This window comes from Leguminivora glycinivorella, chromosome 4 (assembly GCF_023078275.1).
Source record: "Leguminivora glycinivorella isolate SPB_JAAS2020 chromosome 4, LegGlyc_1.1, whole genome shotgun sequence".
Lineage (NCBI taxonomy): Eukaryota > Metazoa > Arthropoda > Insecta > Lepidoptera > Tortricidae > Leguminivora > Leguminivora glycinivorella.
Window position 1 is genome coordinate 26,249,546 of NC_062974.1, and position 144,179 is coordinate 26,393,724.

The 144,179-nt window shown below is 38.1% G+C and overlaps 3 protein-coding genes, 1 long non-coding RNA gene and 1 other non-coding gene across 7 annotated transcripts in view; 3 read left to right on the forward strand and 2 right to left on the reverse strand.

Moving 5' to 3' along the window:
- The window catches only part of LOC125225803, a 925-nt gene extending 407 nt beyond the window's left edge, over positions 1–518 (forward strand). Inside the window, exons 1-2 of the long non-coding RNA XR_007177022.1 lie at positions 1–25; positions 422–518. The exon at positions 1–25 is cut by the window's left edge and continues 407 nt beyond it. This is a non-coding gene — a long non-coding RNA (uncharacterized LOC125225803). The remainder of the gene's footprint in view (positions 26–421) is intronic.
- A 5,262-nt stretch (positions 519–5,780) lies between these two features.
- On the reverse strand, positions 5,781–5,852 carry Trnaq-cug. The gene has a single exon. It is a non-coding gene; the product is annotated as a tRNA-Gln (tRNA).
- Positions 5,853–13,108: 7,256 nt separating this feature from the next.
- Positions 13,109–97,865, reverse strand: LOC125225871. Of its 2 annotated transcripts, XR_007177037.1 has the most exons (3): positions 97,091–97,865; positions 18,490–18,677; positions 13,109–13,241 (listed from the first exon to the last, which is right to left on the reverse strand). XR_007177037.1 is itself a non-coding variant. In XM_048129748.1 (2 exons), exons 1-2 carry the CDS (start codon positions 97,862–97,864, stop codon positions 18,555–18,557), a joined length of 897 nt encoding a protein of 298 aa, XP_047985705.1. In that variant the 5' UTR covers position 97,865; the 3' UTR covers positions 15,002–18,554. The 2 variants fall into 2 exon arrangements, 1 of the variants encoding a protein (XP_047985705.1); XM_048129748.1 differs by lacking the exon at positions 13,109–13,241 and having other exon boundaries at positions 15,002–18,677.
- A 3,389-nt stretch (positions 97,866–101,254) lies between these two features.
- On the forward strand, positions 101,255–102,409 carry LOC125225559. Its single transcript, XM_048129317.1, has 2 exons — positions 101,255–101,372; positions 102,144–102,409. The coding sequence occupies exons 1-2, from the start codon at positions 101,255–101,257 to the stop codon at positions 102,407–102,409; spliced, it is 384 nt and encodes a 127-aa protein (XP_047985274.1).
- A 33,882-nt stretch (positions 102,410–136,291) lies between these two features.
- The window catches only part of LOC125225662, a 61,364-nt gene continuing 53,476 nt past the window's right edge, over positions 136,292–144,179 (forward strand). Inside the window, exon 1 of one of the 2 annotated variants that reach the window (XM_048129478.1) lies at positions 136,292–136,473. In XM_048129478.1, coding sequence (XP_047985435.1) covers positions 136,426–136,473 — 48 coding nt within the window. In that variant the 5' untranslated portion in view covers positions 136,292–136,425. The remainder of the gene's footprint in view (positions 136,474–144,179) is intronic. The other variant, XR_007177000.1, reaches the window with a different exon arrangement.

The following is a 144,179-nucleotide window of genomic DNA, read 5'->3' on the forward strand; positions in this document are numbered from 1 at the left end:
ATCAGTCATCTTTGACCTTACACAGGTACGCTATGATTTTCATCAAAAATATTGATTATTGTTAATGTTGCTGGTAAATTGAAGAATGTATTACATTATAATTAGTAAGGTTGTTATGTGCAGCTATAAGTTATGAAGAGATGTGACTTATTTTACTATATTTTTAAGCTTAAATAATGTAAACATTGCAGCTAGGGTTGTACATTTTTTATCGACTTTGATATCGATTTTCTATGATTGCTTATTACCATTTTCTTATTTTATCATGCTACTCCGCTTAAAACCAAAAATATCTTAAATTAACAATTAAAACGTATTTTAAACGTTACCAAGAAATTACCAGAAAAAGAAAAAGTGGCTGGATGCTATCGGATTAGAAAATATAAAGCCAAATGTAAAGGATATTTTTATTTGTTCGCAGGGGCGGCTCACTCCGCGTCGTTCATCTAATGGTGCAATTACAAGACAATTACATTAATATTTTTTTATTTTTAATGAAATAAATATTCTGAAGGTGTTTAGTTATTTTTACCCGTCGATTCTAGTGGCACCTGTACGAATAATAAGAACTTATGTCTATAGGTATATATATGATAAAAATGATGTTTTTTTTTACGTTATTATCTAAATAGAGTTCATTATCACGTTATTATTTGAGATGTGTTTATGAAATTTGGCGCACATGTCTATCTTGCATGTCTCAATATATGAGCCAAATTTGACACGTTTATGTAAAATACTTGTTGAGTTGTGAGGGGGTCAAAAGTGGCTCCAAATGGTTCGTGTAATATAACACACGGTGCTGCTCGCCAGTTCTGTTACTTGAATTTGGCTTGACACGCTACCGCATGTCTAGAAACCTCTGTTATTATTATCAAGAAAACTGTCAGCCAAAAGCATGTCAGTGTAGGGTATTATGTCAGCATAAGTGCGTTTTCACATTATCCGATCCGATATCGGGTGTCGGACCGATATCCCATACATTACAGGCGCCATCTTGGATTTTTTCTATTGAAATCCTTCCGACATCCGATATCGGATCGGATAGTGTGTAAACGGCCTAAGTAGGCTAAACTAATAACCCCCATTAGTAAGTATCATGAGCTAATTATCGTGTATGGACTGTATAAAACTCTTATGCTGAGGCCACTCCCTTAAATAAATGGTATTCATTAAATAAATCAAATTATAAATTCTAGTACAGTCTAAATGTAGTATGCCTGAAAAAGGGCAGCAAACCACAGCCAAATAACACAACACAAGACACTGCTCATAGTGTTCCTGCCGGTGAGTAAAGTTGCTAGAGCTTTTAACGAGGGTGCGGGCTGTTACGATCGGCAACATCAGCAATAAACTTATGTAATAAATATTTAAATGGATACTTCCAGTTTAATAACTTACTTTCATTAAAATATTAATTCTATAAAGAATGAATAGTATGTGAAATGAGCCGAGAACGTTGCAAAGTTTATCGATTTATCGACAAATCATAATTACAGTAAAATGTTATGGGCAGCACTAAAACCGCCATGTTTTGTCCCAGGATGACGTCACACCCGGCACGCGTTTTTTGTTGATGTTTCACTTCCATAGGTTTCCTATTTCAGTGCATCAAAGCAGTGGGCCTTCTTTACTTGTGCTATTATATATTCTGTGGCGCCGCGCCGGTGTCCACGTGCGCTCTCTGCTCTGCAGTGTGCGCTGCCGCTGCCACGAAACGTTTACCTACTCCGTGTAATACTGATAAAAGAAAGTATTGACATGAATTCACACGTTTCGGAAATGACTGTAGGTATTTTAAATATTTTAGCACAATATGTTTTTTGCCTCTTATTGCCTATTATACAATATATACATACCTACTATGGCAACTCTATCACAGCGCAGAATATGCAGAAGCCACATGGTGGTCTGCGACAGAAACTCAATAGACATTTTTAGAGTTTTTAAAATAAGTACCTAAGGTAAAATACCCCATAATGGATGGTGATGCCATTATGGACAAAAAAACACAAATGCTTAAAAATAAGTATCTAAAATAAGTTTCTAAAAACTGACGGCTATGTACCATAAACTAGAGTTGTAGAGCTGTTTAATTTTGAAGTTTCAATTAATTCGGTTATTTCTGAATGATTTGGAGAAAAGATAAAATTTACCAGTTTACTGAAAAAAATATCAAGACGAATTCTTAGTAATGTTGCTAAGAGAGATGAGTTCATGTATAAAATAATAAAAAAATAACGCACGGTGTAATCTTGAATGCGTTTTACTTACTGCATTAAGCATGAGATAAGGTATAAAACATACTAGTTTGTTGCTCCAAAGATATAAAGAAATGACGTTATTTTGCAAGTGTCCATTACTGGACCCGAAAAACTGCCTACCTCCTATGATGGACAAGGAACAATTTACAAAACCAAAATTTACAAGAAACAATCCTATGTTAAAATAACCCAAACTAATTGTATTTATGGTGTATGAAATTGACTCATTGCGTATCAGTTGGCTTTAAAAGTAAAATTTTAAACTTATTTCACTGTCCATAATGGGGGATCCATTACTGGAGAACTGCCGTCCATAATTGGAGAAAAAACACCTAGTTTTAATTTGTTAACTATGAAGAAACCAATAGGAGTATCTATTCTGCAATACGCTTGAAATGTAGAAGAAGGATAGGACATTCAAGATTTAACACGCTTGGCGGTAGAATTTTTACATTTATCAGTGAAATATCAAAAACAGGCGATTTTTTTTCTTAAACTGTCCATGATTGGGTTCGTCACTAAGTAGGTACGTGAAGTAACATGGTAAATTAAAAAAATATCATTAGATACTTATTGCGAAGGTGTAAACAATTTCGTTCGTTTTGCCACATATCAATAATTACCTATCTATATTAAATTCATTAATCCGTATACATTACATTTTTACAGTACGGTAAAACTCACCCCGTTATTCATAAACGTACACTAAGTTATCAAGCCGATAAAGTTCGGTTGTCCCTTTCCGACGTATTGGTGTGAGAGAAAGGGACAAACGAACTTTATCGGCTGGATAACTTTAGTGTACGTTTATGAATAAAGGTGTTAAAATTTATAGCTACGAAATTTTACATAAAACACCTACTTTAAAATAAAATAAAAAATGTTGAATTTGGTTAACATTATAAAAGACCTCACGCAAGCTGTGCTAATTAGTTCGCGAATTCGTCGAGAGGTGGCGCTAAACACAATTATGCTCATTAGAGAACCTATACTTCTAGCCTAGCCCAGTCTTTAGACTTATGTGAGTAACGTAAAAGTACCTAATAGTTTTGTAGGTACGGAACCCTCGGTGGGCGAGTCCGACTCGCACTTGGCCGGTTTTATTTTCCTTTAGGAGTAGTAATGTAGAAATTGCAGAACATTCCCAAAAAGCGGAAACATTCTTGAGAATGTTCGCAGAACATTCCTGCAACATGCAATTTATTGTTTAAACGAGAGAATATACTAGAAATAAAGTTTAAATGGGCATAATATAAAACTATATGTTATTATACATATAATATTGTCTATAACAGTTACCTATTTTGGTGATAAGTGATAACTTGATAAGTTACCAATAAGTTGCTTAAATTCTCACTATACTTCAGGGAACATTTCGACTTTCAGACTTCACAGTTTTAGTCCTGACTTTTTTAAATCAGGTACCGAACTATTATTTCTTGATGCCTGTTTTTGGTCATGTCAATATACATATATACAAAAAGAAAACAAACAAAATACTTAAAAACAAAAAGTTCGCTGTCAGGATCGAACCTGAGAACCCAGCGCACTACCACGGGACTACGTGTTGACTTGCTGAGTTTGACGAAATTATGGTATAAACTACGAAGTTACTAAGTATTCTGATAAATTCTCGTTCTCGAGAACATTCTCAGAAGTTACCGAAAATTCTCATGAGGAATGTTCTGAAACTTTGGGAACTTCTCGTCCGTGCATTGCTAAGCATGACACGTTCGTACGTTTCCGCAAAAATACGAAGGTAAATATTTTCGCAGTGCATCTGTAAGGTAAAATACCCCATAATGGACGGTGATGCCATTATGGACAAAAAAACACAAATCCTTAAAAATAAGTATCTAAAATAAGTTTCTAAAAACTGACGGCTATGTACCATAAACTAGAGTTGTAGAGCTGTTAAATTTTGAAGTTTCAATTAATTCGGTTATTTCTGAAGGATTTGGAGACAAGATAAAATTCACCAGTTTACTGAAAAAAATATCAAGACGAATTCTTAGTAATGTTGCTAAGAGAGATGAGTTCATGTATAAAATAATAAAAAAATAACGCACGGTGTAATCTTGAATGCGTTTTACTTACTGCATTAAGCATGAGATAAGGTATAAAACATACTAGTTTGTTGCTCCAAAGATATAAAGAAATGACGTTATTATGCGAGTGTCCATTACTGGACCCGAAAAACTGCCTACCTCCTATGACGGGCAAGGAACAATTTACAAAACTAAAATTTACAAGAAACAATCCTATGTTAAAATAACCCAAACTAATTGCATTTATGGTGTATAAAATTGACTCATTGCGTATCAGTTGGCTTTAAAAGTAAAATTTTAAACTTATTTCACTGTCCATAATGGGGGATAGCTACCTACAGCAATAAATGGAAACTCGTATGTAAGAACAGCTTTTGATATTGAAATGCAACCAATAACCATAAACATCTCTCGCCATATTTTCAACAGACAGAACGCTCCATATCAGAAGTGCAGGGGTCAAACACCAATATAATGCAATTAATATGCACATGTTTGCGCTCGTAACTCAGATGGAGCGTGTGTGAATGTCCATTATAATTTACAGCGCTTGGGGATAGTAATATTTATTATGTATATACTTATTTATTATCGTAGGCCACGTCTTTACACGGGCTTAGCATTTGTCATTAGTATTAGCGATTAGGGGCTTGTCAGCAAAGTGACAAGTGGCAAATAGACGTCTACACATGGGCACAGTATAATAAAAAGTACTATTACAGTATTAGCTTTATGATATGCCGCCCACCCCCTCTCGGTTTCACAGTTACGGCCTGTCAAAAAGCATTTGTCATTGTCACTTACAAGTTTAGTACGCGTTCACCAAAGTGACAAGTGGCTAGGAAATATATTTGATCGCCAGTGTCTACACATGGGTATTAGAGAATAGTATTCGTTACAAGATATTGCCATGGTAACGAAGTAAACTAATCACTGGAGTAGTTGAACTTCACTTGTCAGTAATGTTTACACCACTTGAAAAGTGACAAGTATTATTAGTTTTTTTGCTGGCGATAGACACTTGTACGGTAATATTTATTTATATTTATCATTATCTTCAATGTGGGAAATCAGCAAATTATGAAACTTTCTGACGGTACAGGTCTTCTGTCGCAGTAATTTGATAGAGACAGAGAAAGAATACTGAATCGTTCGCTACGGCGCTAACTATTGGCATCTTGGATAGGCGTTATATAATTCCGCCGTTCTTGTGCATTAGGGTAATTCCGAAAGTCGTATAAAACTACTTACCATTATTTCCATCGTATCAAGATTCCCCTTTCAAAATTACCCGAGCATTTCTGTGATTCGGAATTACCCTAATGCACCTTACCTAACACCCTTTCAGATTTAATTTTCAATATTACTCGTACTTATGTAACAGACTCAAAAATGTAATTCACCATCCCAAAAATGACCAACGCCATCCTTACTACAAGGCGAAAAAACCGAAAACCAAAAGACAATTAGGTCCCACCGAGATTTGAACTCAGATCGCTGGATTCAGAGTCCAGAGTGCTAACCATTACACCATAGGACCTGTGCAGTAGGGGGCGAATCGCAGGGATACATACGGCGCGCAGGCGGGACGAGAGCTGGGGCTTAAGGCTGGGTGCAGGACAGCGATCATACAAAACTGTTTCGCTTACTAATATTCGCATGCGAGAGAGAACTTTTTGACAAGTATAACACGTCTATAAAGAATATCACTCGATTTAGAAAAATATGTTTAAGGCTGGTGCAGGATGGCGGTTATACAAATTATAAATAAATAATAATAAATAACGTCTGTAAACGATGCCACTGCATTTAGAATAAATGTGCCCTAGTCTAAATATAATGTTACAGATATTACATTTTCTGTAGAATCTGTAGAATCCTGGGGTCCGTTTTGAATAACTGTAAAGTAAAAAATGTGCATTGGGCGAAAAATATCGCACGGCCGATCAATACCTACTCCAGCACTCTGCCATCTGAGCCATCAAGATCTCAAATATAGCGAAATCCGTGAATTCCGGCAGAGGTCGAAAGTGTTACGTACATAATTATTGATGGATACGAACACGTGTACCTACACATAACAATATGTGATATTCTTACCGGCTGTTTTTATGAAAAGAGTGTAACTTCAGCATAATGAGTTTTTAGACCCAACCCACCTAAGAAACTAAATAAACATAATATAAAATAAATAAAACATTATCATCATCATTCTTGCGTTGCGTTGCGTCACGGCTCATGGGAACCTGGGGTCCGCTTTGACAACTAATCCCAAGATTTGGCGTAGGCACTAGTTTTACGAAAGCGACCCATCTGACCTTCCAACCCTAAGGGTAACTAGGCCTTATTGGAATTAGTTCGGTTTCCTCATACGTTTTCCTTCACCGAAAAGCGACTGGCAAGTATCAAATGACATTTCGTTTCGTACATAAGTTCCGAAAAACCCATTGGTACGAGCCAGGGTTCGCACCCGCGACCTCCGGATCGAAAGTCGCACGCTCTTGCCGCTAGGCCACCAGCGCTTTTTCTCCACCAGTGCTTTATTATAAAATAATTAAAACATAAGTACATAATATTAACTGTGAGTACTTTCACAACTTTGTATGAATGAGACTCCCGTAGCTAATCCGTTTTTATGGTGCCACATCTTCATACGATATTAACAGATACCAATCGATCCTTTTTGTATGACGCATGTGAAGCCTAACCTTAATCGAGATTTCCACGTATCGACGCCATTGTAAGCCCGTTATCACATAGAGCTTTAAAGCGGACGATTAGTTGAATTTATTGTTAAAATGTATTAATGATAAAAACTTTATACTTTACTTCGATTTAATGTTTTTAATTCGCCACACCGGCGATGGCGGGATAATCTGGACTCATTTTTGATTGGCTGACCAGAAATAGCACTAGACAGAGAAGATTGGAAAAAGAGGGGGGAGGCCTTTGCCCAGCAGTGGGACACAGTAGGCTCTGAATAATAATAATAATAATGTTTAATAAATCTTTGTTGACGTGTAAAAGTGCTCCTCTGGCACAGTATAGTAAAGAGTACTATCGTACAGTATGGCCACTACCGCTCCCCGCTGAATGTGCCGCCCACCCCCTCTCGGTTACCTCACAGTTACCGCATGTCAAAAACGCGAACAGTCGACCTGTCATATCTCACTCACACAAGCATGGTACGCGTTCACCTACACGAGCTTAGAATGTGTGCTAGGAACGCGCTTCTTTCATATATTTGACTGCCAGTGACCGAGATGTGCCTCTGGCCAGTTTTTTTATACTACGTCGGTGGCAAACAAGCATAAAACAAAATAAAACTACTGAAATACATATGTGTTATTTAATCTGGCGGCACGGCAGTGCCCCCGCCAAGTCGAGCAAAAAGAGGCGTACGGCCGTGCCTCCGTCCATCCTTTTCTCGAAGCAATTCAGACCATTTTAAACCCCATGTCACTCCGTTGTGGATATGTATGTCTATACAGGGTGTAAACCTAATACGGGCGAACCTCTTAACGGTGGTGAGTATAGGACATAAAAAATGGAATTAGATAACTTTTACTTAAAATTGAAATATTTTTTTTTATCCATACAAAATAATTCATATCTATATCCATCCATACTAATCCATACTATCCATACTCCATACTAATATTATAAATGCGAAAGTAACTCTGTCTGTCTGTCTGTCTGTCTGTCTGTCTGTCTGTCTGTCTGTCTGTCTGTCTGTCTGTCTGTTACGCTTTCCCGCTTAAACCACGCAACCGATTTTGATGAAATTTGGAACAGACAATCTTTAGACCCTGAGACAGAACATAGGCTACTTTTTATTTCGAAAAAAAGGGATGAAGGGGTTGAAAAAGAGGTTGAAAGTTTGTATGGGATTTCTTAATTTTAAATGATAAAACCATGAAACTTTATATTTTAGCACTTGATAATAAATCATTAAACATATATTTAAAGTCACATACAGGTCGAACGCGATTAATTAACATTATTTTTACCTTTAAAATAAACATGGTGGGAAATAAACATTAACTAAAAGCGGGTAGATTATATTTATTTGTCTACCCCGAACATTTATATAAATTAATATCGGGTAGTTTTGTGTTGTTTACATCTCCGGTGACATTTTGCTGGGACGTCAGTCTTCCGCGACCACGGCCACTGCAACCTGGCCGAAACGTTGGGAAAAAAGGTAAAAATAATGTAATTAATCGCGTTCGACCTGTATGTGACTTAAATATGTGTACAAAGCGCGAGAACTTAAAGTGTTATATCATTAAACATCTTGATAAGGGATAGGGATAGGGATAGGGATAGGGATAGGGATAGGGATAGGGATAGGGATAGGGATAGCGATAGCGATAGCGATAGGGATAGCGATAGGGATAGCGATAGGGATAGCGATAGGGATAGCGATAGGGATAGCGATAGCGATAGCGATAGCGATAGCGATAGCGATAGCGATAGCGATAGCGATAGCGATACGGATACGGATACGGATACGGATACGGATAATATGGGTATCGTTAGCGGGATACGGATAATCGGTCGGCGGTCTCTTACAATCAATGTGCTCTAAGACGATCGTTGTTTGCTTGCTTGAAGATTACGTTTGCGATAAGTATAAGCAAAATGTAAAAAATTGTAAGGGATAATAGAAAAAAGTACTTTTTACCCACCGATCATAGTGTCGAAATACGGGCTATGTGGGATGTTTATGAAGGTTTCCCCAGCGTATATAGAATTACCTACGCTGTGGTCGATGTGTAATATTTCTACAATCATTGCAAGCAAAAGTATTATGTGCAATCGAAATAATCGCAGATAAATATACCTACAGAGAAACCTACGGTCCCTACGGATCCAAATGAAAATCTTAATGAATACTTTTATTACGCGGCGAAGCCGCTAGGTAAAAGCTAGTACATACAAAATCCCTACTTTTATTTTGCAAATAGGAAAGTACGATGCCACAAATCTTTTAAAACAAATAATTATCGCAGCGCCTTAATAAAAAATAAAGGCAAATACACTAACAATTTTGCCGAGATTTTCAATAAGGCGCTGCGATAATTATTTCTTACAAAAGGTTTGTGGCATTGTATTTTCCTAAATGGTAAATAAAAGTAGGGATTTCGTAAGCAAGGTCAATATAGAATTGTTATAGAATTATTTGAAGCCATATACGTGCCTGTACCATATGCAGTAATTGATATTTTATGGTGGCGCTGCTGTGGAGTATGCTCTACAGCAGCGCCACAATGTATAAGAGCTCACGACGAAACTAGATACATAGAATTTTTTTTAACTAGTCTAGAATTTTATAGACTTTATATAGATATTTTTCCATATCTTTATGTTCATCAAAGCTAAGGTGGCGCTGCCGTGGAGCATGACGTTGCAAACACACTCGCGTTAACCGCTCGTTGACAGTTGTCAGATTGTCATCGCAACCACGTTTACAGTTCATTGCTGCTGGGATTTTTTTCAAAAATTCATTATGGGGTGAAAATTTAAAGTAATTCAAAAACACCTCTTAATTAATGATAACAATATTGAATTATATGCCTGGTTTCATTTATCGCCCTTATTAGGTTTACGCGCTGTATGTGCGTGCGATCTCTCGCGCTTTGTATATGTATGTATGTATAGTTCGCAAACAAGAAACCTAAGCCGTTGCATGTGATCTGCCAATCCCTTTTGATCTTTAAAACGGTGCCATCTCTACAATTCTCCTATGCACAGTGAATGTATTTATCTGTGCATTCATGCAATATTCTCGTGGATTCTGCTGAAAGGTCAGCGGTGAGTTTTAATTGCATTTCCGTGCACTGAAAGTCTATAACAGTGCGTAGCCAAATGCGCAAACGCTTACGTTATCGCAGCTAGCTATCTCTATCGGTCTTCCGTATTGGCAGGGGCGGCTCACTCCGCGATTCTATCGCCACGCTACAAGCACATGCCGGGGCCGCGAGTTCGCGGCCCATTCAGTGGTGACGGCCTTCGCGCGGCGCAATAAAATTCAATGTCGGCTGCTCGCTTGCGGTCCGGTTGTTAATGTAGGTAAGAATTTAGAATGGCGGCATTTTGTTAATATCAAAGGAGTGAGCCTTCTGTACTTGTACTACTTATAATATATTCTGTCGTATTGGTGCAACAGAGCCAGACTGCGTTTTGATTAGGGCTCTGGATACACGTGATTCACGCCGAACCGTAGCTACGTGATCTTAACACCGGCGGTACTAAGATCACGAATTTCACGAACACGGCAAGGTACGTACCTCGTACGCACGTACGTACGTACTTGCCTTAGCGCCCGGATTCACGTGACACGCCGCGGGCCGTGTCACGCCGCCGCCCGAACTAAGTTCGTGTGCAGAGTACTTATCGTACGTTTTGTAGATTTAACTCGCCCGGGAGAAAACCAAATCATGACTATTATTGAATTATCACTTAATACCTATACTTAATACTGGACGAAATTTTTTTTACATATGAATTAAACTTATATTTATGTTTTGCTTCGATTTTTATACAATACATATAACTAGCGGCCCTCCCCGGCTACGCACGGGGATTATGATAAAAATTGTTATAATAAGTTATCCGTAAAAGATAGACATATGCCATCGCGGACTTTTTTGTAGACCTATTAGAGAGACACAATTTTCCAATACATTATTTTGATATAGCTCAAACGGTTTCGGCAGCGTTTTCGATTAAAGCTCTCAGCCAGCGGGATTTTGTCCAACTCGATTAGAAAATATCGTCATATTTCAACCAATTCAAACAAAACTTTAACAAATTATATACCTGAACTTTCCTCAAGAATTACTCTATTCATAAGTGAAAACCATATGAAAACCCGTTCAGTTTTTGAGTTTATCACGAACACACAGACAGACGCGGCTCCCCGGGAGTTTATTTTATAAGAGAAGATTAAGTGATTTACGGCGTTATTCTGTTTCCGATTTTATTGAAATTAAAACTAGCAAACTGTCCGATGCCTTACACTATCTATATACCTGTATGGTAAATGTCAACCTGTGTTACGTTACGTCTTAATATTGTTTATTTTTTGACATGTGCCGTCAGAATCCTCAAATACTTGACACTAACTTAAAACTGTATGTGGTGACAGTTTAGTATAGTATGGAGTAACTATTGTCCCAGAGCTGTAAGAAGTGTAAGAACCTCTTTTTCACACATGACAGCGTCCACAAAACGTAAAATCCTGTAATAATGGTTAAAAAAATCAAGTACTTAAAATAGTATTTTATACAATCGCGATATAATACAAAGCTTTTCAGTCGAGTACCAGGTTTAGGCCACGAAGCTTTGCTGAGTGGCCTAACAGTACGGTACGAGAGTGAAAAACTTAATTATATCACTATTGTATACAATACTTTTTCTACGAGTCATCATCTTCATCATCAATGGCCGGAAATATCATCATTCATGCAAGTTTAAATTAATGTTAATAGCGTCGTTCACTGTTGTATCAACATCGAATTACCTAGTAACCAATTATTTGTAACAACCGTCTCTGATTGGCCGATAACGCCACAAATAAAAAAAATGTATTTCAGATGCAGAAAAATTTGCCAGGTATCGCAAATTAGTATATAAGTTGTATGATGTTCTATTTTTGAAATTATTACAGTTAACTTAAAGTCAACTATAATGAGATTAAGTACATATATTATTATAGTTGAGTCGGAACTGCCATAGAGTATCCAACACTGAAAAGTTAGCACTTATAGTTTAGTCTGTGGTGTCCTAATTGACAGATTACAATCGACGAGTAGAAAAATAATATTTCCCTTACTTTAAACATAATCTAAAACATGTTACATTTTTGCGGATCTTCTTTAGTAAGTATTTTACGATATTAATTTATAACGCAAGATTTACTTATTAAACCATTTATCATTAATTTTTATTTTTAAACTAGTGCTGTGGCAGAGTGTAATTTCGATTCAAATGACATTTCAGTAAGTTGATAGAAATCGTATATTTGTTTAAGCGCCTCCTTGTCCATAGGGCCTAATCGATTCAACCAATTCGAAATTAATCGTTAGATTTGGCAAACGATACGCCTTAGCCACATCGCAACATATGTACTTCAAAACAAATGTGTCAAAAATGTGAACTTACGGATCCGGGACAATAGTTCTGATGAAATTCAGCAACACGACGCTTAGCCATATATTTCTGGTCAAGCATTATTATGTTTGAGCCTGAACTCAATTGTTTAAATAAAACAGTATAAAATATTACCATTTCTTTTAATGGATTTTAAATTACAGGTTTTTGTCTAGGACACGCGACAGAGAGAGTTTTCGATTAGTAAAAAAGGGACGCTGGTGCCGCGCACCGTGCTTTTATAGTGTCGCGACGGGGGAAAACCGCGGCGCTTCAGTCTTCATTCCTATTGGTCCGGCAGCTCGAGGCTCTGGCCGCTGCTCATTGGATCAGCGGGGTGACCGGAGGTTGGCTATCCTGTCTGTGTTGCCAGTCAGGGCGTTAACATACTCCGGGGCGCTGAAAGACTCTCTTTCAGGATTCTTGTTGTGACGAGAGCGGGCATATTCTGTTCAGCGCACGCTTGATCACCCCTCTAGCGGTATTGATGTCTGCCACGCGAGGTACGCCATCCTTCCCGTGGTATAGTTTGACGACTCTGCCCATGCGCCAGAGTAGCGGCGGCAAGCCCTCCTCCTTGATGAGTACTACTTCTCCCAGTTGTAGGTCACGTTGCCTCTCGCGCCATTTGTAGCGTTGCTGTTGTAGAGACACGTACTCGGCCGACCAGCGCTTCCAGAAGTGTTGCCGTAGCTGCTCCAGCCTCAGGTAGCGGTCCAGGCGGTGCGGGTTGCGGTCGTCGAGCGGCGGGCCCGGCAGCGACGTGAGCGGCCTAAAAATGAGAAAGTGCCCGGGAGTAAGGGGTGTAAAGTCTAAGGGGGAGGGAGAGAGTGGACAGAGAGGCCTACTGTTTAATATTGCCTCCACTTGGCTAAAAAGGGATGCAATTTCTTCAAAGGTGAGATGGGTGTTACCCAAAACTCTTTTAAGATGAAATTTGGCGCTCCTTATACCGGCCTCGACGTTGAAACGGGGCCTTCCCACACCCGGCTCGGGAAAACTGGTGGGAAAGCCTCGATCATCAAAACAAATCAAAACTTAATACATGCAGACTCATTCTGCCAAGAAAACTTAATAAAGAAACGAAACAAGGTGCTACTGGTGATTCTCCTCAAGGATTCAGGTTCTAAATGGAAATGGAATAAAACGGTTAGTTGTGACACACAGTTTTATTTTGATGAAAGGACACAATGCAAAGTACAGCTTGTAAATCAGCAATAAAAGCTTAAGCTTAGCACCTTAACTAAAATTAACATTGCCAGACGATAGAGCTGGGCCGTGCAACTATGGTTCCGGGTGATTTACAAGCATTGCCTAAAACTGGTTAGTCCCTAAGTATCAGTGCCAACATAGATGATAGAAACTAAATTTAACTAAACTTAACACTTGCTTCCAGGTAAGAAGAAATGCCACCAACCTTCAAGCCAGAAGTTACCGCTGCACATGCAAGCCATCCTTCAGTGAACCGAAATGGTCGCCCCAGGCGCAGTCATTCAAAAGAGCACCACCGCAACCAAAGCTTCAGCCTACGGCAAGCATCCTCTTCACCGAAACCCCCTTCGGGTGAAACATTCAATTTGAAGAAACTAAATGAAGCTCAAATCTTGAGATCTTGGGAACAATTTTGAAGAGCTCGAAATTAAATCACAATATAAGTTCAAAATCTAAAATGTAAAATCGTAAATAAATTAAATCTGATAAATCAAATCTGATAAATCCCAGTCAGCTGAAATAGAAAAAAAACCTTCATTAGACAATGGAAATGTGGCCTAACCTTATCATATGAATAATTAATATTCTGGATTGCTTACCAGCTGGAACTTGAGAAGCCTCATCATTCGCAGCTCTGACAAACCCTTCCCGCCACATAAACCATCAGGAGACTGGAAACAGAGACACATGGTCAAAACTTGACAAAGCCAAGATCACACAAAGAAATTAACACAATATTATTCAACTGAACTCTACTCACAGTTCATGGTGAAAATACAATTCTGAGGACCCTTGAGGCCCTGCAGAAAAGGACTCTTGCTGCTCCATAATTTGGATTCCTGCTTCACATCATAGATGATCCGCGATATCATAAAGTAGCCACTGGAGGCCTACGACCTGTACCGGAGCCAGCTAACAAGTGTGGAGGAAATGATCTCAAAATCCTAACGACCTTGGGAGGCTTGGGGATACCAAATAGAACGACAACCTCAGCAATCGTTTGCTGTAATAAATTTCAAATGACTAAAATATCTAGTGTGTAAAATTCCACCTAATTTTCTAACCATGTTCTAGCAACTTCCTAACTTATTAAATCAGATATTTATTGTAAATTCTAAATTAATTAATATCATGAAAATCATATATATTTCTATATTGGCAACAACCCTTGTTGACAGATGATTCTCATTGGATACAGAACTGACATCCATATCGATTCAGTTGCTAGATCAATTAAAGTCCTTGCCATGCGCAAAAACTTATATTTGAGACAAACCTAAAAACGTCGTTATACTAAAAATGTGCAATGTCACAACGTATCCGTTGAAATTTGGCGCGTAAGCTGGTGCGAATTTAAATTTAATTCCTTGACCAGCTGCAAATTCAGACAAGTCACTTTTATATAACTTAAAAAAATCATTAATTTCTTTAGCTGCAGCTACAAAGTTTCTGCCATTATCGCAAAACAATTCCGCAGGTCTGCCGCGCCTAGCGATAAACCTGCGTAGAGCTAGCACAAATGCATCTTTAGATAAGTCGCTCACAGCTTCTATATGAACACATTTATATCTTAAGCATATAAACAGACACAAGTAACATTTGGTGATTTTGCATCCACGCCCCCGGCGATCTGTTATTAAATAGGGCCCTGCCATGTCTACAGCTGTTGACGTGAATGGAAAATCAGCCTTAATTCGTTGCGCTGGTAAATTTCCCATTATATTTTTTAAAGTTTGGCCAGCGATACGCTTACAGGTGACACAATTGTGGGCCGTGCTTCGTGCCAAATTCCTGCCTCCGATCGGCCATATCTCGTCTCGTACTGAGGCTAGCAATGACTGTGGCCCGGCATGTAAGAGACGTACATGTTCATGTGTAAAGATGAGTTTAGTTAGTGTGTGTTTAGCACGTAACAACATTGGATGCTTCTGATCGTAAGTACAATCTGAAGCATCCAGCCTCCCGCCTACTCTCAAGAGGCCTTGAGAGTCGATGAACGGGGCCAGGGTTAGTATGTGTGACTTGGGACTCAACCTGTGACCTTTGCGAAGCGTTTCAAGCTCTGCAGAGAATGACTCCTGCTGTGCAAGTTTAATTAAAGTGTGAACTGCGCCTGTAAGCTCCTGTGCTGAAAGTGTACCAGTTAATTTAGGCCCACGGGGCTTACAGTTATTTATGAAACGACGCACATAGGCCATAGTACGTTGTAGCTCTGTGTATTTTGAAAATCTGTCAAAATCTATAATAGATGAGGTTTCTGTGTTAGTAGTGAGCATTGATGTTACTTTAGTTTCAGGTAAGACCTCCGGCTCTACAGCGTTTAATTCAGGCCATTCATTCTCAGGCTTTAATAGAAACTCGGGGCCTTCCCACCACAGAGCTGTCCCTGAGACATGTTGTGGATCCACACCACGAGTTGCAAGATCACTTGGATTTTGTTTTGTAGGTACATGTCTCCAGGTGGCTCCGGGAGCAAGGCTGTCTATAGCTGCTACCCTGTTGGCCACAAAAGTTTTAAGCTTTGATCTGTCTGTTTTTAGCCAAGCCAAGCAGCAGCTAGAGTCAGTCCAGAATATTGTGCGAGAGACAGGACGTCTCCAGGCTCGTACTACGGCTGCATATGTTTGGGCTGCTAACAAGCACCCGGCCAATTCAAGTCTAGGAATAGATGTGCGACGGATTGGAGCAATTCTGTCCCTCGCACACAGCAAATGTACTTTCTGTTCACCGGATTCAGAAATAGATTTAACATAAATGCAGGCTGCATATGCAGTCTCCGCAGCGTCAGAAAAACAGTGTAACTCTATTGTGCAGGTTGCCTCACATAATACATATCTAGGTATGCTAAGTGATTTAATGTGATGTAAGTTTTTAATGAATTTTGACCAGATATGCTGTATTTCAGGAGACACTGGCTCGTCCCAAGCTTTGCCTTCTTTCCATAAGGTTTGAATTAATATTTTAGCTTTAACTGTGCATAGACTTAAGAGTCCTAATGGATCAAAGACTTGGAACGTTTCAGATAAGATTTTTCTTTTTGTAACTATTTTATCAGAATGATCATTTTTAATGGAAAAGTTTAGTACATCTTGGCTAGGTTGCCACCCTAGTCCAAGTGTTTGGCAAGCTTGACTCAATGCTAAGTGATCATCTTTATTAATATAATCCGACTTTAATAGCGCGTTAGAATTCGAGCGGTATTTACGTAAATTGAAACAACCAGAGGCTAAGGCCTGTGAGACACCTGCTTGTATGCGAAGCAGCTCTATTTCAGAGTCTGCGCCTGTTAATAAGTCATCACAGTAAAAGTCATTTTGTATAATAGTCCTAACTAAAGGATCCTTGCTTTCAGCCCCTAACTGCCACAAACAGCGTGCTGCTAGCCAGCTCGATGAAGCAAAGCCGTACGTAACGGTATTTAAAGTTAGTGAGCGTATGGGTAAGTGCTCATCTTCGCGCCATAGAATAACTTGTAGGTTTCTATCTATTTCATTCATCATTATTTGCCTGTACTGTTTTTCTATGTCACCAGATAGTACATACTTGTACTGTCGGAATCTAAGCAATATGTCAAACAGTGGGCTTTGTATGTTAGGGCCTACAAGCTGAATATCATTTATTGAATACCCAGAAGAGGTGGGACAGCTAGCGTGAAAGACTGTGCGCATGCGTGTAGATTCACTCTCCTTCATCACGGGGTGATGCGGGAGGTGATTAGCTTTGTAACATCGCTCAGACTCCGACAGATGCCCTAAGTCTCTATATTCATTTATGAAATCAACATACATTGATTTTAGTTCAGGTTGGTTACTAAAACGTTTCTCTAAACTGAATAAACGCTTTTTAGCTATGTTAAATGAGTTGCCTAAGCAGTCCGGCGAGTCCTTTAAAGGCAAGCGCACAACGAATCTGCCGTCAGATTGGCGGTAAGTGTTTTCAACAAAGTGTTGGTTTATAGGGTGAGACTCGAACTCACTCCCATTTTTGATGGAGTCCGTTTCAGACGGTAGCTCCTCTGTTTCCCAAAATTTGGTCATTTGGGCCGACAGATCAGAGAGACAGAGGTGGCTGCGCGTGTTCCCTGTATGTAAATGAGCCGAGGCTCCCTCTACCGGTCCCGCTATTAACCACCCTAGTTTAGATGGGATTAGGAAGGTGCGCTTGCTCGTTGGCAATCTTTTTGCAGCACCTGTCACAATAGTCCAAAACATTTCCACTCCCAACAGCATATCTATTTGGGATGGAACGTTAAAGGTTGGGTCAGCAAGCTGCACAGAGGCAGGTAAGTTAAGGTGACTAATGTCTACATAGTTTTGTGGAAAGCGACTAGTTACTTGATCTAAAACTAGAAAGTCAATTTTGGCATTAAAATCACTGAGTTTAGATTGAATATGCGCTGCACAAAGCACAGGTTGATAGGTCAGAGGCGTATTTCCTATTCCTGTCACATTTGAGGCAGTTAGAGGCTGACAATCAAGATTTAGTTTTTGTCTCAAATTATGAGATAGATAATTAGACTGTGAACAACTGTCTACAAGACATTTAACTGTCTCCTTTTTGTTGTTAATAGGGTTGATCACTTCAATTAGAGCTGTTGAGAGCAATGACTCGCTAGTGCTAATTAAAGTGCTAGCAGTGAGGGTGTTTTGCACCGCTGCACTGTCAGAGGTTAGCATAGTCGAGGAGCAAGCCACATCCGACCTAGCACTATTTGCAGGTTCGGCTGTTTGTTCCGTGCTGGCTCCAGGTGGAGAAGTGTTGAGTGTTTGTGTGGTGTGTAAGTATGTATTGTGACGTCTCTTACATACCCGGCAACCGTTCAGCTTGCACTGACGGGTCTCATGGTCCGGTCGGAGGCAGACATGGCACAGCTTTAGACGTGACGCCTGCGACCAGCGCTCGTCGACTGACATCTTTTTAAAGGCTGGGCAGTCGTACACTCTGTGATCACCATGGCACACGATGCACGGCCTACCCTTGTGGTCATCTTGTTTCTCTGAAATCACGAATGTTTTTATGTTTTTATCATGTTTAAATGAAGTTTTATTGGCCACAGGCTCTGGCTTGTGGTTAGATTGTTTTTCTCTCCTAGAGCGATACAGATTTTCTAAGATGTCTGCACGATTACTAAGAAATCCCCTAAAGTCATCGAGTGATGGCCACTCTTTGAGAGTGTTCCTATGTTCTTCCCATTTTGCATTAGTATTGACGTCTAACTTAGCCGTCAATAGGTGAACTAAAATTGTATCCCAATGCTCTGTCGGTTGACCTAATGTCTTTAGGGCCCGGAGATTTTTAACTACATGATCATTAAGGAACCTTAAGGCCTTATCCGATTCTCGCTGTATAGGTTCTAAATTAAATAGAGAATTTAAATGGTTAGTAATCAGCTGTCTTTTATTACTGAACCTGTCACACAAAATTTTCCAGGCTTCAGTATAATTGTTAGCGGAGACTTCTAAGTTTGCTATCACTCTGGCCGCATCCCCTTCAAGATAAGAGCTCAGATAATGGAATTTATGAATAGGTTTAATGTGATCATTATTGTGAATTAAAGATTCATAAAGGTCCTTAAATTCCATCCACTTATAATATGAACCATCAAATTTAGAGATTTTAATTTGAGGAAGCTTGAAGCCGAGATGCTCAGAATGACAGCCGTTCGATGAACATGTTCTGACAGAAGTCTCTGGAGAGGGTTTTTGAGCTTGAGAGCGTTCAAGAATACACTGAGCTGCAGCTATAGCATTATTGATATGGGTTTCATTGTTGTCCCGTTCTGCAAGTTCAGTGTCTAAATTTTCAAAATTAGCAACTTCGATTGAAGTTTGCAGCTCGTCAAGTCGCGTGGATAACTCTATAACTTTGTTTAATCTTAAGGTCAGCTCATTGAATTTAACACCTGCTAACACTTCATCATCTGAAATTTTGTCTAAGTAAATGCGGAATTTGGAAACTTGACCTTTAATCGATCCGCGTTTAGTACGCAATTCTGCTAGAAGAGCCTCCCTTTTAGCTGCCTCAGCCATGTTGAATTATGTTTTTAACTGGGCTAGCAAACAAGTCAAATACAATTTTAAAAATAAAATGTCCAAGTTTAAAGTTATCCAGGTTAGAAATAAAAATGTGAAAACAGCTTACGCGCCTTTTAAACTTCAACAGCTAGGCCGAGGTGTGTTGCGGCAGCAGTCCCTTGGACAACTTGCCACGTGGTGGCAGGTATGGGCGTGGCACTACAGATGTGGCACGCGACACGCACTGCGACGGTTGTCCACGGAATCCACTGAAATTGTGCAAACGAAACTGTGCATAAGCGAACACATACCAAGATGCAAGCAGGCGCGATGTTAGAATAGAACCACTTTGCGTCAGCGTAATTAGAAAGAAATAGATACAGTTGAGTTTAAATTCACCTTTTTAAAGAAGAAAGCAGTGCCTTTGATTGCAAATGAATTTATCACCTTACGTTTTTATCACAAAATAAGGATGGCATATGCAATTTCTATTAAACTTTAAACGAAACTCAATTTTTAAATTAAAAGTATGGAAAGAACAATGCACTTTACTGTTTTAAGCAGAAAAAACTCGAAATGCAGTATGCGTTAAGCTATGCTATAGCAACGTTTATGTGCCAGCGTGGCTTTTGAGGTTAACGTCACACTGACAATTTGCAGATGCGTTCTGAAACTAAAACACAAATGAAGGCAATAATACGCAGCGAGCTCTCTCCTAATTTTAGATTGATGGGGAACTAGTGAAATTTGAATTTAAAGTAAGGTTGTCAAGTCAGTACGGGTAAAGGTCAAATAGAGGTTAAGTTGTTTACGAATTCAAAGTTGAGTAAGTAGGTAGATATATAAATTGATGTTAGCTAAGTTGGGTTGGAATGAATTTAAATTTAAGGTTTGTAAATTGGAAAATGAATTTAAATTGGAAAAAGACTAGGGCTAATTAAGAAATTGGGGGAAACAGAATTAGGTGGGTATGGGCACTTCTCACGGCACTTTCCTTAAAAACTCGCCAGCCGCCACACGCTGCCGCCGGGTGCCGCGCCTTCGACGCTCGTCAGGTTTTTTCTTTGTTCGCCGCAGCTGTCCCCCAGGAGACTTCGGGAACTTGATATTCGGCTGGCGGCGATGTCCTTTTGCTGTCTTGCGTCGTCTTCTGCTCCAAGCCCACCCCGTTCCGCCAAGATGGCCGCTAGCTTGATGTGGCTATAAAAATCAGGATTTCTCTCTCCGCACGTGTCCTGTCTACGGTCGCCAAAATGTTTGAGCCTGAACTCAATTGTTTAAATAAAACAGTATAAAATATTACCATTTCCTTTAATGGATTTTAAATTACAGGTTTTTGTCTAGGACACGCGACAGAGAGAGTTTTCGATTAGTAAAAAAGGGACGCTGGTGCCGCGCACCGTGCTTTTATAGTGTCGCGACGGGGGAAAACCGCGGCGCTTCAGTCTTCATTCCTATTGGTCCGGCAGCTCGAGGCTCTGGCCGCTGCTCATTGGATCAGCGGGGTGACCGGAGGTTGGCTATCCTGTCTGTGTTGCCAGTCAGGGCGTTAACAATTATGTTATTCTTAAGGTTTTCACATTTATTCTTTCATTTATTATGTATGAAAATGAAAACCTACCAAGTGGCTTTAATTAATTAATATTTAAGCTTGCTCTTATGTAAGCATATAACGTAACCTTAAATGTAAACAAGACAAACAGGAGTGTAGGTGAACAAAAGAGCAAGTTTATGATGACTATTATACTCCAGGCAAAAAATATGCACACATGTGCGCGGGGCCACGGCTAAGACAAAAAAAATGACAGCTGCAGTTCTTATCAGTTTCGGTACATTAAGTAATACTTTTAGATAGTATATTCCTTTATAGCACTGTATTGTTTGACGAACGAGCTCAGCTATCTTACTGTGGTGGTATTTTGCAAATAATAAGCGCAGTTCCACCACGTGGTAATAAAGACGGTAAAATTTACGAGCAGCCTTTTGTACGTGAAGCTGAGTGAAGTGAGCGATGTGTTATTTTTACATTTTAGGATTTTTTATTTAATCTGGATGAGGCAGTTTAGAATTTTAGTTTATTTCAATTAGTCACTTGTAAGATCCCAGTTGATCAACACTTGAAGGCCTTGACATTTTACTTTAGCGGTGAATTTAAAAGTTATTGTCTTGTTGTTTTGTTAATTTTTTGTATTGTTACTGTTAATGTTTGAAACTCTTAACAACGAAGAAAAGTTTGATGTGGAGATATGCCACCAGAGTCGGAGATTCAACTTTATGTAGTCTCTGCAAGGATCGGACAAACAATGAGTTTCCGTGTCGTCATGGTACTACAGGATCTATCGCGAGGCATTTGACGTCAGTTCATTTGAAATCTGCTGTTACTGTTACGACATCAAACGAGTAAGTCAATTTTTTAAATAGGTGTAATCCATAATAAGTAAATGAAAGCAGCAAAGGTCTAAGTTTAAATACCATGAAAAAATAATTTTAAAGTTATTGCATGTAAATAGTATAACGAAGCTCACTTTATTAAGCAGTGCCTATTTATTATTTTTGAAACAATATATCAGTCATAAAACAGTGTTTACATCTTAATAAAATGATAATCCTGCGCCTTGAACCCTCTTAAAGTAGACTTTTTTTTACTACCATCAATCTTATTACTATATAACGTAATTACACTAATTACCTAATTAAATAGTGGCTATAACAGTTAAGTAAGTTCACGTAAAATGTATAACATAATTATTAACTAGGTATGTGTTAAAATTACGTTTCCGTGGATGTCATCCTATCGTCACATTCTTAATTTTTATACTAAATTGACAAATGTCTTACTCCTTGCATCAATAATCATGGTATAGTGCCATTTTAATAAACATAAAAGTAATATTTTAGTGAAAGTATAAGCATTTTTTGAATTTGTACTCGAAGCGTCGGTTGTAGCGTAGAGACAATGCTAACAGTGGTTATTTAATAATAAGTCGAATTTAGAATTATAACTGTTGAAAACCTTTGGATAGAGTAAAAAACTCAAATGACTGGAAGGAAACTTTATCTGAAACGGTTACCAAATCTAGCAGTTACCCTTACAAAAGGTTACCTACCCATATCGTTGGTATTTTTATAACCACTTCTAAATTAAGCCTATCGGAAACCCCGGATCGTTTATTTGGTTATATTTATTTATTACTTACATATTAATATTTGAAAAACCGCAGTATTGAATATAAATTTTAATTCAAAAGTAATTAAGATATAACCTCACGATACCTACATTTTTATTCATAACTTATAGAGACTGCATCCGATCTTATCTTCTCTCATGAAACGCCGCTGGCGGACCGAACGGGCGTGTCACGTGAATTCGTACGTACGTACGGACGGATCTACGAACGTACGTACCCTAATTTCACGTGATTTATTTTCACGTGACGAACGAACCAGAAATCCGTTGCCGTGTATCACGGCAACGTGCGTACGGCTACGTGTTCACGATACACGGTCACGACCGGGAGCCCTAGTTTTGATCGGCGTTTAGCCACAAGATGTATATAATAGTACAAGTGGTTTATCTTTAACGATTGTCATTTTTGTCGGGTCGGTCGGTCGCTACTGCGCGGACAACACTGTCGAATTCTACTCCCGTCGTATTATTCTTTTAAAAATGTGCAAAGTGATTATTATATATTGTGCTATACACCGTTTTATAGCTGTGAAAGTGTTCTTCAAAATGGTGTTTACTTCATAAATAAACTCCAAGCGGTTTGGACGCTATAGCGATAAACATTTTAAAAATTGTAATCCAACCGTCGCGTCGCGAACCAACAACACACAGCGCGCTAGCGGTGCGCGAGTATTCGACGTCATCGTGCCCTTGAGTCACCGTCGTCACCGACGTTATCGCGCGCGGACCGGTTGCATCGCAGCGGCTGGACGCTTTACACTGCTGCTTCGAGGTACATTGCTTGCTGCTTGCCAGAGCGAGCATTAAATAAACAAAATAATTTTGCAGTCACTAATAAAGACCCGATACCTACACAATGAAGTGTTTAGCGTGCGACAAAGACACTGACCCGCTGGAGCGCCTATTTTGTTCTCAGTGCAAAGGCTGCTATGACTTCAAATGTCTTAATATGACACAGACTTTTTACTCAGAAAATGCAAATGTTTTAAAAACAGTATGGAAATGTCCATCATGCGAACTAATTACCCGCCGACGGCATAACGATAGCACATTAGCGTCCCCGGCCGGCCTAAAACAACTAGACCGGCGGTACGAGCATGTAAAATATGGCATGCCAGTGGTACCGAACACTACAAACACTATGGAAAACGACAGCATTATGTCTGTGGAGGATATTGCCGAGGAAGACTCCATTTCGGTAAGCCGTGTCCTTACCTCAGATACCGAGTCATTAATGCACCAAGGAAATACATACCCGAACTCTGAATGTACAATCATATTGAGTGAGCTAAGAGCATTTCGCCAACAAGTAATGACTATGCTTCATAATCAAAATTCACAACTGTGTGCTGTTCAAAATGATATAAAACAACTCTCAAGTAATCACAATATCTTACGAAACGATGTTAATAAGCTAAGTAGAACTGTAGATAATGTGACAAAGAACTACGACTCCTTGTCCATGATAGTGGAAAGTAACACAATACGCATACAAGAAATGGAACAAAAAATACAAAATTCCCTAGACTCGAACCCAGACCGACCTGTAAGCAACAAATTACCAGGTTTACCAAATCTACAATTGGGCAGCAATGTTTCAGCTTCGAATGAGGTGCCGCCTGTAACTTCGGAGGTGTCAAATATGCCTGAACTTGTGAGTAATGCAACTTCATACTTCTTTGATAAAACAACAGTCGAATTACATACAACCCCAGAAACAAACAACGCTGACAACGGCAACGCCAATATGCAGTTAAATGACCGGGCGAACAAACGTAATCGCACTAGACGCCCAGTAATTAGGGCAACAGGCGACGTTGATGACCACCTTAAGGTATTAGAGCCGCTGAAATATATTCATGTATGGAATTTTCATTCAGAGACTACTGAGGAAGACCTTAAATCGTATCTAAATCGGAAGAAATCGTCCAACTCGTATACTGTCAAGAAACCTGATCCTAGCCACACAACACACTGTTGCTTTATCATAGGCGTCCCATACCAAGATTTTAGCTTCTTTATGTCACCTGAAAACTGGCCCAAGAACACGGCGCTACAAGAATGGTTTATGAACAAAAATAAAAATACATCAACATCCAAAAGAAGACCGCAAATATTAAGAACAACGAATGTAGGGCGCACTTTTTTTCGTACAGAAACCCCTAAAAAGCAGTAATAGTAATATATACTACCAAAACGTAAGAGGCCTGAAAGGTAAAGTACTGCAGACGTATAACGCTTTGACTATCTTCGAATCCGATATAGTGGCACTTACCGAAACGCGGTTGGACTCCACAATAGCAGACTCTGAAGTGTTTCCGGATGCGTGGAGCGTGGTGCGGGGTGACCGCCTCGGCCGCGGGGGCGGCGGTGTGCTGCTTGCGGCTCGCGCGCCGTACACTCTGCGGGAGCTGGACTGCGGCGCTCATCCACAGGACGAGATCGTTTGCGCACTTGTCACCAAGGGACACATACGCTTTGTCTTGTGTGTCCTCTATTTAGCGCCTGGTATACCTGATTGTCGTTATCATTCTGCCTTCCAATGCATTGAGATGTTAATAAATACTTACTCTTACCCCACTATAGTTGTTGGCGACTTTAATCTATACTCAGCCTCTGTAGGTGTCAAAACCGCATATGAAAACTTCCTATATTATTGTAACTTAACTCAGGAAAACAATGTTCTGAACAATCTTAATAGAATACTAGATTTGGTGCTATCCAATGAAGCAATTACTCAAACTACTGTAATGGAAGCTGTAGCTGGCCTAGTCTCTGTTGAAAAATACCACCCCCCTCTAAATATAGTGATCTCAGTCCCAACAATATTTCATTGTCATAAGCAGTCAATACCTCCAAATTCCAATCAATCAAACACCAACACACAACCCACAACTAGAAATTACCGTAAAGCGAATTATTCTCTTCTTTACCATAAACTTGCGAATACTGATTGGTCTATATTAGGAAATATAAGTGACGTTAATGAATGTTCCAAACACTTTTATACCATCATCAATCAGTTGCTTACAGAATGTGTCCCGTTAAAAAACCATAAAAAAAGAACACAAATACAACAATACCCCCCCTGGTTCTCTCAAGACCTCATACATCTAAACAAAGTTAAAAACGAATATCATAGGTTATATAAACAGTCCGGCAATCAGTTGTACTACGCATTTTTTTCATATTATCGTAGAATGCTTAATGTTCGGATTGAGGATGCAGCCCGATCCTTCGTCACCAAATTACAAAATGACATCGTACGGGACCCGTCTTCATTCTGGTCATATATAAAAAGCAATCGGCGGTCGAATCAACCAGCAACATTTGGCGATATGGCCCCTGATGAGGTTGCGAATGCTTTTGCAGATTTCTTTAAAAGCGTTTTCTTACAAAATGCACCAACTCTGAACGTTGAGGCAGCATGTGCTGCTACCAACATCGAACAAGTCCCCTCAAATAATCGTAACATAATAATTGACCGCATCACTGATGACGATATTCGTTCGGCCATAAATCGCTTACGGCCAAAACATACTCAGGGGCCAGATGAAATACCCCAGTTCATTGTCAAGGACTGTCGCGAAGCTTTCATTCAGCCACTTAAATATATATTTAATCTGTCGTTAGTAAGTAAAGTCTACCCAGAGGAATGGAAAATAAGTAAAGTGCTTCCTATTCATAAATCAGGACTTAAGTCTGATGTTCATAACTATAGACCAATCGCAGTTCTTTCTATATTCGGGAAGATCTTTGAGACAATCATATACACAAAAATCTACAAACAGTTGAATGGATGGTTTTGTGACGAACAGCACGGGTTTCTACCAAAGCGTTCCACAACATCGAATCTTCTAAATATTGTGACCTTAATAGCCAAAAACCTAGACCAGAAGAAGCAAGTGGATGTCGCGTACTTCGATTTCCAGAAGGCATTTGATAAAGTGGATAGCGACATTTTGCTCAAGAAGCTGTACATGGCTGGGTTTTCTATTGATCTCCTCCAATTTATGGCCAGCTATCTCTCAAACAGATACCAGTTTGTCCAGTACGAGGGCTCGCGGTCGGCACCGTTCTTGGTGGGATCGGGAATAGGACAGGGCAGTAGCCTCGGTCCTTTGCTGTTTCTTGTCCTTATCAATGACCTGCCGGCTGTGGTCACGTATTCGGCGTGCTTGCTGTTTGCCGACGATTTGAAGCTGGCACTACCCATTGAAACACCTCACAACTCCACACAATTTCAGTCGGATATTGACGCTGTATGTATGTGGGCACAAAGGAATAGTCTCGCCCTTAATGAGGATAAGTGCTCAGTGATGTCCTACACACGTGCACGTGAGCCTATCTTACACCTAAATTATATCATAGATGCTAAACCATTGAAACATGTGAATGAAGTTAAAGATCTTGGCACATGGTTTGACACTCGACTCACATTTAACTCACATATTACTAAGGTATGCAATGAAGCTAGAAGGTGCTTGGGATTTGTCATCAGACAGTCAAAATTATTTTCTAACCCGCAAGCAATTAGAGTCTTATATAATGCGTATGTCCGCAGCAAGTTGGAAACGAATGCTGCCGTTTGGAACCCTCATGAACACCAATATACGCTTCAATTGGAAAAGGTGCAGAAGTCATTTGTGCGACATTTGTACCACAAAGTACATGGACGATATCCGTACCTCTACCCAACTCTCTTCATTCTCGGCATGGTAGACTACACGTCCCTCGAGTTTAGAAGACACATGTATCTAGTCAAATATCTCTTGACACTAATTCGAGGACTAACAACCAACCCAGAGCTACTAGCACAAGTCCCAATAAGAGTTCCGCGTAGGTGCAACATACAGCTGCGAGCGAGGCACCGCGGCCTGTTAGCCATCCCGCCGACGCGCACACGTGCTCTCTCCTCGTCACCCCTTCACCTTGCTCTTAAGCTCATTAATGATATCCTAGCCAGCGACAGCTCCCTGGATCTTTTTTTTTCCTCAGAGACAAAACTTTTGATGGCATCAAGCCGGTACCTAGAGACTCAAGTCACAAAAAGCTCTATCACACCTTGAGCCCTATTGTGTTTTAAACTGTGCCATTCCAAAATACTAGTCAACTTAGTCATTCCTAAAACTATTAATTACACACTCATATTTATAATAATTAGGTAATAAATATAAACGTACCTGACTGTTAGCATGTAAGATTTATCATTTGTCAGACTCAGACCTAATATTAGAATTAAATTCAATAAATAGATGATGTATAAATATAATTAATAAAACATTATTGTGCCTATAGAATAAGATAACTGTACCTAATTAATCCAAGTGTTAGCATGTAAGGTTTAACTGTTAATGCTAATGTTGAAATAATAAATAATAATAAAAAAAAAAAAAAAAAAAATTCCCCTAAAAAAAAATTTTTTCTAGGCCGGCAGAAGCAAATAGTCGTTATTAGTCGCAAACGTTGAAAGTTGAAACTACTGAAACTAGATTCAAACTTACGAGTATGTCACGTTCTATACCTAAAATGACCTTTGTCTCTACCGTGTATTACTGTTGACGGCATTGCCAACATAAAAGTGTTATTCTGATTTGTTATCTGTAGTAATATAAATGTAGCCAAGGATTGGTTACTTTTTTTATTATCTGTGTCTCTCTCTTTTCCAACTATGGCCGCCATGAGCGGGTGCTTTTTTATATTGTAATTTGTGAAAGTACAATAATAAACCAGTGAAAATAACCAGCCCCTTTTTTAATGATACAATCCAACAAAGTAATAAACTCGCCAATTACCGATAGTGCAGGTAAACTATATTCACGGAAAATGATGTTCATTGTATAGAGAAAGTCAAGAGCGCCTACGGTTACTTACTCGCTTCTCGCACCGCTCGCGGTTCACTATTGGAATCTTTCGCCTGCTCTGGTGTCAATTGACATTTCATATTTTTGAGTAGGTACTACTTTTTATTGTTTGGTTTGAAAGAACTCAATACTAAAAGATACACGTATTTTTTATTTTTCCAAAAACTGCTATTTTAATGAGAAAATCCCTTCTTATTACTACTTCGAGCAGAAAGAGCGTAAGTTACAAACGTCAAGACACAGCTTCGTGAGCGTGACGTCACATGTGTTGTTTCATACACATAAGAAAACGACAAAATCATTTCTAAAAAAAAGTTTTAACGGTCAGCTCAAACAGTCCGGTATGTCTGACTGTCAAGTGTCACTGTCAACCAATAGTGAATGACTACGAACCATAGACTAAGCCATGACATTTTTAATATCAGTTCAGTTCAGTTTTTAAAAATTAAATGGCTTCAGTCCATTGGGACTATTTCGCCAGTGTCAAGGTGATATGAGCTAATATTAGTAATTTTTGTACGGTAAGTACGACATTCACAAATTACAGGGTACAATTTTGCACTTGTAAATTGATAGCTAGATTTTACAAGAACGTGGACTATCCGGCCGTTTACGACAAAAAAAGAGGCTAAACGCGTTTCGAGAACAATTCTTCATCAGCTTCTCACTACACCATTAGTTTACTGCATAATACGCTATCAATATTACACTTTAAACAACAATGAGTAAAAGAAAAAAAATTATTCATGACCAATAGTGAATGACTACGAACCATAGACTAAGCCATGACATTTTTAATATCTTTGCTACGAACTGTGATAAGTGTCACTGTCAAACTCAAGTGACATCCCAACTGGAAGATTTTTTTGTTATAGTGGCAGCTCTAAATCAGCTATTTGACGTCACTTCCCCTTTAAACTATTTTTAAGATTTTTTATACTGAAAATACGGAAAAAAAATGTAAAAAATTATTTATGTGATCTACAAGCGTATATCTCGAAATGGTTTTCGATTTAGGGACATTGAAAATTTTGAAACGTTGTCAATTGGCACGTGCGGTTAATCAACAACATTGCCCTCTTGTAACGCAAAAAACTATTGCACATTTTAGTGTAAGGTACAGCGGGTCAATCTCGACTGGGGGGCAATTGTAACTAATCCAATTTTTCCATTATTACACTATGGTGTTGACTTCTACATGATTGTATCCTCTGAACAAGCCTACCATACATAACCGGCGGACACTCTATTTAATAATGCAAACATAGTAAAATATGAAAAAAATGGACTAGTTACGTTACATTTGTTCCCCAGTCAAGATTTGCCCCGCTGTGCGTTAAAAAAACCGTACCGTAAAATTTTTATTGAGTCATAGAATATGGTCACAAAATTTCACGCGAATCGCTTGAGCGAGACATCCGGACATATGAGGGCAAATTGCTTGTCTTATCAAAATAAATTCAAACTTGTAACAAGTTTTTGAACCAGCATCAGCCTCAACACTTATAGCCTTTCGATCGAGAGGGCTGAACCGAGAATATACATAGTTTAGAACCATAAAATCGTAAGCAAGTAGGAACATTTATGACTTTTTGGGTAATAATTATTAATTACAATTTTCCTGATACCACTTTCTGATGTAAAATGTCCGTCTAGGGCGTCTAGTCTAGTGTCTAGTCCCACCGCGAGCTAGTGATTTCTATAAAAATCAGAAGATTAATAAAAGAGACAATTTATGATTTAAAAATCGGGAGTGATTATATTTTGTTCGTTTTTATAGCCAAGCTCCCAATTTATGATTTAAAATCTGCGATCCAACCCTTAATGAACCAAGAGGTCAACGACTTTAACAATCAAAGTACAGCGACCTCAGGAAACTCAGATCCAATTTCAACCAATTTCAAAAGCCGCGGGATAACAAACAGTCTTACAAGTACAATGTAAATCAAATTTATTCAGCAAAATTGTCCTAAATTAGAGTTTTTCAAACCGCGGGTCGTGACCTTTAACCCGTTTAACTCGCCAGGTGCCGGAGCCGAACGGCATTTCTGCGACGCGAAACGAAAACGAAACGCCGCGAAAGGTAGTCTGGCTCTGTCGCGCCAATACGCAAGAGCGATAGAGATAGATATCTACGAGCGTTTCGTTTTGTGAGCGTTTTTGCCATTCGGCTAAGTACCCTGTCTGACAACGTTTTCACTGTTGTAATAATTAAATGACGACCGACGTTGTAGGTCTACGGTTTAACTCGACTTGCTTTTTATTTGTCCGGGGCCTTATTCGAACCGCTTGTAAATGTCAAAGTCGCGTCATTTCAAAATCAACTGTTGATGTTCCTGTAATTTTGTGAAAAAATTTATGTGTGAATTTTTATTTGTCGAGTCAACTTTTGAAAAAAAAAAAATAGATTGATATTGGGTTGTAAACACCTGCGTTCGCAGCGTGGAGGTTCAGAATCCTAAAACTACAGTTAGTACCTCCGCCTTACAGAAGACCGCAGCCAAATAGCACTAGACCCTATTCATAGTGTTGTGTTCCTGCCGGTGAGTAAGGCTGCCAGAGCTCAACGAGGGTGCGGTGTGCTGGTGACGGGAGGACTTACGGAACTAACTTGTTCCGTCTATTGTCCTTTGAGTAGTCGGCAACCCGAACCCTCCTCCTTGGAGCTTGTACACTCCTTTTTGCTGTGTACTTAACACAGCAAAAGGGAATGTACAAGTTTCTAATGGGGTGGCAACGCGCATGTGACACTGTTTGAGTTGCAGGCGTCCATAGGTTACGGTGACCGCTTTACATCAGGCGGGCCGTATGCTTGTTTGTCACCGACGTAGTATTAAAAAAAAAAAGTTTTATAACTCTGCAATCTTTTTTTTTTTTCAAACAAAGTTGATCACTATTATTGCTAACAGCCTCAAACGTCCTACGGTTAACGGCTTAGATACAACGACCTAACGAAACTGAGGATCATTAATATCTATCAGAAACACAAGAAAAACAAGTCAAAAGTACAATGAATCCGTGTCTATTATGTAGTAAAAGTCTTTACTCATCGTTCTTATAAACAGTTTATGATGATCTGGAGGCAGTGACCGGTCGTGGACCAGAGAAATACACGGTATAACACTGTAACATGCCGAAACTGAATAATTTTAATAGCGTATTCCTTATCATAATATTAGAAGAATAGAATGTCATATAAACTTTTCTGGATTTTACCTACTTTCAGAGTTATAAGCATTTAAAAAATAACAATTACTTATTATTTCTCAGAAAAAAAAAACGCTATTTTGATGGTGATAATGCTACGAGTATTATCGGACATAATCTAACTATCCTCGTTGATAGATATCAAAAAGTAACTAGTGTCTCATTGTAAAAAACATTTTTTTTAGAAACAAATTACTTATACATTTTTATTAACCGACTTCAAAAAAAGGAGGAGGTTCTCAATTCGACTGAATGTTTTTTTTTTTATATATGTATGTATGTTACTCGATATCTCCAAGAATCATGGACCGATTTTCAATTTTTTTTTTCAATCGGTCAGGTGTAACCCCGAGATGGTCCCATTGGCACCAAGTCGGGGTCTGATGATGGGATCTTGGAGAAATCGAGGGAACTCTTCAAATGTTATAGGCACATGTAATGTTTTTAGTGTATTTTTCAAAGGTACACCAGTATTTACGCCTGATGAAAATAATTTTATGTGGCTGAGCTGATGATGGAAGGTCAACTCCTCAATGGTTAGGAGTTAAAGGATAATTCTTTCACTACTGTACATATATTCGGACTGATACATATAATATAAATAGGAACCACTAAAAATCAACAAATAAATAAACTTTTTAACAAAAAATGAAACCGCCTTCAAAAATAATCGCGTTACAAAAAACGGAGAAACTAAAAAGCAAAAAATAATAAACCTTTGAATTCAGATTTCTTATCGGATTGCAATAATCTAAAAATCCAAATTATAAACCAATCAATTATTTTTGGAGTCGGGGCCAGAGCCTGCGTATGGTTGGGTGGGGCGAACAGAAAATAGCAAGGCGACGAACAAAAATAATTGATTTGTTTATAATTTGGATGTTTAGATTATTGCAATCCGATAAGAAATCTGAATTCAAAGGTTTATTATTTTTTGCTTTTTAGTTTTTCCGTGTTTTGTAACGCGATTATTTTAGAAGGCGGTTTTATTTTTTGTTAAAAAGTTTTTTTAAGTGCCATGCAGTTTTTCCAATAACATTTACTTTTTTGTGAAAATATGTACATCCATAAACACGAAAAAGAATTTTCTTTAATTTTTTTTTGGCGAAATTTGCTTGATATCATATAACATTTTATCTTTATTTAACAAAATAATAGTTATTTATCTATGATACAATTTCAAATACCCACAGTAAATCCCTAGTTGATCCCGGCAAGCTTTATCTTTATTTTGCCCTCAGAAAGGCGTAATTAGTTAAAATCTTTCGGTTTCCTCATGTCGCACCGTATATACACGCATATGATGTTCTTTCAGCACAGCCATATTTTGCGAGGTGAATGTCATCCATACTGAGGTCATACATATAGGTATTTTGGAAAAAGATTGCCTCGCTCGCAAAAAAAAAACAAAGATGAATAAAGGCATGGTGCTCCAAAAAACGAGTCAGGAGAAATAGTTTTGTGATTAAACTTTTAAGATATTTAAATCAAAGTCATGACTGATAATATTTTATTACCTCTTTGGCCGATTATTGTTTAAAATAGATATCAATAATATTGTCTTCGGTTACCGCGATAGTTACTCATGAAATAAAACTATGGAAACGGATTAAATCGCGTATAATGAATTTATAATTCATCCCGACGTTTCGAACACTTTACAGCGTTCGTGGTCAACGGGTGACTGAGGAAAAATTACAATGTGCAAAAGCTACCCACATATATACAAGAAATATTAACGAACCATGACCACAAATAATATAGATTTTTAAGGCAGGTTCACACACTATTAATAAAGCTAGTTATACAATATTTTAGTTCAGTCACCCGTTGACCACGAATGCTGTAAAGTGTTCGAAACGTCGGGATGAATAAAATTATAAATTCATTATATGCGATTTAATCCGTTTCTATAGTTTTATTTCATAGATATCAATATTTTATTTTACATTTTTGTGCATTTTCTGTCAATGTTGACAGAATATGTAGTAGCAGTGTAGTAATAGTCGTATAGTTTGGGTGTGTAATGATTGGTATAACTTTTTATGGTATAATAACATTTGATATAACAACATTTCGTATATATTTAAAGGATATAATCACTCATTTGGCATAATTAATATTTGGTATAACCAAAAAATATCTACTTTTAATTTGTATAATCATTATTTCGTATAACACTTATTTATAATAACCGTTATATGGTATAACTATCTAATGATATACGACTAGTATAATATAACTAGCAAACAGTATAAAACATTTCATGAATTAATTTTATTCTTTTTTTGTATTGTATTGTATAAACATTTCATTGTTACACTTATATTTAATTAAAGCTTAGAATTATTATTTTTAAAATGGGATCAATTAAAACAAAATAAATACGAATTAAATTAAATTTCAAACTAAATTAAATTATATCAAATGTGCTCAAGTCTCTAACCTAACCTAACCTACTTTTCTGATACCAGTACATATGTTTAAGGGTCACAGTTCTAACCTAACTTAACCTATTATTCTGGTAGCAGCACGTTGTGTGTAGGGGTCACAGTTCTAACCTAATCTACTTTTCTGGTAAATGATGGATCTAATTTATTGTACAATTGTTTTTTATTCTAACTGTGCTTTAGAAAGAATTTGTGTTATACAATTTATTTATTATCGAAAATAAGCATTATACTCAAAGTATGTTATAATAAATGTTATTCGAAAAAATATCATTATATTAAATAAGAATTATACAATTTGTTAGTATATTATTTGTTGTTATATGATTCAATCATTATATCAAATGATCGTTATAACGACTAAAAATATATCAAAAAAAGTTATATCCGTCGATACGCACCCGTATAGTTTAGGTACATTGATATTAAAATTCGAAAATATAATATTACAAAACAAAAAAGATTGGTTGAATTTATACGATTCGAAATTGATTGCAAATATAATTTTAATTGTAAAGTGATGAAGTAGTCGATAATCGACAATCAATCATAAGTTCGACTACTCGAGTCGCCAAATGGCACCAACATTAAATTTTAGAACGTTTCATTCAGGAAGACATATACTCTAGTTCGTAATAAAGGTTAGGATATGACAATTGGCGCGTCAACGTAAAGGACACACTATAGTTACCCTTCCGGTTGACAATGGGTATAAAATTGGGTGATTCGTCATACGAGTTTATTGAAATCTATCGTTATTGATATCAAATTGAATTTTAAGGTTAGTGTGTGAGTGTCTATCGGTTACCTACCTTTTATATAGGCTACTAGACTCTTATCTAATTTGGCACAATAAATGATTGTCTTCTGTAATATTTGACATAAGAAACCAATATTTAATGATTTTGGGTATTAAATGTGTACGATTTATTAATTAAAAAATGTGAGTATTTTTTTTTTTAAATTTGGCCACCGAAAACGCGTGTCGTGACGTCATAGAATTCATGTAGTGACGTCATAGAATTCATGTCAAATCAATCACTGACATAATGACCTTTATGCCTCGTACTTAAAGTGTTTTCGCACTGAATGACTTCATTAACAGAAAATCTATAGATGACATGGCTGATGTTGTTTTTGCCTGATTACGTAAAAGTATTCTTTAAAAATATTTTTTCCGGTTTATAAGTCATAATAAAATATAGTGATTTTTTTTTCGGTTAATTGGACAGTAAGTAATAATATAAGACAAACTTTAAAAAAGGGTCAAGTAGCTTATTGAAATTCGCATTAGCTTTACGGGACGTTGGGTGTTAGTGACATTTTGTTTATGACGTAAAGTGTTGAATTTATCAAACGTGAATTCAAAAGAGATATGACGGTGTCAAACTACAATATTTAAAAGGCCCATTACAAGAATTCTTTATATTTAGTATTTTAAGGTAAAATTTAACAATTTCTAAAAATACTAAAAATAAAACAACCATGTAAATATATAATAACATACTTACCTAGTAAGTCGTTTATTTATACTATTTAAATCAAAACGACTATAAACTTAGAAAATAATTATTAAAGCTAAAAGTACACAATAGTTATTTCTTATACAAGAGTGCAAAGTTGTATTTTAACGCCGAGTGTGGAATTGAAAAACGAGCAAGCGAAAGGATTCTATAGTTGAACCACGAGCGAAGCGAGTGGTTCGAGAATATAATCCTGAGCTTGCGAGTTTTTCAATACACGAGAAGTAAAATACATTTGCACTCGTGTGTAACACAAAACTTTTCCCTCACTATAGCGAGGAAAGTACAACGCAAAAAATGCGTTTATCACTGCTTCCAGTAGTTCTACAGGTGGTAAAACATCTTCATCACTAGATTAACCCACTTTTATAAATTTTAAAGCAGAAAATTTGCCTCTATTCAAGGTCAAATTACTTTATCCACTAGTGGATAAAATGCGTTTTTACCCGCTGGTATTAAAGGACAAAACGCGTGTTTCCGAGCAAGTGAGGGGAAAAAGTATTTATACAAGAAATAAGAAGGTATATCTTACTTTCTTACTTTTCCATGGATACTAAAACTTTCACGAGCTTCACGGCTTCATGAATAATCAAAGAGTTTCTTCGAGTTTCATTGTAATTAGTTTCCTCAGAGGCTATTAATATCAAATCAATTCTTCATTCTCTTTATACGCCTTTGAAATAACTTTTATAAAAGAACGTAGCCGTAATGACATTAAAATGCTACCTCATATTGAAATATTTTGAGGCCCCATTTTAATCGCCAAACTATTATTTTTGATACCCATTTCTATGGTTATTTAGTCGCCCGGTTAAATACGTGCCAATTAAATATCATAGGTTTTCAAAAGTTGGCTAAAATGATAATTACGAGGAATCAAAGTACTGTATGTATATAAATAAAAGATTCAAAAACTTGTTTTTTCTAAAATAGGTAAATGTTACTGCATCAAATTAATTGATTTTAATGTTTTTACTACTCAGAATTACGAGCCCTTTTCATCCTACTAGGCGGATGATTCGATTTATTTGGTGAAAAATGATTAAGGTTTCGCATCTTAATTTGTAAGGACAGAATAGGTATTTGTTATACAAGGGGGCAAAGTTGTATTTTAACGCCGAGTGTGGAATTGAAAAACGAGCAAGCGAAAGTATTCCTGAATCCTGAGCTTGCGAGTTTTTCAACACACGTGAAGTAAAATACATTTTTAATACAGTTGCTCAAAAAGTGCCCGTTTTTTGGCTGTTTAGCGTGCGAGAAGTTGGTTTTTACGCACTAGTGCGTAAAAAGTATACGTTCCATTTTACGACTACTTACCGAGTTGTTTTAATATTAGTCTAGTTTACTAAGACGGAATAAAACTATAAACATAGGTACTATTAAGGCATTAATATTTAAAACATTGATATTTCCTATGTAATTGTTTACTGTTAGTCATATTATACATAATTTATAAAATGATTTATATTTTGAAAAAAAAAATAGGTCACAATGAGTCGTGTAAACAGAATGGAACGAAACGCGTCTTCTGTCAAACGAGTTGTGTCTTAATGCAAGCACGTTCATAAACCTTAATATGTTACGCGATTTGTCATAATTATTTAATGTTATTTGCAATATATCGAGGCATAAATTGAATTCGATTGAATTAAAATATTAGTATACATTAAACAATCGTCCCAAATCGTAAATGTTTATGTTTTTATGGTACCCAATGAAATAAATTGTGTTGGATGAATAGCAAAATCGAAAATATGCCCGCAAGTTTAAAAGCTTCAAAAATACGCCTTTGAATTGTCAAATATATGTACTGCGTCAATGTCAATGCGAAAATTCAGAGTTCGGATTCTTTTATTAGATTGCACGTGTAGTAGTGTTTTTCGCAACTGTATTGAGGAAAAACGTCGTTTCGTAAACCACACGTGCGAGAATGTTGAGATGACGAAAGATTCTCCACTCGTCGCCGAGACGTCGTTCGTCACACTCGAGAATGCGTGCCGCTCGTGGCAAAATGTCTCGGGACTCGTGAAGTAATGACATACTTCTCGCACTTATAACGAAATGTACTATTGCACTCGTGTGTAATACAAAACTTTTCCCCTCACTGTAGCGAGGAAAGTACAACGCAAAAAACGCGTTTATCACTGCTTCCAGTAGTTCCACAGGTGGTAAAACGTCTTCATCACTAGATTAACCCAGTTTTATCAATTTTAAAGCAGAAAATTTGCTTCTATTCAAGGTCAAACTACTTTATCCACTAGTGGATAAAATGCGTTTTTACCCGCTGGTATTATAGGACAAAACATGTGTTTCCGAGCACTAGTGGCTCTCTAGTGAGGGGAAAAAATTAATATACAAACGTTTGTCAACGTATTTTTGTGCCACCCTGCCGCCACCCGTTATACCTCATAATTATTATAAAGATGAGTCACCAGGCCTCACAAGTTTAATCGAGTAATTTAAATGTAATTAAACTATATAAGCGTTTTCTAAGTTTGACGTTCGCGTAATAAACATCTCTTCTACCCAAACAGACATAAAAGGGACGCATCCACCTAATTAGTCCCCCATCTTTAACGATATTTCTTTGAACATATAGAAAATAAACCCAAACGCGTGCATGTTATTTAAACATACAATAAAAAGTAATTTAACTACTTCACCCTTAATACCTTTAAATAAGGTAGCTTTTTCTTTGACAAAAAGCTTTGTTAAGGCACGTGTCACACACGCGACAGACACACTCACATGCTTATTATAAAATAAGGAGCTTTTAAAAACTCTTATTTAGCACAGTTCTTTATTGAAATGTCTACTTTAAGGTACCGAAATAAGGTTTTTAGTATGTTTGTATTTATGAGATAGATACGATAATGCGAAAGTTAGTTTAGGTAATAGGCAAAAATATAATTACTTTTAAGCATTGTGCTTAGTTTCATAATCTGTCCTTTGGTAAGTAAGATTGGCAGTTCTTTGAGCTATTTTAATCCTTTATAATTTTACTCGTTATTACGTTTAAAACATAATGTAAACTTGTGAAGTGTAACATATAAGTAGAAAGCTTCATATATACATTGGGATTGGGTTGGTTCGGGTTTCCCGTGTGGTAATGTTTTTTTCACGGCCCGTTTCTCGAAAGGTACAAGCCTTGTATTACAAGTGTGTTTCCATGACAACCCATACGATTTGACAGTTCGCGCACTTGTAATACAAGGCTTGTACCTTTCGAGAAACGGGCCCGGCTTACTTTGCTATTCGAAAACAGAATAGCAAAATTGCATTTCATCCACAAGAGTGCAAAGTAATTTCATACAAATTTTAACTTTATTTCTTAGGCTGGTTGATAGAATTTACCTATAAATGATGATTTTGAATCATAAATATTGAATAGATTGATGGATTTGATTTAGTTTGTTGTTTTAGTCAGTATTTTGTTCATGTTGGTGTGGTGAAAATTTTTGTGTTTCACTCGGTGGCAAAGTTTGTTTATCCTTCGTGCCTTGAAACCCCGCAACGCTCAAGATTCAACTTTTTGAACCACTCGCGGTACGCTCGCGGTTCAATATTGGAATCTTTCGCTTGCTCAATATTGGCACGTGCGGTTAAACAACAACTTTGCCCCATTGTAACACAAATAACTATTTTTTGTGGTGGCGGCATGCACAGGATCCGTGAGCAAGGACCCCGCTGAGGATACGAGCGAGCCTTGCTTATGTGAGTTATGTGCATATTTGCCGCCATCAGTTTTCCCTTAGTCTCCTTATATCTTATATTTTGGTACATATTCCGCGACGAATTAACCCCCGACGCAAAAACAAGGGGTGAAGTTTCGCTCTGTCTGTGTGTATGTCTGTCTGTTTGTCTGTCTGTCTTTCTGTGTGTGTCTGTCTGTGGCATCGTAGCGAACGGATGAACCGATTTTGATTTAGTTTTTTTTTGTCTGAAAGCTGAGTTAATGTTTCATGAAAATCGGTCCACTAGGTCGCGATCGGCGGCTACTGCCAAGGAGTGGAATTTCCGAGCTCATATAACCCGGTAACCTTCAAATCTAGGATGAACAGTGCGTAGCCGAATGGCACAAACGCTCACGAAACGAAACGCTAGTAGATATCTCTATCGGTCTTGCGTATTGGCGCGACATGGCCAGACTACCTTTCGCGGCGTTTCGTTTTCGTTTCGCGTCGGAGAAATGCGGGGCAAATTTTGTTTTCTTTCATTCAGTTAATTGCTGAGAGTGACACTGAGACTTCAGCAGTTTCACAAACCTGGTTTGGTCTAGCGCGTAGTGACCCTGCCTGCTACGCCGCGCCCCTGGTTCGAATCCCAGTAAGGGCATTTGTTTGTGTGATGAGCACAGATATTTGTTCCCGAGTTATGGATGTTTTCTATGTATATATTTGTATATTATATATATCGTTGTCTGAGTACCCACAACACAAGCCTTCTTGAGCTTACCGTGGGGCTCGGTCAATCTGTGTAAGAATGTCCTATAATGTTTATTATTTATTTATGCGTGAGTATATTTTACAAGTATGGATGAATGTGGAAGGAGGAAGGAGGAAGAGGAAATACGGAGAAAAGATGTATGGACTGTGTGAGAGATGATATGGAACAAATGCAAGTGAATGATGATATCCGATAGACAGGTAAGTATGGAAGAGAAAGAAATGAAAGTGAAGTATTGACTAAACACATAGTATATTTATTTGACTTGCATGCGCCCACAAAAACATCTTTAATAAAGGGTCCTTCATATCCATGGATAACTGACACAGTGAAACTGATGATGCGTATGCGTGATCAAGCTGCCTCAGAGTATCATAAAACAGGTAATGAGAGTAAAAGGATTTATTATAAGGATTTAAAATCAGTAGTAAATAAGGCTATATATAATGAAAAATCTGCTTTCTTTAATTATAATATTAATAATAAAATAAAAGAGCCAAAAGCACTTTGGAAAAATCTTAAATGTAACATTCTGCCCAAAGATACTAAAGAGTTGCCATCCAATTTCAGCGATCCTGATGTCATAAATAAGCACTTCTTGGATTTACCTGCTGCTTCACAGTTGACGATCTCACAGTTAACATACTTTGAGTTCCACAGGTACCACCAGTCTGTGTTTCACATTGAACGAATTACCCCAGATTCTTTACTAAAAATTGTTTCAACACTTAAGTCAAATGCAGAAGGGCATGATTTAATTAATTTAAAAATGCTTTTGATGACAATTCCTGATACTTTGGATCTGTTGACTAATATTATTAATACCTCCATTTCAACCTCCACCTTTCCTACTATCTGGAAAGTAGCTATCGTTCGACCGCTGCCAAAAAAGACTAATCCTTCTGAATTAAAGGACCTGAGGCCCATCAGCATATTACCTTGCATATCGAAATTAATAGAAAAAATAGTTTGTACGCAGTTGAACGCTTATATTGAGAAAAACGCTATCTTACCAGATGTACAATCGGGATTCAGAAAGGGCCGCAGTACAGTGACGGCCCTGCTGGACGTGACGGATAATATACTGGGCTCACAAGACAAGGGCATGTGCACGCTTCTCGTTTTACTTGATTTTTCTCGAGCATTTGACTGCATCGATATAAATCTTCTACTTTCAAAGTTGAGTTACTATGGGTTCGACAACAGTGCAGTGCGTTGGTTTCACAGCTACCTGAATGAAAGGTACCAATATGTAAAGCTGTGTCCCAGTGATGGAACCCCTAAACTCTCAGGTAAAACGGCCCTCCAAAGAGGTGTTCCGCAGGGATCGATACTCGGACCAATACTATTCATTCTGTATACAGCGGACGTCGGAAACCGCATCACACACTGCAAGTATCATATTTATGCGGATGACATTCAAATATACATATCTTGCAAACCCACTGATATTGACGATGCAATTGAAAAACTTAACATTGACTTAGCAAATATAGCGTCCTGGGCTTGCGACAATAGTTTAATGCTAAATCCATCTAAATCCAAATATCTTATCTTTGGCACCGAAAATCAGTTGCGAATCATCAGGCCCGTTAGAGATGTATTGTTATTGGGTGAGCCTATTGAAAGAGTTTTTGAAGCACGTAATCTAGGCTTAATTATGGACTGCAAACTTAGGTTTGAGAAACATGTTGCTGAATGTGTTAGTAACTGTTTTTATAGGCTCAGGGTACTATATAACATACGACCATTTCTGAATGAAACCCTACGTATTCAGTTAATTGAGGCACTTGTTTTGTCAAAATTAAATTATATGGATATAGTGTATGGTCCACGACTCCTAGCAAGGACAAGGCGCCTTATTCAGCGCGTACAGAATGCCTGTGCCCGTTTCTGTTTTAATATTCCACCTAGAGGCCATGTCACACCATTTTTGAACCAGCATAGTCTTCTTAAAATGCTGCATCGACGTAAGTTACACCTGGCATGTCTTCTTTTTGGGGTTATAAAGCACAAATCTCCATCCTATCTATTCGAGAAGTTGTCGTGGAAGTCCACCCGCAGCTCTCTTGGGGCGCGTAATTGTAGTGTACAGTTGGTGACACCTCGACATTCTTCAGCAGCCTTTCGTGGGAGCTTCCGGTACATGGCAACCAAGTGCTGGAACAATATTCCACCACCTCTCAGGAACCTGCAAAGTTTATTAAGTTTCAAAATTAAACTCAAATCACTCACACTTCAACACCAGCGGCAACAGGAAGCTTTAACGTATGACACAAGTTTTTGTTAATTTATTTATCTTGTTAGTTTTTGTTAATTTATTTATTTATTTAATTGTCTTGTTATATTTAATGTAGGCTATGCTAGACATGTTTACTAATGATAAGCAAGTAATAATAATATAGTTACCCGTTTTAATGTTCTCTCTTCTTTATTACTAAATGTTATTTACTGTATTTCACTTTTAAGTTTTATTGTGTTTCTCTTCCTTTTCCGTGTCGTGGCATCCACCTCTGCATGTTTAATAGTTTTCATGTACTCGTAGCTGTTTTTCGTTATATGTTCATGTGTACAACTTAAATCCAAGCCTATTTCATAACTAGTTGGAAAAACTCACTTGAATGTAATTCAACACACGTCTAATTATGTACTTCGCACTTGATTACTTGTTATTTAAGATTATAATGTACTCGAACTCATTGGCACGCTGTACGACCTGACCGGCCATTTTTATTATTTTTTATGTAAAAATGTATACCTACCCGCAGTCTAGATGGCGCTGAATACCGCCTCGCAATTGTGGCCGCGTTCAGATGTTTCGGAGGGGCAGGCCGTACAGCTGCGTTCGTGGCCCACAAAGTGGTCTCGCCGGAAGATCAGCGGGTCAGCATCTATGCTGAGGCGGGACCATTTCGTGGTAAACCCGTCATACATTTTTTAATATTAATTGTAGAATTGTATATAATACTTATGTAGATAATTATGTGTTTACCATGAATAAACCATTGAATCTTGAATCTTGAAATGCTGATGCGCCCCCAAGTAACTGGGATAAGGACAAGCAAATGATGATGTATGTTGTAAACTTATGAAGTGCTTAGTAAAATGAACTTTGCTTCATAGTGTCCAATATCCATATACATACATACATATACATATAATCACGCCTGTATCCCATAAAGGGGTAGGCAGAACACATGAAACTACTAAAGCTTCAGTGCCACTCTTGGCAAATAAGGGGTTGAAATAAAACTAAAATAATATCCATATATCTGCCGGAGGTGTGAATTTTTCCATTTTCCCTTTAATTTGAAAATATGTAATATCACTCGCAGACGTTTTGCATGATAAAAAATAAATATATTATACAATTGGGTTATAAAATGGCGGACTGATGGAGGACACGTTCTTGGAAACAGCGAAGTTTATTGAAAAGTAACTTTTCAATTGAGTTTGTGAAAATTCTCGGTAATTTCTTACTTTATACGGTTTCAGTATTTTTTTTCCGTCTGCTATATATTATGTACTAGTTTTTGCCCGCGGCTTCGCTCGCTTATAAATAGACAAAAAGTAGCCTATGTCACTCTCCATCCGTTCAACTATGTCCACTTAAAAAATCACGTCAATTCGTCGCTCCTTTTTGCCGTGAAAGACGGACAGAGAAACACACACTTCCCCATTTATAATATTGTATGGATTGTTGAGGCAGCAAGTGTTTGTTGGCAAAGTGCGCGAAGGAGTGCATGGCGTAGATTGTCAAATACTTACACGTAGGTAATCTTATGGTATGTACATATGTCAAATGTTTGACTTCATAAGATTTAATATAGGAAAGCCCACGAAATGAGGGCAGCGCCAGTCGTATCTAGCAATTATAACAACAATACCTTTTGTGAGAGTTTGGAATGATTCACGGTTATTTTCATTAGACTTATAACGCTGAAAGTAAACGCAGCTGACGCGCGCGAAGGAGGGTAGATCGCGCGCGGTCTACGCAATTTTGACATCCACCCGCCTTCTTCAGTTTTCCGTGATCATGATGCATGCAACTGCGTCGAAATATCGGGAGCTCGACAAAAATCAAAAAGGTAATTAGGTCTATATAAGTAATACCTTTTCCATTTATTATTAACATTCCTTTTGCATTTTTAAAGTAATTACTTAGTGTGAAATTAATTCAAAATACAAGCGCCTGGTATTTAATATGTAAAGTAAAATTAATTATTCGCGATATGAAATATTAATCCTCACTAAATTAATTTGACCTCGGGCGTCGACCCACCGTGAAACTTGTACAAAGCGCTGGCCACTTCGTTACAGGTTTTATTTCTAGTTTACTTAGCAGATAGTCTGCTAATTACTTCATTTATTAGATTAATATTTGATTAGGATTCCTACACGTAGTACAGTCGCTTCGAAAATGGGAAAATAGGTCCAAAATAGCAGATAGATAGATAGAATATTCTTTTCCCCTCACTAGCTCGGAAACACGTGTTTTGTCCTTTAATACCAGCGGGTAAAAACGCATTTTATCCACTAGTGGGTAAAGTAATTTGACCTTGAATAAAGTCAAATTAACTGCTTTGAAATTGATAAGAGTAGGTGAAGGTAGTAATAAAGATGATTTACCACCTGTGGAACTACTGGAAGCAGTGATAAACGCATTTTTTGCGTTGTAGTTTCCTCGCTATAGTGAGGGGAAAAGTTTTGTGTTACACTCGGGTGCAAATGTATTTTACTTCTCGTGTGTTAAAAAACTCGCAAGTTCAGGATTCTATTCTCGAACCACTCGCTTCGCTCGTGGTTCAACTATAGAATCCTTTCACTTGCTCGTTTTTCAATTCCACACTCGGCGTTAAAATATAACTTTGCCCCCTTGTATAACAAATAACTATTATTGGCACACCTCAGCGAAAGATACAGATACCTAATAATTTAAGGGCAGGGCCAGGGGCGTCTCACTCCGCGATTCTATCGCCGCGCTACAAGTACATGTCGGCGGCCGCGAGTTTGCGGCCCATTTAGTGATGACGAAACGAAAATTCAATGTCGGCTGCTCGCGTGCGGTCCCTTTGTTAATGTAGGTAAGAATTTAGAATAGCGGCATTTTGTGAACATCAAAGGAGTGAGCCTTCTGTACTTGTACTATTATATATTCTGTGGCAGGGCTTAAAAAAGAATCCGGTAGCTCTTTAGTCTTCCGTATTGGCGCGACAGAGCCAGACTATACGTTTTGGCGTCTAGCGTCAACGATTGTCATTTCAGCCAGACCGGCTGAATAGGTATACGAAAAAAAATTGTACATTTTTAAAGTCATTAACATTATTATACCTTTTCCTTGACGCTTCGACTACGCTGCACCGACTCGTAAGTTACTTTGAATACCTACTTATGATAGGTATTTAAAGTGTTATAACATTAAATTTTACAATATCTTTATTTACATGAACATATTTAAGTACATCATTATATAAGAAACTAAGACTAAACTTAAAAGCTAGCTAATGTCTAAAATAGGCCCTTGAGGCATTGTACCAAGGATACTGGCGATATTTCCTCGCTGTATCGCAATGCTGATACGTTGTGCGGTGAAGTCACCATGCAACCAGACGCTTCGCGATTTCTGTGAACAACTTGTTCGCGCTGGGACCTCATGGACCTAGAGTACGCCAAAAGGTTCAAAAAGGTATTATTTGCCAACATTAAATAAATTCATAACAGATTATAAAATCTAAATGCCGAAAGAACGTGGCAAAACGATGATGTACGATAGCCATGTTGTTTTTTTATGACCTTTAATTTATGGTGTTGACTGTACGCGACTGTGTAAAAGCCACGTTTATACGTAAGCTAATATTTAATAAATATTTATTTTTTCATAAGCTCCGGGGCAACGAACGGGCGAAACTAAAAAGCAGAATTAAGTAGTTTTAATATTAATATTAATTAACTAGTAGCTGTCACCCGCGATTGTGTCCGAGTGAAAGTCGTTAAAAATACTAACCAATTTTTTCACCCAGTTGAATTAAATAAAAATAAACCAGTTTAGACTATTATAGACCGTTAGTGCGTTTTCACATTATCCGATCCGATATCGGATGTCGGACCGATATCCCATACATTACAGGCGCCATCTTGGATTTTTTCTATTGAAATCCTTCCGACATCCGATATCGGATCGGATAATGTGAAATCGGCCTTACGATCACTTTTTAACCCTCGACGCAAAAACGAGGGTGTTATGAGTTTGACGTGTCTGTTTGTCTGTCTGTGTGTCTGTCTGCCTGTCTGTCTGTCTGTCTGTGTGTGTCTGTCTGTGGCATCGGAGCTCCCGAACGGATGGACCGATTTAGATTTAGTTTTTTTTGTCTGAAAGCTCAGTTAGTTGGGAGTGTTTTCTTAGCCATGTTTCATGAAAATCGGTCCACTATGACGCGGTCAGGGGTTTTTTCAAATTTTGTGGTTAGGTTATAAAAGTGATGTTTCTTCAAATATTAACTTTAGTCCGTTTTCACATTATCCGATCCGATATCGGATGAGATAATGTGACGCCACAAAATGTAGTCTGGCTCTGCCGCGCCAATACGCAAGAGCGATAGAGATAGATAGCTACGTGAGAGATATTATAGTGAGCGTTTGTGCATTCAGCTACGCACACAGTTAATATTTTTATTCTTTAACACAGAATTATAGTTAAGCCAGAATGAGGAGTTAGGTCAAAAAGTGTGTCCACATGAGAGGTCATTGTTTGGGCTGGTGTCCCTCTCGCACTTATACTGGCAATGTCAACATTATTCAGTGACGTCATCACTGTCATACATTGGGGTACCATACCAGTCAATTTTCAAAGTTACTACCAAATCTACTAATACCCATTTGAACGTATTTTTTAATCATACAAATCTTTGATTTATTGGCATCAAAATAATTACATTATAATTATTGTCCAATTCTTTAAAATATATCGAAACCCTAGTTTGAATAGAACACTAAAATAATATAAGAAGTTATAAAGTCAGGTATACAGATAAAAATACTACTACTATTGGTAACCTCATTAACACGGGCCACACGTGCGAGAGGGACACCAGCCCAAACAATGCCCTCTCATGTGGACCGTTTTCGCTAGTCTGATACGATCGACTTTCTCTCTAAGTGATAAGGTTCAATTTAGTATGGCAAGAAATGTGATTGCGCTGTCCCCTGTAAAGGTCTTTGTTCTTCAATCAAACGATAATATTAAACTGGTATTTGAATAGTGTTCTGGATTAAAATGAAGAGTAAAAATGATTGAATGGAACAAATTATTTATTTACAGATTTTAGATGTTGTTGATCTTTTTCGATAAATCATTTAGTAAATTACTTTCAATTGAGTGTAGTTCATTAGGTATTCAGAAAAATGAGTCTAGAAATTCAGATAATGAACCATTCATCGTATAAATGATTAGGTTATTTTTATAAAAATGACGACTAGCTAAAGATTGATTGCTCTGTACAGTCAAGTGTAAATATATCGATACCTCTGGGTTCAATTGGCGTAAAGGACATTTTGGCGAAAATGAGTTATATATACAGTTTTGTTCAGAATTTCAAGCGCTATCGATCTGTGTAGTTAAAATTTCGATATCTCTTAAAAAGTTGCCTTTACGACCAAGATTTTCTACTATGGACTTGCAAAAATAGCTTTTCTGAAGGGGCGTAAATATCAAGTCATTAATTATAAATTATTATTTGTGTCGTAAAGGAAATCTACAAATAAAAATATAGTCGTAAGTCACCTTGATATATATTGTTGCCCTTTAAGCCCTTACTTTTTAAGGATCACTTTCTATAGTAGTGTGGTAAAGTTGGGCGTAAAGGACAAGTTTTTTTGTTCTTCGTCCTTTACGACCAGCACTAAAAATATTTTATCCGCAACTGTAATCGATATCATTGGGTTCAATTGTCGTAAAGGACATATAATGCAGGTTTCCAAGAGAAAGATAAACCCATTTTTTTGTTTTTTTGACCTATATTTGTGACGTGTATAAGAAAAATATGCAGATTACGAGTATCTTTAACCTAGTGTAACAACCGTAGTGATAAACTAAACGATTTAGAAGATAGATGGTTGTAAAGGACACGTCAAAAGCTATTAACGTCCTTTACACCCATGATTTGATAGGGTCGTAAATGACGGTCTTAGATGATTTTTATACAAAACCGGGGCGTAATTGTAACCGAAATGGTACAAATGTTGTGCTAAGTTTACAATTAAAAACTGGAAAAATGTGTCAAAACGTACTTAATATGGCATAGAATAGACATTAGTTTAATGCAGTGTATTATTTATCTAAGCTATCTTAGAAACAAAAAAGAACAAGACTATTTTATATCCAGTTTTGTAATAAAGAAACAATATTTGCTTAAAAACGATCTACTAATACTTTGGCAACAAGCTCAAAGTTATTTTTTTAGTATTCGCCGCTGTTGAATAGTCAGTAGGTTACGCATTCAGCCTTTAATTCTAGCGGGGAAACGCTTTCGTAGTATTATTATACTGCGACGAGATGTAGGTAATTTAAAAAAAACACTATGGTAATCAGGGTACGTACCCACAACGTATGCACAAACGCTCACGATAATATCTATTTCGTAGCTATATATCTTTATCGCTCTTGCGTATTGCACCAGACTGCGTTTTTGTCGGCGTCTGGCGTCGACGATTGCCATTCAGCTACGCCGCCAGTAAACTTTAACAGTAGACTATACTAACATTTAGTGCGACAATAACAGGTGCGTTTCGCTAGCGAATGAGTGTTAGCGTTTGGTGACTTGGCTATGTACCCACAGGTACTTAAAGCATTGACTATAATATTTCTAGGATTGAACCCATAATTAAGATTATTCTTATTTAACAGGTTAAAGACTAAATAACAATCTTCTGTTTTAAAATTATCAAAAATATGAATCAACATAGTAGGTAGTCTTGACTACAGTTACTATTATTTATTAGTTGGTCACAGTTTGTATACGCGTCCTAACTTGCGTTTATAAATTGGTACTTAACTCTTAGTTATTCTTAGAACTTCTTTCTACTTTAGACTTAAAATTACTGTCGTATTAATATAGTCTACTGTTCACAGTTGCTGATTAAAGTTTACGTGATTACCATTAGTGTTTTTATATTTACTTAAACTACGAAAGCGTTTCCCTGCTAGAATTAAATACTAAATGCGTAAATTATTGAGAGTTGAGACAGCGGCGAGTACTAAAATAATAACTTTCCAAAATACTAGATAGTTTTTAAGCAAATGTTGTTTCTTTATTGCAAAACTGGGTATAAAATAGTCTTGTTCTTTGTCTTTGCTAAATATTTAGATAAATATACACTGTAACACTATTGTGGCTATTCTATGGCATATTAACTACGTTTTGATACATTTTTCAAGTTTTTCAATTGTAAACTAAGCTAAAAACAGTTGCCATTTGTACCATTCCGGTTACATTTACGCCCCGAATTTGTATAAAAATCATCTAAGACCGTCATTTACGACCCTATCAACTCTAATTGTTCAAAAAAATCGTGGGTGTAAAGGACGTTCATAGCATTTTGACATGTCCTTTACAACCATCTAACTTCTAAACCGTTTAGTTTATCACTACAGGTGCTACACTAGGTTAAGGACACTAAAAATCTACATATTTTTCTATAAACGTCACAAATATAGGTCAAAAAACAAAAAAGACATTAACATTTTTCTAAAAAAAAAGTTGTTTTTTGCTTCTCCTGAAAACCTGCATTTTGTCCTTTACGCCAATTGAACCCAAAGGTATCGAATGGGTGCGTACAACTTATCAAAAATATGGCTAATGAAAGTTGAACCCAGTAGTTTTTTACAACAGCAACTCTGGATGTCATATCATCGATTGTCATCTGTCAGTGTGACTGTCACTTTAACGAATTTCGGTAAAAGTTTGTTAACTTTTCGCTGTTGCGAAAGCTATAAATAATAATGAGTAACACCATAAAAACATGTTTAGGTTAAGATAGTTAAATTAAGGAAACTGTAAGTCTTAGTAATTTACACTGTAACAATTGTCATAATATGAGACTGTTTATTTCTTAAGAAATAAAATAAAAAAAAAAATAAATACATAAAAAATAGTAAAGTAAGTGCTGTAAATAAATTAGAAATAATAAAAAAGAAACTGTTATCAATGTGTTGCCAGCTCCAATTTTTTTGAAATTACCACGATTTTTCGGGATCAACTTTCATTAGCCAGACTCTATCAGTTTTGATAAATATGTATCATCTTCGTTAGCTTGCTTGCCGCTATTGGTCCCGTAGCCGTATGGCCTTTCTGCGGCGCGAAAGGAAATCGAAACGCCGCAGAAAGGTATAGTCTGGCTCTGTCGAAACGCCGAGAAAGGTATAGTTTCGTGAGCGTTTCGTGTCGCGCCATTCGGCTACGCACGCAAGTAGAGATTTAGACGATAAAGGAAATCGAAACGATAGCAATACGCAAGAGCGATAGAGATAGATGGCTGCGAAAGATTATCGTGAGCGTTTGTGCATTCGGTTACGCACAATGACCTGTCGGCGCAACATGTCTTTTTGTTCCATAGGTACTATCAGCTGCGAAAGTTCATGGAGAAATTGTGATTGAATTCATTGTTAAATTCGCCATCCACTTTTGCAGCTGATAGTACCTCTTTATCGGACGTCATCTCATTATTCACTTGCATTCGTTTTATATCATCTCTCTTTATAAATATAATTATTTTGTTATAATAAAACAACAGATATCAGAGTTAGGCTTGCATTTAAGGCACTGGTCAAACCGCGAGCTAGTAAGCTATGACTATGAGCTATCGGCTATAAAAACGAACAAAAGATAATCACCAAATCACCCCAGTGTAAATAGAAGAGACACGGCGATGTTTATCGCTACTCGCCCAGAGGTCAACTAACAATATCGCCGTGTCTCTTTTGTTTGCACGGGAGTGCTTATTAACCGACTTCATCTTTTGTTCGTTTTTATATCCGATAGCTCATAGCTTACTAGCTCGTGATGGGACACGAATTATTAGAGTACTTAATTAAAACATAAAGCTGTTTAATATATTCATAATAGTAGCGCATAAAGTTTTAATTACCATTTAAGTACCCTTACAAATATTACTTTCCAAGTACTTAGTAATTTCTGTTCCTGAATATTTTATTTAATCATTTTATAAGTACATAAGGCACATCAAAAATAACTGTTATTAACAAATAAACTTTATATAAAAGCATCTAAGTTCAAAATTCAAAATTTTATAATAAAACAATTGTAGGGGTGTATTATGTTCAATGACTTCTCAACCATTGCTTTTGGAACGATCCCTCAAATGCATAAAATGTATTAATTACAATCCACTGCAATTTCAATTTTATAATATTCCATTAAAATTCAAATTCGCTTACCAAGTACTACCCCATTGCAAATAATACCTTAACTATTTCATTTTAAGATTCACAATCGTATACTAAAGCGTATTTTTTTAGGGGATGGATGCGCAAATAGCGAATTAAGAAAGGGCCTAAATATATGGAGTTTTCATGGCGCTTAAGACGTTTTAGTTTGAATTAGTTTTGGCACGTGGCGGCGTGGGATCGGCGCGAGCGCGCTTTCCCACATTGGATTGACACTTTGGTTACATAGACATTAAAAGAAAATTAGCTTTTCACGATTTTAAATCCTTTTAAAAGTGTTTTGGTCCTTTTTAATCCCCGACGCAAAAACCGGTGTTATAAGTTTGACGTGTCTGTCTGTGTGTGTGTCTGTCTGTCTGTCTGTTTGTCTGTCTGTCTATGTGTGTGTCTGTCTGTGTGTGGCATCGTAACTCCCGAACGGATGAACCGATTTAGATTTAGTTTTTTTTTGTCTGAAATCTGAGTTAATCGGGAGTGTTCTTAGCCATGTTTCATGAAAATCAGCCTACTATGTCGCGGTGGGGGGTTTTTTCAAAATTTTAATTTTGTGGTTAGGTTAGTTGTTGTTTATACTGTACAGTATACATGTAATTGAATGCTTGATATAGAAAATAATATTTACAAAGAATATATATGTATATTGATGGAATGACATTGGTACCTTTGCCTTTGCTTTGGTTGCCTGTGTGGTGACGGGTTAAGAATTTCACCACCCCCTTTCTTCCCGTGGGTGTCGTAGAAGGCGACTATGGGATATGGGTTAAATTGTGGCGTAGGCGAGAGGCTGGCAACCTGTCACTGCAATGTCACAGTTTCGTTTTCTTTCAACCCCTTATTTGCCAAGAGTGGCACTGAAGCTTTAGTAGTTTCATGTGTTCTGCCTACCCCTTTATGGGATACAGGCGTGATTGTATGTATGTATGTATGTACATTGGTACCTCCCGTCTCTTTATGTTTTCTGAATAGGAAATTAGGTTATAATTTGTTTTCTTTGTGTTTGTGCGCTCGCATCGACTGACAAATTTTGACGACTGAATTTATTTTTTCAGTACAGATGGTGTGTTTTTTATGCACTAGTGCAAGAAGTGATTCATTATATGCCAGGTCGAAACTTCGGATGGCCATCTGTACTGAAAAACGTCGTACAATACACGTGCGAAAAGGAAATTCGTAACTTCGAACTTCCTATTTAGGCACTTGTATAGTAATGTACTATTTTGCGACAGGCTTAAAAAAGTTTGGAAACCCCTGGCATAGAGTATCAAGATGATTTTTACACAAACACCCGTGGCGTAAAGTTCTAAGGAGAGCCAATTTTATCATGTCATTGTGAATATTGATTTATTCATTGAAGCCGTTTTGACTTCACTATGTTCAAAATAAATATACGTGACTTTACTCTCATCAACAGCCGATAATGTAGTAAATATAACTCAGATAAATATAACTCACTACGAAATTATTTATAAATATGTCTTACTAATGCGATGCGTATATACACGGTGTAACATGAGGAAACCGAATAATTTTAACAGGGTATTCCTCATCATATTAGAAAAATAAAATGTCATATAAACTTTTCTGGGTTTCGCCCACTTTCAGAGTTATAAGCATTAAAAAAAATAACAATTACTTATTATTTCTCAGAATAAAACGCTATTTTGATGACGATGATGCCTTTGTAAGACATAAATCCAACTATCTTCGTTGATAGATGTCAAAAAATAACTAGTAACTCATTGTAAAAATAATATTTTTTGAAAAAAAAATGTAATTTTTTATTTTAAGTGCCAGTTTTACATACACTACATTAGGTACAATAGGTATTTTTTTGCGTTATTTGCTTGACGTCATATAACGTTTTATCTTTATTTTGCCCTCCGAAATGCGTAGTTAAAATCATTCGGTTCCGTCATGTTGCACCGTGTATTTATTGTTCTACCAGGAAATGACGGCGCCAGTGCATTTCGATAACGGCTTGTAAATGACTCAATTAATTATAATTGTTTGAGTCAGTAATTAAAAATAATTGTAGGTAAATAAAATAGCATTTATATTCTTCTAAGCTATACTCCGGAAGGTCCTTAGGTATACAATACAGTGGAGATGGTAATAGGCCAATCAATAAACAGGTAAATAAAACGTATAGAAATTATTTATTTATTGTAATTATTTGTTTGCCTGTCGTGTCCCACTGCTGGTCAAAGGCCTCCCTCTCTTTCTTCCTCGCGTCTCGGTTTAAGGCAATGTTTGGCCAATCTTTTCGAAATACGTCAAGATCGTGCCTGTTGGTTTCTGATTTCTCGACCTATTAGAAGTCTCGAGTTTCGAGAAATCTCGAGCTCAAAGTCTCGAAGTCTTCTCGAGTCTCGAGTCTTTTTTTATAAATGGTAAAATTTTGATAAAAGAATAAACAACAATATGATTAGTAGTTTTTATTGCACCACACTATTATAAAAAATGCGTAAGAGCAATAAAAATCTTCTTTGAAATAAACATAAATCAAATTTTAACAAGAAAACTACAATTATAGTCTTGAAAACAATACCTAATCCTTTAATTTCCCCGCCTGTGCACGGGTTAAGTAAATTAAAATGTCATGTATTAAATCATAATTAGAGTTTGCATTATCCGACGGATTTTTAATATTCGAATAATTCGGATAATACAATTTTTATTATTCGAATATTCGAATAATTCGGATAATTTCGGATAATTTATTAAATGGAACAAAATTAATGTTACAGGTGCGTATAAGCGTGGAATTGATAACGGCTGAGATAGATGAGCGCCATAATGCGAAATTTACCTACATTTTTATTTATTTTTTTCGTAAATCAGCAAACTGTAGAAATTAAAACACACCTAGCTCTCTATCTTTAGTTCTATGACTAGAATCTTGCAATCAGATAGTGAGCTGTCGATATAAGACAGTTAGTAGTAGTGATTAGTTAGGTGTTAGGTATAACGAGAAGTTTTTCTGACAACACCTTTACCTTGGAAATGAATGGTAGAGAGGATGGCTTGTGTAGAGTGGAACGTGAGACAACATCATTGGATATGATGATGGTTATAGGCGATACAGCGTTGTCATATTATCCGTTCCGATATCGGATATAGGAAGGATGTCAAAGGCAAAAATCAAAGATGGCGCTTTGAATGGTTTCGAGAATGTATAGGAGTCGGTCCTTCGCTCGATCGGATCGGATACTCATCTTACTTATCTTAAATCTGCGGGGCCCTTCCGGATACACTTCGACCTATCGGGATCTTTTGTGCAATTACCCCCTTAGATCTTAAGATCCTTCAGCTATTCAGGAGCTTCTCGACCATCTCCACGTATCGGATGATGAGGCTCATGGGTAGCTCTCTGATGTCCTTTGGTACTAGGTAGCCTGCTCCAAAGTTCTTCATTCTTTGTCTGGCGAGGGCGTGACATTCAGACATTAGATGTCTGACGGTCTTTTCCTCTTCGCCGCACATGCGACAATCTGTGTAGTCAGCGTGTCCCATCTTGGCCAACATTCCTTTGATCCCGTAATGGCCTGTGAACACCCCCGTTATAATTTGGAGTTGTCTTTTGCCTAGCTTTCCTAACTTTTTGTTCCATCCAGATTCTACCCTCCGCATAAAGAGCTTTGAATGCTTCAGACCTACCAGGGCATCCCACTCTTTTTGGTGATTAGCCTTTGTATGGTCCTTCATAGCCGTTTTAATAGTTCCTTGTGACGTTGTCTTCAGACCTGGCCTTGGCAAGTTCATCAGCATTTTCATTGCCAATGAAGCCTTCGTGCCCCGGTATCCATACCAGTTGCATCTTGTTTTGCCTTCCAAGCTTGTTAAGAGCTTGGATGCCGTTTAATACCAGTCAAGAGTCACCTCTGGGCGATGTGAAGGCTTTGAGTGCCGCCTGACTGTCGCTAAGTATATAGATATTCTTTCCTTGGGTTTATCTAACTATATTTTTATGTACACAGGTAATTATTGCGTATGTCTCGGCTTAAAAGACAGTGGCATAATTGCCCATGCTGATACTACCACTGTAGTCACTAGTCATTTGCATAAATGCCTACGCCCGTACCAGATGCCATCTTGGACCGGATCGGATACTTAATATAAAAAGTTTAAAACTCTTTTCGTAGCCTCTAAACAAAAGCGTCCTGGTTAGGGTCTTAGAACAGGAACGAGCAACTGAGCATAGGTACTCGTTCAAAACAGAATAACAAAAAAAAGAGAAGACCAATTAGTCGAAGACACTTCCTATCCAGGTGTGGATCATTTTAGACCTTACTTGCACAGTGGCTGGTACCAAAGTACCAATGGAAGGGCAAGGGGGAATGGAAGGCGATAAATAAGTATTGTACCACCAACATAAAATATAAATATAAAATATACAAGACATAAAATTTAAAATAATGAAGAAGGAGGAGGTACAAAGGCGAACTTATTTAAATATTCAAATCCAAAACGCCTCAAATTGCTCGGCAGCAATTTGATGGGTTTTAGTTTCCAAGTTGATCAGTAGATCGACTAAGATTTCAAAGTATAAGTAGTAATTAGACCGATTTTTGTGTATGAATGTAACTAAGGACTTAAAAGGAAAATGCCTTATATTTCTTAGTGAAGTGGAGGGAATTCTGGCGTACTAAATTGCCATGGAACTGATAACAGCTAAATTCGGAGTGAGGCGCTAAATTTCAATTTCAAAAAACAAGGGACCAGGAAATCTAGGTATAAATCTCCCTTATTAAGTACGGTTTTACAGATAACTTCACGTTAGCTATTAGCAGTAATGAAAGTAGGTTGGGGTAACGTTTTCATATTAAAAAATAATACTTGAACGTTTTTCTGTTTTTTTAAATCATCCAATTAATCGAATATTTGATAAGAACTGAGTGCGTGGGGTGAGGCATTCTGCTTACTTCTTGTCCACGAATGCTTTCTTTGTTTTGTAAATATTAGTTTGATTTTGAAGATAAATAGGTGTTAACTTGTTAGCAATAACATTGTCCGTATTAAGAATTGATCGAAATTGGTTTCAGTGACGTCTATCTATTAAATATATTACTTATAAATAAAAAATAATGTTTATAGAAATTATCCGTTTATCCGGATAATTTCACTTGGATTATTCGAATATTTTCGGATAAAAATATTGGCGGATATTCGAATAATTCGGATATTCGAATATCCGGATTGCAAACCCTAATCATAATGTCATTGAAATTAAACGTTTAAAATAACTTCTTCTTCTTCCTCGTTTCCTCATTGCCGAGGATCGCGACCACAAGTAGCGTGTCTCCATTTGTTGCAATATCATGAATACCGTTTAGACTGCACAGTATACGTTGTCGCCAACATTTCTTAGTCAGAACCATCTAGTACGAGCCCCACCCAAGAATGTTTACCATTAATTCGCCATATTATGCATTGGTGCTCTCATAATGTGTCCGAAAAATCTGAGGGTCGCTCTTGGCATATTTTGGACTCGGCAAGCCGTGTGGTGATATTCAGTTCTTGCAAAATAGAGATGTTTGTTAGTTCTTCTAGCTTTTCAAGTTATACTCGTAGCAGTCTTCGCCAGCACCACATCTCAATAGCGTCAATCTTAGCCACATCAAAACTTTTCAGGGTCCAAGTTTCGGCACCATACATAAATATCGAGATTATCGAGAAGACAAGAGATCGAAATAATCGCACTTTAGTTTGACGTCAGATTCCTCTGTTCTTCAAATCTTGTCGAAGTTAGCCATAGCACTCTTCGCAGGTTATCAATGACCAAGATACATAAACGCGCTGACAAATTCGTAACGACGAATTGCTTTCCAAAAATTACATTGAGGCTGTCAAAACTAGCCAAAGTCGCTGCCAGCTTACGTTAAATGAGAGGTTAGATCGCTTTATCTCGTTATAATTTATGGCCGCCGTTCGACAAGTCTCCACCGCCTCGCGATGAGACCGGAAAGAAGGTAAAAAGTTGCATTTCACTTCAGGTCGTACTTTATTCGGGACTCGAGATTTTCTCGAGTACCTGTTCATTTTTTTCTCGTCTCGAATGAAGCCGTTAACTCGAATATCTCGAGTTCGAGACTTTCGAGCTAAACCCTAATCGTAGCCTTTTATTTTCGCGGTCCGCCGTCATAGAAAATTAAGGCGATATATTTCCGTAGACGCTGCGCGCACTCGTTTTTTGAAGCCGTTAAAAACATAGGAAAACGCAATGGAAAAATCTGAAAACGATATATGTTAAATTTCAGGATCTGGTGAGTATGTTATGGAGTTGAACAACATGAATGTTACAACTTCGCTCGATAGAAAATGACTCCAAAGTTACCTCTTCTTTTAACAATAAATCGTTCCCATAGCTAGGATAAAAACTTTTTTGACTTGTTTTTTACTTCAATATATAGGTAATAAGATTATCTAGACGAATCTGATGAGTTTGTGCCGGTAGCGTCATTAAAATAATATAATGTTTACCAAATACTATCAAATCCGCAAAAGAAAGATGGAACAACTATGAACCCAATTTTAAGACCTGTTACTAATCCTGTTTTTACAAAAAAATTTTTTTTTGAAAAAAAATTTGAAATTGAAAACATTTTCGATGGCACTTATGGCCTCTTCAGTCGCGCGGCGGCGCTTTCAGAGGATGGACCTGTGTCAGTTTTCTCCGCGTGGTCACGTGTCATTGAAACAATGGGGAACAAAGCTTTGAGGAGGCAGAAAAAATAATTGCGTGCTAGAAAACAAATAAATAAAGAAAATTCTAATCAAAGACTGTGAAAAGGGAGGAAAATGATAATTTATATATACTCGTAAGTATTTCATTTTCATATGATGTTATCAAGTGACATTTACGATATCTAAACATCATAGATTTTAGAAACCCCTAGATGACGCGTCTGTGACGTCATTACAGCACAACTTTTCCACTTGGAAAATATATGACTGATGTCCAGCTAGTGAAGAAACTTACGTATAATTTTCATACAAATATTGAGTTGTTCGAAAGAAAAGGCGGCGGTAGGTACAGTACTGATTGAAGATCAGGTAGGGTAGGTATTTCTGTCTTTCAAAATTTGGTATAAGGTTAATTAGATCGTGCTACCCTCCGTCTATATTTTTTCTGTGTCTATGCCAAACATGTGGCCAGCCTGACAGAAATTTTGTTTGACAACTGTCGCCATTTTTCCACAATAGTTAAAAGATTTCAGTATTTTAACTTCTCAATAAATTTTGATGAAAGTTCATAATCATACATTGGGGTACTTTATATTTACAGATATTTGTCTAATTTGCAAGATTATATGAATCCTTTAACAAGCTGTCTGACTCCTTTGACAACAGTTGATAAGATATGAATACACTTGAGAATCCAAGGTGGGCATAGAATGGTATTGATACTTTATGTTGTGCTGAGTTGTATTTTATTTGGAGGTACGGTAGTGGCGGTAGTGCCCCCGCCAACACGAGTCAAGCGAAGAGAAAAGCTGTTTTCTTGAAGCATTTTGTCGTTCTTCATAATCCTCGATTTTTGGGTCTGGTAACCAAAAAAGACCAGACTCTGGTTTAAACCAGATAAATATAATTGTCAGGATATGATATCAATAGCAACTTTATTAAATAGACAAAGTTTCAATTGCATAGTTTTCATACTTTAGATTTTATTCATATCTTAATATAAATAGCATAGATGTCATCAAAATATACAAGTAATTAACCTGCTATTAGTAGGTTCATAAACAACAAGAATAAAATTCGAAACTTTGGTATGTATACAGCTTAAAAGCTTTCAATATGAAAATGAAAAAGCGTTATTTATTCACGACTGACAAATTTAATGTGTATTTTTAAACAACAGTGACATTACATAATAATCTCTTTACATAAAGTCTATGGTCAAAGAAGCTGACTGTTGTGTTCTGTTAACAATATGTTTATAAGAAAAAACTTCTACATGAAGTAGAAAACTCGCCGAGATGTTAATCTTTCCCCTCTTCCCTTCAGTTTTTCATATATTCATTTTCAGTTTTTTTATATATTCAGGAAAACCGTAAAAGCTACAGTTATGATGTTTAGGAGAAGTAGGTATATTTCCATAAAATTCTCTACACAGTATTATCTTTGCAGGTAAATAGTTGTAACTCGTAATTTTCAAATTGTGCTCCTATTTACTATGGGACTAATGCTGAAAACGCAAAAAAAAATCTTTTTTATACATTTCGACTGTCATGATACAGCTCATTTCTATGGAACATCCATTTTTTTTCGTGGTTTCAGCATTGGACCCTTTCTTAAACTTGTTCATAATGACCTCAAAAGTTACTATGCAAAGTTTGAATGGTCCTTTTTATTTCACCCTGTCGATCTGTAGCTAAGTGCGATTACTAAGAAGTTTCGACGATGGCAGTTGGAGAATCCGAAATAATCGATAAAATTGATTGTAGTTTAGGTACGTCCTTAAAAGCTCCGACAACGCTGACCAAACGCTGGATAAAACGAACATCGTTCACTTTCAGTTAAGAAACACAATTAAAACAAAATTAAACATAGTTCTCAATGACACCCTTATTCCTCAGGTTGATACAGTTAAATATCTCGGTTTTGAAATCGATGCCGGGCTGACATGGGGCCCCCACATCCAGTCGACCTGCGATAGACTGGCCTCTGCCTGCTATGCGCTGTCCAGGTTAGCGCCCAGTCTGACTACTGAAAATCTCAAAATGGCGTATTACGGCTATTTCCATTCGATCCTTACACAGGCTGTTGATCTCTGGGGTACTGCTGCAGACCGGGGTAGGGCGTTCAGGATGCAAAAACGTGCCCTCCGTATAATCGATGGTAAACCAACTGACCACCCAGCAAAATTGTTATTTAAAAAACATAACATACTAACTTTACCTAGTATATTTGTGTTGTCGGCTTGTATGTACTAGGGCTCCCGGTCGTGACCGTGTATCGTGAACACGTAGCCGTACGCACGTTGCCGTGATACACGGCAACGGATTTCTGGTTCGTTCGTCACGTGAAAATAAATCACGTGAAATTAGGGTACGTACGTTCGTAGATCCGTCCGTACGTACGTACGAATTCACGTGACACGCCCGTTCGGTCCGCCAGCGGCGTTTCCTGAGAGAAGATAAGATCGGATGCAGTCTCTATAAGTTATGAATAAAAATGTAGGTATCGTGAGGTTATATCTTAATTACTTTTGAATTAAAATTTATATTCAATACTGCGGTTTTTCAAATATTAATATGTAAGTAATAAATAAATATAACGAAATAAACGATCCGGGGTTTCCGATAGGCTTAATTTAGAAGTGGTTATAAAAATACCAACGATATGGGTAGGTAACCTTTTGTAAGGGTAACTGCTAGATTTGGTAACCGTTTCAGATAAAGTTTCCTTCCAGTCATTTGAGTTTTTTACTCTATCTAAAGGTTTTCAACAGTTATAATTCTAAATTCGACTTATTATTAAATAACCACTGTTAGCATTGTCTCTACGCTACAACCGACGCTTCGAGTACAAATTCAAAAAATGCTTATACTTTCACTAAAATATTACTTTTATGTTTATTAAAATGGCACTATACCATGACTATACCTTATCATTTGTTAAGCTTATCTGTTGAGTGGTTGTGGTTGAAAAATACCATGCGTTAACGTGGTAATATGGGCTTAACCGTGCACCGTGATACCCTTGAATCTGCTTATTATGTGTCTGCAATGTTCGTTGACAAAAACTCTCTAGTTACCCTCTGATTAATAAGATTTAATAGCAAGATAAGTATCCACGGTACCATTCAATTATTGATGCAAGGAGTAAGAAATTTGTCAATTTAGTATAAAAATTAAGAATGTGACGATAGGACGACATCCACGGAAACGTAATTTTAACACATACCTAGTTAATAATTATGTTATACATTTTACGCGAACTTACTTAACTGTTATAGCCACTATTTAATTAGGTAATTAGTGTAATTACGTTATATAGTAATAAGATTGATGGTAGTAAAAAAAGTCTACTTTAAGAGGGTTCAAGGCGCAGGATTATCATTTTATTAAGATGTAAACACTGTTTTATGACTGATATATTGTTTCAAAAATAATAAATAGGCACTGCTTAATAAAGTGAGCTTCGTTATACTATTTACATGCAATAACTTTAAAATTATTTTTTCATGGTATTTAAACTTAGACCTTTGCTGCTTTCATTTACTTATTATGGATTACACCTATTTAAAAAATTGACTTACTCGTTTGATGTCGTAACAGTAACAGCAGATTTCAAATGAACTGACGTCAAATGCCTCGCGATAGATCCTGTAGTACCATGACGACACGGAAACTCATTGTTTGTCCGATCCTTCCAGAGACTACATAAAGTTGAATCTCCGACTCTGGTGGCATATCTCCACACCAAACTTTTCTTCGTTGTTAAGAGTTTCAAACATTAACAGTAACAATACAAAAAATTAACAAAACAACAAGACAATAACTTTTAAATTCACCGCTAAAGTAAAATATCAAGGCCTTCAAGTGTTGATCAACTGGGATCTTACAAGTGACTAATTGAAATAAACTAAAATTCTAAACTGCCCCATCCAGATTAAATAAAAAATCCTAAAATGTAAAAATAACACATCGCTCACTTCACTCAGCTTCTCGTACAAAAGGCTGCTCGTAAATTTTACTGTCTTTATTACCACGTGGTGGAACTGCGCTTATTATTTGCAAAATACCACCACAGTAAGATAGCTGAGCTCGTTCGTCAAACAATACAGTGCTATAAAGGAATATACTATCTAAAAGTATTATTTAATGTACCGAAACTGATAAGAACTGCAGCTGTCATTTTTTTGTCTTAGCCGTGGCCCCGCGCACATGTGTGCATATTTTTTGCCTGGAGTATAATAGTCACACAGAGAACCTCCTATAGAGTGGCAGTCTTGTCATATTTGGTTCGCGATACGAGTCACCAGTGTTTGGGGTGCGAGGAGCGGGCGGGGAATGTGTTAAGCGCGCTGTGATTGGCCGTTTCAAGGACGGCGGGCAGTCGCGCCAGATGAAAAGGGACAGAAGTATGACTGTCCCTCTACTGACGCGTAAGTGGCCAATGTAAGTTGACCTATGCCGGCTCTGAATAAATTATAAATATGACTTATTTGTGGAATGTAATGCCGTCTGTTTTTAAATTTGAGCTTCTTGTTACCTTTCCACACCATTTCACACTACAGGTGGACATCTTTAAGGCATCAAAATACCCTTTTCCAATTTTTTTGTGCGAAAAACACGCGCTGCTTTCGGGTCTGTTACTTGGTCGATACTGATCGGGCACGGCGAGCGCCCGCGCTTATATCAGTGCAAATACTAGGAAGGCTGGCCACAGCGAGTCGTCTTGTAATAGATGTCTATAGGGGTTGGTCTGTGAATAGTCATCATAAACTTGCTCTTTTGTTCACCTACACTCCTGTTTGTCTTGTTTACATTTAAGATTACGTTATATGCTTACATAAGAGCAAGCTTAAATATTAATTAATTAAAGCCACTTGGTAGGTTTTCATTTTCATACATAATAAATGAAAGAATAAATGTGAAAACCTTAAGAATAACATAATAATGCTTGACCAGAAATATATGGCTAAGCGTCGTGTTGCTGAATTTCATCAGAACTATTGTCCCGGATCCGTAAGTTCACATTTTTGACACATTTGTTTTGAAGTACATATGTTGCGATGTGGCTAAGGCGTATCGTTTGCCAAATCTAACGATTAATTTCGAATTGGTTGAATCGATTAGGCCCTATGGACAAGGAGGCGCTTAAACAAATATACGATTTCTATCAACTTACTGAAATGTCATTTGAATCGAAATTACACTCTGCCACAGCACTAGTTTAAAAATAAAAATTAATGATAAATGGTTTAATAAGTAAATCTTGCGTTATAAATTAATATCGTAAAATACTTACTAACGAAGATCCGCAAAAATGTAACATGTTTTAGATTATGTTTAAAGTAAGGGAAATATTATTTTTCTACTCGTCGATTGTAATCTGTCAATTAGGACACCACAAACTAAACTATAAGTGCTAACTTTTCAGTGTTGGATACTCTATGGCAGTTCCGACTCAACTATAATAATATATGTACTTAATCTCATTATAGTTGACTTTAAGTTAACTGTAATAATTTCAAAAATAGAACATCATACAATTTATATACCTGCTAATTTGCGATACCTGGCAAATTTTTCTGCATCTGAAATACATTTTTTTTATTTGTGGCGTTATCGGCCAATCAGAGACGGTTGTTACAAACAATTGGTTACTAGGTAATTCGATGTTGATACAACGGTGAACGACGCTATTAACATTAATTTAAACTTGCATGAATGATGATATTTCCGTCCATTGATGATGAAGATGATGACTCGTAGAAAAAGTATTGTATACAATAGTGATATAATTAAGTTTTTCACTCTCGTACTGTTAGGCCACTCAGCAAAGCTTCGTGGCCTAAACATGGTACTCGACTGAAAAGCTTTGTATTATATCGCGATTGTATAAAATACTATTTTAAGTACTTGATTTTTTTAACCATTATTACAGGATTTTACGTTTTGTGGACGCTGTCATGTGTGAAAAAGAGGTTCTTACACTTCTTACAGCTCTGGGACAATAGTTACTCCATACTATACTAAACTGTCACCACATACAGTTTTAAGTTAGTGTCAAGTATTTGAGGATTCTGACGGCACATGTCAAAAAATAAACAATATTAAGACGTAACGTAACACAGGTTGACATTTACCATACAGGTATATAGATAGTGTAAGGCATCGGACAGTTTGCTAGTTTTAATTTCAATAAAATCGGAAACAGAATAACGCCGTAAATCACTTAATCTTCTCTTATAAAATAAACTCCCGGGGAGCCGCGTCTGTCTGTGTGTTCGTGATAAACTCAAAAACTGAACGGGTTTTCATATGGTTTTCACTTATGAATAGAGTAATTCTTGAGGAAAGTTCAGGTATATAATTTGTTAAAGTTTTGTTTGAATTGGTTGAAATATGACGATATTTTCTAATCGAGTTGGACAAAATCCCGCTGGCTGAGAGCTTTAATCGAAAACGCTGCCGAAACCGTTTGAGCTATATCAAAATAATGTATTGGAAAATTGTGTCTCTCTAATAGGTCTACAAAAAAGTCCGCGATGGCATATGTCTATCTTTTACGGATAACTTATTATAACAATTTTTATCATAATCCCCGTGCGTAGCCGGGGAGGGCCGCTAGTTATATGTATTGTATAAAAATCGAAGCAAAACATAAATATAAGTTTAATTCATATGTAAAAAAAATTTCGTCCAGTATTAAGTATAGGTATTAAGTGATAATTCAATAATAGTCATGATTTGGTTTTCTCCCGGGCGAGTTAAATCTACAAAACGTACGATAAGTACTCTGCACACGAACTTAGTTCGGGCGGCGGCGTGTCACGTGAATCCGGGCGCTAAGGCAAGTACGTACGTACGTGCGTACGAGGTACGTACCTTGCCGTGTTCGTGAAATTCGTGATCTTAGTACCGCCGGTGTTAAGATCACGTAGCTACGGTTCGGCGTGAATCACGTGTATCCAGAGCCCTAGTATGTACGTCAGAACAAAATTTGTTGCCGGCGCATCGGAACAAGTAGTAGGGGAGATCTGCGGGGGGGCAGGTCGTGAGTATGTATAGGTGCACTAGTTTTATACATATTTATATTAAAGTGCAATAGTGCACCTATACATACTCACGACCTGCCCCCCCGCAGATCTCCCCTACTACTTGTTCCGATGCGCCGGCTTGCTAAATCGCGACGGTCACTTGGTGTAATCGGACCAAGGCTTTATAATTCACTTCTGTCTAAATTAAAGGACTCGAAAAGTGACTCAATTTTTAAAAACCGGCCAAGAGCGTGTCGGGCCACGCTCAGTGTAGAGTTCCGTAGTTTTCCGTATTTTTCTCAAAAACTACTGAACCTATCAAGTTTAAAACAATTTTCCTAGAAAGTCTGTATAAAGTTCTACTTTTGTGATTTTTTTCATATTTTTTAAACATATGGTTCAAAAGTTAGAGGGGGGGGGACGCACTTTTTTTTCCTTTAGGAGCGATTATTTCCGAAAATATTAATATTATCAAAAAACGATCTTAGTAAACCCTTATTCATTTTTAAATATCTATCCAACAATATATCATACGTTGGGGTTGGAATAAAAAAAAAATTAGCCCCCACTTTACATGTAGGGGGGGTACCCTAATTAAACATTTTTTTCCATTTTTTAGTTTTTCACTTTGTTGGCGTGATTGATATACATATTGGTACCAAATTTCAGCTGTCTAGTGCTAAGGGTTACTGAGATTATCCGCGGACGGACGGACGGACGGACGGACGGACGGACGGACGGACGGACGGACGGACGGACGGACGGACGGACAGACAGACAGACATGGCGAAACTATAAGGGTTCCTAGTTGACTACGGAACCCTAAAAAGACCTTAAACTATTACTCATTAGACATGCTTGCTACTCGATTGAAGAATTTATGTGTATAATAACAACCAAAGATCGTTGACCCAAAATTGCACTAAAAAAAAGAGCAAATAATTGTGTTATATTAATGATATTTAAATTTTAATTGTGTAAATTATTGTAAATTTTGTATATTATTCTTGACTTGTAAAATGTACTTTTATTTTATCAATAAATTCTGTATTCTGTATACACACTGTAACTATAAATTATTAGTATTACTTACACAAGTGATATGAAACCTAATAAAGAAAATAAAGGCGGTGATCGTTTACCATGAGGCGATACAGCTGCTCATTTGCCTCCTATTTCATGAAAAACCGGCCAAGTGCGAGTCGGACTCGCCCACCGAGGGTTCCGTACCTACAAAACTTTTACGTTACTCACATAATTCTAAAGACTGGGCTAGGCTCGAAGTATAGGTTCTCTAATGAGCATAATTGTGTTTAGCGCCACCTCTCAACGAATTCGCGAACTAATTAGCACAGCTTGCGTGAGGTCTTTTATAATGTTAACCAAATTCAACATTTTTATTTTATTTTAAAGTAGGTGTTTTATGTAAAATTTCGTAGCTATAAATTTTAACACCCTTATTCATACACTAAAGTATCCAGCCGATAAAGTTCGTTTGTCCCTTTCTATCATACCAATACGTCGGAAAGGGACAAACGAAATTTATTGGCTTGATAACTTTAGTGTACGTTTATGAATAACGGGGTAAGTAAGTATAAAGTATGGTAAACATCAGAAAGGGCGAGTAAAACAATCTGAAAGGTTCTAAGTTTTACTTAAAGGTTTTTTTAATCTAATCCAAATTTGGTTATGGTAGCTGAAAAAGTATACAGAATTAACGCAAGTTTCTAGCGGGAAATTACTAAATAAATATTATTTAAATTTTAACTTCTGATTAGCAGAAACGTCTGCGCTGGAGTATCGATTCAGAGGCCGTGAGTTCAAGTCTCACCCAAGGCAGACATTTTCCACTTTTAAATTTAAAAATATTATTTAGTAAATACATTATATATCGAAACTTATTACTGAAGAAGAAGGTTCAAAATTGAATGAATACAGGTGTATAGATATTTATGTAGCTGACCGTACGATAAAAAGTATAATTCATACACTTAATTGTAAAAATGTAATGTATACGGATTAATTAATTTAATATAGATAGGTAATTATTGATATATGGCAAAACGAAGGAAATTGTTTACACCTCCGCAAATAAGTATCTAATGATATTTTTTAATTTACCATGTTACTTCACGTAAAAATGTCTATTGAGTTTCTGCCACAGACCACCATGTGGTTTCTGCATATTCTGCGCTGTGCATAGAATTTGCAGAGACATTGCAGAGAGCGCACGCAGACACCGGCGCGGCGCCAGTGGACGCGTCTGTGTGCGTGAGCTAGGTATGCATACAACTACAACTACTGTAGGCACCGCCCCCCTCAGTAGATCGATGCTATAACATCAATTTAAAAACTTCCCGAGCCTCGTGGCGCCCACGAAAGCGAAAGCGATACGCCGCTGGCTCTGTCGCGCCAATACGCAAGCGCGATAGAGATAGATATCTACTAGCGCTTCGTTTCGTGAGCGTTTCGTGAGCGATTGTGCCATTCGGCTAGCCACCCTGTATAGTTAATTTAATGAAATATGTATAAGTAGGATATTGAAATCTTCTTTCTTCGTTGAGCCATCACAGCTAACTTTAACTTACAAACGGTCTTAAGCACCTGCACTTCTGAAGGCGCTTAAGTCATTTTTGCTAATAAAAAAAAACCACAACGTTCTATGAACATTGGTCAAGTGCGAGTCGGTTTTCGACTTTCCCATACAAAGAACTCATGAGCGCCTGAACGACTATGATGGCAAAGTTAACGTTTCGCACTTTCAAGACTTTACGTATATATCTCGGAAACGATAAGAGATAGAGCAAAATGGACTTCAGATTTGGGCTTTCGGTGGCACAAATTCTATGTTTTCGTCAACAGACACCTTTTTTTGGGCCGATTTGAATAAAATTTTGCTCAGTCAATTTATAAACAGTCTTAAGCGCCTCCTTTTTAGTAGGAACTTAAGTCATTTTGTACAAATGAAAAAAATTTGAACAAGTTCTAAAAGGAAAAAGACAGAAATGAATTTCTTTATACCTGTCCAACTCGCTTACACAATTTTAAGACGTTTAGTAACTACTTGCAGCGGCAGTGAGTGAAATTCGTAATCTAAGTTTTTTCTCTTAAGTCCGACTTACGCTTGACTGTAGATTTCTAATAGGTTTTCCTGTAATCTACAGGGAGAGGCCTATCTCGTGTATTTTTTTGAAAATTTTACGCTAAGTAGTTTCGGAGATAAGGGGGGGGGAATGGTCATTTTTTGCTTATTTTCTTAAATTACTTCTAAATTACCAAAACAAAAAATATAAAAAAAAAATATTTCAGATGCTGATAAAATGCTCTTTCATTTGATATGTAACACAATATAGTTTTAATAACTTTGATTTTTAATTTTCAATTTTACCCCCAAAAGTGACCCCTGTAATTAAATTTCATTTAATTAAATTACATGTCCGTCTTTGGGCCACAGGTTTACATACGTGTGCCAAATTTCAAGTAAATCGGTTCAGTAGTTTCGGAGAAATCGGCTGTGACAGAGGGACAGACAGACACGCGAGTGATCCTATAAGGGTTCCGTTTTTCCTCTTTGAGGTACGGAACCCTAAAAACTAAGAAAGCCCAGTTAAAATACGGCGATCATTATACTGCGATCCGTCTGTGCCATGCTGCCGCGCGAATTTGAGTTCCCGTGTGCGACAAGCGAACAGAGCCGCGCGGGCGGGGCTGCCCGGACGCCGCGCACCTCACCCCCTTGGATTGGTTAGTTTGACAGATCATCTCGCCTTAAATGAGCTTTTTTCTCATAGTTCGCTAATATGCATAGTTTCCAAGGTAGAAAAAAACCGGAATATGAGAATTTCAAATCTTCTCTCTCGCCAGGGACTTTCGATATAAAGATAACATTTATTTAATAGAAAAATGTCTAAAATTAAAACAATCACAATAATCTTAAACAATGCTTAAAAACTATAAATACCTCAGCAATTCCCGTCAACTTTGTACAAAAATTAAGGGAAAAGTTAAATTTGTTTTTATTAATTCCTATTTTGTTACCAAGATTTTGTTGATTAATTGAGATTTTATTAAGTTTTATTTCGTCATTAAGGTTCTCTAGTATCTATATTTTTTAATTATAACAATTATCCTGTATATATCTTACGAAAGTCGAATTATATTACTAAATGTTGGTAACAAAATAGGATCAATTAAAATTTGCTGACGTGGCATTGTACAAAGTTGACGGGAATTGCTGACCTATAGGTACAAACATGGATATGTTCAGTTCCAAACTAATCCAAACAAAGTTACGATGTCAAAAGTTTTGCTCTAAATATTCTAAGCATTTCCCTGTTCACCTATTAATTGATCATTCTTTGACAACAGCACTCAACGACACAATATTAAGGAGAACAAGTACCTACAAACATCAAAAACAGACGGTTTCATTTCAATCGCAATAAAGCCTTACGGCTCAGCCACGACATTGATCTAAGCGCGACAGCGGTGAGCGGCGGCCATACATTGGAGCGAGACACGGCGATGGGACTTTTCATTCGCACGTATGGCTGCCGCTCACCGCTGTCGCGCTTAGACCAATGTCGTGGCTGGGCCTTTAGGCGTATTGGCATCGATCTAAACTACCTAGATGCACCATCACGGCTTAGAATGTGTCCGCAGCAAATTGTGCTTGAAAATGTTCTAAGCACAATTGGGCGGTCAGTAGCGCTTCATCCGCCGTGTCGGCAACATGCCTAAGTGCTCCGTAAAAAAGTGCAAAAATAACACCTTACATACGTTAAAAAAGGATGACGTATCGTATTTCAGGTAAGTAATTGTTAATAATTTTATAATGTTATGCATTTGTGGCCAAAATGGCTTCCTAACTTACTAAAAACATTTATTTTCTAGAATAATTGAAGTAAATTCCTTGATTTGGTCTCACGCAGTTTGTCTCTTTCTCTCGCGCTATACTAGTAATGAGCGGACGGCGACAAAAGATGGTTGAAGTGGAACATAGTTAAAAATGGAATGATGGAGTCGCTAATTTATATTTTTTGTAAAAGAAGCCTATTTCATATTAATAATGTATGTATTTATTTATTATTATGGACCAATAAGTCTGAAATAAATGATTTCAATTCAATAACATTAATACATATCTTATAAATTACTTTAATTATAAAAAGAAACAACCCGGGAATAGCAAATTCGTTTTTAAGTAATAAAAAAGGTTTTTATTCCAGATTCCCAAAACAAGACGTTGAAAGGGAAAAATGGCGTAAGATTATAGCTGAGGAGCGGAGAGAAGATTTACCCACACAAATCTTTGAAAGAAATTACGTAGAATAATAAATTAATGTCATCATTCAATTCTTCTTTGTTTTAATAGCTACTTAATTCATATTCTCCAAGTGCACCATCCTCTCACACACGGCACCACATACAATCCCTCAACTGTTTACCTTCACATAATCGCTACACATACACTCACTACACGCACACACACACACACACACGTATGTTATATATATATATACATACATACGTTTGTCAAAAATGCCCTTTTTCTAGCACCCTGTATGTTTTTTCCAAAATCTGTAAATGCCATTTTTCATAAATTTGAAATTGATGGATGGTCCCCTTAGACTATTTTCATGTAGGACTACGGGATCTCATACCGGCCTTACTGACCCGCTATCAAAATACACCCTGTATAAGTCCTCATAGTAAAAATTAAAAAAAATTAAATGCACTTTTACTAAGTTTTGAAAATAAAATGAAGTCTTCTTTCAGCAAAATATGCTATCTACGATATTTAAGGTACTTTCCTCCATGTGGCATCGCCGTGGGACACCCTGTATATACCTCAGTTGACTCTATTTAATAATGCAAACATTGCAAAACGTGGAGATATTGATCAGTTGCAATTTTCCCCCAGTCCAAATTGTCCCGCCGTACCTTATATATTTTTTTGTTTGAGATAATATCAATAAAAATATCATACAGTAAAAACTCATTTTTTTTCGCTTAAAATACGCAAAATCTCGAAAAATGTTATACCAAACGTTTTGTTCCTTAAGAAATTTTCTATCTAATAGGATTTTTTAAAACAGTTTTTCGCAAAAATACCGCAAATTTCCTCATTCTCGCCTTTCATCTCATAGCGCGACTCCCATGATGCCTCTGTCCATCCTCGTTCCCAATGTAAAAATGGCGTTTAGATTGTTGCAGCGCGAACGAAATTAAACTTATGTTGGTTGCAATAAGACGTAGATTTGTTTAAAAATATGCACACCTGCGATCTGCGGTAATAAAATTTTATGGCTTTCGCGATGATCACATTCATTAATGTCATAACCGCCAATTGCTTGCATTTGAAATTGAACTTTAAGTACTAAGAAATAACGTTGTTTTTGTAAAAAATTAAAGTAGTTTTTACTACATTGCGAAGTTTTCGTTTGTCAACTAGACGCACACATTTGCAACTTGGCGATCGGACACTTTTGAGTGTCGAATTTGTAGGTGATAGTGTATCTTGGTAGTTTAGATCGATGCGTATTGGTTATTATTGAGATGAAAATCTACGCCTGTTTGCATAATTATAAAGGACAATTACAAAATAAATAAGGCCACTGAAACCCGTGTAAGGTAACATAATACACGTGTGTACAGTCAACCAATTCGAACCATAGGCCGCTGTAGAACTACGAGTATATCATAGTGACATTAAAAATCAGATTGTAAGAAATCTTTTTTTTTTTTTATACTACGTCGGTGGCAAACAAGTATACGGCCCGCCTGATGTAAAGCGGTCGCCGTAACCTATGGACGCCTGCAACTCAAACAGTGTCACATGCGCGTTGCCACCCCATTAGAAACTTGTACATTCCCTTTTGCTGTGTTAAGTACACAGCAAAAAGGACTGTACAAGTTCCAAGGAGGGTTCGGGTTGCCGACGACTCAAAGGACAATAAACGGAACAAGTTAGTTCCGTAAGTCCTCCCGTCATCAGCACACCGCACCCTCGTTGAGCTCTGGCAACCTTACTCACCGACAGGAACACAACACTATGAGTAGGGTCTAGTGCTATTTGGCTGCGGTCTTCTGTAAGGCGGAGGTACTACCCCAGTTGGGCTCTGTTCTAGATTCGAACGAGACGATATCCGCTGTGCTGTGCCCTACCACACAAAGCGGAATATCATTCGCTATGCCCTACCTCCTACCTCCTAAATCTTCAGGGGTTTGGTTTCGATGGGGATTGCACAGCGCCGCAAACCATGGCGCACCTACTGGCGCGCCCCGCTTGCCCGCAACACTGCTCGGAGCTCGACCTGAGAGACGCTACACCCAGGGCTGTTAATGCTAGCCTATTGGGCATCTACTGTATAAAAAGAAAGGAACCTCGACACGATAAGACACCCTGGGTGGCTAGCCGAATGGCACAATCGCTCACGAAACGCTCACGAAACGAAGCGCTAGTAGATATCTATCTCTATCGCGCTTGCGTATTGGCGCGACAGAGCCAGCGGCGTATCGCTTTTTCGCTTTCGTTTGGCGTCGGAGAAATGCCATTCGGCTACGGGGCCTGGGTGGCTAGCCGAATGGCACAATCGCTCACGAAACGCTCACGAAACGAAGCGCTAGTAGATATCTATCTCTATCGCGCTTGCGTATTGGCGCGACAGAGCCAGCGGCGTATCGCTTTCGTTTGACGTCGGAGAAATGCCATTCGGCTACGGGGCCTGGGCTGCCTATTGGGCATCTACTGTATAAAAAGAAAGGAACCTCGACACGATAAGAAGAACATGGGTGTCCTGAAGTTCCGAATGCAATAAGGTGTGAAAGGTTAAAAAACAACTTAAGGCCCTAATGAAGTAGCAACTGACAGCTCATAGACCACGCTTGTCAGTTTCCTCCACAGAGAACCTCCTATAGAGTGGCAATCTTGTATATTTTGTTCGCGATACGAGTCACCAGTGTTTGGGGTGCAAGGAGCGGGCGGGGAATGTGTTAAGCGCGCTGTGATTGGCCGTTTCAAGGACGGCGGGCAGTCGCGCCAGATGAAAAGGGACAGAAGTATGACTGTCCCTCTACTGACGCGTAAGTGGCCAATGTAAGTTGACCTATGCCGGCTCTGAATAAATTATAAATATGACTTATTTGTGGAATGTAATGCCGTCTGTTTTTAAATTTGAGCTTCTTGTTACCTTTCCACACCATTTCACACTACAGGTGGACATCTTTAAGGCATCAAAATACCCTTTTCCAATTTTTTAGTGCGAAAAACACGCGCTGCTTTCGGGTCTGTTACTTGGTCGATACTGATCGGGCACGGCGAGCGCCCGCGCTTATATCAGTGCAAATACTAGGAAGGCTGGCGACCGCGAGTCGTCTTGTAATGGATGTCTATAGGGGTTGGTCTGTGGTTTCCTCACTCCCCGCAAACACGCAAACATAGACGAGCCGAAATGCGTTCCGCGGAGCAATTGCGTAGTAGCTCCATCTAGCTTCATGACTGTTAACTACAAGCAGGTTCGTCCTTGATTTGGCGCGTGTTTCTAACCGAACAACCAAACTGAAATTTAGGCCAACATTTTCATAAACTAATTAGGTATGACTACCTTGTTCAGTCCCAGGTGTCGAAGATAGGATACACGAGCGGCTTTTGTATTTCTAATCAGTTTTAATCAAAGTCGATCTACAGTATATAATCCATACCGGGATTCGAACCCAAGTCAACACAATACACCGTGAAGTAAAAAGGACAGTTCAAACTTGGCATAGTGACTTTTGAGGTCATAATTAATGACTTTTAGTATGAAACCAAATCGGAAAACGCGAAAATAATTGTCTATTTCATACATTTCGACTGTCATGGTGCCGCTCATTTCTATGAAACAGCCAATTTTTTTTTTGCGATTTCAGCATTGGTCCCATAATAAAAGTTGTTCATTATGACCCCAAAAGTCACTACATGCAAAGTTTGAAGGTCTTTTTTTATATCACCCTGTATAGTTTTGAGATTTTTCTGCATCTTGTACTATCAGCTGCAGAAGTAGATAGCGATTTTATCAATGAATTCATTCATAATTTCTCCATGCAATTTTGCAGCTCACTGTACGTTGCTAGTGAAAACAGTTCAAATAAATCTCTACTAGAGATGGGCCGAATATGGATTTTGCCGAATACGAATATTCGGCCGAACATTCGGTTCAGCTCTTACCGAACCGAACATTCGGCCGAATATTCGGTTGCACCATATTTAGAAAGCGGGTGTTAAGATTAAAACCATTAAATGATTGATAATGGTTACATATGTTACTACAACTACATATGTTCTTATGATTTAGTGGATTTTTTTTTTTTTCTCAACTCTTATACCACGTCGGTGGCAAACAGGTATACGGCCCGCCTGATGGAAAGCGGTCACCGTAACCTATGGACGCCCGCAACTCCGTCCGGGTGTCCGTGCGCGTTGCCGACCCATTAGAAACTTGTACATCTCCTTTTTTGAAGAACCCCATACTGTAGTTCATCGGGAATACCTCGACAGGGAGCTCATTCCACAGCCGGAGCGTTCGTGGGAGGAAATTCCCGTGGGATTTAACTAAAACTTAGTTAAAACAACTCTGAACTCTTCTCAAGTCTTCAACTACGGTTTTTTCAACTTTGTGTTCATACTTTGACGCATAGGTAGGCAATTATCTCTAATATCTCTTTTTAGTAGTTCCTTAGAAAGCCACTAAAATAGGGAGCTTATTATCCAATGGAATACGTAAGATCTTCATTAGTTATTTACTTTGTTTATTCGGTAAATATTCGGCAATGCAACCGAATTATTCGGCCGAATACGAACATTGAAAAACTTGCCGAATATGCCGAATACCGAATATTTACCGAATATTCGGCCCATCTCTAATCTCTACCGAAGCTCTTCGCTACTCCGTCTGCATTGATTAAATGTTTCCGCAGCTTTCACGATTGTTTTCCCTCACAAAAGCAGCGAAATTCCTGTTTGCACACCGTTTGCACACTGTTTGCACACCGAACGTACAAACAATATACTTACGCCGCACAAGCATATTGCTGTTTATGTATGTGCATACAAACCTGGGCTAGAGTTCTATTTTGTTTGCTTTTAGGCGATATTTAAACACATAATTTTACGTACTTGGAATATATTTAAGACTAGCTTTTGCCCGCGGCTTCGCTCGCGTTAGAAAGAGACAAAAAGTAGCCTATGTCACTTTCCATCCCTTCAACTATCTCCACTTAAAAAATCACGACAATTCGTCGCTCCGTTTTGCCGTGCAAGACGAACAAACAAACAGACACACACACTTTCATTTATAATATTAGTATAGCATGTATTATCCACATGCTTAAGTAGTGCGTTTTCACATTATCCGATCCGATATCGGATGTCGGAAGGATTTCAACGGAAAAAATCCAAGATGGCGTTTGTAATGTATGGGATATCGGTCCGACATCCGATATCGGATCGGATAATGTGAAAACGCACTTAGGACATATTTTTCATACAAAAATGAGCTATAGTTTTTATAGTGCATTATTATTTGTTTTTTATGCGATAGTAGGCAAACGACCACGAAGGTCGCTTGGTGATAAGCGATCACTGCCGCCCGCGGACACCCGAAACACCAGATTTTTTTTCTCACAATTTACATTTGACCACAAACGCTGTTCAAAGTTCAGCGACGCTTACCATCAGGCGACCTGTCTGCTCGTTTGCCTCCTATCCCATAAAAAAAAAACCGGTCAAGTGCGAGTCGGACTCGCCTACCGAGGGTTCCGTACAAACTTTCAAACTCCCCAGTTAAAATAATCTCATGTTTTCACATAACTCTAACGACTTGACTAGAAGACAAAAGTATAGGTATTATTGTATAGGCATTATTGTGTATAGCGCCATCTCTCGGTGAATTCGCTAACTAATTTGCGCGACCATAGTATGTTGGTTTTTCAGGGATTATTCTTTATAATGTTAACCGATTTAAACAATTTTTACTTTATTGGAAAGAAGATGATTTACGTAACATCTCGTATTAATTTGAAGTACTATATACATCCGCAAAGGTGGGTAAATTAAAAGTAAAAATCTGAAAAGTTTTTTGTGAATTAAAAAAAAAGTTTTCAAGATACAAACACGATTATATTTTTCCTGTAATATTTAGCATAAAACCAATGTTTCCTAAAATTTTCATAATTTTTCGTTGGTAAACTTCGGAGATAAGGGGGGGGGAACGGTATTTTTTTTACATTTTCCTTCAAAAAAATTTTTTTTTCACAACAAAAAAATTATAAAAAATAGTTTATTTACGTTCAATTTGAGCTCTTTCGAACGATACCCCACTTGACCTAGTAACTTGAAATTTACAGTTTGCCCCCCTTTCATTTTGGCCATTTTCTACAATTAAAAAAAATTATTAAATTTAAAAAAATTATACCTTCTATTTGAAGAGGTTCACAATGTTCACAACTATTCCAAATTTCAAGTTGATAGCATTAGTAGTTCTCGAGATATTCAGGAATGTGACAGACGGACAGACAGACGGACAGAGTCGCACCATAAGGGTTCCTGTTGTACCTTTTTGGTACGGAACCCTAAAAACGTCGAAAATGTCGAAAAAATTTAAATCACAGCTTATGTATTTTATTCCAATTTTTTAAATTAAAGCCTGACGAATATCTAAATGCGTGTAGACAAAAAATTAAACTGGTGACGCATTAAACACAACCCCGTACCCCAAAAAGTAAAAAAATAAGCTCAAACAAACATATTGACAGTCCTCACGTGGTCTTCACCTAATCCACTTTTTAGGTGTTCTAAAACACCTTCGACCAAACAAGGTTCACTGCTCTCCACACAAAATGCGCAGTAGACTAAACCATTTCATAAAAGGCTTTAGATTTAAAGCAAAAACGTAGTAAAATGTACTCCATTTCTTGGCGGTTACGACCTTTTTGGTTTTAGACGTCGCGCCCAAGTCATCCATTATGGTGTTGACCGGATTTGTGTGCAATGTGGGGCGACTTTAGTGTCAGGCCTTCGCAGATATAGTACATATACAAACAATGTCACGTAAATATTGTGCACGTTTTACTATAGTTTTTATAATCATGGTAAATATATAAACAGTGAGCTGGAAAAGTGCATGGCGAATTAATCAATGTATTAATTCATTATTTCTCCATTCAATTTCGTGGCACACTGTACATACATATTTACCGGACCGAGGAGGGGAGGAATAAAATATAATTGATGCTCGGAACTACCGGACAATTGAACAACAAAAATCTTGATCGGATTGAAAAATTGTTGTGAAATCAGACTGTTAAAGAACTAACTCACTAAGGTAAAATACCCCATAATGGACGGTGATGCCATTATGGACAGAAAAACACAAATCCTTAAAAATAAGTATCTAAAATAAGTTTCTAAAAACTGACGGCTATGTACCATAAACTAGAGTTGTAGAGCTGTTTAATTTTGAAGTTTCAATTAATTCGGTTATTTCTGAAGGATTTGGAGACAAGATAAAATTCACCAGTGTACTGAAAAAAATATCAATACGAATTCTTAGTAATGTTGCTAAGAGAGATGAGTTCATGTATAAAATAATAAAAAAATAACGCACGGTGTAATCTTGAATGCGTTTTACTTACTGCATTAGGCATGAGATAAGGTATAAAACATACTAGTTTGTTGCTCCAAAGATATAAAGAAATGACGTTATTTTGCGAGTGTCCATTACTGGACCCGAAAAACTGCCTACCTCCTATGATGGACAAGGAACAATTTACAAAACTAAAATTTACAAGAAACAATCCTATGTTAAAATAATCCAAACTAATTGTATTTATGGTGTATAAAATTGACTCATTGCGTATCAGTTGGCTTTAAAAGTAAAATTTTAAACTTATTTCACTGTCCATAATGGGGGATCCATTACTGGAGAACTGCCGTCCATAATTGGAGAAAAAACACCTAGTTTTAATTTGTTAACTATGAAGAAACCAATAGGAGTATCTATTCTGCAGTACTCTTGAAATGTAGAAGAAGGATAGGAAATTCAAGATTTAACACGCTTGGCGGTAGAATTTTTACATTTATCAGTGAAATATCAAAAACAGGCGAATTTTTTTCTTAAACTGTCCATGATTGGGTCCGTCACCTTATATAGGTAAAGCGTTCATTGTTGTATTAATATAGGTTTCTTACAAAAGTCATCAAACTTCTGAAACTTCGCCAGGAATCCGGTTATACACGGCTCGGTGAAAGTTCTAGGTTCGAAAAACCAGAAGCTAGGGTTGTTACTCCGTTGGTTTACCCCATCATAATCAAATAAATTAATATTATTATAGGTAGGATATTCTTACACAGATTGACTGAGTCCCACGGTACGCTCAAGAAGGCTTGTGTTGTGGGTACTCAGACAACGATATATACAGGGTGCCCAGTAATTAATGGACAACCTTTTAACCACCAAGAGGGCACCTTATACTGGTCCAGAAAATCGACATTAACGTTTAGTAAAAGTCGCCTGGTTTTCGAGGTTTTCACACTTTTTAAAATTTTAATACTACGTAAAATTTTGTCGAAGTCGAAATTGAAATGTCGATTTTCTGGACCAGTATAAGGTGGCTCTTGGTAGTTAAAAGGTTGTCCATTAATTACCGGGCAACCAGTATAATATACATAGAAAACATCCATGACTCAATATAGAATAGAATAAACGTTTATTCGTGAACACAGGTAAGACAAAATACACATACCTAATAACAACAAGACAGAAAGGAATGAAGTGCCACTAAATATCTGTGCTCATCATCATGAAGTTCCAAATATATATATATATATTATAATTACAAGCAATCTAAAAATTACATGCTTGAGTAAGTACCTACTCATACTTATTGCATACCAGGGTGCGTAGCCAAATGGCACAAACGCTCACGAAACGAAACGCTAGTAGATATCTATCTCTATCACTCTTGCGTATTGGCGCGACAGAGCCAGACTACCTTTCGCGGCGTTTCGTTTTCGTTTCGCGTCGGAGAAATGCCATTGTATGAAAGTTTGTTTAGGACAAAGCCTGCATTGCTGCATCATCTATGACCTTGCTTCTATTTATAGGCCCACGAGGAAACGGAATAATATTAACAGCGCGTATTCCTGATCCCATTATAAGGCTAAAATGCCATATAAACTTTTCTGGGTTTCACCTAGTTTCACAATGATTACTCAATGAGAAAAAAAATCTTGTTGTTAGTCGGTACAAAAGGCCTTTTTAACGGCGTTGAAGCCATTATGGAGAATATTCTCACTATCATCATTGATAGATGTCAAAAAGTGAAAATTTACTTAAAAAAATCGTTTAAACTTTTTTTTTTTTTTTACCTATGTATTACACACATTTAATCAAAAAATCGTCAACTTACAAAATCCGTTAAATCGTTTAAACTCATTTTAAGTGCCGTTTCTATGAATAACATTTACTTTTTATGTAAAAAATACATTTGATTATTAGTAAAAAAATACAAACATTTTTTTTTGCCAAAATTTCCTCATTTTTTTTAATGGGATAGGAGGCAAACGAGCAGACAGGTCGCCTGATGGTAAGCGATCACCGCCGCTCATGGACACCCGAAACACCAGAGGTGTATATAACATTTTTTCTTTCTTTTGACTTCAGAAAAGCGTGGTTAAAGTTATTACGTTTCCTCTTGGGCACCTTGTATCACCTTTGGTTGTTTTCTACAGACAAACATGTTCAACTTAAGTTAGTGGCAACCCTGCCAAAGGTTACATACAAGTCAAGCCTGCCCAGTGCGTCTATTGGACTAGAATACTTTGTTAGACTTCAGACAGGCCACGGGTGAACGAACTGCTTAGTACAGTTAGGCACTACTTAGTACATACATACATCTATTTGCTGTACGGTCAGCCAAGAACCTTACACTGTTTTTTGGCTGACTGTACCTTACACATATTACTATTGTTTTAAAAGAAATTCTTGCAATTATTGTAGAATTGTTACACAGCGACCACAGCGTAGGTAGTAGGTACGAATATGTATGTATTTTACCTATATAAATATTTATACTGGGGAAACTTCATACAACCCACATAGCCAGTATCTCGACGCTATGGTCGGTAGGGTAAAAAGTACTTCCTTGCATTATCGCTTACAATTTTTTCCATTTTGCTTATACTTACTGCAAATGTAAACATATAAAAGGCAAGCAAACAACGATCTTCTTACAGCACATTGTATATAATAGTTATCACGGATGCAGGATACTCGCCGATGCCTACTTACTAATCCCTTCCCGCTGAGCCACCTGCATTTTACACTGCCTAGATAGCGATTACCGACCGGAATAATTTCCGACCCCAATCCCTATCTGTATCCTTGTCCCCGTACCCATCCCCGTCCCGTCCCTGTCCCTCCCCTATCCCTATCCCCGTCCCCGTCCCCTATTTTTATCCCAATTCCTATCCATATCCCTATCCCTATCCCTATCCCTATCCCTATCCCTATCCCTATCCCTATCCCTGTCCCTGTCCCTATCCGTATCCGTATCCGTATCCGTATCCGTATCCGTATCCGTATCCGTATCCGTATCCGTATCCGTATCCGTATCCGTATCCGTATCCGTATCCGTATCCGTATCCGTATCCGTATCCGTATCCGTATCCGTATCCGTATCCGTATCCGTATCCGTATCCGTATCCGTATCCGTATCCGTATCCGTATCCGTATCCGTATCCGTATCCGTATCCGTATCCGTATCCGTATCCGTATCCGGATCCGGATCCGGATCCGTATCCGTATCCCTATCCCTATCCCTATCCCTATCCCTATCCCTATCCCTATCCCTATCCCTATCCCTATCCCTATCCCTATCCCTATCCCTATCCCTATCCCTATCCCTATCCCTATCCCTATCCCTATCCCTATCCCTATCCCTATCCCTATCCCTATCCCTATCCCTATCCCTATCCCTATCCCTATCCCTATCCCTATCCCTATCCCTATCCCTATCCCTATCCCTATCCCTATCCCTATCCCTATCCCTATCCCTATCCCTATCCCTATCCCTATCCCTAACCCTAACCCTATCCCGTCCCCGTCCCCGTCCCTGTCCCTGTCCTTGCCCCTGTCAAATTATCATGCTAGGAGGTGAACTTTGAAAAATCCTTCCTATAAGGAACTTCCGTGTCAATTTGAAATCTTGAACCAGAAGTATAGATAAAAACTAAACCTACACTTATGGCTATTTTGGATATTTTAACTAGGGCTCCCGGTCGTGACCGTGTATCGTGAACACGTAGCCGTACGCACGTTGCCGTGATACACGGCAACGGATTTCTGGTTCGTTCGTCACGTGAAAATAAATCACGTGAAATTAGGGTTCGTACGTTCGTAGATCCGTACGTACGTACGTACGAATTCACGTGACACGCCCGTTCGGTCCGCCAGCGGCGTTTCATAAGAGAAGATAAGATCGGATGCAATCTCTATAAGTTATGAATAAAAATGTAGGTATCGTGAGGTTATATCTTAATTACTTTTGAATTAAGAGTTATAATCAATACTGCGATTTTTCAAATATTAATATGTAAGTAATAAATAAATATAACCAAATAAACGATCCGGGGTTTCCAATAGGCTTTATTTAAAAGTGGTTATTAAAATACCAACGATATGGGTAGGTAACCTTTTGTAAGGGTAACTGCTAGATTTGGTAACCGTTTCAGATAAAGTTTCCTTCCAGTCATTTGAGTTTTTTACTCTATCCAAAGGTTTTCAACAGTTATAATTCTAAATTCGACTTATTATTAAATAACCACTGTTAGCATTGTCTCTACGCTACAACCGACGCTTCGAGTACAAATTCAAAAAATGCTTATATTTTCACTAAAATATTACTTTTATGTTTAGTAAAATGGCATATACCATGACTATACCTTATCCTCTGTTAAGCTTATCTGTTGAGTGGTTGTGGTTGAAAAATACCATGCGTTAACGTGGTAATATGGGCTTAACCGTGCACCGTGATACCTTTGAATCTGCTTATTATGTGTCTGCAATGTTCGTTGATAAAAACTCTCTAGTTACCCTCTGATTAATTAGATTTAATAGGTAGATAAGTATCCACGGTACCATTCAATTATTGATGCAAGGAGTAAGAAATTTGTCAATTTAGTATAAAAATTAAGAATGTACCGATGGGATGACATCTACGGAAACGTAATTTTAACACATACCTAGTTCATAATTATGTTATACATTTTACGCCAACTTACTTAACTGTTATAGCCACCATTTAATTAGGTAATTACGTTATATAGTAATAAGATTGATGGTAGTAAAAAAAAGTCTACTTTAAGAGTGTTCAAGGCGCATTCATTTTATTAAGATGTAAACACTGTTTTATGACTGATACATTGTTTCAAAAATAATAATTAATATAAAAAAGGAGATACCTATTCGCTTATCTTGTAAACATGGAGGACATATAAAAAATCTAGTAAATAAACAGGGACTTAATCGCGTATAACTACATATTAAACTGACCTCCATGAGACATGAGACTGACTGATATAATAACTAAGCCATTTATTACTGATTGCTTAATAGGCACTGCTTAATAAAGTGAGCTTCGTTATACTATTTACATGCAAATAACTTTAAAATTATTTTTTCATGGTATTTAAACAGACCTTTGCTGCTTTCATTTACTTATTATGGATTACACCTATTTAAAAAATTAACTTACTCGTTTGATGTCGTAACAGTAACAGCAGATTTTAAATGAACTGACGTCAAATGCCTCGCGATAGATCCTGTAGTACCATGACGACACGGAAACTCATTGTTTGTCCGATCCTTGCAGAGACTACATAAAGTTGAATCTCCGACTCTGGTGGCATATCTCCACACCAAACTTTTCTTCGTTGTTAAGAGTTTCAAACATTAACAGTAACAATACAAAAACTTAACAAAACAACAAGACAATAACTTTTAAATTCACCGCTAAAGTAAAATGTTAAGGCCTTCAAGTGTTGATTAACTGGGATCTTACAAGTGACTAATTGAAATAAACTAAAATTCTGAACTGCCCCATCAAGATTAAATAAAAAAAATCCTAAAATGTAAAAATAACACATCGCTCACTTCACTCAGCTTCACGTACAAAAGGCTGCTCGTAAATTTTACTGTCTTTATTACCACGTGGTGGAACTGCACTTAATATTTGCAAAATACCACCACAGTAAGATAACTGAGCTCGTTCGTCAAACAATACAGTGCTTTAAAGGAATATACTATCTAAAAGTATTATTTAATGTACCGAAACTGATAAGAACTGCAGCTGTCATTTTTTTTGTCTTAGCCGTGGCCCCGCGCACATGTGTGCATATTTTTTTGCCTGGAGTATAATAGTCATCATAAACTTGCTCTTTTGTTCACCTACACTGCTGTTTGTCTTGTTTACATTTAAGATTACGTTATATTCTTACATAGTAGCAAGCTTAAATATTAATTAATTAAAGCCACTTGGTAGGTAAATCACTTTATATAAAAACCTTTTTAATTTTCATACATAATAAATGAAAGAACAAATGTGAAAACCTTAAGCATAACATAATAATGCTTAACCAGAAATATATGGCTAAGCGTCGTGTTGCTGAATTTCATCAGAACTATTGTCCCGGATCCGTAAGTTCACATTTTTGACACATTTGTTTTGAAGTATGTTGCGATGTGGCTAAGACGTATCGTTTGCCAAATCTAACGATTAATTTCGAATTGGTTGAATCGATTAGGCCCTATGGACAAGGAGGCGCTTAAACAAATATACGATTTCTATCAACTTACTGAAATGTCATTTGAATCGAAATTACACTCTGCCACAGCACTAGTTTAAAAATAAAAATTAATGATAAATGGTTTAATAAGTAAATCTTGCGTTATAAATTAATATCGTAAAATACTTACTAACGAAGATCCGCAAAAATGTAACATGTTTTAGATTATGTTTAAAGTAAGCGAAATATTATTTTTCTACTCGTCGACTGTAATCTGTCAATTAGGACACCACAGACTAAACTATAAGTGATAAATTTTCAGTGTTGGATACTCTATGGCAGTTCTGACTCAACTATAGTAATATAAATGTACTTAATCTCATTATAGTTGACTTTAAGTTAACTGTAATAATTTCAAAAATATAACATCATACAATTTATATACTAATTTGCGATACCTGGCAAATTTTTCTTCATCTGAAATACATTTTTTTTTATTTGTCGCGTTATCGGCCAATCAGAGACCGTTGTTACAAACAATTGGTTGCTAGGTAATTCGATGTTGATACAAATGTGAACGACGCTATTAACATTAATTTAAACTTGCATGAATGATGATATTTCCGTCCATTGATGATGAAGATGATGACTCGTAGAAAAAGTATTGTATAAAATAGTGATATAATTAAATTTTTCACTCTCGTACCGTACTATTAGGCCACTCAGCAAAGCTTCGTGGCCTAAACATCGTACTCGACTGAAAAGCTTTGTATTATATCGCGATTGTATAAAATACTATTTTAAGTACTTGATTTTTTTAAGCATTATTACAGGATTTTACGTTTTGTGGACGCTGTCATGTGTGAAAAAGAGGTTCTTACACTTCTTACAGCTCTGGGACAATAGTTACTCCATACTATACTAAACTGTCACCACATACAGTTTTAAGTTAGTGTCGAGTATTTGAGGATTCTGACGGCACATGTCAAAAAATAAACAATATTAAGACGTAACGTAACACAGGTTGACATTTACCATACAGGTATATAGTGTATAAGGCATCGGACAGTTTGCTAGTTTTAATTTCAATAAAATCGGAAACAGAATAACGCCATAAATCACTTAATCTTCTCTTATAAAATAAACTCCCCAGCCGCGTCTGTCTGTGTGTTCGTGATAAACTCAAAAACTACTGAACGGGTTTTCATATGGTTTTCACTTATGAATAGAGTAATTCTTGAGGAAAGTTTAGGTATATAATTTGTTAAAGTTTTGTTTGAATTGGTTGAAATATGACGATATTTTCTAATCGAGTTGGACAAAATCCCGCTGGCTGAGAGCTTTAATCGAAAACGCTGCCGAAACCGTTTGAGCTATATCAAAATAATGTATTGGAAAATTGTGTCTCTCTAATAGGTCTACAAAAAAGTCCGCGGTGGCATATGTCTATCTTTTACGGATAACTTATTATAACAATTTTTATCATAATCCCCGTGCGTAGCCGGGGAGGGCCGCTAGTTATATGTATTGTATAAAAATCGAAGCAAAACAAATATAAGTTTAATTCATAGGTAAAAAAACTTTCGTCCAGTATTAAGTATAGGTATTAAGTGATAATTCAATAATAGTCATGATTTGGTTTTCTCCCGGGCGAGTTGAATCTACAAAACGTACGATAAGTACCCAACGGAACCGCCACCCGAAGCTCTGCACACGAACTTAGGCGGCGGCGTGTCACGGCCCGCGGCGTGTCACGTGAATCCGGGCGCTAAGGCAAGTACGTACGTACGTGCGTACGAGGTACGTACCTTGCCGTGTTCGTGAAATTCGTGATCTTAGTACCGCCGGTGTTAAGATCACGTAGCTACGGTTCGGCGTGAATCACGTGTATCCAGAGCCCTAATTTTAACCCCATTGCACAACAACAGGGGAGAAAATATCTTTTCCACCTCATTAGATTTTAAAATCGTTGTATTTATCGTGATCAGCGACCCGATAAACCATAAAAACGATACCCATATTGTGTTTTTGACTTTACCTCCTTTAGGGGTCAAATTTTCAAAAAACCTGAAACATGTATTTAGTCATATGTCTTTAGGAATCCTCCTGTGAAGTTGTCCCTGTCCCTGTCCCTGTCCCTGTCAAATTATCATGCTAGGAGGTGAACTTTGAAAAATCCTTTCTTAGTGCTCCTCTTATGAATCCTCCTAGGAATCCTCCTGTGAAGTTTAGTATAAAATAGTCAAACTAATCTTGTTTCCCCATACAAACTTTGAACCCCCATTTGAGCCCTTTAGCAGGCGAATTTAAAAAAAATCCTTTCTTAGTGCTCCTCTACACTATATAAGGAACCTACGTGCCAAATTTGACATCTCTAGGACCAGCGGTTTCGGCTGTGCGTTGATATGTCAGTCAGTCAGTCAATATCTTCTTTTATATATATTTTTGATATTTAAACCCCATTGCACCACAACAGGGGAGAAGGTATTTCACTTCCGCCTCGTTAGATTTTAAAAACGTTGTATTTATCCTGATCAGCGACCCGATAAACCATAAAAACGATACCCATATTGATTTTTTGACTTTATTACCCCCTTTTCACCCTTTTAGGGGTTAAATTTTCAAAAAACCCGAAACACGTATTCAGTCATATGTCTTAAGGAATCTTCCTGTGAAGTTTCGAATAAAATAGTCAAACTAATCTTGTTTCCCCATACAAACTTTGAACGCCCATTTGACCCCCTTAGGAGGTGAATTTTGGAAAATCCTTTCTTAGTGCTCCTCTACACTACATAAGGAACCTACGTGCCAAATTTGAAATCTCTAGGACCAGCGGTTTCGGCTGTGCGTTGATATGTCAGTCAGTCAGTCAATATCTTCTTTTATATATATTTTTGATATTTAAACCCCATTGCACCACAACAGGGGAGAAGGTATTTCACTTCCGCCTCGTTAGATTTTAAAAACGTTGTATTTATCGTGATCAGCGACCCGATAAATCATAAAAACGATACCCATATTGATTTTTTGACTTTATCACCCCCTTTTCACCCTTTTAGGGATTAAATTTTCAAAAAACCTGAAACACGTATTCAGTCATATGTCTTAAGGAATCTTCCTGTGAAGTTTCGAATAAAATAGTCAAACTAATCTTGTTTCCCCATACAAACTTTGAACCCCCATTTGACCCCCTTAGGAGGTGAATTTTGGAAAATCCTTTCTTAGTGCTCCTCTACACTACATAAGGAACCTACGTGCCAAATTTGAAATCTCTAGGACCAGCGGTTTCGGCTGTGCGTTGATATGTCAGTCAGTCAGTCAGTCAGTCAGTCAGTCAGTCAGTCAGCTTCTTCTTTTATATATTTAGATAATAGTACATTACTACAGAGGCCGGGACAAATGGGGTTGCTGGCCGAAGACATATAGACTAGGATAGGTCTGAGGCGGGCAACCCCATTTCCCGCCGAGGTATGTATAGTGCTTTTCTCAAACATGGTATGAAATAAATAAAGTCTACTGAAAATAGTAACTTTGGATGGCTGTATCTCCTAAACGGTGCGTCGTAGCGCAAAAATAATCGAATTTTCGTTCCCCTTTAATACTCCGTATACGCTCTCTTCGCAATTAAGGAGTTGAAAGAAAACTAAATCTTTACTTTTACTGTTTACTTGCCACTCTGACATCTGTCAATAAGAATTACCTATAGTTAAATTATGCCACGCAATGGCATCAGTGCCATTGTTACAAAAAAGCATTTTTGTCATCATAAACGATAATAATGTGTTGTTTATTTTTTTTAATCGCAATATTTCTGAAACTAGACGAGAAAGTTTAGTCGGCCGACATTTTAGTCCAGAAATGTGATCGGAAATATGCTAGTCAAATTATTCGGTTTCATTTCATCATGTTATGACGTGTGTGTCTATTGTATAAAATCATCATCATCATCACAGGCCTTTGCGTCTATTGCAGACGATTTACACATTGCTGCTTCGACAACGGGTTTGGTGACTGTGGAGGCCGATTCGCGAGCGGCACGACCTGCCACATTTTTGGCAGAGGAAACTCATACCACCTGAGGTTCTAGTCTCGGTTTGCTTTCTGCGACACCTTTTACTATCTAAAGCATTAAACCAGGCTTCGTCGCATAGCCTTCTCCTACTAAGTTTCAGTGCCACTCTTGGCAAAAAAAGGTTGAAAGAAATCCAAATTGTGACATGGCAGTGACAGGTTGCCCTGAAACTTAGTAGTTCATGTGCTCTGCCGATCCCTTTATGGGATACAGGCGTGATTATATGTATGTATGTAAGTATGTAGTAGTATTTCATAGTCTGTAGGCACGGCAAGAGTGTTAGTGAGGTGAACCCTTCTGGCATCGATCCTGTTATCTGATCGTCCTCGGCAGGTGACCCACTTCGCCTGGCCGCTGCCAGACACAGACTATTACGACATTATATGTACGTACCTATATGGCTATCGTATATTTAATTTATTAAGGAAACTGCAGAATTGTGTGTCATTCTCATTTAACATCGCGTTTAGGTATCGCATTCAAGTTCTATATAAGTTCAGGGCTAACTATAATACTAGTTCTTTGTCCATATAACGGTCATTCTTTAAAAATATGTCTGCGGTATCATTCCCCTGGTCTATTATATTTCAATACATTTTATATATAGGCCAGAGGAATGAGACAGCAGACATATTTTCAAAGAATGACCCATAAGTGTAACGATTTTCTGCAATCTAAAGATCTTTGGAATCGGACTTCTGAGCAAATATCTGCCGCCACTATCGCTAAAGTTATAGTACTTTTGGGTTTTGTCTGTACACCATTTACATGGTACTGCTGAGTACAAACCGTCTCCTTGATTTATTGTACACTCGACACTCGTGCCAAGTTAATGTACACGTTGTGTATTAATTAACGTTTTAATTAATCCGAATCCCGTGGAACGAGGACGCATTTATGTAAACTTAATCTCGTGTTAAGCGTTCTCAGATGTTGCCCGACCTAATTTACATTATTATAACAGCCGCACTACGCACTACTAAGTGGCGGCCTGGGGTAAGTCATAGTCATAGTACTTTATTCATAAACAATATAGCATAAAATCTGAACATATTAAATATATAGTACATGAAAAGAAAGTGGAACAAAAAACACTTCCGAATCTAGGTATAACTATACAAACAGAATATTCAAAGAAAAACAATACTTAAAACTACACAAAAACAGACAAATCGACACTTAAAACATATTAAAATCAAATATTTCCTCCTTTCCGCGGTGAAAATTTCTGCTAGGCAATACTCAGAGCAAAAAGAAACCTACCTTTATATTAGGTACTTTACTAGTAATCAATTTTAGGCAAGCCGGTGGGAATCGGCTTGTATGGACCAGCCGCTGCTGCGCACTACAGAATAAATAAGTCCTAAGAGCCTGGGGTTCGCTTTGACTACTAATCCCAAGATTTGGCGTAGGCACTAGTTTTACGAAAGCGAGTGCCATCTGGCCTTCCAACCCGAAGGGTAACTAGGCCTTGTTGGGAATTAGTCGGTTTTTATGTTTAATTTAGTTTTATAGTAGGTAATGTTAGATTTAAATGCATGTTAGTTATAAGATGTAATGTTTTGAAAAGAAGTTGCCCGCCGAGTTTCTTGCCGGTCCCATAGTGGATACCCCCCTCCCAACTGAGGGGGGACTGAAATCTTCTCGAGGCTGAGGCGTAGGGTTAGAGCCGGCGTAGCTTTATTTGACGTTCATATGCGCATTGTAATATATTTAACAAATTAATATTATCGAAAATAAGATGTCATATATTAAACAAAAAAATGACGAGCACCACCAGTGGTGAAGGCCGGATTCGAACCGGCGTCTTTAGCAATCCGGGCCAAACGCCATCACCCCTAGGCCACCTCGCCACAGCGGAAGCCGTCGAAATTTCTCTTCTATATGTAGCACCTACTGCTTGTAGTAGTGTGATTTATTTAGATTTAAATAAATCAAACATTTTATATAGTAGTGTGACTACATAAAAAACACAAATCAGAATATTTGTTAAAAATAATTTGATTTGTTCCCATAGTTGCGTATAGATGGCAGCACCAGTCTCTCTAGCTATATCGCAAACCTGTAAAGGTTTCGTATAGGAGGTGCAAGCACCTACTGCTTGCCCTTAGAGTTGGTCAAAGACGCCTAGTCTTACAAAGATGACATATAGAAGAGAAATTTCGACGGCTTCCGCTGTGGCGAGGTGGCCTAGGGGTGATGGCGTTTGGCCCGGATTGCTAAAAGACGCCGGTTCGAATCCGGCCTTCACCACTGGTGGTGCTCGTCATTTTTTCTTTAATATATGACATCTTATTTTCGATTTTTAATTTATATATAGTAGTGTGACTACATAAAAAACACAAATCAAAATATTTGTTAAAATAATTTGATTTGTTCCCGTAGTTGCGTAAATTAATATTATATTAATTAGTATTTTTAAGTCAGTTTTACATGTACCGAGGTCTTTTGAATAAACACTTATATTATTTAAGGATCAACATACAATCACGCCTATGTCCCATGAAGGGGTAGGCAGAGCACATGAAACTACTCAGGTTTCAGTGCCACTCTTGGCAAATAAGGGGTTGAAAGAAAACGAAACTGTGACATTAAGGATCAAGAATTAATCAAACAACTCTAAATCATCTGAAAACAAGGACACATTACGTAACCTTCAATCTCGGCAGTATTAAGCTATCTCAGACAGCTGCCTGACCTACATAGTGGTAACAGGTTGTCCTGGGAAACCTTCGCGACTTTACTTTTACAGACTTTTAATACAATTTACGGCTGTTTGTCACTGACGCAATCTTATTACGTAATAATAAAACCGGCCAAGAACGTGTCGGGCCACGCTCAGTGTAGGGTTTCGTAGTTATCCGTATTTTTCTCAAAAACTACTGAACCTATCAAGTTCAAAACAATTTTCCTAGAAAGTCTTTATAAAGTTCTACTTTTGTGATTTTTTTTACATTTTTTAAACATATGGTTTAAAAGTTAGAGGGGGGGGCTTTTTTTCCCTTTAGGAGCGATTATTTCCGAAAATATTAATATTATCAAAAAACGATCTTAGTAAACCCTTATTCATTTTTAAATACCTATCCAACAATATATCACACATTGGGGTTGGAATGAAAAAAAATATCAGCCTCCACTTTACATGTAGGGGGGGGGGGGGGGGGTACCCTAATAAAACATTTTTTCCATTTTTTATTGTTGCACTTTGTTGGCGTGATTGATATACATATTGGTACCAAATTTCAGCTTTCTAGTGCTTACGGTTACTGAGATTATCCGCGGACGGACGGACGGACGGACAGACAGACATGGCGAAACTATAAGGGTTCCTAGTTGACTACGGAACCCTAAAAATTTACTATAATTAAAAAATCTTTCTGTTGACAAAATTGATTGTTTTCTATGTATTGAAGTATTTTTATATTATCTTATACAGAATGTCCCTAAAACCAACGCCAAAATGGAAAGGGGTGATAGAACTGGGGGGTTACCATGACGTGCTAAAGCCGTTCAGTTTAGGTTGAGAGAGAGGGACGGAGCTATGTAACTGCTATAGCTGTGTCCCTTTTTCTCAGCCTAAACTGAACGTCTTTAGTACGTCATGGTAACCCCCCTGATAGGACATCTCATTCGCTATCACATGGAAAATTAAACTACAGAAATAAAACTCTTTATTTACATGAACATATTTACGTAATTATATAAGAAACTAAGACTAAACTTAAAAGCTAGCTAATGTCTAAAATAGGCCCTTGAGACATTTTACCAAGGATACTGGCGACATTTCCTTGCTGTATCGCAATGCTGATATGTTGTGTGAGAAAGTCGCCAGCTCATCGGTCACCATCAGTTACCTCAACCAGACGCTTCGCGATTTCTGTGAACAACTTGTTCGCGCTGGGACCCCATGGACCTAGAGTTTCTACGCCAAAAGGTACAAAATAGTACATTGCGATTCAAGTGCGTAAAAAAGAAAGTTCGAAACGAGTGGCGATAAAATAAAACACGACCGAAGGGAGTGTTTTAAATCGACACGAGTTACGAATTTCCTTTTCGCACGTGTATCGTACGACGTTTTTTAGTACAGATGCCCTCCGAAGTTTCGAACTGACATATAATGAACCACTTCTCGCACTTGTGCGTAAAAAAATACCATCTGTACTGAAAAGGTATGCTTTGCCACGACTTTTGTATTTATTACGTTTCAAAATTTCGGCACTTTCTGCCGTTGCGCCCGCTTTCTTGGTCCGTTGGAGGTGAGACGGTGCCAGATGTAAGTGAATTTGACCTTAATGGAAATTTTGTCATGTTTTTTGAGATATTGGCCGTTTATTAAAACTCGTGGTTAATAAAACGTAAAGAAAATAGTAAAAGAGTGTGTATCGTGTCTTGTGTTGTGGGTACTATTTAATACACCGTGTTTTTTTGTTTTCCGTGAAATTAGACACGCAGTTAGGTTCATCATCAGGAACCCTGTATATCGCTTTTTGTTAAATAAAAAAAACGTTTCCATACGTGAGAGGACCTTAATCATAAAATTAAAGTCATTGTCAAGTGTTTCACGACACATGGCAAAACAAATAACATTAGGAAGTGGTAAGGGATGCCACACATGTGTTCAGTATTTTTTTTTAATAATTCGATAACCGTAAGAGTTAAGACGCTAATTTCTTAGAGAAATTTATTGCTGTTTGAGCCTGAACTCAATTGTCTAAATAAAACAGTATAAAATATTACCATTTCTTTTAATGGAATTTAAATTACAGGTTTTTGTCTAGGACACGCGACAGAGAGAGTTTTCGATTAGTAAAAAAGGGACGCTGGTGACGCGCACCGTGCTTTTATAGTGTCGCGACGGGGGAAACCGCGGCGCTTCAGTCTTCATTCCTATTGGTCCGGCAGGTCGAGGCTCTGGCCGCTGCTCATTGGATCAGCGGGGTGACCGGAGGTTGGCTATCCTGTCTGTGTTGCCAGTCAGGGCGTTAACATACTCCGGGGCGCTGAAAGACTCTCTTTCAGGATTCTTGTTGTGACGAGAGCGGGCATATTCTGTTCAGCGCACGCTTGATCACCCCTCTAGCGGTATTGATGTCTGCCACGCGAGGTACGCCATCCTTCCCGTGGTATAGTTTGACGACTCTGCCCATGCGCCAGAGCAACGGCGGTAAGCCCTCCTCCTTGATGAGTACTACTTCTCCCAGTTGTAGGTCACGTTGCCTCTCGCGCCATTTGTAGCGTTGCTGTTGTAGAGACACGTACTCGGCCGACCAGCGCTTCCAGAAGTGTTGCCGTAGCTGCTCCAGCCTCAGGTAGCGGTCCAGGCGGTGCGGGTTGCGGTCGTCGAGCGGCGGGCCCGGCAGCGACGTGAGCGGCCTAAAAATGAGAAAGTGCCCGGGAGTAAGGGGTGTAAAGTCTAAGGGGGAGGGAGAGAGTGGACAGAGAGGCCTACTGTTTAATATTGCCTCCACTTGGCTAAAAAGGGATGCAATTTCTTCAAAGGTGAGATGGGTGTTACCCAAAACTCTTTTAAGATGAAATTTGGCGCTCCTTATACCGGCCTCGACGTATCCGTTGAAATTTGGCGCGTAAGCTGGTGCGAATTTAAATTTAATTCCTTGACCAGCTGCAAATTCAGACAAGTCACTTTTATATAACTTAAAAAAATCATTAATTTCTTTAGCTGCAGCTACAAAGTTTCTGCCATTATCGCAAAACAATTCAGCAGGTCTGCCGCGCCTAGCGATAAACCTGCGTAGAGCTAGCACAAATGCATCTTTAGATAAGTCGCTCACAGCTTCTATATGAACACATTTATATCTTAAGCATATAAACAGACACAAGTAACATTTGGTGATTTTACATCCACGCCCCCGGCGATCTGTTATTAAATAGGGCCCTGCCATGTCTACAGCTGTTGACGTGAATGGAAAATCAGCCTTAATTCGCTGCGCTGGTAAATTTCCCATAATATTTTTTAAAGTTTGGCCAGCGATACGTTTACAGGTGACACAATTGTGGGCCGTGCTTCGTGCCAAATTCCTGCCTCCGATCGGCCATATCTCGTCTCGTACTGAGGCTAGCAATGACTGTGGCCCGGCATGTAAGAGACGTACATGTTCATGTGTAAAGATGAGTTTAGTTAGTGTGTGTTTAGCACGTAACAACATTGGATGCTTCTGATCGTAAGTACAATCTGAAGCATCCAGCCTCCCGCCTACTCTCAAGAGGCCTTGAGAGTCGATGAACGGGGCCAGGGTTAGTATGTGTGACTTGGGACTCAACCTGTGACCTTTGCGAAGCGTTTCAAGCTCTGCAGAGAATGACTCCTGCTGTGCAAGTTTAATTAAAGTGTGAACTGCGCCTGTAAGCTCCTGTGCTGAAAGTGTACCAGTTAATTTAGGCCCACGGGGCTTACAGTTATTTATGAAACGACGCACATAGGCCATAGTACGTTGTAGTTCTGTGTATTTTGAAAATCTGTCAAAATCTATAATAGATGAGGTTTCTGTGTTAGTAGTGAGCATTGATGTTACTTTAGTTTCAGGTAAGACCTCCGGCTCTACAGCGTTTAATTCTGGCCATTCATTCTCAGGCTTTAATAGAAACTCGGGGCCTTCCCACCACAGAGCTGTCCCTGAGACATGTTGTGGATCCACACCACGAGTTGCAAGATCACTTGGATTTTGTTTTGTAGGTACATGTCTCCAGGTGGCTCCGGGAGCAAGGCTGTCTATAGCTGCTACCCTGTTGGCCACAAAAGTTTTAAGCTTTGATCTGTCTGTTTTTAGCCAAGCCAGGCAGCAGCTAGAGTCAGTCCAGAATATTGTGCGAGAGACAGGACGTCTCCAGGCTCGTACTACGGCTGCATATGTTTGGGCTGCTAACAAGCACCCGGCCAATTCAAGTCTAGGAATAGATGTGCGACGGATTGGAGCAATTCTGTCCCTCGCACACAGCAAATGTACTTTCTGTTCACCGGATTCAGAAATAGATTTAACATAAATGCAGGCTGCATATGCAGTCTCCGCAGCGTCAGAAAAACAGTGTAACTCTATTGTGCAGGTTGCCTCACATACCTCACCTGCTTGTATACGAAGCAGCTCTATTTCAGAGTCTGCGTCTGTTAATAAGTCATCACAGTAAAAGTCATTTTGTATAATAGTCCTAACTAAAGGATCCTTGCTTTCAGCCCCTAACTGCCACAAACATCGTGCTGCTAGCCAGCTCGATGAAGCAAAGCCGTACGTAACGGTATTTAAAGTTAGTGAGCGTATGGGTAAGTGCTCATCCTCGCGCCATAGAATAACTTGTAGGTTTCTATCTATTTCATTCATCATTATTTGCCTGTACTGTTTTTCTATGTCACCAGATAGCACATACTTGTACTGTCGGAATCTAAGCAATATGTCAAACAGTGGGCTTTGTATGTTAGGGCCTACAAGCTGAATATCATTTATTGAATACCCAGAAGAGGTGGGACAGCTAGCGTGAAAGACTGTGCGCATGCGTGTAGATTCACTCTCCTTCATCACGGGGTGATGCGGGAGGTGATTAGCTTTGTAACATCGCTCAGACTCCGACAGATGCCCTAAGTCTCTATATTCATTTATGAAATCAACATACATTGATTTTAGTTCAGGTTGGTTACTAAAACGTTTCTCTAAACTGAATAAACGCTTTTTAGCTATGTTAAATGAGTTGCCTAAGCAGTCCGGCGAGTCCTTTAAAGGCAAGCGCACAACGAATCTGCCGTCAGATTGGCGGTAAGTGTTTTCAACAAAGTGTTGGTTTATAGGGTGAGACTCGAACTCACTCCCATTTTTGATGGAGTCCGTTTCAGACGGTAGCTCCTCTGTTTCCCAAAATTTGGTCATTTGGGCCGACAGATCAGAGAGACAGAGGTGGCTGCGCGTGTTCCCTGTATGTAAATGAGCCGAGGCTCCCTCTACCGGTCCCGCTATTAACCACCCTAGTTTAGATGGGATTAGGAAGGTGCGCTTGCTCGTTGGCAATCTTTTTGCAGCACCTGTCACAATAGTCCAAAACATTTCCACTCCCAACAGCATATCTATTTGGGATGGAACGTTAAATGTTGGGTCAGCAAGCTGCACAGAGGCAGGTAAGTTAAGGTGACTAATGTCTACATAGTTTTGTGGAAAGCGGCTAGTTACTTGATCTAAAACTAGAAAGTCAATTTTGGCATTAAAATCACTGAGTTTAGATTGAATATGAGCTGCACAAAGCACAGGTTGATAGGTCAGAGGCGTATTTCCTATTCCTGTCACATTTGAGGCAGTTAGAGGCTGACAATCAAGATTTAGTTTTTGTCTCAAATTATGAGATAGATAATTAGACTGTGAACAACTGTCTACAAGACATTTAACTGTCTCCTTTTTGTTGTTAATAGGGTTGATCACTTCAATTAGAGCTGTTGAGAGCAATGACTCGCTAGTGCTAATTAAAGTGCTAGCAGTGAGGGTGTTTTGCACCGCTGCACTGTCAGAGGTTAGCATAGTCGAGGAGCAAGCCACATCCGACCTAGCACTATTTGCAGGTTCGGCTGTTTGTTCCGTGCTGGCTCCAGGTGGAGAAGTGTTGAGTGTTTGTGTGGTGTGTAAGTATGTATTGTGACGTCTCTTACATACCCGGCAACCGTTCAGCTTGCACTGACGGGTCTCATGGTCCGGTCGGAGGCAGACATGGCACAGCTTCAGACGTGACGCCTGCGACCAGCGCTCGTCGACTGACATCTTTTTAAAGGCTGGGCAGTCGTACACTCTGTGATCACCATGGCACACGATGCACGGCCGACCCTTGTGGTCATCTTGTTTCTCTGAAATCACGAATGTTTTTATGTTTTTATCATGTTTAAATGAAGTTTTATTGGCCACAGGCTCTGGCTTGTGGTTAGATTGTTTTTCTCTCCTAGAGCGATACAGATTTTCTAAGATGTCTGCACGATTACTAAGAAATCCCCTAAAGTCATCGAGTGATGGCCACTCTTTGAGAGTGTTCCTATGTTCTTCCCATTTTGCATTAGTATTGACGTCTAACTTAGCCGTCAATAGGTGAACTAAAATTGTATCCCAGTGCTCTGTCGGTTGACCTAATGTCTTTAGGGCCCGGAGATTTTTAACTACATGATCATTAAGGAACCTTAAGGCCTTATCCGATTCTCGCTGTATAGGTTCTAAATTAAATAGAGAATTTAAATGGTTAGTAATCAGCTGTCTTTTATTACTGAACCTGTCACACAAAATTTTCCAGGCTTCAGTATAATTGTTAGCGGAGACTTCTAAGTTTGCTATCACTCTGGCCGCATCCCCTTCAAGATAAGAGCTCAGATAATGGAATTTATGAATAGGTTTAATGTGATCATTATTGTGAATTAAAGATTCATAAAGGTCCTTAAATTCCATCCACTTACAGTCCCGGTCACTTAAATAGAACCACATACCTTTACAGATATATGAGTTAATTTTTCCAATAAATAAATATAATAGTCTCAGTTTTTAATACTCAGTGACGTGTACTATTTAAATATTATATTGTAGAACATTTCCCTGTTACATTATTTATGTATGGCATTAATGTATAGAAGTATGTCGATTTTGGTCGGTCACATGAATAGAACCACTAGCTTATTTTTCTAAAATAAAACGACAAACAATTATGAAAAGTGTATTAATATTTAGTATTTTTTCCATTATTTCTAATTACTTCAAAAAGTCGACTGGGCATTGAATCATACAACGACTGAAGGTAGTGTCGAGGTATCGCCGACCACTCTTTCATTAAAGCCGATCTCAGAGCTTCTTTATTGTCAAATTGTGTTCCATCTGCGTACAATTTTCTCGTTAGCCATCCCCATACATTTTCCATAATATTAAGATCGGGTGATACGGAAGGCCACTCAAGAATTTCGATATTATTATCCACGAACCATTTTTTCACAGGCTTCGCCGTGTGAATAGGTGCATTATCATGCTGAAATATAAAGTGACGATCTTTTAATTTTGATTTTATAATTGTCTTCTGTCGTTCTAGTAGTTTAATGTATTTTTCTGCATTTTGTTTACCTTCAAGCAAAACTAGGTCCAGCACACCCTCACTACAGATAGCACCCCACACCATTATACTTCCTAAAGCGCTGTGTCGTCTGGACAAATACCTTTCTTCTTTCCGAATATCATGAAAATAATATGCATAGCCATCTGGACCATCCAAATTAAACTTCTTTTCGTCAGTAAATATTACTTTGTACCATTCTAATTTCCATGTCATATGCTGTCGTGCAAATTCTAAACGCAAGGAATAATGTCGGTGATTTAAAGCAGGTCGATTCTTAATTTTCAGACGTTTCACTAACGAGCACTTGTTTATGATCCGTCGCACTGTACGGACAGATGCTTGCGTGCCCACCTTTTGTGCTATTTGACGAGCAGTTAGAGAAGAATTAGATGCTTCACGAAGTATGCGCCGTCTTTCTTTTTCTGTTGTGGCTCGTTTTGTTCTTCCTTTATATCGCTTACCATAATTTTCTGGATCTTCTAAATACTTCATGATCACATGATGCGATCTACCCAGTCGTCGAGCTATTTCACGCAATGGATAATGTTCTTCTTTTAATGTTCCAATTCTTATAATTTCTTCTGGAGTTAACTTCTTCCCACGTCCCTATTCAAGTGACCGGGACTGTATAATATGAACCATCAAATTTAGAGATTTTAATTTGAGGAAGCTTGAAGCCGAGATGCTCAGAATGACAGCCGTTCGATGAACATGTTCTGACAGAAGTCTCTGGAGAGGGTTTTTGAGCTTGAGAGCGTTCAAGAATACACTGAGCTGCAGCTATAGCATTATTGATATGGGTTTCATTGTTGTCCCGTTCTGCAAGTTCAGTGTCTAAATTTTCAAAATTAGCAACTTCGATTGAAGTTTGCAGCTCGTCAAGTCGCGTGGATAACTCTATAACTTTGTTTAATCTTAAGGTCAGCTCATTGAATTTAACACCTGATAACACTTCATCATCTGAAATTTTGTCTAAGTAAATGCGGAATTTGGAAACTTGACCTTTAATCGATCCGCGTTTAGTACGCAATTCTGCTAGAAGAGCCTCCTTTTAGCTGCCTCAGCCATGTTGAATTATGTTTTTAACTGGGCTAGCAAACAAGTCAAATACAATTTTAAAAATAAAATGTCAAGTTTAAAGTTATCCACGTTAGAAATAAAATGTGAAAACAGCTTACGCGCCTTTTAAACTTCAACAGCTAGGCCGAGGTGTGTTGCGGCAGCAGTCCCTTGGACAACTTGCCACGTGGTGGCAGGTATGGGCGTGGCACTACAGATGTGGCACGCGATACGCACTGCGACGGTTGTCCACGGAATCCACTGAAATTGTGCAAACGAAACTGTGCATAAGCGAACACAAACCAAGATGCAAGCAGGCGCGATGTTAGAATAGAACCACTGCGTCAGCGTAATTAGAAAGAAATAGATACAGTTGAGTTTAAATTCACCTTTTTTAAAGAAGAAAGCAGTGCCTTTGATTGCAAATGAACTTATCACCTTACGTTTTTATCACAAAATAAGGATGGCATATGCAATTTTTATTAAACTTTAAACGAAACTCAATTTTTAAATTAAAAGTATGGAAAGAACAATGCACTTTACTGTTTTAAGCAGAAAAAACTCGAAATGCAGTATGCGTTAAGCTATGCTATAGCAACGTTTATGTGCCAGCGTGGCTTTTGAGGTTAACGTCACACTGACAATTTGCAGATGCGTTCTGAAACTAAAACACAAATGAAGGCAATAATACGCAGCGAGCTCTCTCCTAATTTTAGATTGATGGGGAACTAGTGAAATTTGAATTTAAAGTAAGGTTGTCAAGTCAGTACGGGTAAAGGTCAAATAGAGGTTAAGTTGTTTACGAGTTCAAAGTTGAGTAAGTAGGTAGATATATAAATTGATGTTAGCTAAGTTGGGTTGGAATGAATTTAAATTTAAGGTTTGTAAATTGGAAAATGAATTTAAATTGGAAAAAAGACTAGGGCTAATTAAGAAATTGGGGGAAACAGAATTAGGTGGGTATGGGCACTTCTCCTTAAAAACTCGCCAGCCGCCACACGCTGCCGCCGGATGCCGCGCCTTCGACGCTCGTCAGGTTTTTCTTTGTTCGCCGCAGCTGTCCCCCAGGAGACTTCGGGAACTTGATATTCGGCTGGCGGCGATGTCCCTTTTCTGGCTTGCGACGTCTTCTTCTGCTCCAGGCCCAACCCGTTCCGCCCGTTGTCAAGATGGTTCCTCTCTCCGCACGTTGTCTACGGTGCCAAAATGTTTGAGTGGCTATGGAATTTAAAAAGGTTTTTGTCTCAGAGAGTTTTCGATTCTCTCGCGCACTTTTATAGTGTCCTGTCTATTGGTCCGGCAGGTCGGTCGCCATTGGAAAATGCTATCCTGTTTGAGCCTGAACTCAATTGTTTAAATAAAACAGTAAAAAATATTACCATTTCTTTTAATGGAAAATTTTAAATTACAGGTTTTTCGCTCTCTAGACGCCAATGAGATCGGACGTGTTAATTACGATTTTTAATTATTCGCGAGCATAATCTTGCATTTTCTCGTGCGCTATCTGGGTCAATACTCGGCCATCGCGTTTTTTGTAGCTGCATTAAAACAATGCCGAAGTAAGAAAAGTGATTAAAATGTCGGTGAATAGTCCATTTAATCGAAGTGGACTAACGCCTCGTAGCCCGCCCTCAACCCCCACGCCGCAGCCTATCCCGCCAGCGCCCGCACCCGCAATTATGAAAGAGGATGAAGCCCCCGAAGAGCCTCCGAAGGTCATCGCCACGAGTGATATCAAATCTTGGCTTAGAAAAATAGAATTAAGCCTGCAGGACATCAACCAAACAGCTTCGGAAGGTAAGCTAAACATTGACCAGAAGCTCAGAATTAGCTCTATGTGTCGCAACGTGACTCATTACGCCTCACAAATGGCAATTGAGTACCAATCTCTAAAAGCCCATGCAACCCAAGCCTATCAGTCGCGTCAAGCACACCAAGAAAAAACGGACCTAGTGCAACGCATCCAAGATCTACAGAGGACGATAGAGGAATCCAGCCGACCAGCTCATGGCCCAGTTTCTTTTGCCGATGCCCTGAAAAAACCTGGAATGAGGTATGTCCAACCGCCTAATATAAACTCAGTCGCAATTTACCCTGTGGACAGATTGAAGTCGAGCGAGGAGACAAAATCCCTTGTCCAAAAAATCATCCGGCCTGACGAAATGAAACTGCACGTGAGAGGGCTACGCAAAATAAAAAATGGTGGGGTAGTCATAAGCACTGATTCAAAAGAAGACATCCTAAAATTGAAACAGTCATCACAGCTTACGACCTCTGGACTGACCGTTGACGAGCCATTAAAACGTAAGCCCAGAATTGTTATAATTGGAGTTCCATCGGAAATGCACGAAAACGATGTCCTGAAGTGCATTTTCAAACAAAACTTAGTCGATAAGATACAGGACTGGACGCTCGAGAAATTTATGACCGCCACGAGACTTAGTCACAAATCCGGGAAAAAAGATTCCGAGTCCTGTAATTACATAATTGAGGTTCCTGGAGTGATCCGCAAGGCCCTAATTAAAAATAACAGAGTTTTTGTGAATTGGTCATCGTGTCCTGTCAGAGATTTCACATTGGTAACCCGCTGCTTTAAATGCCAGCTCTACAACCATGCTGCAAAGACCTGTAAAATGGACTGCAACATCTGCGGACATTGCGGCGAAGCGGGGCACACAATCAAAGAATGCCCGAAAAAGGACGCCCCTCCGAAGTGTGCAACCTGCTCGCACTTCAGGAAACCGAGCGACCACCAAACAGGCGACCCCGATTGCCCAGCGAGACAAATGGCCGAGAAAAGGTTTATAAACTCTATAGACTATGAGGGCGCCTGAGAGCGTCACTTTTAACTTATTTTTAGCACTTTTTGTTAAATTAGTTTATTCTAAACATGAATTATAGGATATTGTCTGACCTAGATAATTTTTCTGTATCAGAGTCTAAAATATGCGATGTCGACACTTGCAAACAACATATTCGTCTCTGCCGGAACCCACTAACGATTTTAACTCAAAATATTCGCAGTATTTCAAAGAATTTTGATAATTTTACTGTATTTCTACAAAGACTCGATATTACATGTGACATCATTGTTTTAACGGAATGTTGGCTCAGTCCGCACACTAACCTACCGAATATGCCAGGTTACACAACATACAGCAGCAAGGTAAATTATAATCAAAATGACGGTGTAGTTGTCTATACAAAAAATAATTTAAAGATCACAGTTGAGGAACCCGTTCTACTAGATTGCAACCGACTTTTAATTAAAATTGGATCAGAAACTGCAATACTAGCCTTATATAGACCACCATCCTTCAGAAATATCAACAATTTTATCGAGTCGCTAGATGAAAATTTAAGTACATTAACGTCCTTTAAAAATATAATATTGATAGGCGATATAAACATCAACATTCTAAATGAAAATGGAGAAACGACTTCAACAGCGCAGAGCTACCTTAACCTGTGCTCTTTTCATGGTTTACTCCCAGCGCACACGTTTCCTACGCATCACAGCGGATCCTGCTTAGACCATACTATAGTAAAATCGAATTTCTCAGCTTTAGCAATTGTAACTAACTCTACAGTAACTGATCACAGTGCTGCTCTACTAACCCTCTATTATAAGTCACGTAATGCATGCAAGCGGCCGCAATTTGTCACTAAATTAAATATAAACAAACTGGAGGATGATTTGCGACATATTGACTTTGACCCTGTTTACAATTCTGCTGATGCAGAAAATAGCATGTTGTACTTTATTAAAAATGTGCAACAAGCTATATTAGATAACACCAGAAAAACACGTATAAGTAGTAAGAATTTCAACATAAAACCGTGGATTACCCCTGGACTTCTTCGATCTATGAGACACAGGGATAAATTACATTTGAAAGCCAAAGCGCACCCGGAAAACCTTATATTACAAATATCGTATAAAAGATATCGTAATTTTTGTAACAACCTACTAAAAAAGGTAAAAGCCAATTACGACAAAACACAGCTGGAAACTGCAGGAAAAAACAGTAAACTAGTATGGAAATATATTAAAAACGTAACATATACAGCAAAACAACGTGAGTCATCGGCATGCTTGTTGCAAACAGGCTCGTCAGAGTTTTCGGCTGCTAATTACGCAAATGAGTTCTTCGTAAATATAGGGAAAAATCTAGCAGAAAAAGTCCAAGGCCCGTTTCCGTCCACCACACACTCCCACTCGAGTACAAATAAATCCTCTAACTCTTTCGTGTTGTTAAACACGGATGAGGCTGAAGTTGAAAGGATTATCATGAGCCTGAAAAACGATAGCGCAGTTGGTTGGGATGGCATATCGAATAAAATACTAAAATGTTTCAGACACATCCTAGTCCCCCCATTAGCGTTCATTTTCCAAATGTGCATCTCTGAAGGAATATTTCCTAAATGTCTAAAAAAGTCCATTATAATTCCGGTTCATAAATCTGGTAGCAAATTTCAAGTGACCAATTACAGACCCATCTCCATTTTACCGGCCACATCTAAAATTCTGGAAAAAATTATTAATAATAGACTTGTTCAATACCTAGAGAAGCAGGCTCTATTAGCAAAGACGCAATTTGGCTTTAGAGCCAATTTATCAACCGCAGATGCTGTACACGAACTAACGGACTACTTAGTTCAGGAACTAGATAAGGGTAATAAGACAATCGGTATCTTCTTGGACCTTGCAAAAGCATTTGACACCGTTTCTACTGCAATCTTACTGCACAAGCTTGAATTACTTGGTATAAGGGGCACACAAAACAAATTAATCGCGAGCTACTTAGACGAAAGAACCCAATGTGTAAAAATAGATAACATTATCAGCTCCGACTTAAAAAACACAGTTTTTGGTTTACCACAAGGAAGCGTTTTGGCCTCTACCCTATTTTTGGTTTATATTAATGACTTATGCAATCTAAACTTAGACTGTGGCAAAATTATTTCATACGCAGATGATACTGCCCTACTTTTTTCCGCAAAGTCAACAAATGAGGTACACGAGCATGCCCAGCACGGATTTAATATTGTAACTAACTGGCTAAAACTTCACCTACTAACATTGAACTCTGACAAAACGAATTTTATAAGTTTTGCCATGCGGAAATCCTACCCGATTCCCAATAATCTAAAACTCTACGCACATACTTGTGAGGATACGACAAACAACCATTGTTTATGCCCGTCTATAGCCTGTACAGATAAAATCAAGTATCTAGGAGTGATGATTGATGAAACCCTCTCTTTTAAAAATCATATTGAAGTACTGTGTAATAGAGTTAGGAAATTAATTTATGTATTCAAGAAACTTCGTTCTATCAGTGATCACAACTTAATCAAGCAAGTTTACTTTGCCCTGTGTCAATCGATATTAACATATTGCATTTCATCTTGGGGTGGCACAGCTAAAACCACTCTATTAAACTTAGAAAGAGCCCAGCGAGCGGTGCTAAAAGTAGCTACTTCCCGACCTTTTTTATACCCTACAGATCTTCTTTATCAATCATGTCAAGTACTAACTGTTCGTCAATTGTTTATTTTAAGCGCAACATTAAAGCAGCATGGCCGAATATCCTTCAACACAGATTATAATAACAAAAGGCGGAAAGATATCGTTTGTATTCAAACCGTACATAGAAAACACGTTTTCTCATCTAGATTTTTCGTCTTTCTGGGGCCATTTCTGTACAACAGGTTAAATGCAAAATTAGACTTATATCCACTTAGCTATGTTTGTTGTAAAAGTGCTCTACGACGAGGCCTGCAAAATATGACGTACGATGATACAGAAAAGTTACTTATGGTCGTAAAATAATTACCTATTGAATATACAATGAATATATATGTAATGTAATAGTTCGGAATCTACGAAAATAAGTCTTGTGTTTATTTTCTTATAAGTTTTATTTTAGTGAATAATTAAAAATAAATCACTAATTTAGTCCTTCCTCTGCCTGAAACACAGGAACTATCCTAGCTCAGGCATTTGTATAAAACATCTCTTATATGTATAACAATTCTTAGCCTTTAAGAACAATCACTGTACAATTATGTTTTTATTAATAAATTATTTGTATTTGTATTTGTATTTGTATTTAAATTCTTACCTACATTAACAAACGGACCGCACGCGAGCAGCCAACATTGAATTTTTCCCCTCACTAGCTCGGAAACACGTGTTTTGTCCTTTAATACCAGCGGGTAAAAACGCATTTTATCCACTAGTGCTTTAAAATTGATAAAAGTAGGTGAATCTAGTAATAAAGATCATTTACAACCTGTGGAACTACTGGAAGCAGTGATAAAAGAAAATCTTGCAGTACAAAAGGCGGACTTATGCTTTAAGGCATTCTCTACTATGTTGATCTTTCTTTTATGCGGGGGGCTTCGCCCCCCGAGCCCTCCTTTATATGCTCTTAAGGGTCTCAAGAAAACCCTAACCCAACTTATTTTAAATACTACGTTGATCTTTCTTTTATGCGGGGGCTTCGCCCCCGAGCCTCCCCCCCCTTTATTTACTCTAAACGGTCACAAGAAAACCCTAACCCAACTTATTTTAAATACTACGTTGATCTTTCTTTTTTGCGGGGGGCTTCGATCGCCCCTGAGCCCCCCTTTATTTGCTCTTAAGGGTCTCAAGAAAACCCTATCCCAACTTCTTTTAAATACTACTTTGATCTTTTTAGTAGTTCCAGTTCATATCTTCCGGCTCCATCATCAGACCTTGAAACCTAATCGTAGTCAAAGTTCATTACAAGACTTTTCTAAGAAACCCAAAAACTACTATGATACGATGTTCTATCATGTAGTTCCAGTTCATATCTTCCGGCTCCATCATCAGACCTTGAAACCTAATCGTAGTCAAAGTTCATTACAAGACTTTTCTAAGAAACGCAAAAACAGCTATGATACGATGTTACATCATGTAGTTCCAGTTCATATCTTCCGGCTTCATCATCAGACCTTGAAACCTTATCGTAGTCAAAGTTCATTTCAAGACTTTTCTAAGAAACCCAAAAACTGCTATGATACGATGTTTCATCACGTAGTTCCAGTTCATATCTTCCGGCTCCATCATCAGACCTTGAATCCTAATCGTAGTCAAAGTTCATTACAAGACTTTTCTAAGAAACCCAAAAACAGCTATGATACGATGTTCCATCATGTAGTTCCAGTTCATATCTTCCGGCTCCATCATCAGATCAGTTCAACAGTACCATATTATTGTACTGTCATCAGAACTACATACAGCTGCCAATTATCATTACGCTACGATCCTTGGAAGATGGTTAAATTAGCCTCCGTAGATTCCATTACATAGTTAGTTACATACACGACGACCTAATAAAAGCGTGTTAATATTAATATTAGCGCCATCTAGCTGAGCCCTTCTTTTGTGTGGTACTGAGGTAAGTACGTTTTATTCTTAGACTTTATCTGTCTATACGGAGTTATATATGTCTTTGACTAGAAGTATAGGTACTCTAATGAGTATTATTGTATTTAGCGCCGTCTCTCGGCAAAATTTACTAAGTAATTTACGCGACTTGAGACTTGTGCGAACCTTTAGGCATGGAAAGTCACATGAAAAGTTGTCGAAACTAATAATAGATGGCGCTGCATTTGAATTTCTTGACTGATAACTCTAATACTAAATTGAATATACTCTAAGGTAGAGCAGAGTCTAATACCTCCGCTTTACAAAAGACCGCAATCAAGTAGCACTAGACTTTACTCATTGTTGTGTTCCTGCCGGTGAGTAAGGCAGCCAGAGCTCAACGAGGGTGCGGTACTCCTTCCTTCCTTCCCCCTCCTTCCTTCAGTCGTCGGCACCCAGGCCCCTTCTAAGTACAGGTTTGTACAAGTTTCTAATGAGTCGAGTCGGCAACGCACATGTGCCACTCCTTGAGTGGCAGGCGTCCATATGTAACAGTCACCGCTTTCCATCAGGCGGACCGTATGCATGTTTGCCACCTACGTGGTACAAAAAAAAACTCTCGACGAATTCACCTTAAACATTAAAAACTAAATCAAAATCGATTGATTCGTTCGGGAGCTATGATGCCAGACAGACATGTCAAGCGTCAAACCTATTATTATTATAATATTTTTGCGTTGGTGGTTAAAAACAAGAAACCTCCTTCAAAACTATAATAAAACACAACTTTCTATGAAAATCGGTAAAGTGCGAGTCGGATTTCGACATTTCCATAGAAAAAGGTCATGAGCGCCTGACTACACTAGATTTGTACTTTAAAGATTTTGCGTATATTTTGGAAACTATAAGAGATAGAGCAAATAGACTTCAGATTTTGGTTGTCGGTGGCACAATTTTTTTGTTTTCGTATATATACACCATTTTTTGGACCTATTAGGGCAATATTATGGTCAGTGCAGTTCTAAACAGTCGTAAGCGCCTCTTTTTTAGTAGGAACTTAAGTCATTTTGGCAAATGCTTAAAATTTTTAACAATTTCTAAACAGAAATGAATTTCTTTCTACCTGTCCATGGCGCTCACAAAATTTCAAAACATTTAGTAAGTACTTGCAGCGGCAGTGAGTGAAAAATCTCAATTTGAGTTTTTTTCTCTTAAGTACGACTTACGCTTGACTGTAGATTTCTAATAGGTTTTCCTGTAATCTACAGGGAGAGGGCTATCTCGTGTATTTTTTTGAAAATTTTCCGCTAAGTAGTTTCGGAGATAAGGGGGGGGAATGGTAATTTTTTGCTTATTTTCTTAAATTACTTCTAAATTACCAAAATAAAAACTATAAAAAATATATATTTGAGATGCTTATAAAATGCTCTTTCATTTGATATGTAACACAATATAGTTCTAATAACTTTGATTTTTAATTGTCAATTTTACCCCCCAAAAGTGGCCCCTATGATTAAATTTCGTTTAATTTCATTTAATTATATTACATGTCCGTCTTTGGGCCACTTGTTTACATACGTGTGCCAAATTTCAAGTAAATCGGTCTAGTAGTTTCGGAGAAATCGGCTGTGACAGAGGGACAGACAGACACGCGAGTGATCCTATAAGGGTTCCGTTTTTCCTCTTTGAGGTACGGAACCCTAAAAAGAACGAATTAATGTTTGTTTTCCATGCATCAGGCTATTTTAATAAAAAGATTAAAACCGTAGCCCGTAGCATGGCTACGCTAGCCTTCTACGTTCTACGTTCTATGTGCTACGGTATTGACGTAACCAATCTAAAACCTCTTCATTGGTCAGATTCGTTTTTTTTTTTGTAAAATATAATATCTATTCGGCCGCTTAATGAACCGGATATGTCAGTGTCAAAAAAAAATCTGTGCGTGAAGTCCCTCCGCTCGGAAGAAGTGAAACTTTAACATAAACAACTCCAACACAACATAAAACAAACAACATAACCACTAAAATATTTTGTCAAGTGAACATTACGATTTTGCGTTTAGTTACGTCCCACTTTTTACTGTTTTAAATATTTTATGTACATTGCTATTTGCTCAAATTATTGAAATCAACAAACATGAACTCATTTTGCAATCGATATAATTATGTAAATATAACCACACATGAGCGAGTCAGTGATTTTGAGACCGTACGTCGCAGTGAGCTCGACACAAAGCGAGATGAAGTTAAGGCTCGGCCGCCAAGCTCCATTCCCTACAACTATGTTGGTGGTGTGCTCACGTGTCCTAAATGCGCGCGAGTATTCAACAAAAAGATTGCATACGCGAGCCATCTTAGGGCACACCAGAGAGCGGAAAAGAATAATGATAACCCAAATTAAAAACTGCTAGCACCAGAACTTACAGTCGCTGTGGCCGAAATCGATCAGAAGGAATATATTATTAAATATAAAACACAAACATTTCAATTCATTTCTGTTCTGTCACTGACTGAGTGAATAGGCTACTAGACTCATATATAATTTTGTACAAAAAAATCTGTAATATTTGACATAAGAAACCATGGGTACGATGACTACGTATTTTTAATTAAAAAATGTGAGTAATTTTTTTTTAATTTTGGCCACCGAAAACGCTGTCGGCCGTGTAGTGACGTCATAGGATTCATGTCAAATTATGCAATCACTGACATAATGATCTTTATGCCTCGTACCTACTTAAAGTACCAGAAAGACAAGTGTTGTTTTCGCACTGAATGACTTCATTCACAGAAAATCCCCCCCCCCCCCCCCACGTGTGAACCCCAACGTGTGATACATTGTTGGAAAGGTGTTTAAAAATGAATAAGGGTTTACTAAGATCGTTTTTTGATATAATATTATTTATATTTTAGGAAATAATCGCTCCCAAAGGAAAAAAAAGTGCGTCCCCCCCCCTCTAACTTTTGAACCCTAAGTTAAAAAAATATGAAAAAATCACAAAAGTAGAACTTTATAAAGACTTTCTAGGAAAATTGTTTTGAACGTGATAGGTTCAATAGTTTTTGCGAAAAGTACGGAACCCTACATTGAGCGTGGCCCGACACGCTCTTGGCCGGTTTTTTTTGCGTTTCCTCGCTATAGTGAGGGGAAAAGTTTTGTGTTACACTCGGGTGCAAATGTATTTTACTTCTCGTGTGTTAAAAACTCGCAAGTTCAGCATTCTATTCTTCAACTATAGACTCCTTTCACTTGCTCGTTTTTCAATTCCACACTCGGCGTTAAAATACAACTTTGCCCCTTGTATAACAAATAACTATTATTTGCGTGATGACCACAGATATATTTGTTAACCGACTTCAAAAAAGGAGGAGGTTCTCAATTCGACTGAATGTTTTTTTTTTTTTTGTATGTATGTTATTCGATATCTCCGAGAATCGTGGACCGATTTTCAAATTTTTTTTTTTGATCGAACCGGTATAACTCCGAGATGGTCCCATTGGCACCAAGTCAGGGTCTGATGATGGGATCCTGGAGAAATCGAGGGAACTCTTCAAATGTTATAGGCACATGTAATGTTTTTAGTCTATTTTTCAAAGGTACACCAGTATTTACGTCTGATGGTAATAATTTTATGTGGCTGAGCTGATGATGGAAGGTCAACTCCTCAATGGTTAGGAGTTAAAGGATAATTATTTCACTACTGTACATGTATTCGGACTGATACATATAATATCACTAGGAACCACTAAAAATCAACAAATAAATAAACTTTTTAACAAAAAATAAAACCGCCTTCAAAAATAAACGCGTTACAAAACACGGAGAAACTAAAAAGCCAAAAATAATAAACCTTTCAATTCAGATTTCTTATCGTATTGCAATAAGCTAAACATCCAAATTATAAACAAATCAATTATTTTTGGAGTCGGTACCAGCCTGTGTATGGTTGGGTGGGGCAAACAGGCAATAGCAAGGCGACGAACAGGTCTGGTACCGACTACAAAAATAATTGATTTGTTTATAATTTGGATGTTTAGCTTATTGCAATACGATAAGAAATCTGAATTGAAAGGTTTATTATTTTTGGCTTTTTAGTTTCTCCGTGTTTGTAACGCGTTTATTTTTTTTTGAATAAGGGGATTAGTTGTCAACGTTCCCTCAATGCATCGAAGCACAATAAAATCGATCAAATAGTCCAGACATCGTGACGTACAAGAAACACGATTTACAGCACGTGCGCGCATCAGGAGAAATGTACGAAACCAATAAATAAAGTGAAGGTTGCGGTCCGAAACGTGACCGCAAACCTGTTGCCGCACGAGGATTGAATACCCTAGTTTGTTTATTGATACTAGTTTTTTCGTTCCATTCCTTTGGATATTTAGACGCAAAAACGATGGGGTGTTATAAGTTTGACGTGTCTGTCTTCTGTCTGTGTGTGTGTCTGTCTGTGGCGTCGTAGCTCCCGAACGGATGAACCGTTTTAGATTCAGGTTTTTTTGTTTGAATGCTGAATTAGTCGGGAGTGTTTTTAGCCATGTTTCATGAATTTCATCGGTTTACTATGTCGGAGGTTTTTTCAAAATTTTCATTTTGTGGTTAGGTTAGGTTATTAATAAGTATTACCAAATTACTTAACAGTGATCGAGTTTTGGTAGCGACGCCGCAGTGATAGGAGCATCCATCTAAAAGTGTGTTGCTTTGTGTGGGTTTGTTTAAGAGCCCTTAAACAAACTAGTACCAAAATAAGGTAAATTAATTCTTGTTTGATTTTAGTAATTAGTTAGCTTTGCTTGTCACGATTTAACTGGTGAACTAGGTTATTAGCGCGAAGGAAAATTAAATAATCAATAATAATGAACTGAATCTAATAGTCCATGGCTTTCAAGCAATCATCATCATCATCATATCAGCCCTTTATCGCCCACTGCCGAGCATAGGCCTCTCTTCTAGTACGCCACTTCTCCCGGTCCTGGGCTAATCTCATCCAGTTGTGACCCGTAACTTTCCGGAAGTTGTCGACCGAACGAGCCAACGGATGCGGAAAAAAATATCAGGGCGAATTCTTAGTAATGTTGCTAAGAGAATTGAGTTCATGTATAAATTAGTAAAAAAATAATACTCGGTGTAAACTTGAATGAGTTTTACTTACATTGCCTAGACACGCACAGGCGCCGCCCGACGGGATAAAATGTCAGTATGTATCATAATATTCGTAGTTATTGGACTGTAAATACATTTTATTACTATCCATGGGTACTGTCCGTATGTTTATTGTTTACGTCTACCTTTTCCACGCTTTACTTCACCTGAATAAGAAAACCACACGCTCAGAAACACGTGCCCCTCCCCCCCATAGTAAACGATGCGGAGAAAACCTACTGTTGTATCGAATGATTGAATTCAGGAGGGTTTTGATACAGGTGCAAAGGGGGCATTTTTAACCCCCGACGCAAAAACGACGGGGTGTTATAAGTTTGACGTGTCTGTCTGTCTGTCTGTCTGTCTGTCTGTCTGTCTGTCTGTCTGTCTGTCTATCTGTTTGTCTGTCTGTGTGTGTGTCTGTCTGTGGCATCGTAGCTCCTGAACGGATGAACCGATTTAGATTTAGCCACAATCTCGCGGCGACATACTTTTTTGTCTGAAAGCTGAGTTAGTCGGGAGTGTTCTTAGCCATGTTTCATGAAAATCGGTCTACTATGTCGCGGTCGGGGGTTTTTTCAAAATTTTAATTTTGTGGTTAGGTTAGTTCGGTGAAATGACGATTTTTTAGGGTTTTTTAATACTGCGTCGGTGACAAAACATGCACACAGATCGATTTATTGCCGCTTAATGTAATTTGTAAGCAGCCGCCGTAAAACGCCTTATGGCGGCGACTCCCAAAGAGTGTTTTTACATTATCCGATTCCGATATCGGATGAAGGAAAGATGTCAATGATGGCGCCTTTAAAGTATTAGCCTATTAGGGTCACTTGCACCACCGAAAATGGAGGGTTAAGCCGAGGTTAACACCACCACAGCAAGTGGCCCTTAAGGATATCGGTCCTACATCCGAGGTCGGATGGCATAATGTTTTGATCCTAGGAATCCGTATGTCATTTTTAACCCCGTCGCAAAAACGAAGGGGTGTTAAAAGTTTGACGTGTCTCTGTCTGTTTGTCTGTCTGTCTGTCTGTCAGTCTGTCTGTGTGTGTGTCTGTCTGTGGCATCGTAGCTCCCGAACGGATGAACAGATTTAGATTTAGTTTTTTTTTTGTTTGAAAGCTGAGTTAGTCGGGAGTGCTCTTAGCCGTGTTTCATGAAAATCGGTCCACTATCTTTATATCGTGTCGAGGTTCCTTTCTTATACAGTAGATGCCCAATAGGCAGCAGCATTAACAGCATTAACAGCTGGCTGTAGCGTCTCTCAGGTCGAGCTCCGAGCAGTGATGCGGGCACGCGGGGCAAGCCAGTAGGTGCGCCATGGTTTGCGGCGCTGTGTCGCAGGTGCATTGGGTCGAGGGGCTGCGGAACAATCCACTATGTCGGGGATTTTTTCAAAATTTTAATTTTTGTATAGGCCTTGTCAGTCCCTTACCTATTATATCTTACTTGTCCATAACTTTTATACCTACTATCGAGTAAGATCATGGTCACGTCAAGAACATGTCAGACAGCATTTACAAAGCCAAGTGAAGTATAATAAGCTTTTTTGCAAAAAAATAATTTTTGGCACTTTTATCGCCGACTATACTTTTGTTTCAACAGTCATCTACTGCTCTCCGAGACGTTTCTAAAAACCCCTTACTCGATGGGGATACGACGTTTCATAACAGAGTTCATATGACCACCTTTCTGCTCCATCATCAGATCAGCTCTATGATACCATTATATTCCATTGTCACGTGATTTACATATGTGTGCAAAATTTCAACTAAATGGGAAACGGGGAAGTGGGTCAAATTTAGCTTCTACGTTTTGACTCACACTAACATACTAACAAGGCAAGTTGAATAAAAGTTTGTAAAAAGAGACGGTGTTATACAGGTACACGTGTCAATCTGTAGAGTACATTTGCAACATGCAAATCTAAGTTCCAACTGTGCCACTGTTACCTACACGCCTACACATTTCAATGCACGACTTGCAAAACGTGAGGACTTTTATAAAAGTAGCAACCTTATGCATCTAACTATAAAACTTAAGTAGTTTAGTTAAAATTAAATCACCAATTTAGTCCTTCCTCTGCCTGAAACACAGGAACTATCCTAGTTCAGGCATTTGTATAAAACATCTCTTATATGTATGTATAACAAATCTTAGACTTTAAGAACAATCACTGTACAATTATAAATAAATAAATAAATAAATAAAAATATTTTTATTGCCATAACTACCAACACAAATACATGAGAAAAAATAGAAACAAATAGAAACAAAATGGATAAAACTTGAACAATGTAGCAAGAAATAAGAATAATAAAAAAAAAACCTAAAATTAACATTAACTACATCTTAAACTATATTTACAGTTATACATTTGGTAGGCTTAGGCAATGGGTACCCGTCTCAGCTTGTTGCCAGATATATACGTACATACACCCAGCGCTGGTTTTCAGATGGGCCCCTTTTCCTACGGGTCAAATTATGTTTTTATTACTAAATTATTTGTATTTGTAGTTTTTCAACCAAAGGTAATTAATTACCTGAAACACTTTCTGTCCATATAAACAAAACCGGTCAAGAGCGTGTCGGGCCACGCTCAGTGTAGGGTTCCGTAGTTTTCCGTATTTTCCTCAAAAACTACTGAACCTATCAAGTTCAAAACAATTTTCCTAGAAAGTCTTTATAAAGTTCTACTTTTGTGATTTTTTTCATATTTTAAAACAGATGGTTCAAAAGTTAGGGGGGGGCACACTTTTTTTCCTTTAGGAACGATTATTTCCGAAAATATTAATATTATCAAAAAATGATTTTAGTAAACCCTTACTCATTTTTAAATACCTATCCAACAATATGTCACACGTTGGAGCTGGAATGAAAAAAAAAATCAATCCCTACTTTACATGTAGGGGTACCCTAACAAATCATTTTTTCCACTTTATATTTTACCACTTTGTCGGCGTGATTGATATACATATTGGTGCTCAAACAGCTTTCTAGTGCTAACGGTCACTGAGATTATCCGCGGACGGACGGACGGACGGACGGACCGACAGACATGGCGAAACTATAAGGGTTCCTAGTTGACCTTAAAAATGGATAAATAATAAATATCAAAACTCGGTCAATCGTCCATATTTTATTAGTCTAGATATTTTAAATTTTAAACTTATCTAACATCGTAAATCGAAACGTAAAATCTTATTGGGATTCACTGATATCTATAAAATTCTGGTCATTTCTTTAAAAACGATCCGCTTGATTAAACCGTGGGTGGGCATAAAATATCTAATAAGGTACAGCGGGGCAAATCTCGACTGGGGGACAAATGTAACTGGTCCATTTTTTCCATGTTTTACAAGTTTGCATTATTAAATAGTGTCCACCAGTTATGTATGGTAGGCGTGTTCAGTGGATACATGTAGAACTCAACATCATTGTGTAATAATGGAAAAATGGATAGTTGACCAGTCGAGATTTGCCCCGCTGTACCTTACACTAAAAAAGGTCTATTTCATATTTACTAAATTCGAAAATTGCGTAATGCTCACACAAACTTTCATCCAACCTTTTTGGGAAATGGGGGGAGGGGTTTAGAAAGAGACAAAAAGTAGCCTATGTCACTCTCCGTCCCCCATTTAAAAGTCACGTCAATTCGTCGCTCCGTTTTGCGGTGGAAGACGGACAAACAAACAGCTTTCTAAAAGTCGTCATCACATGAACACGTCTGACTCGTAAGTCATTTTAAGGTTAAAGTTCACAAAAATGTTTGGCAATAATCTAGGTTTTTATTGTTCGAACGATGTTAGTATCTATAAAATTGTAACAAAAATCTGCGACAAACTTTGTAAGCTTGAAAAGTAAACGGTATCTAAAAAGCTTTAGGTTACTTTTTCAATGAAAATATTGAGAAATTACGAGATTGCGTTAGTGGGATGGAGATTACTCGCGAGGGTATAATTTTTATGATCCACTTTGAGATCGCAAATGAAAACTATTACGTCTGAGATTGGTTGTCTTGATGCGTAGATATCTATTGATTTAGGTACAGTAAAGTTAAAGATGTTTTTGCCACTTGGGTTTCAATTATATTGACACTAAAGTCGCCGTTGTTGGATTTGCCATTATAATGTTTAATAATTGTAACATTTTAAGGTACGTTTCTCTCAAACATTTAAATTTATGGCAATAATGTCGGTAGACAAAGAAACCGGGTCGGTCTGGCAAGTTTACCTGGACTGGTTATAAAAGGGACTGCTCGTCGGCGAGCAGTCACTTTTAGTTCTACCAGCGCCACGAACAGAGATAAGTACCTTTATCTGATTATATCATAATAATAATAATAATTGTCTGAATTAATTTATGAAATTATTTGAAGTACCTTAATCTGATTATTTAATAAATACCTGAATTTATTCAATGAAAATTGTCTGAATTAATTTATGAAATGGGTTAATGAAGATGTAATTAAAAAGTTAATGTTTTAGTGTTTCGTTATAAACAACTCTACAACGCTGTTTATGTCTGATTATTTAATAATAATTACCCGTATTTAACTATGAAAATTAATTAATGAAAACTACCTGAATAAATTGATGAAACTGACTAATGAAATTGTAATTAAAAATAAGCATATTTTACTATTTCATTATACGTAACTTAATAGTAACCATGTTTATGATTTTACTCCCTTGTTGAGTATATTTTGATGTGTCTCTAACGAGTAAATATATAATTGGTGTCATTGATTTATAACCAACGCAGTTTTATTATGTCCCATATTTGCCAATTGAATTACATATTTAAATTTATCCCAAAAACAAATTTAATTAGGATCGCTTAAATGGAGAATTGCCCGAATTGTAATACAAATAAATGTTTACAATTATTTTATCATATTAGTCACTTCAGGTCATATGACATTTGGGTAAAGCTAATTTGTTCTTTGGAAGTTAGTTATTTCGTCATATTAGTAGTCACTATAGGTCATATGACATTTGAGTAAAGCTAATTTGTTCCTTGGAAGTTAGTTACCTCTCTTGAAGTAAAAACGTTGATTATTATTTTGGACAAAAGGCTGCATATTATACCCGTTTAACATACTCTGTCGCATAATTGAATTGATATGATCTCTCAAACAAGCATAAAATAAAAACGTTTCATTATATAACCAAAATGCTAAATTCAGAAGTGGAGATACGTTTTACCTAGCCATCTTTTAACACTGTGAATTATTTCAGAGATAACGGATTGAAATCTGCTGACCAACTTTCATACCACCATTCGGAGTGAAGTTTCTTCGGGCTGCCGATACCACAACATTGTGCTTCCTACATTTGGTCCTACTAACAGCGATGATGGGGCTGCACGGCCGACGCATGGTGCACCGATTTCGGGACCTTCTGAAAACCTGAATGGACTGGCGTTGTTATGATCATTAAAGTCGGTAAGGCCCTGAGGGCTCTGCATTATCATGTAAAAAATCTTGCTTTGAAGAAATATTGTTGTACCCACTGTGTTTTAAACTGATTTTGTTTACTTATTACGGAACTGCAGTTAATCGAGCTAGTTATTGAAAGAGCTAGTGTTATGATTATGACATCTTGAATAAATAAATTACCTCTTATTAGATCATGTTGTTTAAAAGAAAAACAGTTAAATCCTGAAGAAAGGGTATAAAAGTCAGAACTGAACAATACAGGTTTAGAACAATACTGGTTTAGTTTCTTCCTTTGGGAATAGATTATATTTTGTTAATGACATAATTCGGTAAACAAGTTCTTGTTGTAAAGATTGTATTACGACACTACTGATCCGGAGTGATCCTATAACTGCAAAACAATATTTCGATTTTCGTATGGATATAGGGTCTAAATCTCTCTATTGACCAACGTTTATTTTATTTTCCAAAAAATATTTTTAGCTATTTCTCTTGAGAAACACTAATTTTAAAAACACTAATATATTTTTTTTGTTTATGTATTTAGCAAAGTGGCAGTTTTCACTTAATAAATAAAAATTTGATACTAATAATTGACTCAAGATCGATGTTTTCAAGCAAATATGTACGTTTCAAAAATCGTTTTTATTTTTTTTTAATACTCGCTTTTCAATTGTCCAATATTTGTTTTCGCTTACATTTTATAATGATTTTGCCATTGTAATGAGATACAAAAAAATTGGCAATCGATATGTGATTTACTTTAGGTGGTTTCGTTGTTTATTTCACTATACTATACCAAAAACAAACAAATTAGTAAGTAATTAAACCTGCCTACCTACAAAAATGTCAAATTTAAAAGTAGTATATTAGTGTTTTCTTCAGATAGTGGCATGGCTTCAAAGTGAAAGTTATTGGTTTATTTAAATACAGTAGTTTAGTTACATACTTACGTTGTACATCATAAAAAAATAGACACAAAACTTGCTGCTAAAAATGCTGTGCTTATTTTAACCTGTTCCTGCCCACCATGTAGGTACAGTTTGAGGTATTTAAATTTAAACCAAATTATTTAATAAATATGGTAGACTTTCTTTACCTACCTAATTAATAAAAAAAAATAGATTCAAAACTTGCTACTATAAATGCTGTGCTTATTTTAAGAAACGCTTAAACGTTTGTATCCCGCACTAACGTATTTCAAAATTATTTCACCAATTGCGGACCAATAAAATTTACTTTTAGTACCCAACAGTAATGTTACACACACATCCCTATTGGTTTGAATTCAATTAACATTAAAACTTTTTCCAAGTAGCTGTTACTTCGGACAAACTACTGATCTGATAAATGATAAATCTATTTATCATCATTGCGAGTATGTTTACAATTTTGTCTTCTCTTTTCGTTGAGAAGTAACGATTAAGAAAGTGTCTGAGATTTTAATTCTACTTTCACGTTTGTGTGTCTGTTATCGCATATCTTAGGCTCAAAAACGAATAAAGTTTTATTTATTTATTTGAACTTTATTGCACAAATTAACAATAACAAGTACAAATGGCGAACTTAACGCCTTAAGTCATTTTCTATCAGTCAACCATTGGGCAAAACAGAGATAGTCTGGTGGGCGCCATTAAAAAAGCCAGTATGAGATTTTAATGATTAAATACAAGTTGATTCTATTATAAAATAAACATATATAGATACAATAAATGAACTTACATACATACTAATATATACGTAGATAAATAAATGGACCTAGTGCAAATAAAGGCTTACGCAACTTGCTTTATAAAGAGAGTTTACTCTGTGCTTGCCTGGTTTTCGAGTTTGGGTAGATTATTATCTACAAAGAATTTTTATTGATTTCCGTTAATGTTAGGGGACGGTTCTTTAGGTAAATTACAATTAATTTCTGTAAGAAAATATTGTTTTTTCTCTTACTGTTATCGAGTTATTCAGGGAATGAATTTAGTGGCTCAGTAAGCGTAGTAATAAAGGCTGCCTTTGTAATTCCTTATCATTATTTATTGTTACATGTGTCGTCATTTACTTGAGAGTCTTGAGACTGACTTTATTGTTTCTACGGGTCTCTCACATGATTGACAAATTTATAATGTATGAAAACGGTTAAAAAAAACCTTTTTTCTAATTTAATAAGTGATTTGCCGAGTGGTTCTTGATAGGGATCCTGGCGACTGTCAAATTTAACAAAAAAAAAAGTGTTTTCATATCAGCGGGTTCGTTTATACGAACCAATTATTAATTTGGTCTCCCAACAAGAAAGTCATTATTAAAAAAAGGAAAGCAAAAAAAATAAGATTAATAAATTAAATTATGAACAATAATACAAATCTCACAGAACAAGATTCTGCAAAAAAAAAGGGTCACTAGGTAGGTACTTATTCATCTTTCATGCTGAGTAGAGTACCTACGGAAAATAGTGTGAATAGATTCAAATAAATAAGATTCTTTGGGAAAAGGGACCATTTTCAAAATATAACTGTATAAATAAGTGGGCGATTCTATATGCTTCTTTTCCTGATTATTCGTCACGTTTATGCTTTACTTCTCAAGATAGCTCATTACATAGTTAATATGTGATACTGTAATGTTTAATAAATATATTAGGTATACTATTTACTGAAAACTATTGCTGATAAAGCGTTATTTACCATGTAATAAGCTACGAATAAGGGAAGATGAGTTTTCAGTTTGTACGGCATTTGCATTTTACATGACATGCCCTTCATAAAATATTATGTCGTTAGGTCAGACTGGCCGAGCTGTTTGGAAGATATAATAATATTCACACTTGTTGATTGATCGTGAAGTAATCAGAAATAAATATATAGCTCGATTAATTGAAGTCCTAGGATATTGTATCTTTTTACAGTACAGTACAAAGATAAAAACATTTTGTGATAAAACTTGATGAAAGATATACCTATCGATGATGCTATATCTGTAAAGAAAATGTAAAATAGTATACAAAATGGTAAATGGCCATATTAAGTGCTGATTATCTTAAAGCATTCCGCAAAAAAAAAACTGGCTATATTTATTGTGTACTTGCTATACTGTTACATTAATTTAAGGTTACAATAAATAACTGAAAAAAAAAAGGTAGCTTTTTTGCCGATTGCTTTAAGTCCGATTAGCCGTGTTGGATATATACATATGTAATAAAATGTGTAATATATATTATATACTATGTATAATTGACAACGTTTCAAAATTTTCAGTGTCCCTAAGTCGAAAACCATTTCGAGATATAATATTAATATAATTTTTTTTTCCCGTATTTTTATGATAACAAAAAAATCTTAAAAAATAGTTTAATGGGGATGTGACCTCAATAGCTGATTTAGAGCTGTCACTATAACAAAAGAAACTTCCAGTTAGGAAGTCACTTGAGTTTGACAGTGACACTTGACAGTCAGACATACCGGACTGTTTAAGCTGAATGTTAAAACTTTTTTTTTGGAAATTATTTTGTCGTTTTCTTAAGTATATGAATCAACACATGTGAAGTCATAAAGCTGTGTCTTCTTAAGCTCTTTCTACTCGAAGTAGTAATAAGGGACTTTCTCATTAAAATAGCAGTTTTTGGAAAAATAAAAAAATACGTGTATCTTTTAGTATTGAGTTCTTTCAAACCAAACAATAAAAAGTAGTACTCAAAAATATGAAATGTTGTCAATTGTATATATACTGCTGGTCGGTTATGTGTCTGATGATTGCTTGACGTCATGGTGCAGCAGGTGACGGAGCTTTCATGCCAGGGCACATAGCTACAAAAATACTGTTGGTCGGTTGTGTGTCTGATGATTGCTCGACGTCATGTCGCAACAGGTGACGGAGCTTTCATGCCAGGGCCCACAGCTACAAAAATACTGTTGGTCGGTTGTGTGTCTGATGATTGCTCGACGTCATGTCGCAACAGGTGACGGAGCTTTCATGCCAAGGCCCACAGCTACAAAAATACTGTTGGTCGGTTGTGTGTCTGATGATTGCTCGACGTCATGTCGCAACAGGTGACGGAGCTTTCATGCCAGGGCCCATAGCTACAAAAATACTGTTGGTCGGTTGTGTGTCTGATGATTGCTCGACGTCATGTCGCAACAGGTGACGGAGCTTTCATGCCAGGGCCCATAGCTACAAAAATACTGTTGGTCGGTTGTGTGTCTGATGATTGCTCGACGTCATGTCGCAACAGGTGACGGAGCTTTCATGCCAGGGCCCACAGCTACAAAAAATGCTGGTCGGTCACAAGTCTGATGTTTGCCTGGCTTCACGGGCAGCAGGTGATGGGGCTTACATGACAAGGCTTGTGGCTACTTAGTATAAGAGTAAGATTAAGATGTATAACTATGTAAATACTTTTGTACTTCGAGATCGAAGTACTTGTCAGTATGGCCGTGTTGGATTTGCCATTATAATGTTTAATAATTGTAACATTTTAAGGTACGTTTCTCTCAAACATTTAAATTTATGGCAATAATGTCGGTAGACAAAGAAACCGGGTCGGTCTGGCAAGTTTACCTGGACTGGTTATAAAAGGGACTGCTCGTCGGCGAGCAGTCACTTTTAGTTCTACCAGCGCCACGAACAGAGATAAGTACCTTTATCTGATTATATCATAATAATAATAATAATTGTCTGAATTAATTTATGAAATTATTTGAAGTACCTTAATCTGATTATTTAATAAATACCTGAATTTATTCAATGAAAATTGTCTGAATTAATTTATGAAATGGGTTAATGAAGATGTAATTAAAAAGTTAATGTTTTAGTGTTTCGTTATAAACAACTCTACAACGCTGTTTATGTCTGATTATTTAATAATAATTACCCGTATTTAACTATGAAAATTAATTAATGAAAACTACCTGAATAAATTGATGAAACTGACTAATGAAATTGTAATTAAAAATAAGCATATTTTACTATTTCATTATACGTAACTTAATAGTAACCATGTTTATGATTTTACTCCCTTGTTGAGTATATTTTGATGTGTCTCTAACGAGTAAATATATAATTGGTGTCATTGATTTATAACCAACGCAGTTTTATTATGTCCCATATTTGCCAATTGAATTACATATTTAAATTTATCCCAAAAACAAATTTAATTAGGATCGCTTAAATGGAGAATTGCCCGAATTGTAATACAAATAAATGTTTACAATTATTTTATCATATTAGTCACTTCAGGTCATATGACATTTGGGTAAAGCTAATTTGTTCTTTGGAAGTTAGTTATTTCGTCATATTAGTAGTCACTATAGGTCATATGACATTTGAGTAAAGCTAATTTGTTCCTTGGAAGTTAGTTACCTCTCTTGAAGTAAAAACGTTGATTATTATTTTGGACAAAAGGCTGCATATTATACCCGTTTAACATACTCTGTCGCATAATTGAATTGATATGATCTCTCAAACAAGCATAAAATAAAAACGTTTCATTATATAACCAAAATGCTAAATCCGTCAATAGAATTTGTGAACAATGTAAACAAATATTGTAGTCAAAATGTCTTTAATTTCCATTCTAACTCATCAAATACTGGCTAAATCCATGTGTTATTAATTAATCAATTCATATCACATTATGATCCTCAACCTTTAAAATAACAAAATTGTGCTAGAATATTGATTTTTTATAAAATGGTTTGTTTACATTGTGGAAATGTCATTTGATATTTGCCAGTCGCTTTTCGGTGAAGGAAAACATCGTAAGGAAACCGGACTAATTCCAATAAGGCCTAGTTACCCTTCGGGTTGGAAGGTCAGATGGCAGTCGCTTTCGTAAAAACTAGTGCCTACGTTAAATCTTGGGATTAGTTGTCAAAGCGTACCCTAGGCCACAGTATAAAACCAGTAATAACTCTTCTTACAAACTTCACGCCGCGCGGTGTGTCCCCCTCCCTCCCCTCGCATGCGGCGAAAACATGCGAAACTGGTGATTATTGGGCTGGACAGTCGGGGCCGCGTTTGCGCGCTGTGTTGACGTGTTGAGTTCGGGAGAAAATGACGTCAGCACCGAAGACATATTTTCGTTACTGTAGTGTTTATGGGTGTATGGAAAGTTCTCAAAATGCGGAAATGTCATTCTTTAGAATTCCTAGACACCCAGAAAAGTAAGTGGTTGTTATATATTTGCAGTGTTAGGTACATTATTGCTTACGTAAATAGCGTAAAAGTGAGATTTAAAGCTAGAATGACACATTAAAATCAATAAGGATTTATCTGTAACGACATTTAGGTAGATGCTGCGATCTATCTAGCTCGAAAGTTTGGTACCTACTTAAATATTGTGCAAACATCTATTCAAACATTTTATGTAAATATGATTTCGTCAGTATTTAAGAAACAAATACGTACTTGAATCTTTATTAGATAAAAAGGTAGAAAGAGCGTTGGTACTAGCATAGCGCCATACACAGTTACTAATACGAGTAGGACAGTAGGTACCTACGTTTCTAGTTCAAACGAATCTTTTTTTTATTGTGATGGATTGGGTGTATTCTAGAGAAAACATATAAAATGAACACTTAAATTAACGCTTTTGCAATTATTGTTACACAATCTACTATTGCGCGTATGAGAGTAATATATTTATAATGATTTTTTGTGTCTTCAATACTGACTAATGTGGTGTCATGACGTGGTATTGTTATACTAAAACCTACTTACAGTTAATAGTACCTATTAGATTTACAACAACTTACATTGTACGAAGTCGATTATAGTAACGTTGTACAACCCTGCGTGACCTTGCGCAGTAGTAACGACCGCGCCGCCGCTGCCGGAGATTAACTACTGATATATCCTTATACTGTGCCTAGGCTCCCATGAGCCGTGGCAAATGCCAGGATAACGCAAGGAGGATGATGATGATGATGTTTACATTGTGGACAATTTCGTTTGACGGTGATTTTAAGTACTTGGAAGATGTTTGATGATAACGGCTACAGCACGGGAAGCATGGTCGCTAAGTCTAGTAAAGTAATAACGCTATTCGAATACATCATGTACGATAGGCTAGTTTCCTATACTTAAAATATTTTATGCAGTGCACGAAATAAAGCATCACATACTTAGAAGAAAAATATGGACAGTAGTTATTCTTAAACATAATTTCTATTTAATAAGTCGAAGAGAAAGATATAAAGTAAATGAGTTGACCTGGCCGTGACGTCACTCCTCAGTATTTCATAGTGATTCCATATTAGCAAATCGTTTTGACAGTTAATAAAAAGAAGCTGATTTGACTAGTAGGAAACTAGCCTATTCACACCGATACGCTAGTGGTTAATAGCTATAAATGTTTGGCGAAGAAACGTCACTTTCAACTGGAGATGGGCCGAATATGGACTTTTCAGAATACGAATATTCGGCCGAATATTCGGTTCAGCTCTTACCGAACCGAACATTCGGCCGAATATTCGGTTACGCCATATTTTTAAAGCGGATGTTCATTAAAACTATTAAATGATTGATAATAGTTACATATGTTACTACAACTATGTTCTTATAATTTAGTGGATAACTAAAACTTATTTAAAACAACTCTGAACTCTTCTCAACTCTTAAACTATGGTTTTTTACATATTTTGACGTATTAATTATCTTATCCAATGGAATACATAAGATCTTCATTAGTTATTTACTTTGTTTATGCGGTAAATATTCGGCAATTCAACCGACTTTTTCGGCCGAATACGAACATTGAAAAACTTGCCGAATATGCCGAACACCGAATATTTACCGAATATTCGGCCCATCTGTACTTTCAACACTACGTCACTGACGATGACGGATTACTTTCGTCTCGGTGGGATACGAGTATGTTATACGCATTGTTTGAATCGGACCGTAATTTTCTTTAGAATAGAGATTTGCGTCATTTTGTGGATACACAGTATTATTTTATTTTTTTTTATTTTATTGGTATTCGGGATAACAACAGCCGTAAATATATAGAAGGTAGGTGGAAGGTAGGTTCAGAATTTCACCATCCCCTTTCTTCCCGTAGGTAGAAGGTGACTGTGGGATATGGGTTAAATTGTGGCGTAGGCGAGAGGCTGGCAACCTGTCACTGCAATGTCACAGTTTCGTTTTCTTTCAATCCCTTATTTGCCAAGAGTGGCACTGAAACTTGAGTAGTTTCATGTGCTCTGCCTACCCCTTCATGGGATACAGGCGTGATTGTATGTATGTATGTGTAAATATATAGACATACTACTGCTTACATATAAGAAAGCTAATAACAGTCATCCATTAAATAACACTTTGTAAGAATTAAAATAACTAAAAGTCATATAAATTTAATTTTGTGTTGTGCATAAATAAATTAATTATATTAATTTGTATAAATAGATAGTCATAAAAAAAAACTTAAAGTTATATAAACAATCAAATAAGCAATACACACAAACGGTCGAACCTCTAAATAAAGTACATACAGGTTGTTAAATAAGTATTCTAATCATTACCTATAAATAAATAAATAAATAAATATTATAGGACATTCTTACACAGATTGACTGTGGCCCACGGTAAGCTCAAGAAGGCTTGTGATGTGGGTACTCAGACAACGATATATATAATATATAAATACTTATATACATAGAAAACATCCATGACTCAGGAACAAATATCTGTGCTCATCACACAAATAAATGCCCTTTCCGGGATTCGAACCCGGGACCGCGGCGCAGCAGGCAGGGTCACTACCGACTGCGCCAGACCGGTAACCTATAAAGTTCTATATTTTAAGTTTATTAAATTAAATCGTGATTTTTGCAAAGCTCCTATTATTCTTGCAAAATTTTCCCTTAAGTGTTTTTAAATCATAAAGTTCTTTACCGGGGCGGAGGCGGGTCCATGTGCAAGTGATAATTTGCGACCGGTCGCTTCTTGCGGTGGGTCTGTCTCTATGTCAGCTACCTGTCCGGTAGCTGGCATGGTGGATGGTCTCGGGAGTAGCACAGGTTGCAGAGATCCCCGAGGCAAAACTGGTTGTGCTCCTTCCCGAGGTTACTGCCTGTTAACTGCCTGGTTCTACCGTAGAAACAGGTAAGAACGGAAACAACCAGTTGAACCATCGTAGGGCGAGTTTTGCAAGGGAGCGGACACAAGGACCGGAAGTAGGTGTTGTCATCCGGATGACTGCATCTCCAACTGGGCCAAGTGAGTGAACCATTGTAAAACACCCTTAGTGTAATCCCAACCTATCCATATCCCTCAGATGGGTCGCAATGTTTGCCAGCATGGCGACATCGCTATAGGCTCGACTTCTTCATGAGGACGAGTCTGTAGGGGTGGGGTGATGATGGCAAACAACGATCCATATCCCGTATAATCAGCCGTAGGCGATGACGTGGCATGTCGCAGCGGGCTTCCCATCCACAAAGAAGGATGGGAGGCGGTAGAATGCCACCCGCGTGTTTGTGCCGTGCGCGGGGACCCGTACGGGTGGAGAAGGAGATCCTGGGAGTCTAGGCGAAGCAGGGGTCTGCGGTCGTTATCCCTGTTAGGCGAAGCTCCTTTGGCTCCATATTCATCTCACACGGGCGGTCTTAGTCTAGCCAGCTAGGATCAATCGGCTGCCGTGTCCAGTCAGATGGCCACAAGGTTAGTTCTCTGGGGTGTAGGGGTCTGTAATCGGCGGAGCACGATTCACTGCGTCGGCTGAGGAGCTGACCAGGGTTTTGGCACCGTGCGGATTCACAGACAACGCATCCTGGATTACTATAGCAGACTTGGTAGCCCTAATGCTTCAATGCATTCCAAATGTGTGGCTCCGTGGTGGGTGGGGAGCCAGTTTGCTGAAATTTTTCAATGTTTGTATGGATACTAATGTACCTATAACGACGGGGGAGGGGACGCCGTACCCGTACGGGATGAGGCGAAGGCGCATAGCGCAAAGGTTGCTGCACCAGCGAATAGTGGGGCTGTCTGTGACAGATCCACGAGCGTTGGCAGCGGCAACACGTGGACGTCCGCAAGGACGGGGGCGAAGCGTAGGGGCCACGGCGGAGCTGGCCATCCCAACAGCACCAACCCGTCTCTTCCCTTAGGGTTGAAGAGTGGGGGCGCAAAGCAAGCACCCCTCGGGGAGCCGACTAGCGCTGGTGCTGGGGGATTGGCCGCGGAGCAACGGCCAACTGCGGGAGGGACGCACCGCTTCCAAATTCTGGTGGGGCGGCTCCGGGCGCCATAGACGACGCTACTGCACCCCAGGGTGCGGATGCGCAGTCGGGTGGAGGAGTAGCCCCAACCAGGAGGCAGAAGAGGCGTGCGAAGGCGCGGGAGAATAGGGACGCGCAAGTGGGGGCCGGACCCTCCACTAGTGGGGCGGGGAGGCAGCCTAACAAGAGGTCACTGGGGGCCAGTGGCGACTCTTCTCTGCTCGCTGGCGACCACAAGCGAACGAGGGTGGGGGGGACGTTTGCTGAGGTAGCGGCGAGCGAGAAGATGGCTATCGTCCCAGTGGCCTTTCCTGGGGAAAAGGTGATGTTGGAGCATAGGTCGGCCATAGTGAGCGTCCTGCTCGTAGCTTTGGACGAGGCGGCCGATCCTATGCCCGACATCACACTAGGTGCTGTCACGGGGGGTGCGCTTCACATCACCTGCGGAGGAAGCGACGCAGTGGGATGGCTCCGCTCGGTGATCGGAAGAGGAGAGATCGGCGGGCGGCGCCTGAAAGTCGTGGCTGCTAAAGATCTGCCGAAGCCGGTCAAGATGGCCTGGCGTACGGCGATCGATGGCAGCCAGGACGTGTCGCTGGCTCTGCGGGTGATGCAGAGGCGCAACCCTAAACTCCGCACCGACGAGTGGAAGGTGGTCGACACCGTGATGTCGGAGCTGAACACCAGGCGCATCGTTCTGATGGACCAGGTGTCAGCTGACGTCATCAGGGAGGCCGGCTACGTTCTTCACTCGGGGCTTGACACCAGCCACTTCAAGCTCCTGGAGACGGGGAAGGAGCGTGAGCATGAAGAGGCTGGGGTGGAGCCCGGCGCGGACGGGGGGGAGGGGGACTCGGTGGCCAATGAGGCTGCGGGCGCCGCGGGGGCGGCGACGGGGAGGCCCCGGAGCGGGACGCGCCGCCTGGCGCTCCTGCGGAGGTGGCTCGGGACCGGTCAGAGGCGAGGGAAGTGGTGCTAGTCGGGGAGAGTTTCGCCGGGCTGCGCTGGACCCGAGAGTCGTCACCGATCCTATCGGTGGCGGGCTCGGAGGACCTGCGCGGTCTGGAGGAACTCTACCTGGAGGGCACCACTTCGCCCATGTCCTGCGACAACACGGTCCAGGAGGCGGCCGCTGATCTCAGCACCGCCAAACACTAACCGCCGTAATGGAGGGGCTAAGGTGTGTACAAATAAACTTACAACACAATAAGGCCGCCACTGCCCTTCTGGCTAGGCAGCTAAAAAGCGACAAGTTCGACATTGCTCTTATTCAAGAACCATATATTTACAAGGGAGAGATAAGAGGCTTAAATGGTACTGGCGGGACGATACTGTATATCTGCCCCGAGAGTAATATGAGGACATGTATTTATGTTAAAACCGGCATTGATGCTATGCTTCTAAATGCTTTCTGTTCCAGGGATCTGACCACGGTCAAGATCCTGAATAAAGGGGGGTAAGGCACTAGTCATCTCATCAGCCTACCTTCCCTACGAGGCGGCGGATCCCATCACCACACAACTGCGGGATCTTGCTGACTACGGCAGCCGGGCGAACACTGACCTGATCATCGGCTGCGATGCGAACGCACACCACGTCATCTGGGGAAGCTCGGATGTCAACAGAAGAGGAGAGAAGGTACTGGAATTCCTGGTAAGCTCTTCACTACAACTCTTAAATAAAGGCAATGAGCCGACATTCGTCAATGCTAGGCGAGGTGAGGTCATTGATATAACGCTAGCGTCCAACAACGCAAGTAATAAAGTTAGTTCATGGCATGTCTCTGGGGAGATTTCTTTATCGGACCATAGATATATATGCTTTAGGTATACCACTAAAATCAAAGTAGAAGTTATACTAAAACGGAATCCCAGGAATACCAACTGGTTATCGTTCAAGGATGACCTTAAGGCGGACCTGGGAAACCCCAATGGTAAGCTAAACTCTATTATTGACATAGAACTTGAAGCTGACAAAATAGGGCAAGCCGTCCATACGGCTTGGACAAATAACTGCCCGGAAAAGAAAATCCTGGCGAAGAAGGTACCCTGGTGGAATCCGGAGATAGCAAAACTCAGGAAAGAAACTAGGGCTGTCTTCAACGATGCCAAAAGAAGTAATGATTTTGAGCTCTACGCGCGAAAACTCACAGAGTATAGCAAGGCAGTGAGGAAAGCGAAAAGGAAAGCGTGGAAAAACCACTGCGATCAAATCGGTTCCATTCCGGAAGGCATGAGACTCACGAAGGCACTAGCCACAACGAAGTCAGTCCCACTCACCTCTATTAGAAGGAGTGATGGTGGAATGACTGAAACGGGGCTAGAGACCCTCAAGGTGATGTGTGCCACACATTTTCCAGGCTCGATAATAAATCAGAGTGTACCAGACGATGAACCAATTAGTGTTACGGAACAGTGCACTCGCACGACCAGGCATAATTGGGACACGTCGAAAAAGGTAGTAGACCACAACAAAATACAATGGGCATTATCGACATTTCAGCCATATAAAGCCCCGGGGCCAGATGGAATCTACCCCATACTACTACGAGAAGGCGCTAACGTACTTATACCCCACTTGAGTAGACTGTACAAAGCGTGTATTGCCTTCGGACATGTACCACGTGCATGGAGATTAGTAAAGGTAACATACTTGCCCAAACCAGGCAAAGAGGATTACACAGAAGCCAAATCATATAGGCCCATAAGTCTATCATCATTTCTCCTTAAAACTTTGGAGAAACTGGTGGACAGACACATCAGGGATGGTCCGCTCAAGAGACATCCACTACACCGCTTGCAATGTGCATACCAGCCGGGCAAGTCCACGGAGACAGCACTACACCTGGTGACAACTAGAGCGGAGCAGGCCATAGAAAACAAAGAACTATGTCTTGCTGCATTTCTGGATGTCGAAGGTGCCTTTGATCGCACCACATATGGTGCAATCAATAATACTGCACTCAAACATGGCATAGAACCTACCATCTGCCGCTGGATAGGTAATATGTTGAACAGCCGGCTAATTAAGTCCTCCCTCATGGGGGAAGAATTACTAGCCACAGCAACAAAAGGTTGTCCACAAGGTGGGGTTCTCTCTCCGACTCTATGGAGCCTGGTAGTGAACTCACTTTTGGAAGAACTAAATAGGGGCCCAGTATATACAGTGGGTTATGCAGATGATTTAGTGATACTCATAAACGGGAAATTCCGGGAACGGTGTCAGAAATCATGAATACAGCACTGAGGCAAGTGGAGAGGTGGTGTAACCACCAACAACTCTCCATCAATCCAGGCAAAACAGTGGTAGTACCGTTTACCAGGAAAAGGGCCCTTACTGGCATGGAGCAACTAAGGCTCTATGGAAGGGTACTTGAACTTTCCAATGAAGTGAAATATCTAGGGGTAACACTAGACAAAGAACTGAACTGGAAAAGACACGTCGAACTGACCACAGCCAAGGCACTTAGAGTGTTTGGAATGTGTAGGTCAGCTTACGGCAAAACATGGGGTTTAAACCCAAAGGTACTAAGGTGGATCTACACCATGATGGTGAGACCTATAATCCTGTACGGAAGCCTGGCCTGGTGGCCAAGGACATTACTGAGCACATGCAAGGATGTCCTCATGAAGGTACAAAGGACAGCATGCATGGCTATAACGGGTGCGTTCAGAACGACGCCAACAGCAGCATTGGAGGTACTATTGGATCTCCCGCCGCTACATCTAGTGATACAGTCTGAGGCACTGAAATCGCTACACCGGCTGGCTTTAACAGGCCTCTGGAGCGATAGCATGCCGAAGACTAAACACACAAGCATGGAATACAACAATTCTATGGGAAGGCTGATGAGTATGGGCTGCGACAAAATGCAACCGAAATTCATCTTCCACAAAAACTTCAAAACCAAAGTCCATACTAGAGCCGAATGGAAGGAGGGTCTGGAGACACCCACCCCTGATGACAACACCATCATCTGGTATACAGACGGGTCCAAGATGGCATCTGGTACGGGCGCAGGCATTTATGCAAATGACTACAGTGGTAGTATCAGCATGGGCAATTATGCCACGGTCTTCCAAGCCGAGACATATGCAATAATTGCCTGTGTACATGAGAATATAGTTAGACAAATCCAAGGTAAGACTATCTATATACTCAGCGACAGTCAAGCGGCACTCAAAGCCTTCACATCGCCCAGAGTTACCTCTAGACTGGTATTAAACGGCATCCAAGCTCTTAACAAGCTTGGAAGGCAAAACAAGGTGCAACTGGTATGGATACCGGGGCACGAAGGCTTCATTGGCAATGAAAACGCTGATGAACTTGCCAAGGCCGGATCTGAAGACAACTTCATAGGTCCGGAACCTTATGTGGGCCTTTCACAAGGAACCATCAGAATGGCTATGAAAGACCAAACAAAGGCTAGTCACCAAAAAGAGTGGGATGCCCTGGTTGGTCTGAAGCATTCAAAGCTCTTTATGCAGAGGGTAGACTCTGGATGGAGCAAAAAGCTAGGGAAGCTAGGCAAAAGACAACTCCAAATTATAACGGGGGTGTTCACAGGCCATTACGGGGTCAAAGGAATTTTGGCCAAGATGGGACACGCCGACAACACTGATTGTCGCATGTGTGGCGAAGAGGAAGAGACCGTCAGACATTTAATGTGTGAATGTCACGCCCTCGCCAGACAAAGAATGAAGAACTTTGGAGCAGGCTACCTGGCACCGAAGGACTTCAGAGAGCTACCCATGAGCCTCATCATCCGATACGTGGAGATGGTCGAGAAGCTCCTGAATAGCTGAAGGATCTTAGGATCGTAGGGGGTAATTGCACAAAAGATCCCGATGGGTCGAAGTGTATCCGTAAGGGCCCCCGCAGATTTAAGATAAGATAAGTTCTTTACCCAATAACAAATAACGGGATACCCCCATTTGCCAGAATTTCATTTGCCATAATTTTATTTGCCACCCTATTCAACAATCATAATATTGTTTCTCATAACATCTTATGCCATAATCATTGTTTACTATATTAATCAAGTGCCAGAAACTTTGTTTCCCATAAAGTCAGTTTCCATAATGTCATTTGTCAGAATCATCGAAATCAGTAATTACCACATTCCATAACATCATTTGTCATCCAAATTAGCGACCAGAAAAGTCAATTTCCATAATGTGATTTGGCAGAATCATCGAAATGCGCAATTATCACAGAGACGACACTACTAGAAGTACTAGAGAATGAAACTGCTATCAGAAAGTAGGTTAGGTTAGAACTGTGACCCCCTGGAAAATGAAACTGCTATCAGAAAGTAGGTTAGGTTAGGTTAGGTTAGGTTAGAACTGTGACCCCCTGGAAAATGAAACTGCTTGAAAAGTAGGTTAGGTTAGAACTGTGACCCCCTGAAAAATGAAACTGCTATCAGAAAGTAGGTTAGGTAATAATATGAGCAACAATTAATATGGCAATAATTGCTTATGGCGTTTGAATATTATATTAAACTATATCATTGCACTTAATAATATGGCTAACAAATAGTATGGCATTGTATGACTATGGAAGGTAATGTTCGGGTAAACAACCAGTATGTCATAAAATGTTTATGGTAAACAAATCATTCGGGCAAATGAAATTCAGGCAAGTTAGATTCGGGCATATGAATATTATGTTAAATGACTGTCGGGCAAACAATAGACAACCACAAATAACAATAAGCAATAGCTTTGCCAGGCAGCAATAATGAAATAGGCTTATTTTACATGCCAATATACAAGAATTATTTGCTGATTACTGACACGTACTTAATACTCTATCTTCCACCCTGCCTCGAAGGTTGTTGCTCGCCATGAATAATTCATACCCGCAGTATACCGGACTTGGTGCTGAAATGTAGAATACAGCCCTATTAAAATCCACATACATACATACCTTAATCAAAAAAACCCTAAAGGACACATGATACGTCCCCACACGCGTTTGCTCAAACGTCAAACGTAAGTTAATCTAATAACTACCCTCAAAATTAGCACCCCTCGCTCGCTCGCTATGACGTTCCCAGGAACCTAACTCCCCAAGTTCCCCAACCACAAGTGGGTAACATAATGCTTTGAATAATTTGAATTACTGTTATTACTCGTATTTTGCTATGTAAATATGTAGTTAGGTAAAGTGTGAATGATGTATTTTGAGAAAACGACATAAATTCATATTTCGGAAATAAGTATGTAGTTATTTAATGGGAGTGTCTATTGAATACAAACGGCGATATACACCGTGGGCCTATATAACTCGAAAGATTTATAGAACCACTCGTTTTTTTATGTAAAAACAAGCAAAAAAATTTGTAATAAAAAAAAATGGTGTTTTGAATACTTTTACATGTCCTTTAATAAATCATAATCAAAAGATAAATTTTTGATTTTTTTTTATAATTTTTTTTAGTAAAAGGTTTTTTGCAGTTTTTTTTATTAGTCAATTGTTATGACAAGACTAGAATACGTAGCGGTGTAAACTTCAGTCAAAAATGTGTTTTTGAACGCCACCGCATCAATTCACCGCTAAGTACTACATGGAGAAGCGGCGTTCACCCTCATCTTATCATCAAAAGCAATGGACAAATATGATTATTATGAACCAATTTGATGATAAACAAACAACATTTTTCGACGAATACATTAACTGCAGAATATCCAATCATTTAAGATTATTTTAACCACTTGTAACTCTCACTAAACGGTGATAAGCGATTGGTCAATATTTTTTTATTACATCGCTGTAATGTAGGTATGTATGTATAAGCTTTATTGTACATAAAAAAACAACAAAAGAGACACATTTAAAAATATTTTAAGCGGGTTACTCACGTATTAAGTCGATATAGCGTTCGACATGTTTCGGTTCAATTTCGAGAACCTTTCTCAAGAGAGAGAGAGTTTTGTAGTTAAAAAAGAGACACAGTTATAGAGTCAATGAGTTACAGAGTCAACGTAGGCGGACTTATCCCTTAATGTTATCTCTTCCAGTCAACCTTTGAGGAGATGAGTAGAAGCGAATTAACGATGAATGAGAAAGAAATTTTAAAAAGTACAACCACTAAAAGAATAAGTATAATGTAATAAGGATTCCGATTCAAACTTATTACGAGTAATAAACCTGACGATTTTTGAACGCGTTTTGATGCGACGTACGACTGTACGTACTGACTAAGTGCAAAAATAGATATCGAAATAATCGTCTCATAAATATGGTACTACGCTCTTATTACACCGGACTAAGATGCTATAGGACATATTTTTGAGTAAGATGTGTACACCCATATTTTTACACTTGACTGTACATACACACGGTAATTTTACTGTATGTCGCATTAATCAATTATCCATGACTTATCAGTCATTCATTGTTTATGAAGACTTATTCAATGTTTATGAATCGAAATAACCATTTGTCTAGGTAAAATCTACCAGCTTAAGACATCAAGTTAAAAATTGTTTGAAATTAGTTTGCACTCTTGTAGATAAAATGTAATTTTGCTATCCGTTTCCGAATAATCAAGAGAGCCTTTATCAGTTGTGGTGAAAAAATGTTTACTCGTAAAGTGAATGCGCGCCTGTAGGCCTAGCACATGATTGCCGCGAGAGTATGTCGCCGCGAGATAGATCACATGTCTTATTCTAACTGTATTAAGATTTCTAATACATTACTACAAGGATATTAATATTTTCATGGCTGTAAGTACTCAAAAATGTCCACTTAGCAAGTTTTGTTAAAGTTTTGCTCCCATAGTTCCGATCACTGCTCATGATTGCTGCGAGATTATGTCGCGGCGGGATAGATTACCCGTCCTTACGCCGTGTCTTGCGTGGGCGACGGTCGCGCGACCATCGCGCGACCGTCGCCGTCGCGTCTCATACTTCCATATCGATAAGGTTTGATTTCGTATGCGTCGCATCGCCGTCGCGCGACCATCGCGCGACCGTCGCCCACGCAAGCCCGGCGTAAGGACGGGTAATCTATCCCGCCGCGACATAATCTCGCAGCAATCATGAGCAGTGATCGGAACTATGGGAGCAAAACTTTAACAAAACTTGCTAAGTGGACATTTTTGAGTACTTACAGCCATGAAAATATTAATATCCTTGTAGTAATGTATTAGAAATCTTGGATTCAGGTATAGAATCAAATTTAACAACTGATCTAAAAATAATAATCTTGATGGTTTTATTTTAAACTAGCTTTTGCCCGCGGCTTCGCCCGCATTAGAAAGAGACAAAAAGTAGCCTATGTCACTCTCCATCCCTTCAACTATCTACACTTAAAAAATCACGTCAATTCGGCGCTCCGTTTTGCCGTGAAAGACGGACTAACAAACAGACACACACTTTCCCATTTATAATATTAGTAGGTATGGATTTATGTCAGCTCTAAGATTTTGTTAAAGTTTTAGTACTCCCATAGTTCCGATTCTGATCACTGATCATGAGCTAACCCTGCTGGTGCACAAAATCAACAAGTAACACAAGTGGAGATACGTCTTTTGCCCGCGCCACGCGGGGGCGATGTCGATTCATTTCAACATTTCATTCCCGCCAACGCCGCCGCGCCGCACGCACGCCGCCGCTCGCGACGATCGGAACTTGTGTGATCGAAACTGTTGTGAAGATGGTGTTGACTGACTTTTTGACGGAGACTCGGAGGAGGTGGTTGAAGGTGAGCGTTTTATAATTTTATTAGATTTAGTTTATAGTTTCGGTCGGTTATTGGTTAAAATAGTTTTTTTCTTAATTTTAAAACTTTTACATCACAACAGGAGATTAGTTGATCATTCGTCTTCTTATTTTTTTAATGACATTTTAAATATGTAAACAGAGTGATATTTAACACTTTATTGTATTTAATTTCACGCAAATCCTATAAAAAAACGATAAATAGGTAATTGTAGTAAATAAAAAGGCAACATTTTTTTTTTCCATTTTAAACCGAAAACAGAGTGATATGGAAATTAATATTTATGTCTGAAATTAAGTTAAACTTTCATACAGGGAGAGGACACAAAATATTATTGTGAATATATTATTATCGCCATCAATTTTGTTCAATTGTGAACGTTAAGTGTCAGGGGACTACCAAGTCAATGAAGAACAATTGAATCGTATCAGACAGCAAATCAAGTCCGCTCCACTAAATATGAAATGGTATATCGTTTATACCTCTAACTTTGTATACACTATGTAACATAATTGCCGAAGATAAATCCTACGGCTTATACATTACCTTCTATAGTATCTTTAATTTTCATGGTGTTTATTTTAAAAAAAGGAAGTGGTATTCGTAACCGCTATTCGATACCGGTTATGCTCTTAAATGGATCACCAGCATTAATGTTACATCCTGTATAATGTATGTCTGGCAAAATATTTTGTCAAATATACTCTAACCCGTACCAATATATAAATAGGAAAGTGTGTGTGTCTGTTTGTCCGTCTCTCCGCGAGCGAAGCTCGAAGCCACAGTAGTACCTGGCATCCCCTTGTTCCCGAGTCATGGATGTTTTCTATGTATATAAGTATGTATTTATATTTAAGTATATATATCGTCGCTTAGCACCCATTGTACAAGCTTTGCTAGTTTGGGGCTAAGTAGAAGTGTAAGGTTTCCCCAATATTTATTGATTTATTTATTTTATATCTTTTTGACGCGTGAACCCTTTTCTATTGGGTACATACAACTTAATTTCTAGTTAATAGCTATCGCTTATTTCTTGAAGTAAAACACAGTTATTGACATTCCATTACAATTATTGAAAACAGTTATTGAAATTCTTCAGATTATATTATTTCATACAAATCGGGTTATTAAACAAAACGATTAAAAACGTAATCGATTTAAGCTGTTATTTTAAATATAGATTATCGAGAAATATTGAATGCAACTTATGAAGGATGATACAAAATTAGACCTTATTGATCTACTGATAAAGTGTATAGTGCCTTAATTTGTTGGTGTTAATTACCTAATAACAGTTTGCATTAATTAATGGATATAAATATTTTTAGTACTCCACGAACTTACTATCAATGTATTACGTACGTCTGTGTACCGGATTTTAACAATTACGTATTATTTCTTCGAGTAAACACTAAGAGATAAGATAACGTATTTATTCGGAAACGAAAAAGAGGCTAGCAAAATTAGATTTCAATACAACCTGTTTCTTCTCAAAACAAACTAAGAATAATTGTAATTTCCTAAAAGTTCTTTTATCTTTTTTAAGGAGCTCTCTCTCTTCCCTTTCCTTTAATAGCGGTTTCGTACGTAAAAATATGGTCCGTAGTAGCCGAAGAACTAATGCTATGGTAATTTAATTCAGTTCAAATAGATCTGACGAATGTCGGAGATCGAATCATCATCATTCTCCTTGCGTTATTCCCTGGCACTTGCCACGGCTCATGGAAGTCGTAGGCCTGGGGTCCGCTTTGACAACTAATCCCAAGATTTGGCGTAGTCACTAGTTTTTACGAAAGCGACTGCCATCTGACCTTCCAACGCGAAGGGTAAACTAGACCTTATTGGAATCAGTCCGGTTTCCTCACTATGTTTTCCTTCACCGAAAAGCGACTGGCAAAGATCAAATGTCGGAGATCGAATCAAGTGCGTAAATTACTATAGAAATAATTCTATGGCTACTACGGACGTATGGACCATAATCTACGGATCGAATTCGGATCGGACGAGTGCAAAACCGCTTTTAAAGGCTTATAGACTCCGTAACGAGTTGATAAATAGGCATATTTGGTCACGCCTCTGCGCTTTACGAGGGTGCATATACCACCGCCGGCAGGTGTGTGTCACAGTTGACCTTAGCGAGGCAGCCAAGCGTTGTTAAGGGAAAAATCGTGGGAACTTGTGATACTTATTTTATGACGAACATATAGGTCATCATACTCACCATAATAAGTAAGTTTTGAGAACGAGATCAGAAACAATATGGGTGATGAAAGACTTCATACATTTGGTTTCAATAACATTATAGTACGTAGCCAAATGTACAAACGCATACGATAATATGGTTATCGTAGCTAGCTATCTCTGTCGCTCTTCCGTATTGGTGCGACAGAGCCAGACTGCGTTTCGATCGGCGTCTAGCGTCAACGATTGTTATTTCAGCAAGGCCGGCAGGTATTATTATGAATCCTTATTAAAAAACTTTAGCTATTAATTAAATGGGAACAAAATATTATTACAAGAATAAAATATGAAATTTTGCTAATGAAAATGAGCAGGGTAATTTTAAATTAACTTTGTAAGATACATGTTAAATGTTTATGTAACAAAAACAATACCCAAAATTCCATACACGATACACGCTTGGCTACACTGAGCGCTCAGAGAGATGCGAACTGAGATCACGCCACGCCACCGAGGATACGGTAGCGAAAATGCTAAAATGGAAAGGAGCCCTCCTTTCAACTTGAGAATTTTAGTTAAATATACAAGTGTTAACAACTAGATTTATCGAAAAAAAATTGTCCATTAAGAACAACTCAGTCAAAAGATATTTCAAAAAAATCTTTAAAATCGAGGTTCCGCTCTCGACTCTTTCCTCTTTCAAAATTTAATCAATCGGAACGAAATTTGAGAATCTGAATGAAAATGAAATAATCTATGTCGGACCGTTTAGTTTTTTTGGTTAATTGTTACCAATCTTGAGTATCACACCTTTTTTTGCGCAACAATGAAAAAAGCTGTTTTTGGAAATTTTTGATTGGCTCTAGAGTCTTTAAAAAGCAGAATATCAAAAAAATCAAAACGGTCCGACACAGATAAAAATAATAACAATCTGTGTTGAAAAAATCATTGCTCTATCTTCAAAAACCAGGGAGGAAATAGTCGAGAGCGTTTGTATGGAGAATTGACCCCTTCCGTATCGTCTTAGGGCCGATTTAGACGGTACGAGAACGCGCATGCGAGTTTTATTACATTGTGGTATTTGATGGCTGTGCAAAATTGTATGTAACCTCAACAGCCCGCAATCATAGAGGTTTAAGTAAGGGAAGAGTTGTAACTCCATACATCAGTAAATGCGAGTTATATGTATAGACATAGTTATAGTGACATCTAGCGACAATCACGCGTCAACTAGCTTAAATTATCAGTACTGCTACTTGTCAATAGATGTCGCGACGAACGAAGAGTCTAATGCTCACCAATTTTTAGCTAACATTACAATTAATCAGTATTCTGTTTTCAATTCCTTCTCCTACTGTCACAACGTTACCTAGTTAATTTTAATCGAATGTAGTTAATATTAACTAATAATGTTATTTATTAGTAATTTAATACAATAAATCCTTCTCCTTGTAATATAAGTTGTAAACTGTTCTAATATTAAATTTTTGGCAGACGAGATACTGTTGACGCCTAGTACTAGTACCGAGTAGTGGTACTGATAACTCACGATATTTAATGCGTGATTGGCGCGTGATTATCGCTAAATGACACTATAACTATGCCTAATACAAATAACTTGCATTTACTGATGTATGCCTTACCTATTCCTCTATGCCGCAATGTAACACTGAAATCGCATGGGAGTTCGTACGCCGTCTAAATCAGGATCAGCTATTTTTGAATCTCGCATACGGGATTTTGTCACTAAAGTACATACATACATACAATCACGCCTGTATCCCATAAAGGGGTAGACAGAACACATGAAAATACTAAAGCTTCAGTGCCACTCTTGGCAAATAAGGGGTTGAAAGAAAACGAAACTGTGACATTGCAGTGACAGGTTGCCAGCCTCTCGCCTACGTCACAATTTAACCCATATGCCATAGTCGCCTTCTACGACACCCACGGGAAGTAAGGGGGTGGTGAAATTCTTAACCCGTCACCACACAGGTCACTAAAATACCGGTTGAAAACGGTGACTTGCTTATTATTTTCAGTGACAATTTTCTGAATTCGAACGCGTGAGACTCAAAAATCGGTCCGCAGGACTAAGTTTCTCAATTCATTTTAAAGTCAAACTAGGTAACAATATCTTCAAATGCCACCGTAGAATTTTATCTCCGAACTATTTAAATGTAAAACCTATTGTGTAGTACGCTGACAATATTAGCATAAGAGATAAGATTTAATTATTGTGTGTGTAAGATAATGTAAACCCCAGAAATGGAGGGACGTCTGTATGTACACACACACACACACACACACACACACACACACACACACACACACACACACACACACACACACACACACACACACACCCACGCAAACGACGTATTTAGAATGTTTTGTAAGGAAAAGGTAAGTGTGTGCTGTGTTGGGGGCACTAGGGTTGGCTATTGTCAAAGGTTTGCATAGGTGGCGCCAGTTTAGCTTGACGCGATACTGCAAGGAAGATAGTTTCAAGGTTTTTAAAGGCGGTTTCGATCCGGTCCGGCCCAAATCCGAATCCGATCTATGAAAATAATTATGTTCCGTATGTACGTTTTAATGAAGACTTATAACGGGCCTACATACAGTTCATCATCCTCCTCCTTGCGTTACCCCGGCGCCCTGGGGTCCGCTCTGACAACTAATCCCAAGATGTGGCGTAGGCACTAGTTTTTACGAAAGCGACTGCCATCTGGCCTTTCAACCCGAAGGGTAAACTAGACCTTATTGGAATTAGTCCGGTTTCCTCACGATGTTTTCCTCAACCGAAAAGCCATTTCGTACATAAGTTCCGAAAAACTCATTGGTGCGAGCCGGGGTTCGAACCCGCGACCTCCGGAACGAAAGTCGCACGCACTTACTGCTGGGCTGCCAGCGTTTTCCCTAGGGCCGACATACACTTCATTTAGGTCATATTTCGCTCGACATACTACAAGCCAATACGAGGGTCCTCATCAAGAGTTTACAAAAGGCCGGTCAGTTCACGGTCACCGTGCCAAGCGATCCGTGTATCATATTTTAATATGTCTGAGACCCGCGGGAGTTATTAAAATTAAAAAGTTTACTACTACTAACCCGTCTCGATAATGGTGGTCTCACACTCGCTGTTATGTATGTTATATAACACGGTGTGAGAACGCGATGGCGCGATGTCCCTGTCATATAACATTTATAACATCCCGGTGAAATACTAACATATACTTTTATTGGGCTAACAAGATTCAATAAATATAAATATACACCATACTTAACATATTTTGATTATTTTACTGAAAAAAAAAACCGGCCAAGAGCGTGTCGGGCCACGCTCAATGTACGGTTCCGTAGTTTTCCGTATTTTTCTCAAAAACTACTGAACCTATCAAGTTCAAAACAATTTTCCTAGAAAGTATTTATAAAGTTCTACATTTGTGATTTTTTTCATATTTTTTAAACTTATGGTTCAAAAGTTAGAGGGGGGGGGACGCACTTTTTTTTCCTTTAGGAGCGATTATTTCCGAAAATATTAATATTATCAAAAAACGATCTTAGTAAACTCTCATTCATTTTTTAATACCTATCCAACAATATATCATATGTTGGGGTTGGAATGAAAAAAAATATCAGCCCCCACTTTACATGTAGGGGGGTACCCTAATAAAACATTTTTTTCCATTTTTTATTTTTGCACTTTGTTGGCGTGATTGATATACATATTGGTACCAAATTTCAGCTTTCTAGTGCTAACGGTTACTGAGATTATCCGCGGACGGACGGACGGACGGACGGACGGACGGACGGACGGACGGACGGACGGACGGACGGACAGACAGACATGGCGAAACTATAAGGGTTCCTAGTTGACTACGGAACCCTAAAAAGGCCAAGAGCGTGTCGAGCCACGCTCAGTGTAGACTTCCGTAGTTTCTCGTATTTTTTTCAAAAACTTAACCTATCAAGTTCAAAATAATTTTCCTAGAAAGTCTTTATAAAGTTTTACTTTTGTGATTTTTGTAATATTTTTTAAACTTATGGTCCAAAAGTTAGAGGGAGGGGGGGACACATTTTTAGGAGCGATTATTTCCGAATGAGCATTATCAAAAATGATTTTAGTAAACCCCTTTTCATTTTTAAATACCTATCCAACAATATATCAACAATTCAAAATCACTCCCCACTTTACGTGTAGGGTGGAAGGGTACCCTAATAAAACATTTTTTTCCGCTTCTTATTTTTGCACTTTGTCCGCGTGATTGATATACATATTGGTACCAAATTTCAGCTTTCTAGTCCTTATGGTCACTGAGATTATCCGCGGACGGACGGACGGACAAACAGACATGGCGAAACTATAAGGGTTCCTAGTTGACTACGGAACCCTAATAAAGCAGGTTAAGAATGTCATCACCCCCTTTCTTCCCGTGGGTCTCGTAGAAGTCGAGCGTAGGCGTGAGGCTGGCAACCTGTCACTGCAATGTCACTATTTCGTTCTCTTTCAACCCCTTATTTGCCAAGAGTGGCACTGAAACTTGAGTAATTTCATGTGCTTTTCTTATCGCTTTGGCATGATTGTATACCTACACCGTGTTTTTTTGTTTTCGGTTAAATTCGACACGTAGCTAGGTTCATTACCAGGATCCTGTATATCACTTTTAGTTAAATTCGTAAAAAAAATCATCATTTTCATACATAATAAATGAATTTATTAGTGTGAGAGACCCTTAAGAATAATATTCAAGTTAGTGTCAAGTGATAGACGGCACATGTCAAAACAAATAATAACGTTAGGAATTTATAAAGGTTGTCGCACACGTGTTCTGCAGTAATTATCTTTATTTTTCTAATAACTCGATAACCGTAAGGGTTAAGACGCTAGTTTCTTAGAGAAATTAATTGTATTTGATCTAAAGAACCTTCCCTTAAAGTTAACGGAATTCAGTTATTCTATTTTCTCTGATAAAAACAGATTATGTATGTATTTTACTGAAAAACTAGGTTAGTTAGGTATACTATTACAATTTGGAGCATTTGGAGATAGGTTAGGTACCTACGTCAGTTTATCTTAACACGACAGAAAACAATTCGTTACGCAGACTGTATCATTAATTACGATTAAATAATTCTGCAGAATATGACGTAGAATGTTTGTTTAATTGTGTAAATATTATGCCTATTGTTATGTCATTTGGTGATAATATCTGTTTACAAAACTGGCTAAGCGATTCTGTCATCCAAAATGTATACACCTCTCAAGAAAATTATCCATACTTAATATTATAAATGGGAAAGTGTGTGTCTGTTTGTTTGTCCGTCTTTCACGGCAAAACAGAGCGACGAATTGACGTGATTTTTTAACTGGAGATAGTTGAAAGGATGGAGAGTGCTTTCTTTCTAACGCGAGCGAAGCCGCGGGAAAAAACTTGCACTTTATGTTTATTTTCAAATTATTACCTTGGGGTTATATCTATTTATTAAGTTCAGTCACCGGCATG

Coding starts and splice junctions, on each gene's coding strand:
- LOC125225871 (XM_048129748.1), bottom strand. CDS start 97,864: ATGGAATTTAAGGACCTTTATGAATCTTTAATTCACAATAATGATCAC. Junction 18,678..97,090: donor GCAAGCTGAACGGTTGCCGG/GTATGTAAGAGA, acceptor TCGTGATTTCAG/AGAAACAAGATGACCACAAG.
- LOC125225559 (XM_048129317.1), top strand. CDS start 101,255: ATGAAAGAGGATGAAGCCCCCGAAGAGCCTCCGAAGGTCATCGCCACG. Junction 101,373..102,143: donor CAACCAAACAGCTTCGGAAG/GTAAGCTAAACA, acceptor GTCCTGTCAGAG/ATTTCACATTGGTAACCCGC.